At 44.7% G+C, this 144179-nt stretch overlaps 6 protein-coding genes across 10 annotated transcripts; 3 read left to right on the top strand and 3 right to left on the bottom strand.

Annotated features, from left to right (window-relative positions):
* The first annotated feature begins 2868 nt into the window (after nt 1-2868).
* On the top strand, nt 2869-4112 carry LOC120959563 (general odorant-binding protein 45-like). The gene has a single exon (XM_040383030.2). It carries the CDS (start codon nt 2999-3001, stop codon nt 3866-3868), a length of 870 nt encoding a protein of 289 aa, XP_040238964.2. The 5' UTR covers nt 2869-2998; the 3' UTR covers nt 3869-4112.
* A 36566-nt stretch (nt 4113-40678) lies between these two features.
* On the top strand, nt 40679-86575 carry LOC120958203 (uncharacterized). Of its 2 annotated transcripts, XM_040380830.2 has the most exons (4): nt 40679-42940; nt 78586-78714; nt 84855-85444; nt 85523-86575. In XM_040380830.2, exons 1-3 carry the CDS (start codon nt 40879-40881, stop codon nt 84971-84973), a joined length of 2310 nt encoding a protein of 769 aa, XP_040236764.2. In that variant the 5' UTR covers nt 40679-40878; the 3' UTR covers nt 84974-85444; nt 85523-86575. The 2 variants fall into 2 exon arrangements, with proteins under 2 accessions (XP_040236764.2, XP_040236765.2); XM_040380831.2 differs by lacking the exon at nt 78586-78714.
* A 452-nt stretch (nt 86576-87027) lies between these two features.
* Nucleotides 87028-104558, top strand: LOC120955185 (phosphatidylinositol 4,5-bisphosphate 5-phosphatase A-like). 4 transcript variants are annotated; one of them, XM_040375785.2, is made up of 9 exons: nt 87028-87131; nt 90965-91285; nt 99587-99709; nt 99790-100015; nt 100090-100265; nt 100340-100570; nt 100638-100791; nt 102479-102757; nt 102843-104558. In XM_040375785.2, exons 2-9 carry the CDS (start codon nt 91254-91256, stop codon nt 103122-103124), a joined length of 1503 nt encoding a protein of 500 aa, XP_040231719.1. In that variant the 5' UTR covers nt 87028-87131; nt 90965-91253; the 3' UTR covers nt 103125-104558. The 4 variants fall into 4 exon arrangements, with proteins under 4 accessions (XP_040231719.1, XP_049466742.1, XP_040231717.2 ...); XM_049610785.1 differs by lacking the exon at nt 87028-87131 and having other exon boundaries at nt 90839-91285; XM_040375783.2 differs by lacking the exons at nt 87028-87131; nt 90965-91285 and adding an exon at nt 98737-99033.
* LOC120955184 (probable G-protein coupled receptor Mth-like 14) lies at nt 104543-110797 on the bottom strand. The gene is made up of 5 exons (XM_040375782.2): nt 109254-110797; nt 108775-109100; nt 105746-106467; nt 105333-105677; nt 104543-105251 (listed from the first exon to the last, which is right to left on the bottom strand). Exons 1-5 carry the CDS (start codon nt 109354-109356, stop codon nt 104855-104857), a joined length of 1893 nt encoding a protein of 630 aa, XP_040231716.2. The 5' UTR covers nt 109357-110797; the 3' UTR covers nt 104543-104854.
* A 4402-nt stretch (nt 110798-115199) lies between these two features.
* Nucleotides 115200-121256, bottom strand: LOC120957545 (uncharacterized). The gene is made up of 5 exons (XM_040379799.2): nt 119704-121256; nt 116479-117094; nt 116200-116400; nt 115974-116130; nt 115200-115859 (listed from the first exon to the last, which is right to left on the bottom strand). The coding sequence occupies exons 1-5, from the start codon at nt 120127-120129 to the stop codon at nt 115556-115558; spliced, it is 1704 nt and encodes a 567-aa protein (XP_040235733.2). The 5' UTR covers nt 120130-121256; the 3' UTR covers nt 115200-115555.
* A 2509-nt stretch (nt 121257-123765) lies between these two features.
* LOC120957902 (uncharacterized) lies at nt 123766-130868 on the bottom strand. Its single transcript, XM_040380339.2, has 5 exons — nt 129994-130868; nt 126442-126671; nt 125997-126352; nt 124530-124890; nt 123766-124449 (listed from the first exon to the last, which is right to left on the bottom strand). Exons 1-5 carry the CDS (start codon nt 130309-130311, stop codon nt 124149-124151), a joined length of 1566 nt encoding a protein of 521 aa, XP_040236273.2. The 5' UTR covers nt 130312-130868; the 3' UTR covers nt 123766-124148.
* Nucleotides 130869-144179: the final 13311 nt, after the last annotated feature.

Genomic DNA, 144179 nt, shown 5'->3' with positions numbered 1-144179 from the left:
TTGGTGGTACCCCTCGGTCGTCGCTGATGCAACTCTTGATTCGCACGAGAAATATATGTATATAGAGAAAAAATAACAGCGAAGAATTAATCCGCACAGTTTCTTCCTCTTCTGCTGCTCCAGCTGTTTGCATTGCACGCGCTCCTTTTTCTGCCGGTTTGATGGCACCGGGGCGATATAGAGAACCGGGCTGCAACGCCAATCGCCTTTAGTAGCCGCCCGATCGGCCGATGATGTTTGATTATGAAATATGTTTGACGCGGAAAGGTACTCCGTGCGTTGCCCGATCGGTGCGTCAGCTTGTTATGTGTCTATGTGTGTGCGCATGTGTGTGTCTGTTTGGAAAGAAAATGCATCCCTTCAAGTGAGCAGGCCCCGTCCCGCCAGCAAACGGCCATAGCCGATGGGTTATGGCATAAAAGTGTAGCGCAAATCCTCGCTTCGTCATCGTAATCGTAGGCAAAAAAAAAAAACAACAAGACTTTCCGTCCATCTGTACCCGTCCCGGCGGTGGTACGGCAGGGATGTGTTGATTAGTGTGGCGTGTGGTGCATAATCATATGCCGCCCGATTGCGTGAAGGGTATGCTAATTCGGTACGCGGGGATTCGGTTCATACTTCGGCCTTACGCGCGCGCGGTTCAATTGATGCTCGGACCAAGCGAATCAAATCGTACGTGTGCCGATAAATTGTGTGCATGCGTGTGCCAACTCGTCATATGTGAAGGGGAGAGGAAGCAGGGGGGATTAGTTTACACAATCGACGTTTAAGACCACCCAAGAAGCTGGATCGAATTGGGGGAGGAAAAAACATCTGCAATGTAAAGGGGACGGTTATTAGCCGTTAAAGATCGATTTGAAAGTCTTTACGCGAAGGTAAAGGATGAGAGAAATGGAGCTTATTTAGCAATGCTTTTAGGATTATGACTCTTCAAGATTCTAGCAACGGTTCAAAGTAAACTCCTGGGTAGTTCAGTGTGTGTTAAACGGTTTAATCATTAATTCATATGTACGTTTGCATTTTAAAAGCACTTCAATCTTGCGAGCTCCCTTTCGTAAGTTATTCGGATTGTTTTCCCCCGGTCTTCATTTTGAGCATCATTTGGAGCTCCTTGTCGCTCAGGGACGTCAACCGTTGGGAACTGGACTTTGTTTCGATGCTCTGATTGTTGTCTAATAGTGCCAAGATGTTGTATAAGCCAGAACAGGCTACGGGGTGCCATTCTTTCATCGCGCACGGCTCTAAACGAAGTTGCTTTACTTTTTTGGCCATCATGGTTAAAGTTCAACTGATAGAGTCATGTCAAATTTTCTCTGGTGACTCATGGGATACTATTATTGAATGCGTGACTAACGTTTTGTTAGATAAATCCTTGCAAAATCGATCATTTTTATCAAATTTTATGGCAAATGTTAATACTAGAGATGGGTTCTGCGGATCGCACCCACGGTTCCGCTCCGGTTCCGGCAATTATGATTCCGATTCCGATTCCAGAGAGAAGGAATCGCTAGTTCCACCGGAATCGTCCGGAATCGTCTGGAATCGTCGGAATCGTCCGGAATCGTCGGAATCGTCCGGAATTGTCCGGAATCGTCTGAAATCGTCTGGTATAAGCTTTCATTATGCCGTCGATTCATACCATGCTCTCCACTCCTCGCATAGAAAACCCCTCTCTGGTCATCACATTGCACTCTTCATACATATTGGTTTGTTGGATCGCGTCTAGATATTTTTGAACATCAGTTCTAATTTGGACTCATCTGTCCAAATATCAGTTTTTCAACAATCTAACGATATATCTGCATGTTCTTGATCATATTGAAGCCAATTGGCTTTGTTAGATTGCTGTAGCTCGAGCGAGGAAGTTGAAGGACGCCACATCTAACGGGCAGTAAATTACGAAAATTGCAATGTGATAGCTAGGGGGTGTTTATCTTCAGGAGTAGCGTAAAAACTGGTGTGAATCGAAAGTACAACTATGGCTGATACCTTTTTTAACATTCTTCATCAATACTTTGGGATATTTCTTTTAAAAAAATGGGGTTTGAAAGCTAAAAACATGTTCCTACAGGCTAACATCTCAACACACACAATCAATACAAAAACATTTCTCTATTAGTATCGTATGAAACACCTTGCATGTCCTCCATGAAGTCTAAATCTTGGTTCCATCGAGAATTTGAGGCAGATTCTATGTGCTAAGGTGGATAAAACTGGTGTCACAAACAAATAAATTGAAATTTAAAGCTCTGGATAACGCTTGAGAAGAACCAGATGCAAAAACTAGATGCAGAACTAGATAAACCTTTAAAAATTAGAAAAAAATACGCCAAAGATCATCGAACATGTAAAGAATGCAAGAAGAACGCATATAAATTAAAAGTTTGATGTTATATTTGTTCAGAAAAATATTTTCTGTACAATGAATAAAGTGGGCACTTTATTTTGGCACAGTGATTTTGATCAATTTTGGAAAAAAATATTTTTTCTTGAAGCAAACTTCTCATTTTTGTCATGTTTTGGTACTGCACATTCTTAAGCATATCACGAACAATGTTTCAAAAAATAAAGCAGTACAATAACTTCATTTTTCACGGAAAAAATGGAAAAAATGTAAAATTGTAAGTAGTGGCCACTTTATATTGCCGGCCACTGTATGCATTGTTTATGCTGTCGAGGCGCTTGTTCAAACAAACAGCGCAACTTGTACGGCGCTTCTCTAGACAAAAGCTTGCGTGCGGTCGCAGCTGAAAACAGAAACACAAAATATTAAAAGCATTACAACAGAAATACCTGGATTTCTTTCTGTTTATTTGCTGCATACTGCAAATTCAAAACTGCACCAAATATTTCAGATAACAAGCTGGGTCGCACTTGTAAACGGAAGGCGTGTTTGTTACGCAAAAGGAACATAGTTGCATACGTGCCATTATTATCGTACTGCTTTGATTTTACGGAATTCTTGATGTGAGAATTTATACATAAATACCGCCGCCAGATGGTGGCACAATTAAGTCAACCTTTACCACTACGAGGACAACACACGATGGCAACGGTCAATCTCTACTACCTCGGGTTAGTATGCTTGCTAGCTGTCACTGCAACTGCGGCATCGCAATGCTACCGTGACGCCGGCCAGCTGAAGCGTGTTGTTCAGGCACAGGAGGAGTGCGTCCGATATCTGCGCATCCCTTGCGCCCGCCTAGCCGTCTACAACAAGTTCATCTACCCGAACGATGCCGAAACGCAGTGCATGGTGCGCTGCATGGGCCTCAACCTGGGCTGGTGGAACGATACGCACGGCGTGCAGGAGGCAGCAATGCGCAGCTTCTTCCATCCGGACCCGAACGACTGTGACTACGAGCGGCGTACTTACCGCTGCCTGCACTCCCAGCGCCTCGACCGACCAGCACCGCACGACGAGGCGTGCGAACGTGCGTATGAGTCCTTCCGGTGTTACTACGAGCATTATGGCAATCTCGTCGTAACGCCTCAGTTTGTTCGACTCAACGCGCTTCAACAGCTCGATGTGCTGCTGCAGTGTGCCGATATGGTGCAGTATCCCATGCCGGACCGTTCGTTCTCGTGCGCCAAAACGCATGTAGCAGGTGCGGAAGGTGATTTCGACTGTGTGTTGCGTTGCTATATGCTGAGAACGGGATTGTACAGCGAGCAGTATGGACCCAATCTGGACCGAATTTACGTACAGTGCAATAACTACGCGAACGAGACGCTGTTCCGCGAAACTACCGATGCCTGTTACCAAAGGCTGCGGTCAGACTGTCAGGACGAATGTACGCTGATCGCTCGCTATATACGCGAATGTTTTCCGGCTGGAGGTATTATATTTTTCGAATCTTTATGGTAAATTTGATAACCCACTTGATACTGTGAAAACTCAATATCCAAACCAAAGTTGTACATTTGAAGCTGGATTGACAGTGGGCAGCTACGCAACATTGTATTAGATGGTTTTATAAGATAAAAAAACAATCTGGTTTAAACCTTTATCGCTGGCCTTAGAACAAATAAATGAAATACATAATTAACTGCAATCAACCGCATTTTGAATACAAATGAATAGAAAAGAAGAGTGGCTGAATCACCTGCCTGCTGCTATTGAATTAAAAAATCTATCGATATAACAGTGCAAAATTTGCTCAAATATAAATACTTCAACGTTTTTTATCTTCCAATACAGACAATATGAGGTGAGTAGTCCTAGTCGCTACGTGTGATATGGTCTGGAGGTTGGGCTACGTATGGGGTACGGTCTATTCGGGGCTTGTACCCATTACCCATGAGTTGAGTTAGATTTACTAAAATATATTGTAATGATCATTCAGACCATATCGATCTACTGCTGACTAAGAAACTATATCATTGTTCTTCCATCCTGAAAACGATGTAAAATTCATTCTGGCCATCTTCCTCTGCAATACAAAATGTATGAAAGCATTGTTACATTTTGACACAGTCAATGATTTGATGTTGTATGTGAGCATCAACACAATGCATGCGCGAAAGCGGCTGTGACCGTTTTAATATACCTCCCTTGTATGTCGGTTTAAAGACGTATATTCGTAATTAGTAATAAATAGTATAATGAGTTAATTAGTATTTCGTTTGCTTGTCTTTAAGTAATTAGAACACATCTTAATGTTGTTATCGGGTGAAATCATAAAGTAATGTAAGTTCATCTAATTAAGAGTTGAATAAAGTCCAAAACACATCAAATCTCTTAAACATCTTTTTCGGGGATGGATAATTGATTGAACGAATTATTTCTAATTGATATCGTGCGTAGGGGTTTTTCAGAAGTTCTGGAAAATCTGTAAATTGTAGCCCCATAACATTACGAAAAAGGATTAGCTCTAAAATGTTCTAGCAATTTATCTTGATGTAATCATTTTAAATAATAGTAATACTATATGCTACACGCGTTATACACGGTTTACCAAACATGAGCGTGAGTGGTTTCCACTAAATCAACAAATATGGTTTCCATTACGCTACCATAACCCGCTAGTGGACACAAATAACTGTTATTGAGCCCATTGCTCAACCCTGTTTCACGGTTGCATTGTGCGTTCTTAAGCGTTCTTTGCATCCGACCTCCAGTCGCTCCCGTTCCCTAACCAGACAAAGGGGGCGTAATTGCACAAAAAAAACACTTCGCTACGCATCCTGCAAACTTCAGCAGCTCCATAGCGCTGCTCGGAAGCAAATGAGATCAATTTTTACGCCCATAAGAGCCAAGGGCGTGCTCGTGGCACGGATAGCAAGCAAGAGTGCAGCGGCAACAGCAGCGGTTGCGGTAGCAGTAGCTCAGTAGCGCCCTACCTGGCCTCGTGGCTAGACTGTGAACGCCCCAGAGAATGGATGGCGAGCGTGGCTGATAGACCGGGCTCGATTATGGAACAATTGCACGCTCTGCGGCAACCGCCGGCCGGAGCAATATGATCGAGCGAGGATCACCTGCCAAGCAGGGTGCGCAAGAACATGCGCCCGCTGGGCATTGCCGCCAGCCTGTTCTAGTTCTATGCTGTGTGGCTCGTTTTCGCTTGCAGCGCAGGTAGATAATTAAAACAACAGCTAGTTATTGGATCTAACGGATCTTTTGCACCGTGGTTGCCCTAAGGGTACCTTCGCCTCTGGATGCAGCTGTGGTGAGGGTGAGAGAAAGAAAGCGAAGCGCGATACTTTCCGCACATCGGGCTGGACTCCCAGCCGTTTCGTGATGGAGTTTTCTCGGTCCGACCGAGAAACCAACCAGCCGGTGGCGATCTATGCCGATCGATCGCGGCATCGTATTTGTAAGTATGATTTGATGCACGTTGTTCTTGGTGCACTTTGACTGGACGGGTGGGCTGACGTTTGGGACGGGATGCGGAGAAGGTTGTTGTATTTGAATAACATGCATCCCCAGAGGGGGCAAACAATTGTGGCAGCATGCTTCACACCACAACCGGGTCACATTGGTCGTTATTCTTGAATTGTATGTCTTGGAGGTGTATCCCAAAGTGTGGCAGAGTTTTGTGGTCTCGACCTGAATAGGACGGTTCAGACATGATGTTGTGGACGGCAAGGATGTCATTACGAAAATGTTGAAGCTGTCTTGAAACCTAATTATACATGTATATCCCTGCAGGAACAACATCAATAATTTATTTCTAGGTTATCTATATATTCATCTTCAAAAAAGATGCATAACTGCCATCCAAAAGGAATTTAAAACGTCTTTAAAAGTGTGAAATTATGCGTTATCTTTTATCTTTTTTTCTGAGAAATGAGCTAGAAGCAAATAAAAGCTTTGAGAAAATGTCATTAATAGTCACAAAGAAGTCATCATGGAATTCTATACAGATGTTGTAGGATTTGTGTTAGTATACTGAGGCATGTGTTGTTTCTAGCCTCACGAAGTAGTAGCTGAAAACTTTTTCTGAATGATCATTTCAAGTTGTGCCTGATCGTGAAAAATAAAGTCTGACCCAGTGAAGTACTCTCTGGAACGCTCTGGAATCGTCCGGAGTCATCCGGAATCGGAGTCAGAGTCGACCGGAGTTGATCGAAGTCGGTCAAAGTCGGAATCGACCGGAGTCGAAGACTCCGACTTTAGATGACTCCAACTCTGACTTCAAACGATTTTGACTCCAAACGGCTCCGGATAATGCTGTTCGGACCTACCTTCCGGAGTCGGTTTTGAATTGTTCGTAGTCGGGTTGGAGTGAACTCCGGATTTTTGACAACTTTGCCGTAATAAAATGATATCCAGAATTTCTAATATCATTTTGCACACGTCATAAAGATCCAAAGTGCATTTTTTCCCTGACATAAAAATCTCATTAACCAAAACACATTTTTAAAAACTATTTGTCAATGTTCAGTGATTATTCTATAGTATTTAAGCTAACAGAGAAGAGAATAAAGTTTTTGTTGAATATTGAGAAGATATTGTACGCTAATAATATCACACAAATTACATGACTTCAAAATATAGTCACGATATCATCAACCTAAATGCTCTGCAAAATTGTGCATCCGTAATGACTTTTCTCACCCTTTCTGCCTTTGCATAAACATAGGTCTGTCACTGTCAGCTGCTTTTAAATCTCCACCTTTTCTTCTAGAAAGTGTTTATTAAGCGATTTGCTCGTTTGGCGTGAACCAGCCCCGCCCCGCCGTTACTTTCAATTTCTCATCACACAATAATTGTTGTATCGTGTTACAAACCGAAATCCCCGCGGCCACCCCATTCCTTCCACAAACCACAAAATTGTGCAATCTGTACGCTCAAGTGCACCTGTAATCATGCACGATTACAACGAAGCGAAAAAAAAAAACGACCGAGATTAAATCATCGACAAAAAAACAAAACCCCAACCTAACAACATTGTCTTTCGTCGGTACCATCCCGGATATGCAACGAATGCGCCACATCGGTTCAGCTAGGTTGTCCACCGCACAACAACAACATCAACAGTGACTGCGGGTAACAATGCACCTCTGAAATGCAGCAACCACGAGAAGCAGGGCGAAACAAAACAGCTGACCGAACCCATTCCCTGCCGCCCGGGTCCGTACGTACCACGGCAACCGGTTTACCCCGTTCCGAGTGATGCAATGGTGCAAATTGCAACTGTACTGGTCGTTCGTGCAGCGGACACCTCATATCGCCAACTCAGTGCCAGTGGAAGGACATACCCTGGGCCCTGGTATGGGGGAGAAGTAGCCATCATCACCTGCAGATAATTATTATCATCATTAATTGCACTTATCGTGGCAGGGGCCATCTCATCTTTTAATTAAATCACTGCCTTTGTGGTATTTCTGCGCTCGGGGCTCGGGCTTCTCAGCACTAATCGGTTCCGGTGAAGATTCGTACCACAAGATCGCGTTCTTGTTCGCCCCATCGTAGCTGTACAGCTCTCTCGCACTCTACCCGCTAGACAGCTAATTGAGCGTAAATCAGTATCAACCTCACAGGAAATGTGGATTAACTGCACCGCCGCCACCGCGCAAGGAGCATGTTTGTTCGGATTTATTACCAACCGCTGGGTCTGATTAATCTACCAGGTTCACGCATTAAACTCTATTAGCCCACGAATGGTCTGCACTTTCATCGAGCATCAAACAATCAATTAAGCTGAATGAAAATGCTACCCCGTTTTGCTACCTAACCATGTTGGACAGGTTGAATGTTTGCATTCCGGATGCATCGGTTTTTTAAGACACCGCAGGCTCGTTTTTCTAACTGTAAACGTCCCAAAAAATCAAACCTTCTGGTCAAAGATCAAACAGATCAATCAAAGAAACACGACCACAAAATATGACATTCTCTAGAAAGCATTCCCCAACTTGGGGTTTTCGGGGTTGAACTGTTTGTGCAACGAGCTTCCAGCGAGCTGATGGGTGGAAAAGAATTCACCCATCCAACGGGTACGAGTTGTCAAACGGGCTGCGATACGAACGGAAAGATAAGTTTCCAACATCCCGGACCGTTTGATGAATCAGTTTAGCCAATTGCCGCCTCTGAATAGTGAAGAGGGTCTTCTCGTCTCCACACACAAGCACACCCGTTCGGAGAATGAATATTTTGACACACCAGCAAGCAGTAGTAAACTTCCATTGATTGACGATCGAATGATGGGGCGCATAATTAACCGGAAACTGGATTTTTGACTCGTGAAGTTTGCTCGGCTAAACTGGGACCCCGATTGGTGGGTCCACACCACCAACCATTAAAAAAAACCTCACACAAATCGATCGATCCGCATTCTGGAGCTACTGGAATTGGAGCTGCGGGCCTTGGCCTGGGAACACACAGTCCACACAGTTAAGTGGCAGGTTGTGTGGGGCTGTCAAAAGTGGTTTCTTTTTTATCCTCACCACAGCGTTGCCGCAGAAAGCGGAAAGAAAGAAGCATTGCCAAAAAGTTTGCAAATCAACTGTTTCTTCCCATTCCCTCCCCGGTGGTTGGTGGTACAGGGACGTTTCAGAACATTCCATCGCTTCTTCCTCCTTCTCGTGTATTAGAGCTCCTTGAGAGAGTGTTTTGCAAATGGCACACAAATGGCCATCATTAATCAAACACGCTCGGGTTCTGTTGCGGTGTGCTTCCCTCGGGACATTCGAACCCAACGCGATCGAGATACGGTGGTCCGCCCGGGACATGTGGCACCTGGAATTCCCATGTCCAAAAGAGCCACCGGGAGCAGCAGGACCACATGATAAAAACAACAATGCGAAGCTCTTTCATGCCCGAGTACGCACGTAATCGATTTTACTGTGAAATTTTTAATTTGCATCACGAACACAATTATCAATAATAAACCTTTGCCGTGGAAATTCTTTGAGAAGGTAAAACACAAAACGATGTGAAAATGATCCCGGAGGACATCCTCAAAAATGGTTTTGGTGTTTCGCCTTTTTTTTAGGTTGGGAAGCTTGTTTCGGAAGGCATTTGAGATATCATCTTGCATGTTATTTTGTTCCACTGGTAGCTTGACTGCTTATCGAAGTCACTCTCAACAGTACACAGCGGAGGAATTTCGAATAAGTGCATCAATTCATCAAAGCAAATGTCAGAAAATTCCAAAAGTGTTTTTTTTTTCATTTTTATTTATTTAATCGCTTAAAGAACTTCTATGAAGATGAGCTGAAAACAATTTCATCCACTAGCTGTGTGTCGCAATCTCAAAGTCTCACACTCATTAGCTCACCAAAACCCGGCTTATGTATCAATTTCTATACGGCCCCGCCCGTCCGTCTTGAAAGCTCATTCTCCGTTTTATTCTTGTTCATCTCGAGGCTTTCCAGGATGCTCGACCATTCTCCAGAACCTTCATGACAGTTGCAGCCGTTCGCATCGAGAGGGCACTGCGTCTCGGGGACTTGGAAATCCGATACACTGGATGCTGCCTTTTTGTCTCCTCAAGTGGAAGACATACCGTTGAGGTTTGGATCAGAACGATTGGCATCATCAGTCGGCACCCGCTCTCGCTGTTGTCTCCGTGGTTGGCACATGCACCAGAACTGCAACTCAACCTGAACGATGCCATGTTAAGCCTAATGATCGATTACTCGCACCGTACCGCGTACGATCGCGAACTCTTCCGATGCCGACCGTGTCGGCGGGTGTGTCGTTTTTATTTTTGACGTTGCCGCCGCCTTCAACGACAGACCTTCGGCTGCGCGAGTGATAGACGATCATTAGAGCCGCCGGTGTGAGGAGTGCTTATTTGTGACCTGCCACCCAACGGAGCGAACCAAAGATTCCCTTATGCCCACCCATTCATGTGCCACCGGGATGGAAAAGTTGAGCAGTTGGGCCGCTTCGGTACGGCTTCAACCCTTCAAAGGGATGATTTGTGGGATGCTTTCGGAATTAATTTCGTATCGAACTGTGCCGGTGGTGCAGTGCGGTTCCATCATGCAGCACGTCAACGGCGGTGTCGCTTTAGCGCGCTTTTACTCGATTGACCTTCATTCCTGCGATTCCATGCGCGGCTCGGCGGACGGAACCGACGTCGATTCCGAAATGTTTCCCTGGTTGCTGGTTGTTTTAGGAAGCTGATCGGTGAAAACACACTCCCAGCACAGCTGGTGCTGTGGATAACAGATATTTTTAGAAAACAAATTAATTTCACGCTTATCAGAGCTCGCTGGCTGCGGCAGTACCTTCGGGAAAAAGTTCCAAACAGCAAACGGCGCAAGCGGGACGGCCAATGAAGTCAACCAGCCAGAAAATGATCAGACCATACCGCGGACGGTTACCGCTGGTCGGGGAGAGAAAATCTTTCCGCGCACTGATTCATCCGAAGGCGGCGTAAGGTGCCGCCACACGCAAATCATGTAGTTGCAGCGTGTTGTTGACGGCATGTCGTCCTCCTGCACCGTGTCGGTTGCTTATGGCGGAGAAAGGAAGGGAAATTCCATTGCCGGCAAATGCAATGCGGTCGGATCAGATGTAAATATGATGCTGTTGTAACACGCTCATTAAATTGTGCGCTTGGATGAAGAATGAAGCGAAAACATCAACTGTAAGGTGAGGGTAATCTTAGTTATGTTACTTTCATTTTCTACGTAATTCCAGAAAATTCCAAAAGACGTGAGCATGCTTCTTTCCAGAATTAACCTTTTGAAATCAAATGTTTCACAATTCCAATATTTCGGTATACCATTGAAGCATCGTTCATACAGTTTCCCATATATTGAAAATTGTTAAGATGCTTCTTTTGATACAAAGTTTTGTCTCTATCTCTAATGACTTCCATATTTCTCTTGGAGGTTTCCTGCTCGTTGAAATCCGAAAAGGTTCAATCGTGGTTAGCATTAAACTGTACTTCAGGTTTCATTAAAAACACCAAATGATTAAACAAGGGCTCAAGTTCAACCTTTAAAAATTCTCATTTTTCTCCCTCTCTAACGTTGGTCACTCAACTCACTCTAAGCTAACGAACCGGCGATCCTTCGTGGGCAATCCCGCAGCGCTCAAATAGATGAGTCGCATTTTAAGCCCTTCCCGGTGGTAAGCTACAATGCTGGCGCAAAACAGTGTACAGATGGTTCTAATTAAAAACAGAAATGTATTTCCGCTAATTGAATACATTTACCAGTGCAAAACTTCAAGCTCGTACATTGCGGGCCTTTGGTTGAAAGCTCTACATCTCCTCTCTACAGCGACGGCACAGGGCCAGCCATTCCGTGGCGTGGCTTCGGATCTCATACTTCGGTCACCGTCAATTAGCCTTCCGTACATTAATCTTTTCCCGCTTGGTGTGACTCCGCCGGACCCGGTATCAATCTCGCACCAAAGGGCCAGGGACCATCGTTACCATGTTCTCATTCTAAATAGCGGGGCAGTGTTGTGTTTCTCCCTATTGCGCAACAGATCACGTTCCTGCCGGGTTTTGCCGGATGGATGGACGTAGTTTTCACAATTTATCACACAACCACGGGCATCACAATTTCGCACACCGACTTCAACTGCACTTAGAAGGTCTTCCCGTTTTTGAATAGTTTAGCGTTCTTCAGCCCGAGAACCTTTTGGCGACCGAAAAGCGGGTAGATTGTTGTGCACGGTTTTAGAGCGCGTGCAGTTTTCCTAAGCGCGTGCCATCGCCAGCTGGACACGTCCCACGACGAGGTTGGACGGTCAGTTTGTCTTGCGCGATAGTAAATCTTCCCGGGCACACGGTGTTTGATTTACGATCGGTACCAAGGTGACCACGTCCTGCGGTACGCGGCCGCTTTCCTGCGCAAACCGCCGAGCTCAAACGGCACGGAACTTTGAATTCCCCCGGTCGGAACTTCTATTTGCCGGTCGCAGAGATAAGTACAAACGTTCGTTATGGTTTCCGTTTTTGCAATCGATTAATGTACCGCCCGGTAAGAAGAGATTGCTGTTCTGCTGGTGGAGAATATGGAGCAGTTTTGAGGTTATCTGCAGAGTAGATGTGTCCAGGAAATGCGAAGATCAACGCAGTGTATAACTCAGATAAGAAAAGTATTACGAAAATCCATTGAGAACGACAAGCCACCCACCGACTTCTTCAGTATCTTTGGCCGCGTAGGGGAGGTTAAGAACCTCGAAGCTTCTCACATCCACCGGAAGAGGCAGAGTGCCTTGAGACAATAGCGGAGTTGGTCACGGTCACGGCAGAGTACAAGAACAAGTAAATAACAGTGCATCAAGCACCTACAAATGCAACGGAGACACAGCAAAACACGCTCGGTGGTAGAGGAGATTCGTAACGCACTCCACTTTACAACACTTCCCACACAGACGAACACCAGAGACCGCACGGTCACTCCAGCCGATTGTTTTCCCTCACGGGGTGTGTATTACTACAAATTTTCCGCATAATTAGAGAACCTTCGTACATTCAACCCATGCAAAGATCTGGCCCGGTTACTTCTTACCTCCCAAAAGGTGGGAAAGGTCAAGAATTATGTGGCGTGGCAAACGAACGGAGCGCAAATGGTCCGGGCCCAACAATACCTGAAGGTTACGTGTTACGTACTGGAACGTAAGGTAGAACCCTGGCAACCCCGGCGACATAATTAAGTGAAGTGAGGGCAACACGTGAAGTGACGTGACCTCTCTCTCGCTCGCTCAGACACAAGACGATCTTCAAGAAAACACATCCCGGTATGGAATAAATCGTACCGCGCTGCGGTTTTGTTTGTGTTGAGGCAAAATGGCAAAGAAAATGGGTGAAATAAATCAGCTGATGCAAAACACCAACCGGGGAGGATCTTTTCGAGCGAAACGACCGAGTGCAATTCGCTATGGGAAGGAAGATGCATTACGAAGGTCAGTACGCGTAGCAGTACACACTGACATTGGGAGAACGCTGGAACGATAGTAGAATGGTAAGATCTCAACTCGAAGACATTTAAAGACACCAAATTTCGCATTCATTAAATGCAAACTAAATGGCAATTTAACAATTCGTCCCTCTGATCAAAGCGAACAATTGCTACAATTCCGATGCCAGCCTTCCGATGCCCTGTTAGGTTGTACCAACCACAGTTTGGACCCTTCGGAGATTGATGGTCGACACTAGCACTAACGACACTCATGCCCCATGCGTAATAGCAAGGGTCGATGACGTTACGGATGGTCGTTCGGAAACGAAATCGAAAGACAAATGAAGCACGGTAGCGCAAAATCGATTCCGCAACTTCTAACCATCCCTGGGGACGAACACGGCATCGCACCCGTAGAGGCCAGCAGTCAATTCAACCGTCATTATGTTAATGAAGTTTGTTGACTTTTATGGGAGGCGGATCTTCCTCCGGGACGTTCGGGAGGAAGAAACATTCAGACACGGACTAAATCTTCGGTGCTACCGTGCGGCTCTGCGTGCTGGGCTGATGTTGCTTTCCTCTTCTCGATCGGTTTTCCACCCGTTTACAACCCAACTCAACTCGACGGCGCGGTGCCTCAGCGCAACATTGTAGCGGGTGAGTCCTACCGCGATGCCCGTGATGAACTCACTTTCAAGCTGTGTCCAAGAATCAATGTCCACCGTGGAGCAGCAGAAGAATAGAACCGAGCAGTGCGAACAAACGATCGTAGAACGGGAGGCAACAACCCAGTTTGTAAAACCAGCTGCCGGTGTTGCGGTTTCGAAGCGGTATTAAGTAATTTATGGTTAGGCTGCAACGATTTCGATCGATTCCGCAAACCGATTCCCCTTTCGGATCGGAAAGTGTGAAAAGACCAATAACAATCGTACCCGAGCTGGCGGTTTGGTGAGGAGTTTCGTTTCGTTCGCGCACCGCGTTTCCCCATGGTGTCACGTCTGGCAGACGCTTCGTGCGATGATTTGAATAGATGCTCAGTGTTGGGGTGCTGGTGAGGAAGAACATAAACTCCCCGCCTCGCTTGATAACTATTGACGAGCAGGGTGTGTGACGATGAGAGCGACTAGCAAAACTGACGTTTCCGTTCTCGGCACAGAACGGAGTGATCGCGTTCGCTTTCCGCACGGTCCACCCGGGATGGGTTCGTCGTCTGCTTGCTGCCGTAAAGGGCGCCCCATAGTTGGCAAAAGTGCTGTTATTTATGGCGTTGATTGGTGCTCATTTACTGACAGGTTGAACGACTATTTTTATTACCTAAGTCTGAGCCGGTCGTATTTTTTTTTTCGCTGTTTCGTTTTCGCTTGCAACCCCATGTCCTTGAAACACGCTCGCTTGCTCCAGCAATTTCCAATCGTTCCAACCGGTTATGGTTGTGCGAAAAATTATTCAAATCTAATCGCTTTCCACGGGTCGGTCGTTTTTCTCGCACACCACTTACCCGCTCGCTCGGATGCGCGCACACACACGCTGCACCTAATTAAATGTGCAAATATCAATGTCGCGGTGCATAGCCGCGAGAGTGCCCGCTTTTGACGCGTTCGCGCGACGGTCGGGAGAATGAACGTGCTTGGTGTGTGGGGAGCGGTCAAGTCATTGCGACTCATTTATTTCTTTCCTCGGGTGTGGTGTTCGCGTCGCCGGTGTAAAAAGGAATCGATTGTGTCATCCTGGGAGGAAGGGGGTGACTGACCCCGTACCAACGGGTCATTGACAAGTGGAGTTTCTTTAAGGATCGAGTTTCTTAACGGTCCGCACCGATAACTGTTGGGTTTGATGGGTTGCCTTTTTGTCTACAGCTAGACGATGGGTTGATAGGGGATAGGGAAGTGATAACGAATAATGTGCTCTCCGTAGGTTGTCACTTTGACGGGGTGATGAATACGGTCTTTGAGAAGGATGTAATAATGATTAGGGAACGTTTCGCTGATATCGACTTGATGCGACTCGATGGGTCCAGAATGTTAGTTATGATTACTTAAGTATAAAATTGCTTTCTGGACATTTAATAAAATTGTTATTTAAATCTGACAAGACATTCCTTTCGAATTATCAAGGGGTTTTACTTCCCTTAAGTAATAAGCTTTTTTTAGTTAGTCTCGTATAGAAATCCTGGTAATTGGATGTCTCAATATCTACCAATTTCTAAACCAAATGAAGAATGCAATTCTTATTCAGAACTTTACCGTTTAATTTGATTGAGGAACTGCTATGACACCTTTGATTATGGTTCTAAAAATAGTAAACATATCCAATGGTACAGTCGCTAACTTGCACAATTTTACAACACATTTAACACGTCGGGAGTTCAAATCCAGTTGGGACTGCCTCTGTCTTCCTGCAAATTATGTATTATTCTGATAAGAATAACCCAACAAGTCATTTGTCAGTCTGCTATTCAGGCTCATTAGGGGCATAAGCAAGCCTGCACTGCTTAAGGCAGTTGTTCCAAATTTAGTTAATTGAGCCAGTGCAAAAAAGCAACAAATGTGTTGGGTTTCTTGCTTTTCTTAGCCAAAACACAATAAATAGTCAATTGCTATTTCATACATCTATTGCCGTCTGTTTGTAAAATTTACTTTTTTCTTTACTTACGTGACATTTAGGAAAGAATAAAACACTGTAAAAAAACATTTTAAAATGTTAGAATAAAATGTTTTTAAGACTATCCCTTTTTTTAAGATATATTTTTCCTTTCAAGGAAACTGTAGACAACAAAAACAAAATGAGGCTTCAACAATTTTGACCGATCCAAACAATGGCTATTTAGTTTAACATTATTTAACCCAAACACAAAGGACATCAAATTTAATTAATTTATTATAATCTCATGGGAATTGGCTAAAGATATTTATTTACTAGTGGTCGCAACAAAAGATCACAAAGATGAGAAATTCAACTAACGTTTTCGGCAAGTCAGTTGGGCTGGATTATATATTGTCTGCAGAACATTACACTTAATTAGTTCAGTGTATATCAGTTGTATCTCGTATAGCTCTGAATTCAATTTCATTCAAGTAAATTATATTATTACTAATTAAATAAAACGATTTTCGAACTCGCTTTTTGAATGAGTACTCGTTTCATAAAATTATTCTATTTTTTACTCTAACTACTGCAACACCGTATTTGAATATTTGTTTTCATATCTCACGCTTTGTATGCATGAGTAAACTCGAAACGAAATAACTATGCAAATGAAATGCATCATCACATTTCTTCTAACGGCGGATGCATTTTATAAGCTATATTAGCACTAAAAAACCAGAACGCATCGACCACTGCAGCAGAACTCTTTTTCTCACATCACTGAAGACATAAAACCCCCCAGTGTCATTCCAAAGCTGCTTTGAAAGTTTGAATTAATTTTTGGGTCACCCATCAGCTTTGGGAGTGTTTCATAAAATAGCATATTTATAATAACGACTCCGTAACTTCCGTCAAAAGCAACCGATCGGGTGGAACGATATTTACGCTACGATCATGAGCAAAGCAGGTCTCATTAGGCGATAAAATGAGCCTCCCGTCCAGTCTCACCCTCCCCTTCGAAATGCCTTTATAACGAGCATAAACGCTCGCTCATCGAATTGAAACTGCACGGTCACAAAAATTAGATAATGACCGTACAAAATGTCCATAAAGCAAACGAGAGAAACTCTGTTCCCCGAAACAAAAACGGAAGGCTCTGTTCCCCTCGAGTAAGGGCGCCGCTTTCGGCTCAAACGAGATACATTATTTCCGATTTTATAATCAAGCTCGATGGAGCTCGTTTTTATCCATGGGGGAGCTCGGCGAGGGAGAAAAACGGGCCCTACATCCGTCCCGTACGCTCGATCGATTGATTGGAGTGGCTCCGGATCGAAGTTTAACCGGTCCGGTGGTTTATGCCGGTTTCGGTACCCGGAGCGCGGCATTCTTCTGTGGCGTTCTTAGGCCCAGATCGAACCCAGTCGCAATGACACGAAATGGGAAGGTAGCAAAAAAATCATCGACCACGGAATCAAAACTCTGTTCATTCCCTTCAATTACAATTCCTCATCGTTCTTCGCGCTCCCCCCACCCACTCCTTCAGCACTAACAGAAGCTGAAGACACATTCTATCAGGGCTCTCCCTCGGGAGCATCATGCGGTTGAGATTGTTTATCCCATCCATTTCCTCCCGCCGGTACACGATTCGGACCTTTGGGCCATTAGGTTGGTGCGGGCGCGTAAGACGTTTTTTTATTATTATTGAATCCCTCACAGGCTTCCCCGGCTCCCGGGGGCTTCCCATCATGAGCTGAGAGATTCGCTTCACCCCTCCCGGACTGTTCAGCTCGATTGGTGGGAAGGGATGTGCACGGGTAAAAGGTCTATCTCGCTAGAACAAATACTAAAACTGGACACCATCGACCACCGGACGCGCTCGTGATTTGTTCGTGATGGTTGCAAGCCCTCCAAAGCCGCACAATTGTGGTCGTTGTTGCCGTTTTCTGCCTCTCCCCTTCCTCTCCCGCCTCCGTCGGATGTAGCATTATTTGCTGCACCGCGCAATAGCACCCTTCCATCGTTCATGTACTTTAACGGTTTTAATGAAAATTTTCAATTGATTGGTTTTAGGAGCTCCCGGGCCGTGCGCTCCCATTCTTCTGACGCGCTCCCTTGCGCTGCAGAAGAAGTAACGGATCTGGCGGAGTTCCGAACACACAGGCACGTTCTTCAAATGGCTGGCCACACTATTATGCCGAGCTTCTGCTCCCCACAAACGTATTGGCTTTCCATCGATAGATCGAACGGGTTGGGGATCGAAATGATGCCGACGATTTTTGGGGAAAGATAAGGGCTCCACAATTTGCAGCAAAGATAGAACGCCCGCGTGCTGAAGATTGAATTTGAGTTCGAAAGTTCATTGGGCCATTTTTGGGAGTTAGGGGGGAGTTAGGGAGGGATGGCCATTGGTCAGCACATTTTCTGCGTTTCGTTCTGAGTTGAGCTCAAACAACGATACCAGGTTGGTGATGATTTGGTTAGAAACATCAAATGTTGCAGGGGTTTTCTGGATTGTTTGAAGTTTGTTGCAATTCTTCTATTATTAATATATGCATTACTCGAATCAATCAGAAACAACAAGAGTCTGTCAAACAAACAAGGTCAGAAATTGTAAGTTAAATCTTTCTTGCATTCTCAAAATAAGTTGTTTGGGGAAACCTTACGAAAAGCTTAAACCTTACCAAAAGCATTCTATATAGATTTTCCGATGTAGAATTCGATGTAGAAGTATTTGATAATCGCATAGAAGTTCTATAAAAAGGTGATAGGCAGCATCTATTTTATAAAAATAGATTTCTTGAATTTAAGAATCGAAATAACATCAGACAACAATTCTTGTATGAAATAGACTAATAACAACTTTCAAACTATAACTTGATGATAGGATGATAGGTTTACATAAACATATGAACTACTACACCAGGAAATTATAGCAGAAAACATCTAGACTCTTCTTCATCTAACTTCATTCAAGAATTTTCTTCGACTCACGTTAATCAATTTTTATTATTATCTCTCCGGAAATTAAATCAACAATTGCAACATTTCAGCTCTAATTCTACTCATACTTTTTGGAGTAAAACCCTGCAACACTTCCCCGAGATCATAGCATCGGATACCCAAAACTGTCCGAAATACAATAGAACCGAATCCAACAACGAGAGGGGAAAAAAACCAACAATCCTTAATCCCCAAATTCAAACTCCACTTTTATTGATGCACAATACACAAACAACCAGGTAGCAGGCGCGTCAGCACAAATCATTCCAACTGTGAACGCTGCGTCTTGATTTGCCCATTGACTTTTGATTGAAGGAAGCAAACAAGAACCCGAATTCCACCACACGGGCAGCCCTTATCACAATGCCACCCAGCGCAATTTCCGTTAGGAATCAAGAACGAAAACAAGATCAGTTTAAAGCACCGATCAAGAGATCAAGAGGGAAGGAGGCAGGATGGCAGGAAAACAGCAACAACCGAACGAACGGGCCGTGTAGCACGGCCCCAAGAATGACTAGCGCCGGGAGGGGAGCGAAACAACAGTTTGAAGCATAACACATAATCAATCGGGCCGGGGTCATGCTTCGCCTTTCGGAGGGGTTTCGGGCCTGTTATGTTTATCTAAGCTTTCTATTTGGACAACGTCCACCTAAAGCCCCACGGGAGCGCATCAATAGAACCGAACACTGTTTGGCTGGTTGGTTGTGAACATTTCGCCCTTCCAGGCGTTATTGATTTGTTGCCTGCACGGAACGAGATCGTGTCGGCCGCATGCCGAAAAGCCGATCGATTTATGCTACGTCACCTATCACCGGGAGTTTTCGCCCGTTTGACCGATGTTTGATGAACATCTCAACAGCTCGGAGCGGGTGTAACGTAGTTTTGGTTTATTGATTTTTGTATCTCCCTCTCCATGGTGGTGTTGCTCCGGTACCTTCGGGCTAGAGTGGCTCGTAAAATCAAAGCAACGATTGAAAATTATTTAAACCACTCATCCATAACCATTATATTTTTTTTTTTCGAGAACTATTTCAATAACACTTTGTACCGAATGGCCCATAATGCTTCCCGGGTTAAGTTTTATCGCTTTAATGCGTTACCGTAAAACTGTCGCCCTCGTACTAGGTCGTGCTAGTCGTGCATTGCCATCACGAGAGATCGGGAAAGTTCACGATCACGTTTCAAGGGCCGTTCCCAGCCCGTAGTGGACCTCACGTAGCATACAGTATCTCTCCCACAAGCCAATCGATTATCGCATTTCACTCTGTCACCTTGAACCATTCCTCTGTTGGCCCTCACCCAGAGAGTCAGAGAGAGAGAGACCTAGATAAGTTAAGGGTCCGGTGCGCTTGCTTGGATCTTGCGATCGGCTCGATTTTCCAACTCTGATCCCACGAGTCGCATCGGCCATCTGGAGGTAGGAGGGCGGAACAATACCTCACCTCGGACATTGGAGGCGGTTGCAATTCATAACGCGGTCAGCCCTTCTGTGGGACCTACTGGAGCTCCGTGCAAACTCCGGAAGCGTTTACAATATGGGTCGCCTATCGTCCGGTCCGGGTAGCGCACACGGGTAGAGGCTCGCTTTATCCTGCTTTGCATAACTGTACCCTCTCATCACACCTTTCCAATTACGTCAAGTCGATCCTCTCGGGCATTCCCGGGCGGCTTCCCCATGAGCCATGGTACCGGCGATGATCCCGGCACGCCGCTGGCTTCACCATATTTGGTCAGTGATCTATCGCCTAGAAGTGACCACAAATTGCTGGGCCCCACCAGGTTAGGAGAAATGCTAACGGAACGAGCCGGGAGAAGCATGGCGCAAATTGCAGTGCATAATTTATGACCCGTCCGCTGAGCTAAAGTCCTCGCTCGCTTTATGCGACGTTCGACAGTGCGTCGCGGGTTGAGGGCGGTTTAATGTTGCCAGCCGCATCGCTGGCGTAGGGCGATCGTTCCCGAACGGTTGGGTGAAAGGTTTACGCGTTTTTATGCAAAATCGTCAACGTTTTTCATAAACACAGAGATATACTGCGATCAGCAAGGGAAGAGGAAGAGAGTGAGGGATACATCTGTTGATGCCCTTTACGATGTCCGATCGTAAGGGAAAAATGCTGCCGAGGGGGAGGTCTATGTTGACCTCGGCGTCGACAGCTTGGTTTGAATTTCGGTCACCTTAACGCCACGGTGACCGTGACCGTCGACGGAGCCGAACGAGGACCCGGTGTGTACTGGGCGAGCCCGCAGGCCACCGAGACTCATGCGCGCCTCGGCACATCGGCTAGAGGAGGGCGTGAGGGACTGCCTTTTTGTTTGCCCGTCAGCACCCTTTGGCTTTGGCTCAAGCGTGGCCTGATTCCATCTGCCTCCTTCCCTCGTGCAGCACCTTTGGGGAGGGTTTTGGACTGTAGTTTGCAAATAGTGTCTTCTTTTCGGTGTGTTTTTGTTTTGCTGTTTGTTACTGCCCTGCAAAGAAGTTTGGAATTCTCGACCCACAAATTCGACACAGTGAGATCGTGAGCCCGGCAGCCCTAGCAGACTAGTGTGATCGCAGATGAAATCGTTTACATTCCGAAATTATCGGTCCCGATGCGTCGTGACTGTGGTGGACGACATAGACCTGACCTTCTCGGACCGTGACCGACGGCGATGACAGACTGGCGATTGGATTTGGCGTGTGTATATGTGTGTATGCATTTGTAGGTTCTAAGCAGCGTTTAAAGGCGGTGTTGCTGGTTGTGTGGGAAGAAATAAAAAATAACACATAAATGTTGTGGTGAATGTATGTCATTTAATTCATGATTTGGCAATCTCGCAATGGCAACGATTGACAGATGTGAAGATGGATCAATATTTAACACTATGTCGTATTCAAACTATAAGGTTTATGTCTAGCTACCCAAAAATGGGAAAAGAATACAGATTAAATTGTTTAATGATAATGGTTATAGGATCAAATATCTGATCGCTTCACTTTCTTTTGTTGCTATATTTTAAGGATGATTAATAAAAAACATCGTAAGTATAGCCACTGTGGGTCTATTATAGTGAAGGTAAGTATACGCTAGTAGTTCAATAACTGATTAGGGGTTTTTGTGCCTATGATTGATGAAAGGTATCCATAAATTCCAATAAATCCATCCAACACTCCAGATCCATAAATGAAGAACATATTCCGGCTAAGCCGGGAGCGGTCCCGTGGTATAGTCGTCCACTCCTATAGATCAATAACTTACCCGTCATGAGTTGATGCCTAGAATGGACCCGACCGTTGATAATCTGACGTATCATGGACGATACAACAACAAACAATGGGACATTTCACAATGAGATATGTTGGCAAAGATTGGATTAAATATAATTGGAAATCAATATTTTAATCCACCAAAATCGAAATATCTTGTTGTGTCATTGAGAATTATCATTTTTCTTAGTAATTCTTTCTTAATTTTCATCGTATTGATAACAGACCATTCTTTATCTGAATATTGGTTGCAATGCCACTGTAAGATATCAATATTGTACTTCATAAAGATGAAGATGGAATCGTGATTTTGAATGTGCAGGTTCATCAACAGGAGTTCATTTGTTAATTTTGAGACTCAAAAATCTTTTCGGAATTTTACATTTCAAAAGATCAATAAACCCAAGGAATCTGTTCTCAGGGGTGTATGTTTTTTTACTATTCACTAATTATTAAAACAGCTTTCTCAAAACGAATTATACAAATAGATTGATTTCGGGTCACAGTCTTACATTTTTTTACATTTTACAAAACACCGTTAAGGTTTCGATAGAAATGTTTAAAGCTGTATAAAACCTTCACCGTCATCAGACTTCAAATGCCTTCCAATAAGAAAAAAACCTTTTGAAGAATAATGTTATCTTTCTCGCATGGGCTGATAAATTGCTCACCCTGAACTATTAGGTCAAATTAAATAAACGAACACCGCTACACGGGTTGGCCAATTTGTGATGGTTGAACTACAAACACTCAACGCACCACCCATGTAGCAGGCAGTACGGTGCAAAAATGACTCCCACGAAATGCCCAAAACGCTCACCCTCTCCTATGACAGCGTGTATCTGTATTCATGGTTGGTTTGTTCATTCTCGGAGATAAATTACGGATCCAACGGCCCAAGCCCTAACGAACGCCACATTGTGCCGGCTGTAAAAGCGAGAAGCTGTAAATGCATTGCTGCAGTTTGCACACTCCTCCCTGCAGCATGCAGCACAGAACGCAGGCTGTTTTCCAGAAGCGACACGCCAGTGAGCCCACTACAATCGCCACCGGAGATGCAAATAGTGAGCTTTTCTTTCCTTTCCAGAAACCGCTTCTTCGCGCAGCCAACCGTTGTGCGGCAAGATCTACACACTATGGACCCGGCACAGAACGTAAGCACCAATGCGCCAGTAAGAATGATTTGTATTTGTTTTCTTCCCCACAGCCCACAGCCAACGCTCGACCACACCAACAGCACACAATCGACGATCTTTTCAATACGGGATGCGTTTTGCGCTGCGTTAGCGAGGGTGTTTGCAGGATGCTGTTTGCAATTACCGCATTAAACCACTGTAACGAAACGGTAGAATGCAGCACGTCTGGAAACACCGCCTCGCATCGCACACCGAGGGCACCAGACCACCAAAACCACCACGACCACCAATTAATCAATCGTGCTACAGATTGTAAGTAATGTGTACATTAAGCCATAAGAGTAGCTCATGCCGTCCTGCCGCATACAAAACCCCCTTCCTGGAGGACGCTAAGCCAGAGGGGCTGTAGACTGGCAGTACGTTTTGTGCTATATCAAATTAATCTAACCCGTGCTGACCGTGCTTTTCATGCCACGGGTGGAAAATTTCGCTTCCCCCGGTAACGACACCATTTTCGCCGTGCGCGCATTGTTCACACCTTGCCGCCCTTATTGTTCCCGTTCCGTGATGGGCGCGATTGGCGATCTGAGAGGGTACGGAGATCGCACCGGTCAGCAGAAACAACCGAAATTAGCTGCAAAGTGATGCTTAATTAAACAACCGTTAAAAAATAGGCGTCCAACCCGGGATGGGGAACGAGTGGCAGAAGTATTAATTCGTTGCGTGGGATCGTCTGTCGGCGATCGTCCGGGGCCGCGTGAGGTGTGAAGATTGACAATTTTGAAATGGTTTGTGGATCGTTGTCCGTTATGTTGCAGCGATCAGTAGATCTAGGGCGGTTGCTCTTTGGAGCATAAAACGGTGAGTTTGCTGTTATAAATGTCGTAGACAATTGCGATGGAGAGTTTAAAACGGTTTGTAGCTAATAATATATTTAATCGAAAGCCAATTTCTTCAACCAATCTGTGATTATTACTGTACCCTAAGCAGTTTTCTTAGCGCGTTTAAGGCTCTTACGAGACAATTTCACCATTCTTGACTCGATCTTAAAAAGCTTTTAAATTTTTATGAACAAATCATGCGTTAATGACAATTTATTCAAACTTTCCTTATTAAGTTGGCAAGTTTCTACTAGGGTTTACTTCCTTTTTTTATTTTACTTCATACTATTTTCTCTTCATTTCTGCTATTCAACTAATCAGTTGTTTCATGTGTTAAATAAGTCACTTTTTCTAACTCTGCTATTTTGTTAACTACATTCATGTTTTTTGTGTTATGTTCATATTTATGTATGAAATTCACATGTGTTAAGTTCCTATTTTACTTTATTTTCTTTTCCATTTCGATTTATTTTTATTTGATATTATATTATTGCAAATTTATTGCTGATATAGTGACCTTTCACTGGTTTTTTTTCTTATCCATTGTCTTTTTGTTGAATTTGCTGAACAAATGGATACTTGTGTTTTGCTAAAACTCTATTTTTTTATTATTATTTTAAAATACCGGCATCATTATCAAGTTTTACTGAAACGTTTATAAATTTATCTATTGTTATCATGGTTCAGGCTTTATTTGGGCAAGTTAGAACTAGTCAATCTCATCATAATTTAATATTATTCAATATATTAACTATTTTTCATATAAATTTTGGTCTAAAATTTTCAAATTTTTACACAAGGCAATGTTTTCCTATTTCAATTGTATGTTTTATTAGCTTTTGTAACATTTTATCAAAGATATTCTCATCTAACTGTTCGTACTCGCGCATCGATTTCATTCGAGAAGAACCTCTCCTGGCTAGCACAAAATATGCGAACCATTAAAAGACACTACTGAAAATTCTTTCGCCACCCATATTGCGTTTGCACCCAGCACACAGTCCACCCATGTGGGTCACACTTGTCCGTATGCTAATTCGGAAGTCTGCATCGTAACCGTTCGACATTTGTTCGACGACACACGGTAACTCGTGGCCGGCGATGCCCCCGTACTCAGCGGTGTTCGCCCAGATAAACCACATTTCCATACGCCCGATTTCCGCCAGCACACGACCGCGTGCATTTCATTAAGTCACTAAATTCGGATTAGATTCGCTGCGGCGGTGCAAATGGTGAAACTCCCCATCTCGGGATGCCATTCGGGAAATGGGGCCATCTCTCCCGCTTTTGTGACCGCCGAGAGGGGTTTTCCATGTCGATTGGGTGGAAAAACGACCGACTTATTTGGCGACCGAGAGACTCTTTCTGCGCGTGTGAGTAAATGTTAATTTTGCATTTTTTGTTGTTTGCTTCTGTGCACCTCTACCTTCTGGCTTTAAAACAAATACGGCAGCCACAAACACACCAATACTTACCAATCGAATGCTCATTAATATTCAAGTATCGGCATTTGACCGTTCGCAAGAATCTGACACATATCCCGCCCCCCGCGCCCGAGCGTAACTGTAAATTTTAATTCATTCCTCCCATTTAAGGACTCTTCAGGAGGAACGGTTCGAGCAGCAGGCACGGTGCAAGATCATCACTACCAGCCTCTCCACGCGCGTCCACCTATTGGGCCGCTCATAATCATCGTTCGGTGCAATGTTACGTGCGGCGGCGGCGCACACTCCTGCTTAAGGATCGTAATTGCAACTCATCCAACCACGCGAAGAGGCCCCATCCCGGAAAACACGGCTGCCTACTTAAGCCGTCGCGCTACCAGCCGTGCTAGCCAACCCGCGAGCTACATTTGAGGACGGTGCCCGGGAAAGCGATGCTTCCCGGTATGCCACCCTTTCGCTAAGTGACCTTCGCTTCGGCATCGAGGGGAAGCCAAAACCAACCGCCGCCCGTGATCAGAGGGCATTTAATCCGCACTGCCAAATCCATCGAGGGCATGTAATTACAAGCCACTACTACTCGCTCGTCCCGCGTCGAGGTCGGGGTCAGCTTTTCGGTCGGACTGCTTCCATATTTGTAGATCCCCTGCGAGAGAGCACGGGCTGGAAGCTAACAGTGGCCTCACGTGCAGGAAGATGTGCAATAGATGACTGCTTGGTTTTATTTTCCTTTTTGTTCTTTTCGGCTACTTGAAGCCTCAATTTCTCTCTCTCTTTCGTCGGATCAAACGCCTCATTTGGCTCAAGACCGGGAGTTGTGGATGCGAGCGCAAGTTTTCGGCTTACTGCAGCACGCCCAACGTGTTAATTATCGACCCCGCGGCCTGAAACAAGAGCACATAAGAAATTGGATCGATTTATGATTCAGTATGTATGTGTATGTGTGCTTGTGGCTCATTTGTGTTTTCCTGCATGCTCTTTTTTGTTACTATTTTCCTAATTCAAGTCGAGCTTTTGCTTCTCAGCCTCGCATTAAATAACGAGTTTCGCCCCAACCTAAACGAACCAAACGTAGCAGACGAGGTTAGCTAACTGGGGGAATTTTTGAGGACGAGTTGCATTTGGCTACGATGCTAATTTTCTTCCATTTCACTGGGATGGTATTGTATTTTGAATGAAAAGAGTAACGGTTTAGCTAAACCGTCGAAATGTTCTTAGTCTTTATTACCTTTACATAGCTTGCTTCTAGCATCGTGAGACATATCAAACTGAAGGTATCAATAACAACAAACAAACATCATTAATTGAAATTTGATGATTCAATACACAGACATAGTAGCAAATTTAAGATAAAAACATAGATAACAAAAGTAACATATAAGCTTATCTAATACCATTACTACTAAAACAGAAATCGAAAGTAATTCAGGAACCTCAAAAGAGACTATTGTTTGCTTGAATTTATGTTATTATTCTACTATTTTATGAGAAAGGGTGCATCCTCCGTTGCTCATTCAAGCTTATGTTTGAATCCCCATACTCAGCGGCTTTTTTTTATTATTTAAACTTTGCCTATCTAAATTCACAAGAAAATTTATTTGAAGTGGAAAATTAGATGGTAGCGAGCTTTTGAAATTTTATTCCGAGCATAATATATAACATTTAATTAGTACAGATAAGCTAAGAGATGCCCCTTTTTGTCAACCATACCAGGTGGTAACGAGCTATTAATTATTAATAACGATTGGATCATTATCGTCCTCGTCAAACGCACACATATTGAAACAACGTAAGCACTTTTGGTGTGTAGCCTTCAACTCGCAGATAACCTATATGTTCACTCAGGTTGAAATTTTACGTTAAGTGGTTACTTTCAAAAAATCACAACTGTAGACTATCGATAGAAGCTGTATCACGGATGACCCTGCGCTGAAATTGACTCCTGAATTGTATGTTTTCAGTAGCCAAGTATAATCTAATCCAGCAAATCTTATCTAATCGGTGGACGAATTTCTTGAGTGGAGTTTCTTGCCCACAAATTGTGTCTAAACTACCAACTGGACCAATACATTTTCTACAAAATGGATTTTTGGGGTCTTAACATACGGTTTGAAAGGGTAAAATTGATTTCCAAATAATAGCTGCGCTTACTGATCACGTTTATAACACTAAGCTTACGTCTTTGTGCTTATTCCACCTATAATTGTCACCTCCATCAACATACTACGTTTCTCAAGCTTTGCGCATCCAGCAACCATCTAACGCCGATCTAACGGGGCATTTTTGATGGCATAACTTTACGGTTACCCTCTTACGGACGAGAGCATATGTGCGTGTGTGTGTGAATATGTGTTACATACTATTGCACGGGTTTTTTTTGTTTTTGGCATTAGCGAACCGAGAAGAAAAAAAACCCTCCGCACTGAAGGTTGAAAGCTGGGAACAGAATAGGAAAAATGCCCACGAACGATAACTGCCACACAATGACCTCAGCGTATTGGCGATGCGCACCGGTCACGAAAATTGCTCCCCACCCTTGTGGCTGTGTGCCCACAAACGTTCAAATCGGTCATTCGCGTTCCAAAACCCGACCGACGGATGAGCCCAACCCTTCCAGCCAAAACAGACACATTCCCTTACGGCTAGCCGCGTGCCAATTTATGGCCCGTACGGCCATGCAGACAGCGGACGACCAAACGGCAAACGACTATTACTTCACCCGTCGCCCTCGCAGTTCGAAGGGGGGCCGTTTTTGCGTTGCATTTCTCCTGAGTCATGGCCCGAAACTCACGCCCGCAGAACGTCGGCCGGGAATGTTTCAGGCCGGAGTGGTGGCCAATTTGATGAGCTGGCACGAGCTTTCGCCCGTGCGACCTAAGACAAACCTATGTTATTAAGGCGCGCGCGCGCGCGTGTGTGTGTGTGTGCCTCGGATTCTTCGATCGATGGACCGGATGAGTGTGTGCTGGAGCCTCATCCCGTAGCTGTGTAGGATATTCGACAATTATGCGCAAAAAAATAATACATCTCGCCCATGTGAGTCGAGTGTGTATCGAAGGTTGCGCTGCTCCATCGCGCACAAGAACTCGCTTCTGCGTGTTCTCAAGAACCCTTCCGTTCCTGGTAGGCGAGTGCGCGTGTGCCACAGGTGTGCGGCTTAAGGCGTGCGGTCATTGATGGGAAGTGATTAGGAGCCCTGGACGAATGGAGCGGTTCCCTCCAACGGACGTGCCACGTGCAATGGGCGGTCCCGGTGCCGTACCGGCGTTTGCGCTGGAACAATGTGCCGACTGTTGCCACGTTCTACCAGGATCCGGCAGTGTTATTACACCGATTACGCTGCACGGTAACGCTCATTATTGGGTCGCTCTTATTATAGCTTAATTTTGTGCGCGATTACCGTTGCTGCCCTGTCTGGGGGGAATATATTGTGGTGTGGTTCTGGTGGGATTACTAGTATTGTGTAATAAGGATATATGGCAGACTGATAAGTTGATATGGATAGCACGACATAAGGTTCATTTGAGATCTCATGATCATTTCTATCACTTGTTTAAATGGATTTTCAAAAGAATCTAAATAGCTTTATTTTTATTGCATAAATTTGGCCCTTGAACTGTGGCTTCGTAGTCGCAAAAATGATTGACATTTTAAACGTTATTTTCATCGAATAACAGACTCTTTTCTTAGGCATCATGTTTTGAATAAGAAGGAATAGTACAGCAAAACAGAAATCTAAATCGAATTCGAAAGTAGGAAAGCTTTGAAAGACTTAAACTGAAAGTATGACAACACATTTCACAACGTGTTTGGTATGATATCTTCAGTATTGGTTGGGTTTATAAAAAAAAGTTCAATCGTGCACATCATTTCGGATCCAATTTGACTGAAACCGGGTGAAAGTACAACACTGAAAGCAATAACAAATCTTGTTTTCTATTTTTTTTATTAGGAATTCTAACACAAAAGTAGGAAAGACGTACACTCTGTCATAGGGAAAGATGGACATCAACATTTTTGATTCATTTTACTTCTTATGTCAATTAGTGATGAGCAGATGTCATCAAATTCCTTAATTAAGGGTAATCGAAAGACACAAACCATCTAGCAACTACAGAAAGCACTAATATCAGCGAGAAACGAAACATCGGCCATGACATCATTCAGTAATAGATAATGGATACTGTGGTATATCAAAGATCATAAAGTTGAATTTAGACTTGGTGTAAACAAAATAAAGCGCCTATGTCAACAACTCTACCAGACTTGCTGTGATCACAGACTTGAATTATTTCTGAAAATGAATACCTAAACTATGTTTCTGTCATCTTGAGTAACGTCGAATGTAAATGCTTAATTGTCCAGGCATTTCCTCGATTCTGCCTTCTACCAATGGGTATAATTAATAAATTGCCTGCTGAACGAACCGTCGTTTCCATTGGCCAATGTTTTTGATTATGCGCGTGCCACGAAGTTAAAATCAATAGGTAATGCTAAAATATACTAAACCACTTAAATTTCCAACGTTTTGTACAGTCCTACATGGTGTCAATCTTTTTTTCATATCAGGTGTCTGTTTTATCCGAACATTCTAAAACTACTCGAAAAAAATATATTTTAAATTGATGACAAAACATGGAATTAGCAAAAAACTTAAACTTCAAAAAAATCTAATGAAATATTAACTTAAAGTGAGAACTGCTCTCTTTCAAGGTCGCAGCATTTATATATTTCTAGATTTTTCTAAAAGTGCCCGTCTGTTTGCACAAAAAGCAAATAAAAAATAAAATAAAACATGAACGAAACTACGCGTGGCAAACAATAAGATCAAATAACGCAAATTCAGCAAGCAACAGTGATCCATTTATCCGGATTGCTCTGTTTGTAAAACATTAATAAAAACTCCACCAAAAAAGATTCATCATAATTAGCATTCCAGCATGGCACTCGATCCGTACATTCGGTTGAATAATCCTCCACCGAAACCATAGCACTTGGCCGCGGCAGGTCGACGTATATCGGCCCGGACTGGCCAAAAAACTTTCCAAAGAGCAAGCCAACTTATACACACACACACACACACACACACACACACACACACACACACACACACACACACACACACACACACACACACACACACACACACACACACACACACATACACACACACATACACACACACACACACACACACACACACACACACACACACACACACACACACACACACACACACACACACACACACACACACACACACACACACACACACACACACACACACACACACACACACACACACACACACACACACACATACACACAAACACACATTAAATCACACATTTCACTCGCTGCCGCGCCGACTGATCATCGATCGCAAACACGGCAGTAGTGGGCACGTAACCGCGGGCATCCGAAGTTCGTGGCGGAATGCAACGTGACGTTGGCTCACGCGATGCAACCCGGCACAACTCCCCGGCCGAGGTCGAGTTCAATCAAGTTCAAGTGCAATCGAATGCTCTCGGTGCAACAACAACAACAAAAAAAGCGGAAAAGGCAGATGGGGAAGGCAAAAAACGAATCCAAGCAAAAAGTGGCCAAACCTACCTACACGCCATGATTTGGGATGAATTTTGGAGTCGGTTTTTTTTTTCGCTATTTCGTTTTTTAAGAATGTTGAAACTGTTTTCGAATCCCTTTTTGGACGTTTGCTGTGCCATTTAATGTCACTTTATTTTAAAGGGCGTACGCAACAGTAAAGCGAACTGGAAGCAATTCTGTTTACTTACCCATCGTTTAAAGGTGTCTGGTGTGGTTAAACCGCTTCCGTGAAATCAGCATGTGCTCTCGAGAGTGCTCAAGTGCTAACAGGAACCACTCTCCGGGCATCAGTATCATCATCGTGGTGTGTGTGCTGTGTGTAAATGTAACCTTCCAAGAGAACGCATTTCATTCAGCACGAAACTGAAAAGGGAAAACTCAAACGAGCCATTGCACTTTCGTTCGCGTTCTGCGTTCTGCCCTTGTCACAATACGCCACCCTTCGCCTTCGCCCTCTATGTCCCGCATGCACCATTCCTCGTGCTTGGTTTGTCCGCGAGGAAGCAGCTAAAGGCGGAGGTCCTTAATCTCCGTGACCGGTCTCCATTTCCGAAGCGAAGAACGCCAACGTGGTAAGGGCGGTAGACTTTCGCGGCTCATCGCTCTTTTCACCGTCGCGCTGGCACCGGACCGCCAACAATGGAACGGAAGAACACAGGACTCGGGAAGGCTGGGAGAGGGGGGCCGGGAAGAAAGTATTATTTTTCCGAAAAATGAACTCTGTTGTCGCGCCAAGACGCGTGCAGATAAACATGCACGCGGATGAAAGGAAACGAAACCGTCGTTGCGGACAGTGGCGCTCAACGCAACAGTGAATCGTAATGCTTCGGTAATTCGGGAGAATTTCTGACAGACCCTGCAATATCAACAGTATTTCATAAGATGTTTCCATGGTTTCCATGGACTCTAAGCTACAGCTGTTTTCGTTTACAACGTACGCTTAAATACTAACTCTCATACTATCTGTTTGTTAGAGCTCGTTTGAACTCTGTGATATTACTGTCGATTAGCAGATGAGGAGTAGTTGGCTGTTAATTTATTATGTTTGTATGTTAAATCAATGCACAATAAATCAGTACGATGTTAAGTGTTGACTCTTTACTAATAAGTTAGCTTGTAGGAGTTTGCCCGTAGCTAATATATATTTTGAAAAGAAGTCTTACGGTTTTAATTGGGGTATTTTTCAATAATTAACGCTTATTGTTTTCCGTTTATCAGAAATGATTTATTCAAATAAACTATTGCTCTCTACAAAAGATGTTCGCCATGAGATTCGTATGAAATTCTAAGTTCGGCGTAAACCCTTAAACCACCTTGCTGACCACTGTCTCCTGTCCCACAACACCGCACGAATCTTCCTTAGATAACGATAATAAATGAGCTCGTTTTGATTCCGGAGCGCAAGATCGCTTGCAGCGCTCGAGACTTTCGTCGTTTCTGCCTTCGCATGTCCCAAGTCCAGTTCTGCACAGAACGCAGCACAAAACAGCGAAGATGCTACCGACGGTCAAGCATCCGACAAAAACGAAACTGGAGCTTGGCGACGTGACACACAACCTTTGCCTCGCTGTCTGTCGCCCTTTTGTATTCTAGCAACGGTGCCAGCAACGCTCGAAGGGCAAGGAATGTGCGCGCACTCGTCTTTTAATTACCTTCGCCATATCGCCTCCAACAACGCGAACGGGTGAGGGAAACAAAAGAAGACAGTGATCCTGATGGTAGGAAAGGCGAAGCGGGATCCTAATGAGCTGTGTAAGTGAATCTTTCCATCAGACCTCTTTCCGCCTGTTCTTCTGGCTTCCCTGAAGGGCCCTTCAACACCTTTGGAAGTCAGCGGAATTGGTACTGTTGATAATTTATCAACTTCTAACTAACCTGCGCTGTAATTTCAACACTGATGCTTCCGATCAAGGATCGAGCAAGATTTGGCCGGGCTCCTTTTTTTCGTAACCATGGCCGTGAAATTCAGCTGAAACGTGATCGTAAAAAGCGGAGATGCGTTTTATTTTTCCTGTGTTTTTGCGAACTGTTTTCTTTTTGGACTTGGGCCTGAAGGCTCGAAACTGCTGAGCGAAAACAAAAGCAACATAAAGCGAGACAGCAAAACGGTTTGCCAACAGCAAGGCGTACGCCCGATCCCAGGGCACCGCGGGTCCAGCAAAGATTGAATTCCAATTTTTAATAGCACTCGCTAATGGTTGCGAGAAATCATAAAATTTAGACATAAAATTTACACGACCCCAAAACATGCCACTTCCCACCCGTTTGGCAGTCGCTTGTCCTGGGCCCAGGCAAATGCATTCGTTTTACGAGATGCATTCCTGCTCATTTCCAGGAAAAATACACTCCGTTGTTTGTCAGTGTGAGTGTGTGTGTGTTGTGCTTTGCAAACTCTGCTCGATCGCTTGTGTTCTTCTCACCCCCTCCCCCCCCTATCCCAAGGGAGGGGTTTGTACGGGGTCAACCCGTTTGGTGGATTGGGCCCGTTTTCTGGCTTTGCGCTTTGAATTATGTTCATCACCCGGGTTCAGACATATTTACTCGCGTTGAATGAATCATGCGGCTTTGCGGGGACGGTAATGATGTTTCGTTTCGCTAGGCAGCCGTCCTCCTTCATTTCCGACCCGTGGATGCATTTATGACCTGCATCGCTCGAGGTTATTGGGGGAGGGGGAGAGATAGAGAGGGAAGTTCTTCGGATACAGCATCCTTTTGAAGAGCGCAACGTTCAGCAAAACGAAACGTACGTGTACGTGTCAGCTTTCGGGGCAGATTGGTTTTGGCGCGGCGCGTTAGGATGATGATTGCGGTGTGGACATATGCCAGCCGCTTTAGGGGACAAATGGGAATGGGAGCGTGTGTTGTGTGTGTGTGGAGAGGGTTTAGAAATTCATTTCTTTTAATGAGCTTTTGTTCCGAACAACGTGCAACAACTCTCGAGGCCAAAGAGTTCTGATGGTTTCGGTTAGTTGCAGTTCTTGACGCGGGAGCATTACATTTCAGTTCGCGTTCGCGGGAAGCATTGTACTGCCGGAAGATCAACGTGTTCTTCCAACCGCTGTTCACAGTACTTCGAATAAAGTTTTATTTCCTAATTAATTTGTTTTATTTCTTTATTTAAATTTTATTTGAATTTTATTTAAAATTTCCAATTGTACTTCAATGGTTGCTGTATTTTTGTTGACACCATACGGCAGAGTAAAGAGCTTGTTTTCTTTCAATAAGTTTTCAAAAAATAACCAAAAATTAAACATTTTTTTGTATTTTTTTCCTATTTTGATTGTTATTTTGTTTAAATTTCTTAATATTTTTTTAAATTTAAACTTGGTCGCATCCCTTGCTCATCATTATTCAATTTCATTCTTTACTTTCAGTCTATATGTTCTTACTATGATTTTATTTATTTGTATGCATTCTTGTTACATATTAAATTTATTTTCCTTTTGTATAGTATATTATTTTGTAGCATATAATTTGATTGTTTCACATCAAGAGTACTTTTTGTGATGCAAATAAACTAAGTTCTAACAATTGTTTGGAGCTTTATCTATTATTTTTGAACCTCTTGTCGATAGTCTTGTGTATTTTTTTTAATTTGTTTAACATATTGATTCCCCATCCTGCTAATGTTTGTTATAAAAGTGTTTTATATGAGGGGCTTTATATTTGTGTGTCTGGTTATGTAGCTTTGTTTGTTTGTTTGCATTTATTTGATATTCTGTGTACAAAAATAAAATTCATAATTTTTTTCATTTTATAAAGGTGTTTAATAATTTTTTTATTTGTTCTTTTACGATTATCCCTTTTGATTTTACATTTCTTCCTTAGTACAAGTGTGTTTGAATGTTTCTGTTAACATTGATTTAACTTGTGTGACTGTGTTCGTTCTCTTTCGTGTACTTCATAAATGTTTTCCCATTTGATGAGTCTTCTATGACCATTAACTGTAATTGACACGGCAACACATTCAACACAGTGCTTTATCACGCTATGCACGTTGTAAACAAAACGATCGTATGTGAGCAGTGTCAGTTTTGTGTGTTTCTTTTAGTCGTGAATTTTTTTTTTTGTAGCCACATCATTACCATTCCATTGTGACATTTTCGCTTCCTTCTTCTTTCCCCGTTTTCCAATTGTTCTCACATTGTGGATTTATTTTTCGTTGCTCGCGCTCTCTCTCTCTCTCTCTCTAACACTAAACCCGAAGCTCGACTAAAGGTCACCGAAGAAAGATAAACACAAAATAAAATTAAATTAAACCCTTTTCATTCGCGCCCCTCATGGTCCCCCGAAGAAAAGAAACTTTCCTCGAGCGAAAGATCAACACCTTCAGATTAAGAGTTTGCTTCCCGCATTGTTGTTGCGGTGGGTTTGATTTGTCGACATGCGAGAACTGGTCGGATGTACGCAAGATTTCAGAACAATTGATAACGCGTACGCAACGTGACAGCCACACCACACAACACACATGTGCTGGCCGAACGTTTCTTGCAGCAAGGCATTAACAAATGCCGAAACCATTACAAAACACTTAGAGTGGGAAGAGAGTGCCGGTTTCTTGATTCATAAATATGCATGCTGCTCAATGTGAAGGTGGCCGCGCAGGGCTGGTGGTGGTGGTGGTGGTAGCGGTGGACTCCGGTTTCGGTTTTGGCCATCGCATACATATCTTAATTTCCGAACCGCATCCTCCGCCGGTGCAATCACACGGCATCGGGTTTTACTGCGCCAAAACAGCAGACGCAAGAGTGTGTGGTGCGCCAAACGCAAGACGAACAAGAACAAACTCTCACGCGGGCCCGTACGTACGAACAATAAACAAACGTGCACGGCCAGCAACAAACACACAGCCAACGGAGGCGTAACGTCAAAAACCGCAGACGAAAGTGCACATTCTTGTGGGCAGCGGGCAGGCGTTGCATTTGTGGCGCGTTTCAAGCGATACCGGACGGATTTGGGGGTTGTGTGTTTGTGTTTCTTTTTTTTTTTTGCGTGGCGTTTCTTTGCAAAAGCTTTGTGCTTTCGTTGGTTTTCGGCACATTCGTTGGAAAGTATCTGTGTGCTGTTTGCTGTACTTCCAAATTCAATCTTCTCTCCATTCGCCCTGCCGTCGCTTTATCGGACCGTGCATGTTTGCGTTTTGCTGTGCAATGAAACTTTTATTGAATTACGACCTCGGGAGCAGTAAAAGCGTCGGCATGCATTTAAATCCGTCCGCTGCACAAATGCGCAACGGAGATGGATTGGAGGGCAGAAGATTGTGACCGAAAAGCTGCACAGCAAAAGGTAGGGTTTCATGTAATGCTATTCGAATCGTATAAGATTTCCTTGTTTGATTGTGAAGTAAAAAAAAAGTCATGTTCTCTGAAAAAAATAAGTTAAAGTGATTTTTAAACTTTCTGCATTTCTTAGATGTTGGTAAAAAACGTTACAGATAACATTATTATTATACTAAAAAAATATTTTAATTTAATAAAGCAATTAAAAGATGGGAAAAATATAACACATATAATAGTAACTTTAAAAAAACATTAAAGAGAAACACAAATATCAAACAAACAAATATAACAACTTTAATAATAACTTGATTGAATTGAAAAGAAAAATGAAAAAAAAACTCTTGAATAAAAACAAAACATTTAACCAAATACTTTCTTTTCAGAACCTCTGCACAAAGATCAAACATCAAGCTTGCAACGAAGAGCACTCCGCACACCATAAAGCAACATACACAGCCACACTCTGTGTTTACGACCCTGTGCCAGTGCCGGTAGGAAACAAAGAGCTGGAAAATTTGGTCCCCCATTTTTGGAGGTCCTCTCCGCCCCAATCCGATCGGGAAGCAAGGATCGAACGAGCAAAACGCGCGACCCGCAATGCCAATGACCTGACCCGGTCCACGGACGCCAAAAACCGCCGGCGCAACAACCTTCCCGGCTCGAATTATGCAGTTCTGGTTCGACTGGTGGCTGGCACCACGGGCCACGAAACAACCACTGACCCACCCTTTCGGAGGAAGCAGACACTTGTGCTTCCGAAAATAAAAAGCAAACAGCGCAAACAAAACAAACTCATGACGAAAAACGAAACGAATCCGTGACCGGGTTTGGGGACGAGCCGCAGATCGTGAGCACAATTCGACCCACCCCGGGTTTAGTACGATCGATGGTCGATGGTTTGTTTCGTATGGTGCATACGGGAAATTGAAAACCCAAACCAAACCGAACCCAGCCCAATCCACCGGCGGTACCGTGGGGCACAGTCACGGTCGGCGGCGGAGGCAATGTTCGCAAAACATTGTTGCACTGTTGACCCGCGGCTGTCGCATGCCGTAATCAATGACATCCGGGCGAGATTTGTGCGCTGCGAGGCATCAGACGACGCTGCTGAGGATGAAATTGGAAGAGTACACACAGCACGGCAAGAGCTCAAATTCCTCTGCTCTGCCTTCGGCGGGCAAGGAACTGCAACCTCGGCCCAGCGGGAACGAGCGATTTAAGCTGCACCTAACCTAATGCAGGGTTGTTTGTGTGTGTGTGTGTGTGGATTTGTGTGAAGCCCTAAGGTCTGACAGCTTCCCGGAGGACATGGTGCATCCAATGCCAAATGGGAAAGAAATGTTTGTATGTCAACCGATCGTAGATTATTCAATCATTGGTCGCGGTCGTGATCGCTGTGTTCTTGATAATGAATCTGCCGCCGCGTCGAGTCGTGTGCGAGTGTGTGTGTGTGTGTGTGTGTGGAACACCAGAACTTTTTCCTTTCCGGCGCTGACCAGCACGAAGAACCAAACAAAAACACCTCAGACGCGCGGCAGACATTATGAGCTTTCGTGCCGCTTCATTTCCCCAGGCCTTTGGGCATCGTGCATCGTGCGGGGGATGAAAGGCGGCTTGGGGAAGAGAAAGCGACGCGAACCTCACCGAAGGAAATCATGTCCGTCATGCATGCTAACAAGACACGCCAACGTAGACGGGACCCCGAAGCAATCAAGCGCCCAAGATCGACGAGCGATGACGACCACGACGACGACGACGATGATGATGATGATGCAGATCGGTTCTAAACCAAAAACGAACGGGAACTCGCCCCAAGGTTCGTCGCCTGATGCCGTTCGCTCGCCCAAACCGCCGCGCAGAAGTGAAAACGGGAATGGCTACTTTCGTTTCGAGCTCGTTTTGTAGCACGCCCCGGGACATTGCCTTCTGAAGAAGGACGCTGCACAGCCAGCAACGGCAACCAACGGGGTTTGTCTATGTCTTCACCAGACCGGGGCCCGCAGTGGTAGAATATCTGCCACCGGAAAGTGTTAGAACTAATGGCGTACGATAGCGCGCAATTGCGTCACTATCGCTGTGCGCTACGTCCCACAGGAACGTTCTGCAGCCGGGCGAGAAATTGCTGCTGAAGCTGCTGCTGCTGCTGATGATAGAGCCTAACCGGAAAGGAAACGGAAAGTGGTCACCGGCAACGCTATCGCCGTTTCGCACACGCAAAGTTGGTCCGGTTTCCCGTGCCGTCTCCGGGTGTTCTGGGCGGGGGCAGAAATTCTCTAGCAATGTGTAGATACGCACACCAACCCTCCTGGTACCGTTAGGTTGGAGTTTTGTGGAAGGGAAGCGTGTTGTGGACGCTCCCGGTTGTCCCCGCCGGGAACAGGTGTCGGCGAACCTGCAGTTGAGGCGTTGATGGAATTTTAGAAACTTGGTTCGTGTTGGGAAAGAACGGGTTCGTAATCAGCCCGGGCTTCGCAGCAGTTGAAAACAAAAAGGTGAATGAAATGGCACCGGTTAGTAGGCATCCGTTCTAGACATCCTGGGAGAAACCAACGCAGCCCTGTGCTTACAACAGTACTTCTGGTACACCACTGGTCGGTTACTCAACACACTGCGTGTACGCTGTAAGGTTGGAGCTGTCGGAGAGGGATGTTTTATATTGACCACAGACGTAACGCTATTACGTTTAAAGGGTTACCCATCAAGAACTGACCACAGACCACGCGCAAGGTGGAGAGTGAAAGCGTGTGGATGATGGTGGTGGTTGATGGTTTCGAAGCTAGCGATTTTGCATTCGAAACTGCACGCACAACGCGGTTTGTGCGAGCACGTTCTGCTCTGCGATTTAAAGCGACTCTCTTACTTCCCCGTTGATTGTTAGCGGTACTCTTTCTCACGCGAGAGGAACGAGATATTTAAACTCGAACGGTGAGATCCTAATGCACTTGAACTTGTTGCGATCTGCGCAAGTAATGAGCGGGTTTGAATTGCATCTTAACAGAGCATGATCTCGCTGTGCAGAATCTAATTATTTTATAAACAAAATTTGGTGAGAAATTATTGACGATCTGAGAACTTATTGGCATATTGCTTAAACTAAGCATTCAAAAATTTTCTCTTCCAATGTCATTAGGAAGATAGATATATAAAGATATTATTCAACGACTTTACTGTTCAAAGGAAAAAAATATCTATTACACTATCAAAATGGTATGCGAGTTCTATGTCCAGAGGAAGAAAGTATGGATTTTAATGTAATATTAAAAGCATATGTGCTCAATTAAAGACATTAGAAAAGGTGTATTAAATTCAAATCTCGTATTCACTCTGGCACTATTACATATGAGATTTCGTAGTAAAATATGAAACAAACACAAGTGATCACAACCATCATATTTTGTCACTGTTCTAAATAGTTTTGACTCATATGCATATTCCTATACATCACGACAAGCTGAGTCCACACTTCATTAGTGATATTTTTTATCACCTGAGGCGTTAAGCATTGCGTTCAATACAAGGTTTTCAATCTTTGATCATTTCTTTGAATATCTCGATCAAAGTCGTGGCTTAACTTTGCTTTAAAATTTCAGATTAGTGGCTGTACTATGCCCCAAAACCACTACACAGCACTGTCTGATAGATAAAATGAAGCTACGATTAGACGCGTATTTGGTCTCTGGTGACATCTCGAGGGGATATAATCATTTGATTGGATGTTTGGAATTAGATTTTTTAGCGCAGGGCATTAATAATGTCACATTAAAATTTCCCCCTAAGATATCCGCACGTATCTCTCAAAAGATCTTAGTTGTATTGTTGATCTAAATATTGGAATTGGAGAACCTTAGTTTCAGTGTGGTAGACACATTTTCATAGTAATGATTCAATCCAGAACATCATCTTCCTAAGCAATCTGTCCGGAAAATAAATCAAACATCCAACAATTTTATATCCTAAGCCCGAATCATAGTGCAACCAGCTCTCAAACACAGAGTAAGAGCTCCATTTGAGAGTGAGCTCCCCCAAAGAGCTACTCAAGAAGGCAAGAAGCCCACAAGCGCTCGATGATAAATTCTCCCCCAACATAAAAGACTCTCACCATGGAGCCTTCTTTACCTCTCTCTCTCTCTTTCTCTCTCACACACTCTCTACCTGTGAGCGAAACCCTTTCCTGAGTGAGCAGAAACCAGCAGCCCAGTACGCATCGAGCCCGCAGCCCCAAACAACGCACGTCGCTCGCGAACAGCTCACCATTTCGTTGCTGCCGCTCGGACGGAACAGTTGTGCGCGGGATCGGTTGTTTTTTCGTTTTTTTTTTCTCTGGTTGGCGCGTGTTGAGCCACGGTTGAGCAGCCCATGGACCGCTGAGCCAGCACTTCACAGTTCGGTATGGCTCGTCGACCGAAACGGTCGGCGCTCGTGTTAGCGATCGCGCTGGTGGCGTTCTGCCAGTTGGTGCACTATCGGTGTGTGGTGGCTACGGGTGGTGTGGCGGGTGCTGGTGTTGTCCCGCAGGCAGTGAGCAGTAGCAGTGGTGAAGAAGCGGATGCGGCCGCCGATCTCGATGCGGCGGAAAGCAACCACCGGGCGTTGCTGAATCTGCCCAAGTTCGGCGACCGGTTGGCACCGCGCAACCGCCCGCAGGTGGAAGACATCGGGCCGGTCGGTGCGTCGGAGCGGCCGAGTGTTAGTGGCAGGCAGGCCCGCGGGCCAACAGTGTACGCGGGTGGGCGGGTGCCGAGCGGGGGGTCGGGTTCGCCACCGGCCCACCATCCACCCGGTGTCCCGTCCGACAATGACATCAAGCGCAGTGACGTGATGATGATGGTGGTTAGCTCGCGCAGTGTGAAGGGTGCGGGTGTGCGGGCCGGCTCGCAGGACCTCACCGAGGAGGACGAAGAGGAGGAGGGCGAGGAGGATGAGGGCGAGGAAGAGATCGAGGCGGAGGAAGTGCCGAAGGGTGGTGACGATTCCGGTGGTGACTATTTCGCGATCGATGCCGCACACAAGCCGGAGTCGCTCGGTCGTTCCTCCGGCACGGATCAGCTCGCGCAGAATCGATTAGAACCGACCGGTGACGTGGCGGCGGTAGTGAGTGGGGGTGATGCGGTAGTGCAGCAGCACCCGGAGAGTGCGGGTAGAAGTGCGTCGGCCGGTATCAACATTGCCGGCATCAGCAATGCGTCCTCCGCCCAGGCGCATCGGCTCGAGATGTCGACCGAGTTCTTCGTAGTGCCATCGACAGCGTCGTCCGCGGCGTCCCGCTCCACGACGGTGCGGCCCGGCGGGGTCATACTGGCCGCCCGTCATCCGGCCGCTGCCACCAGCAGCAGCAGCAGCAGCAGCAGTACAACGCGCCAGAGCGTGACCCCGCCGACGGTCGTGTCGACGACCGGGTACGCGGGCGGGCTGCGCAAAGAGCCGTGGGTAGTGCCGGTGCTGGTGCTCGCCTCGCTGTCGATGCTGATGATGGCCGCGTTCGAGGTGTTCGTGCTGTGCAAGGCCTGGCGGACGTCGCCGAGCCGGAGGCACCTCTTCCTCGGCCAGATGCTGCTGCTCGGGCTGTTCGCCTGCTCCGGGCTGGCGGCCGTGCTGACCGTCAACCCGACCGTGCTGTCCTGCGCTACGATGCGCTTCGGGGCCGGCGTTGCGTTCGCGCTCGTCTTCGCGTCGCTGCTCGTGAAGTGTGTGTTTCTGATCAGCCTGAACGGGGGCGTGTACCTGCCGGCACCGTACCAGGGGCTGCTGCTGCTGTTCGCCGTGCTGATACAGGTGGCGGTCGGCGGCCAGTGGCTGCTCACGTCCCCGCCCGGTGTGGATAATGTGCCGGTGGGTGCGGGCGTGGGTGGTGCTAGCAGTACGGCCGTGTCCAGCCGCTACCATCTGCTGCTGACGGCGGGCGATCTGGCCGCCACGGCCACGCCGACCATACCGCTCTGCCACACGCCGTTCGCCGAGCTGCTGCTCTCGCTGATCTACATCGTGTTTCTGATCGTGTTCGTCGCCATACTGGCGATCAAGTCGCGCGGCATACGGGACAACTACCGGGAGGCGACGTACATTGGGCTGGCGATCGGGGGCATCATACCAATCTGGCTCGGGTGGACACTGTGCGGGTTGGCGGTGGCCGATCGGCACCGGGACGCTTGCCTCGCGTTCGGCCTGGTGGCGACCTCGTCCACCGTGTTTCTGGTGATGTTTATGCCCAAGGGGCGCCAGCTGGCCGCGATGGGGAAGGAGGGGCTGTACGTGGAAGATCGGGAGGAGCGGTTCAGCTCGCTGAGCCGGGCCGGGTCGGGCTATTCGCCCTCCTTCTTCCACTTCAAGCCGATCAAGTACGGGGTGATGGGACCGTCGCCGACGCTGCAGACGGCCAGCGGGAATCTGGTCGGTACCACGGCCGCCACCACCACTACCAAGCATCATCAGGCTGTTGCAACATTAGGCGGAGGTAAGTTCTGCTGAGATTTTGTCCCTCCAATAAGTCCCAAACCGTTCCCATGACAGCTTCCGTGATGTGTGCGTGCTTTTTTATAGTGTTCCTACGTGTGTGATTTTTTGTTTGCTTGTTTGAGTGTGTCCATTAGGAGTGAAGTTTTCCTTTCAATCTCACTGTTGTATAGCTCAAAGGAAAAAAAAATCAGTAGAAAAACTCAATTAATATACCTTCTTCCAGAGAAAGTGAATTTGGTCCTTCGAACCGGATTAAATGGCCACCAAACAATGTGTTTTGATGTTTTGTGTGGAATTTGCCTGCTTTACACATGTTAATTATTGAACAATTCTTATCAATTAAACTACACATAGTTTGCATAACTCTTGCCACACACACATACATACATACACAGACACACACACACACACACACACACACACACACACACACACACACACACACACACACACAGACATACAAAGACACTCACAGCTGTCACAGCTTGACATTTCACTCTCTACCCGCGGTTTATTGTGTGATCGTGATCTCAGCCCATTAGTTCGCACTTGATTGTTTTTCTTCTCTTGCTACTTGGAAACATGCTGCCATGTATGTATTTTTTATTTACGTATGCTGAACTTTCCTGTCTCACCTGCATTGCCTGCGATCGTACATAATTTCCTCTCCTCTGGGATTGGGGGAAATATGCAATCAACCTTATGAACAAATCAGCATCATTAGCGTGGGACGCTGGGTCTTACGTTCACGCCCAACCGCTCGCACCAGCCGGCAAAGGGAACCGGGCCGGGAAAGTAAGAGCCGTCGTCATTCAAGCGTCGCCTATCTGGCTCTGGATCGGATCGCGAGGGTAGAAAGTGCATCCGCATTACGGGAAGGCAGCTAATTTCTCCAACCGTGTGACTTAATTAAGACGGGTCAGACGGGGGACGATGAAAGCAAAGGTCATGCTGCAATGCTGTACTAAGAGCGTGTAGGAATGTTTTTTATTATTTTTGTTAAATTAATTTGCATTTATTTCTCTTTAAGAACACACTGAACGAACGCTTTAATTGAATCCCTAATGTACGGCCAGTAGCCTTGAAATATTCATCACCGAATAATTGGTCGCTGAATGCATCCCGCTGGCTTTGGCTCATTATTTACCGCCACCAAAAAAAAAAGAAGAACAAATCTTCAACAACCCAAACCACCGCTTCGGGAGGGAACACACCGAAATTGAGATGTGCCCCAGGTCCCAACAATTGCCGTTTGTCTTTTCATTATAAATCAAATTTAGTTTCATATTCCATCCACCATCGGGCTCATCGGGCTGAACCATTAACGGCTCTCTCTCTCTCTCTCTCGCAGCGAGGCAGGTAGGCGGGATGAAAAATCCTTGAAAGCTTCCAAACAATCTTCAAACCGCCTTTTAATCCTTCTCGTTTGCCCGACCGTTTTGAGAACCTCTTTTTCTCCTAACACAATGGGGCCAAAAACTAAAGCAAAAGGGAAGCTCCTGCGCCGCAGAAAGGATAAAGGCAGAAAATTGCAATTAAAAGGTTTTTCGGGTCCGGTCCTTTTGACTCTTTCGCGGCGGGAAAAGATTTTCGATCACTGCGAATGACGACTGCAAGGTCAGCAAGAAGATTCGTGCGATTTTAGCGCGGTTTGCTTCATTTTATTGGCAGGCTGTGCCTTGAAAATAAGGCGAACGAGGGTTCCTCAAGGAAAGAAACGCACTAAAAAAGGTTCTTCCCGGATTCTTTCTAAAGTTCTAACCTCCGCGAAGGAACCTAACTCTGCCAGACCGAGGGAACCAAAACGGGGGTATGGTTAAAACACTTTTACGAATGATAAAAGTGAACACCTCCTCCTCCGATACAGAAGGACTGCGCGAGGTATCATGCATGGAGGGAGTCGGGAACTGCCGAAGATATGAGATACGTCCGCGCGCGCGATCTTTCGCGATCGTGACCCTTTCCGCGCCACCATTTCAGCCACGCTCTCTGCTTCCAGCTCGGATTTTGTTATGTAGGGAAAAAAGGAAGACAACAGGCGCAAAACAACAAACCCCAAAGCATACCCTAAGCTCCACTAATGGAGCAAGGTAGCAAGTTGCGTTCGCGATGGGAGGGCCCGTACACTTTCCCATTCTCCGCCGCCGTCGCTCTGGCGAACCGGCGCGTTTCGCTGAATGAGTTAACAAATTTTTCAAATAACATAAAACTGGAAACACAATCCGGGATGCGTCCCAGACGGTGGTTGCAGGCGAAAATAAAAAAAAAATAAAAGGTAAAAAATAAACGCAAACCCCACGATAAGGATGCGAATGAGCTGGGGAGTTGGCGGAGTTGGTGAGCGAACCATTAAAGAATGAAGCACGGCGCAGGATCTTTCCGCGCGGGCCGCACCAAGATGATCCTCAGAGCGTGATCGCAGTAAAGTGGCAACGATGGGAGGATCCATCGAAGCTGATCATTACTTTTCGGACAGAGTTGGACAGGGTTCGGCTTCGCAGGGGCTGCGGGGCGAGAGATGGTCGTAATTTTAATGGTGGAAGATTATCAATTTTTCGTGCACGTAGAACGAGCAATGGTTTGAATTATGACGTTAGAATGTGGCGGGGCTTTTTTTGCTGCTGTTGCTGCTATCGTTTTGCAGCTTGTTTTTGTGAAGCTGATTTTACATTGTATTTGGAGTCGGTGAATCGGTTTGCAGAATTGTGAAGTTGCTTTTTTGTGGAACCTTCACAACAAGAAGTGAAATCAATTCAAACTCCCCTACCTCGCAATGGAATAATGTACCGAAAATCAGCGCTGTGCCATATTCAAACCCCTGCTTGTTTTGTAATCCACTCACAATTTGTGCGGCTTCATGCAGATTTGGGGACTGAACGCATCAATGCTTATTCATAAATGTTTCTCGAGGTCTAGCTCTGGTTTTAGTGTAGGGGGTTTCTTACTTCATGCCGCAATTTTCCGGCCTTCAAATGCCCTCAAAAAGCTGCCAACGCATGCGCCAAGTTGCTAGCAGGCTCCATCTATTTCTTCTGTCCCTAAATATTGAGGTTTTTCGTAGCGCGATCGAATTAAACGCTTTCTTTCGCCTTTCCGACGAATGCTGTTACGCGAACAGGGCCAAGAAGGAGGGGACGGCTTTTTTTCTTGCCCTTCCTCACTGCGCCGGGGGAAATGTGATCTCGTACGCTGAGGGTGAAACTGGGGGAAATTAGATCACAGTTAAATCAGCTGATCACCGGAACGCTTCGAAAGCACCGAACGGGGGGACCGATTGTGTCTCGCTTGCCATCAACACCTAAACTATGCTTGATGGTCGGTGGAAAGAAAGCAAATTCCACCTTCCAATCGCGCAGTGATCGTGATGGGTGCGGCGGAAGAGGGTTGGAAAAGGTTGGTAATCAAAATTAAATTAAGTAAAAATTTCTCTCGCTCTCGCGGCAGTCGCGTTTTCTCGTGCGTGCGTAGCGTTATTTGGCGAGATGCAGATGCGCCTTGATACGTTGCAGTGAATGGGGTCGAGAAGAAGAAAGGAACCCAAAAAAAATAACATAAAAACACATAAGTAAATGACAAGCAAGTTACGCGATCGGAGGTACTGCGTAACCTCGAAACTATTTCGCTGGCGGATGCTTCCCCCAAAACAAAAGCGCCGTTAATCGAATTATCGTCGAGTGTGCGAATTGTGTGTGCGTGCGTTTGCTGCAACATACACATGCCGTGGAAATTCATAATTCATAAACGCCTTTTTTTGTTGGTCAATCGGTAAAAACTTGGGCGGAACATTATGTATATTTTGAGGTCACACGGTTGCGAGAGGGTCAATGGACCTTTTTTTGCCAATTAGATGAGGAGTTCATAGTGCGATTGCGATTTGGTCAAGAGTTGCAAATTCAAGCTATAATCCTGGTCACGTCATCAACCTTTGTATTGATATGAGAAAGTTGTTGAAAAAGTTTAATCAATCAAATCAAAGTGAATTTACTTAACATAATTCCGAGACCCTTATGATAGAATTTTTCTAAATTAATTTTATAATCCTGGTCATGGCACCAACAGTTTATAATTTTTTAAGTTTAAATGCATGATTGAAATTCACTAGACATTTTTTATTCAGTCCTTTTACAAAAAAAAAACTCTCCAAATTTTATTTATGTTGTACATTTTTCTCACCCAAAAGACAAAATGAGACAAACATGGGACCAAAATTCGACTGTACCTTTTAACCGTTCCTAGATTATTTTTGTGTTCTTAATCGAAAAAATACCTTCAATCAACCAATTATAAATTCATCTCCCACCTTCCGCAGAACAGCCGGGGGGTAAAAAAGGGTTCCTCTGCCGGACAATTAGCTAGACAAACACCGTGAGCAGAATACCCACCGGTTAAGCTATTAGCCTAATCATAGGGTACAGGTGGGGGAAATAGGGATTTTTTGTCTACTCTCCCCCAACATCATGATTATTTTCCAGCAGAAGGTAGAAACCTTCGAACCCCTTCTCAATTTCTGCTCAGAGCTTTTTCCTTTTCAAAAAACAAAAAACAACACCCAAAACCACCCATTAACAGTCGTCCCGTCGATCGGGACACCGTGTGAAGTGGTAGCGCTTCTTGTGAGTGGGACAGCATAGCACAGCACAGCAAAAACCATGGTTACCACGTCTCCCAACCGAATCGAATGGAATTCTGCCAAGAACGGATCATCAGAAAAAAAAAGTATGCGCGCGTATCCGTATAATTAAATTTGGGAAAATATTGCCAACAAACGTGGCCAAATTGTTGGCCAGCGTCGCAGTTGCAAGTGCGATCGTACGCCAATCAAACCTGCTCCAACATAAGCCCCAAGGGAATGGTCACATTTGGTCGACTTAGCGTGGCAATCTGGTGGGACGTCACCGATTGGGAATCTCGAAATTGGAATGTTGCACTTTGCATCTTTGCAAATCGATCCGTGGCAAGGGATGCAATCGGCTCACACACAAAATAAAAGCAACCAAAGGCTGGCAATTGTATCATCGTAATTAATGGTGCCTAATGTGCACTCATTACAATAATTGATATCGGGGCAATTTTGGGTTGATTTTATTGTGCCCGTGGTACAGTGCGTGTTGAACAATTTCTCCAGTTTTAATGTTATTTTGCAATCTTTGCTCCGTTCACATTTATGATCTTCGAGCATAATTCTTCACACACAAAATCACCACCGAGCGTACTCAAAAGTGACCTCTTGTGGATCTTAAAATGCTTCGCAAAACCACCACATCGATGGTACGGTGTTCAAGTTCATTGCCCCCTCTCGGTGATGCGTGTGCGTAGATAGGTGTTAAACGGGTCGATGATGGGATTGGGCTGATAAATAGACGCAGGCAAACCCGCTGCCTTGGGTTCGTGACCGGACTAACCTAGTACCCGCTTCCGGCCATCGAAATCTTGTTTGCCTTTCCCTATCTTTATCCCCATGGTTTGACACACGATTGATTGCTGCGCGCGGCCAGTATTCCCACATTAAAACACCCGCCGCCCGTCTGATGCTGATTGATTGGGCGCAATAGCGCTTAGCCTTTTTAATCAAACGTTCCATCTAGCACTAGCAAAAAGTGCGGCAGACAATGGCCAATCCTGCCTCCATTCTTTCCTAACAAGACTGGAGCTGTTGCTATGGAAAAGGGTGTCCCGGCGAGTGAGAGTTCTGTTCTCGTACCTCGCGAGAGAATGTCGCCGCTGCGTTCTTAATCCTTCTATCCGGTTTTTATTGTATTTTTGCTTAATTTGACCAGATGGGCACGGCAGCAGGTTACACACGAACCTAACGGTACCAGCGCAATATCACCCTGGGTGGGCCTCCTTTCATTCAGAATTCGCTGCCCAAAGCGAAAAGAAGAAAAACAAAACCGTACCACACTAATTCTTGTCCCACGGGGTCCAACTTGGTGGTGGCTACTTTTGCGGTCGCCAACTAGTGATAGCGAAATTTAATTCGACGTTCAACGACGTCAATGAAAGCCGTGTTAAGTTGTCCACCGACAAAAAAGAAGTGTTCAACCCACGCACACTGCTGCCACAATCGTGGCCAAGGCATTTTCCTCCCAATAAAAGCAGTGCTGCGCTGCGCGATATTGCTTCGGAAAAACTGCGCTTCATCAAGCTGCTCGATGATCGTAACAGCAGCGGCTGATACGAAACGCTGCAACGTAGATGAGCCTTTGCGGACTTTGACAGCGGGCAGTACGGCGGTGATGGTGTGTGTGTGTGTAGCGCAACAAGCAACCCACTCACTCATCCCATCTCCACCCTCGCCAACAAACGCTGTGGGGCAATTAATCGTAACATAACTGGAAAACTGGAAGCGGAGAAAATTGCAGAAGAAAAGCGCGCGCGCGCGCGCGCTCACTCGCTCGCCACAAAACGGCGTTGACGGGCTGCACGTAACGTCGGTATTTGATGCAACGGTGGACGAGGCCTGAAGGGGTGGGGAATAATGGGGCGATAGTTTTTTGCACCATTGCACGCCAAACAATGAGATGAAATTTGTAACCAAGGGGCCTGTAGTGCCAGCAGTGCGAGTGAAACATGAAACAAGCAAAAACACAACAAAAAACTTTCAAACTGAGCTAAATAGCGCGGCGTGATAGTGATGCCCATTAGCTCGGCTTTTTGCTACCCCGTTCGAGACGCTTTCTTCGCTGGCGCGCGTCGATGGCAATATTCTTTACTCGAGCGGGTGGTGAAAATTTAATATTTGCAATCACCGGCACGGGGGGCGGCAGTTAGTAACAGCGTGAAGTGATATTTTTACTTATCGAGAGGTTAAAAAATGCAATTACATAAAGATTCATTAATTTGGTTTTGGTTTTAGATTGATAATTACATGTAAGATACCTTGTTACAATGAATCCGCTCTTCTACCAGCGTAGAACATCATCTAATCGCCATTAGCAACACCGAATGCAACCCCCCAAGAAGTCAATCTAGCTCGTGAAACATGCCATAAAAGATGGACAATATAAACACATTTCCTCATTTTATTACCATCCCAAGCGTCCCAGCCGCTTGTAGACGCATTGTTATTAAAAAGAACCCAACAAGCAGAAGGTTTAATTAGAACGATGGCCCCACTCGTTCTCGGTCTTTCGAGCTACCGAGATTCACAAACACACCCACAGCCACCGATTGTACATTTATTCTTGGTTTTTAAAGCGAAAGCCCCACGACCCTTCCAACGGCTCATTCGTCCGTTGTTCTAGCGTACCGTGGCGGCCCTCAACCCACACGCGCTTCGCTTCGGTTTCAATTTCATCCCATCCATCTCGGCAGGCAAACGAGAACCCTTGCTGTTGTTGTTATGCGCGGGAGCAATAAAACTGAAATCACTACCAGCGTTGGGCCACAAGCGAGGTTGGGAGTGTAATCTTCACCAGCGAAAAGAAAACTGCCCTTTGAAAAATCACTGTGCGAGGGAGTGAGAGAGCGATAAAGCCCAACAGGCCCTTGGCACGCATTAAAACGAACCTGCATGAGCCGGCGAAAGGGTTGGCTACCGAAAGGGTAACAAATAACAGCAAATAGAAATACTCCTGCCACTGACTAGACACTGCAGAAGGCTGATAATAAAACCGCGGCCAATTCTATCCACACCTAGCCACCAACAGGTGGCCGCCAAGAGGGTCCGGGAAGGGCGAAGTAAAAAGCAGATGAAAGGGAAACAAAGCGTGGACGAAGGGGAAGGGGAGAGAGAGTGGGAGCCGAGGAAAAAGGGTGAAGAGAAAACCAAGTTACCAGAACACGACCAACTGTTGTTAATTGTTCCAACCAGCGCACGCTGCTACCACGGAGCGAAGCGCTCTAAGCGTACGAAAGACTTCTACGCGCGAGCAGACAAGGAACGTCCGCGGAAACGGAGATACCGCGCCGTGAAGAAAGCAGCCAACTATTTGTTTTCAGCGTCCAGATAACAGCGATCGCACGGGAGAAAAGAGTGTTGTATGTTTGTTTGTGTGTGTGTGTGCGCCACCGGGGCCTGGTAGCGCACACAACGCCATGCCAGAGACCACCACCACGTGTGGGTGAAATTGGTACAAATCGCGCAAAATCCGCAGGAAAAATCCACTCCCAGTTGCTGTGTGCGCTACTATTATCGGTCAACCGAATGCCGGTGGAACCCTTTGATCCGCTGGTGCTACAATGTAGCAACTGGTGGTATTATTGGACGAGCAATTTATTGCACTGATTGCGCGCATTACATCACGGTCGATGTTTGAACGAGAGCAGCTGCTTTCGATGCGATAAATGGTCGTTCACCTGGCACGCTGGAGCTGCATGGAGCTGTCAAATTTGAAGCGTTTAAGGCTGGCGAAGGAAAAGGGAAACCGTTCATGCGTTGCTTATACTGACGGAGCTTCATTACCTTCCCACAATGAGCTTGCTCAGACACTTACTAGAGGTTATTTTTGTCACAACGGCTCAGCGAAGCGAAGAGACTTCTTCTTACAAATTCTTACCTTATTCCATCGTTCTTCTACAAACATGCGTACGCACAGAGACACCACCATTTCTTAACTCTCCTCACCTGCTTGACAGATTCCAGGTCAATTAATTCCGATATTCTGTCTAAGTAGGCGATTATCGCCCACAACAAGAGCACTGCGCAAGCCCTTCGGGCAGATAAGCGCAGGCCCTCCGCGCCCTGTATGTATCTTCCCACCACTGCACCACATCACCTCGGATCTTACTTTACCCGTTCGCCCTTAAAAGGTACCGAAATCTTCGCCGCGTGGAAAACACGCAAGCAAATGTCCTTTTTTCCCATCCACCCATGCCGCGTTCTGTGAGCAGAACATTCTTGTTCGATAGCAAAAGCTCCAAAGATGTACATATGCGCGCGTGTGTGTGTGTGCACACCATTGGGAATGTTGTCGAGAATGTGTGTTCGCGGACTGTGCTCGCGCCCCCGATAACGATGCAACGATGCGACAAGACATTCCGATTCGCATCCCCGCGTCGATCTTGGGGCCCGATGGCTTGGCTTGCCGTTCGCCGGACGACACATAAATATCAGATCCCGTGCGCGGGACAACACAGAAATAGGCAACGCAAGGGGACAACGCACGGGGGTAGAAGTCAAGGATCTCGCGCACGGGGCAGCGGGGTTTTGAGCAATGAGAGCGTGCCCTTGGATTTGGTACGGTTCGGCGCGTTAGTGCAGGGTTTTATCGGGGATGGATGTTTGATTTTTTTTTAAAGAATTTAGATAACTTATAGAATGTAATATTCAATATTTCACAGCTTATTTTCTATTTAAACATACTAATTTGACACTACATAACATGCAATGTTCCGTTGCAAAAACGGAAAATTTGAGCAAACACTTTTTTATTCAGGCTCGTGTTTTTTTGTGATCAAGTACATAAACATGTTTCTCCATTTTTACTTATCTTCAAAAATGGAAACCGAAACCCCTGCATTGTCATACCCTGCATGTTACGATCAGATAGCGCAGCTCCATAGCAGCCCCCACGATGAGTTTGGTCCGACACGACACGGGATGATCAGAAAACCGTCCGTACAACATTGGACCGCCTTTTTTTTATTTGCCTTAGGCTCGTTTTGATTCCGCTGAAGAAGATTCGCTCTCCGACTGCCTTCTGGCCGTTTTCAATATTTCGCACAAAGTCAACGGGGTCCACTGACAACTTCCAACCGCGATACCGTGAGCCCATATCGGAATGAAAGAATAATACGCGCCGATCGAATAAGCGCATGCGAAAATAAAACACAGTCGTGCATGTGCAATAAAAACCAACTACTACTACTACTACCACTGCCGGCGTATGATGATCGAGCTGGGTAGGGAGAAGCGAAGATCGAGCATCGAGAAGTGTCTCCCTATTGGGATGTCCCTGTGTCCGTTTTTTCCCTTGTCTCCTATTTTACGCCTCATTATCCCGAGCACTCCTCGTGTGCGATTTCCAATGAGCGAGAGAGGCGATCTGCAGGGGAGTAGAGGATAGAGGGAAACTATTCCATCGCTCGAGGCCTCCCGAGCAAAGTGACGCGGTGTGCGACACAATATTTAATTTATTTAATTTGCTTCACCAAAACGAGGCATGCATACGAAATTGTGGGGAGGAGAGAAGGAATGAAGAAACAAACCGAGGGAAAAGAGGTAATCCATAGAACTTGGCACGAACGAGCAGGGGAAAATGGAAATGGGAAAAACTTCCAACCCCCTCATCCGCCCTTTGGGCCATCCGCGCAAGAAAGGAAGTGCAGAGAGAGAGAGAGGTAAGAGAAGCGAGGAGGTAAATACAACTGATTTAGCGCTGATTGTGAGAAAACGAATAAATAATTGTGTATACACACAATTGATTTGCGCGAACTTTTGCGCATTCTCGGCAAATGAGCAGCCGTGCTGCGCACGAGATAGCGCAACCGGCACACCACCACCACCGCCTCACTGCCAGAGCCCAGGGAAATGATGCTCCTTTGGTCCTTTCCTCCTTTGCGCTTCTTTGGCTTTCGCTGGCATTCAGCGCATCAGCAAACGAAACTTCCCTGGCGGCGAACGGTCCGGTTCGTGGCGGTGTCATCCACCGGTTCCGTCTCTGCGCGCGACGCAATCGTAACATCGCGCAGGGACGGAGGTTGCGCCGGCCGGCCGGGGTTTTCCTCGCGCGGGCACGAAACATAATCAATTTCGATGCCGCGAGGGTGCGATTCAAAGGTGTTTTCGCGATTGAGTGTTCGGCTGCGGCGAGGGGGTTGAAGCATCGGGAGAAGAGACAGGGCAGGAAACCTGAAAAGGGTGGCCAAGACTTTGGGTTTCCTCCCGTGAACGCGAAAGTGACGCTGTTTCTTGAAAAGCGAAAATGGGAAATGAAAAAATAAAAACGACTGCTTTTTTATCGTCTTTCGGGTCGGGTTGGGTAGAATTATTGTTCTAGGAAAAGCATGCTTTGTAGAATTGGTTTTTGAAACAAACATGCGAACAGATGTTTTAATGCTATAAAAAGCTTTTGAAACGGAAAATATTCTCTTCAAATTTATATTTAAGGTGAAAGTTGGCCCCAACTAATGAATAAATAACTACACACCTTACAGAAAATGTATAAATACAGCATTCTATTTTAACATTTAATGGTATGATTTCAAACGCAATTTCAATTTGAAATAAGGAATTCTGAAATCTAAGGTGAGCTTTTTTCAATACCTTTCAGTCGATGAACTCTAATAAATCGACATAGAATAATATTTTTGAATCTTTTTTTCAAGAAGAAACCTGTTCTTCAATATTTCAGATAAATAAATAAATAAAACTCATAAAACTACAATGATTACCATGAGCTAAAGTTTAGTACCCAGAACCAATTATTGCTCCATTTTCTCACTCCTGTTGTCAAAGTGACACCTCTGTAGTAAAAGTTTATTTATGCAACTGTAGTAAAGGATGAATTAAATGAAACCATAAAAGAAGTTAATATGAATGGTCTGAATTGCAATACAACAAGACATATTTGAGTCTTTAGAGAATTATTGATTCTAATTAGAACTTCTGATTCTAATTAGAACGACTAGTTTCTTCCGAACCACTTTAAAATGTTTAATTTGGTAAAGTCTTGGATAAAATAGTAACAAGAAACTGTCTACTGTCACAAAATGCACAACAATCTGCCTTTTTTATTTCTTAAATATGCTTGTGTTAAGAAACTATTAAAAATTAAACATTTCACAAAATATTGCATTATATCTAGAAATTCTAGAAATTGTAGCGTATGATAGCAATTAGGTTTTCTTTTTTCATATATATATTCTGCTACACATTTCATGCAAATCGGCCGGGAAACGGCCGCTGCTAGTAATACTGACCGCACAGATAAATTATCATCAGCTTCCCTTTTTTGTATGCTTTTGCTAGCATAGAATGCCCTTTTGCTGCCCGGTAGCTAGCCTGATTGCCCTTTCTGCAATCTTGACCATGAATAGAATAAAATCTCCATCACACACACAACAGGCGGTGTACAGGTGTATTCATTAACGACAATGCCCGCTCCGGCTCCGGATGTACATGGGGTTGCATGTCGTACCGCTGACTAACGATGCTTGCGCTCCATTCAATCCCGAACGAACAGCGGAACGATGCCCCATAGCTGGTGGAACCATATTTAAGATCAATATTTTTTCGCTCCCACCCTTTGCTGCATCCTACGTATTGTTTCACTGTGTATGCACGCGCGCGTGTGTGTGTGCGCGCGCATTGAATCCCATTCTCATTCGCACCTTTCGCGCGTTCTGGAGAATGAAAATATCCAAACCCCCGGACAGACAGCGAACATGTGCACAGACCAGCGCGGCTCATTTATGCTACCGCGGCACGACATGTGGCATGTACATGCCGTGTACGCTGCAAATGAAAATGTTCGCGATCAACCAATTGCGATCATATTTTCTTTTCACCTAGCCGAGGGTTTGGGGGGAGGGAAGGGATGGGATTGGAATTGCTTTACAGAATGTGTGTGTGTGTTGTACAAGGGCCGCTGGAAATTGATCCGGTAAGTGGTGGCCTTCTGGTATTTTGTTCCGCTTTTTTTTGTCTTCTTCATCAATCGGTGCAATTAAACCCCGTACCAAGCGAAACCCTCGGCTCATGTGGGGAAAAAGGTAGACCAAACAATACGCCAGGAACAAACATCTCCATGCAGTACCTTCAACTGCAACACCGGTTGGCTCGGTGGTAGAGAGGTACGTGCATGGTGATTTTAATTAGCGATCAATTTCGATTATTGTTTCCCATGCTCCCCTGCCAGCCTGCAGAATGGCCCCAATCTGGCTCCACTGAACGAAACATTCTCGGTCGATGGTCGATTGGCAAACATGCCAGTCAGGCTGACCCAGAAAACCCCCAGAAGCATATGCCTGTTCGCACAAATGGCCACAATAATTCTAGCCAAATCAACCAGTGCGGTTCACTGCGATCCACTGACCATCCGCTCGATCCAGGCCGATCAAGATTGATCGGCCCCAGGGACTGGCGCGAGGTGAGGCTGTGTAATAATTTAAATAGGCGCGCTCTCCCGCACCAAGCAGCGCGGGCAGCGCCGGATGTACCGTTGGCCGGGTTCGGTTTGGCGCCCGTTTCGTTTGTAGGCCAAACCGAGGCAAACCCGGGCCACAGCCTGATTGTGCAGATTGCGCCATCGACACTGATGATTGATGAGGTTACGCAAACGCAACAGCAACCTTCGGAAGATCCGCTCGCATGCAAAGTGGGGGGAAATCATCTGGCCCTGTGTTTGAATGCTCCAGTAACAAGCTCCCAAAACCGCAAACAATGATTACGGACATTACGGTCGGAGCCTCTATCAGCGGCTGGGGAGCGGAAAAGCGATCAGCTGGAGCTGGACTTCCCCGGTTCGATCGCTCTTCCGATAGAGATCCCTAGGGGGCCCCTTGGCGCACAAAACGGCCCCCCCCCCCCCTCCATAAAAACAGTTACAAACGGAACAGTTAGAGACGGCGATGACCATGATGAAGAAATTATTGGTTGCAGTGCACGGGCGCACTCACTGGACGTTACAAACCGAGGCAACCCGTGGTCCGGCTAATGTCTGGGCTTTTCTCCCCCCCGGGACTCGGCGGAAGCTCACTGCTTCTAGCTTCCAAACGACTTCACTTAGACGGGAGATACCCAGGTAGAAGCCTACTGCCAGCCCACTTGGTTCACTATCAATTAATTTATTAGATGCGTTTCCTCCAATGCTTATGTCCAGCTCGGTAACTGCAAATACGTACCTGTTGTGTAGGGCTACCTGGGAGCTAACAGGTTTCAGGACTGCACGCTGCAGTACTGGCGGGATGCAAAACGCCATTCCGATATCTTCAATGACATTGTTTTTGCTATGCGTTACGCCGGCCCGTCCTAGACGGGCACACGTAACTGTTCATGTGGAGTTCCTCCCATGGGTAGCTTAGGTCCTGGGTGGGAAGTACATGTAAATTAATTAATAAATATTAAAATTATTAGCATCTCCTCCTTCTGCTGCCATCTTTATGCCCCAGTTTCAGGCAGTATTTTATACCGTAAAATGGATTTGCTTTTCCCTCTAGGAAAACGTTGAACTTCCACTGCACTCCACTGGAACTCCACTGCACTGCACCAGCACCAGCAGAGACAGACCGGTTTCGGGAGGCGTTCGGTTGATGAAGATCACGACCATCTCGTCATACCGCTCGGTGTCTTCCGACGGAATGCTCTCGTTTAGATGTTTTTCACTTTCCCAGCAAACAACACCGCCACACACAATCACACAAACAATTGTACACTTTTCCACTCATTCTACCAATTTCGCTGCTCTTGCAGCATTTGTTGAAGAAAAGTGATAAGCCCCTGGGGGAAAGCCTCCAGCGCTTAATCGTGAGCCAATCTTCAAAACGCACAAAACCATCCGCTCAGCCGACCGACCTCGACCCGGGTAAACGAACCCAAAACGGCCCTCCCTCCGCCTCCACCACACGAGACGAGAATAGAGAATGCGCACAGCACAACTAGATCCAATCGGTTTCGGAACACAGACCGCACCGACTCCGACGCGATCTCCATCTCTTTACCCTCTTTTCGCTTCGTTTCGCCCGTTTCGCTCCGTAGCAAAAGAACGCAAACATTTCACACCTGCTGTTCCACCATCCATCCCCACAGCGTGGACGAGTTTCCCGCACCCTCACCCTTCATATCGGACAGGTGTACCGGGAGGGTCAGAGGGAGGAAGTTCTGCCAAAGGTGAGAAAGCGCACGAGAAGCTTCACTGAACCATTGAGCCGCGCCGGAGATCCACTTTGAAGTGCGGCGATCGGAGGATTGAAGCAAAAATTGGTTTCGCTTCGATTTCACTTGGCGCAGTTGCCCTGCGCAAACCCCCCTGCCTCGCGCTCGGTCCAAAAAATAAAGGCGGCAAAATTCTTAATCTTATGCGCGTGAAGGTGTCAGAAGTGAATGGGTGAAGACTCGCCATTCTAGATCACGAATCGGTGGTGAAGTAGAGAGAGAGAGTCTGGATGGTTAGGCCCGGTGAATAACTCCCTGGTAGGCTCTTTTATATTCCTTGCATTGCCGAAGAAAAGCACCACAGGGAAGGGTAGTAGTGATTTTCGGACCATTGTGCGAACTGCCCGGCTAACGAGAGAACGAACGACGAACGCCTTGTTCGACCAATGCCCGGCACACACGGTAGCTTGTTGTTTTCGTCATTCAAACAACCAGAACCAGGGTAGAGCTGACCAAAATCGGCTTCTTTGTAGGATAGGGGCGCACAAAGGCACATCCGCCCGATGAGTTGAGTTCCCGCGTCTTCTTTGGTGGCAGGGTTTTATTGAATGGTTAGGAATTAAACTGCGGACAACGACTCGCGTCGCGTCTTCAAGCATTTTCGGACACACTTGGAAGAGGCTCCAATTCAAAAGCCCACCGGAGAGGCAGCCATGTGTATCATTCGATGTGGTTAATTAGAGGGTTTGGCTAAGTGAATTGACCACCGGCTACCGAATTTCTTGCTTCCAAGTGACCTTCAATGCTCCTACCGCTTGCGTTGGGTTCTTTTCGATGACTTGAACTTAGCAAAGAGCTTCCTTCAAAGTGGAGACCGGCTTAGATCTTCTATCTCCTACCGCCGGCTAGTGCCATATGTTTCGTTTCTTCTGCTCTCCAATTTCCCAACTCTCCACCAACGGCTGGACCAACCGAGGTAGCGAAATTAGTTCATGCATGTGTGCCGAAATTGTGTCGAAGTGAAACCACCCAACGGGGCACAAAGAATGTGGTGCAAGCCGGTTCCGAAATGCTGTCCACCCAATCCTTCTTCTCAGCTCGATTCGCACCCCGCTATCTCTGGGAGAGCTATTTTTTCCTCGAAATTCTTGACCACCTTTTGCCATTCGATTCTGCTGCGACGGTTTGACGGGGGGCTTTTGTTAGGCTCTAGGCTGCCCCAGCCCCCCCATCCAGGTGAGGGAGATTAATTGAAATTTATCGTTTTCGATCAATCAACCACAAACGGTCCATGGAGAGTGCCCAAGGGTTTGGTTTGGTTGTCCGAAAACCGGTTCGATTGCTTTGCACGTGTGCCTGTCCAGCCCGGGTCCTGTCCTGTCTAATGGCACAAAAATCTTTTTGAAGAATTTCTACACCACAAAACCGGATCAGATCCGGCGGTCTGCTCTATGAAATGGTTTTTCCGCTGCACAGCGGTGCCAGAATGTGCAATGCTCCAAGTGGACGGTTCTAAACGGCTGCCGAGATGTATTCCCTTTTCGACAACAATTTGTTAATAATAAATCAAAACTGCAAATCGCATAAAACTCGTAGCCTGCCTGCCTGGCTAGACCCTAGCATCTGTCGAGTTAGACACAGCGCGGGACACACGTTTAGCATTGAAATTTATTTCAATAAACAATTCAAAACGACCACGACCAGCGCCGCGACTGCAACTAGTCTGCGAGCGCGTTGGAACTTATTTTTCATTCTCCAGTGCACACGATCTCCCAGTTGCCCTCCTGCGCTCCGGGCGCAAAAGGCATAAATAAACAATTGTTCTACGATTGGCATAATTTACCATCCGATAGGAGGAAGTGAAAAAAAACATTCCCTCTGGCTGCGAAGGATGCTTCGAAGAGCATTTTTGCATTGAATTGTAAATCGCTCGTCGGGGCAGCGGTGGGCTAGGGAGGACTGGGAAAGACTGAAGGTCTATTTTTAGGAGATGTGCATCTTCTGATGTGGGGCGGATGAAGCGCGTGTTCAGTCGCGGCAGAACCGGAATGGAACGGTGCTGTGGCGATCGAGCCTGGTGCTAGTTTGCACCTACCAGCCGTATCCGTACCCGGTCCTCGGCAGCAATGACTGTCTAGATTGATCTAGCTGTTTGACAGCAGTTTGTCACTTTGGGACCATCCCTTAGAAACGTCACGCGATCCACTGCAGGAGTAGAATCGTGCAGTCAAATGAATCATAAAGTTTCGCCCTTCCACTTTAGGTCCACACCGCCAGAACACACCATCACCACCACCGGCAAACCAAGCAGTTCGCCCTAGACAAACCAATCGATCGATCAGCTAAACTCCAAGACTCACCCTTACGACGGGAAGCAATAAATATTTAATAGGATCAATTTATTGCACCGGGGTACGGTTCCCACCGCTCGTTAGGGGCGCTCGTTCTGTGTGTCTGGTAGTCTGGCCGCACAAGTTCTTGGCGGCAATATTTGCCGAACAATCGCAAGATTTATCAGCCATGCTCACAGAGCGAAAACGGCCGGGGCCACCGCCGGGAGAAATAAAACATGATCGCGTAGCCGAGTGTGCCGGGATCCGGTAGCTAACTGGTTCATTAAACAACCACATCTTGGGCTCTGAGCTCTGAACTCTCTTTCTGTTTTTGTTGTTGCTGCAAAAAAGCACTACATTCGTAGTAACCAGCGTAGCATCACGGTGCAATAATCACCAGTCAATTCTGCTGTTAATAATTACTCTTTTAATTAGTGTCTTCTATTCCACCGTGGGGAGAGTTGCCCTTCCCATCCGTACGACCGCAGATCTCCATTTCACCTGACCGAGGCCGACCACTCAAAGGGGAATGGGGTGCAAAACTGAGAGTTATTCATTAACAATTAATGTTAATGGTGGCCGCGGTGGCCCTTAGTGGTGGTAATTATTTAAATCAGACGACAACGGTCGCGTATGAGCGCAGCATAATCGCCATTTTGCCCACTGGAGTGCACTGGACCGCGCTGGTTGGAGAATTCGTTTGATGGCCGCCCCGGTACCGCCCAGCATGTAGTCGGTGCAGCCCACTGGTACGGACGCTTTTTTTTGCGCCCCGATGCGATGCTTTAGTTTGTCACTGGAATTCTAACGGCTTCTTGGTAGGAATTCTAAGTGACCGTAGGTAGAAAGGTATGACATTTACACGATTCCCAAGACACATTAGGAAGGGTACCGATGAAGACCAATGAACTTACTGATAAGTGGTCATAACGTTGGCAGTCTGATGACTTACTTCTGAATCTAGAATCTTGAAGAACTAAGAATTTCTATTAAATCTGTTGCAGCCTAGATAAGCTCCAGTGTTGAGCAACAGATGTAACAGTATTTTGATCATGAAGAACACTTTTTTTAGTTAAACTTTTGTGTTCTGAGATCGGAGGCTTTTAGTTTTCAAAAAGATTTTCAAGTCAAGAGGATCTAAAAAATCTGCAAAAAGCGTATTTCAGACATTTTGGTGTTTATTGTTTTAATCCCTCTCCGTCAGTAAGTGTAAAGATGCTGTTGACAAACTAGTCCAACAAATCCTCCGACACGAAATCTTCCGAACAAAAGATCACATCAGGGTTACTTGCACCGGATGATGCAATTATCACCCGATGCCCCCACATCCCAGACATTCCCTCACGACTACGATGACGACGACGTCATCGTTTTCGCACGATTCTTATCAATTAAAATCCAATCATTGCCAATTACAACGCCCCTTACTATGCAGCTTTCGCACATGCATGCATTCTTATACCACCCTGTCCACTGCTGCATCTCATTGCATCCATACCCCCGCTCTCAAACGCTCGCTTTCCAAGGCAATAGTGTCCGAACGGCCCGCTGGTAGTGATTGATCGCAAAATAATGACAACTGTTTGCGCTAAAAATAAAACACTCTCCCTTATCGGCGGATCGCGGCTTATCGCCGATCGGCCACACTCATCAATCATGCAGCCGTTGTCCGCAGGGTACACGAGCAAGGAGGTTGGGGCGGAGAGAGCGCATGTCCATACGAGCGGGTAGTCGGAAGATCCTCCGCCGGCGAAGATCCCATGAATAAATGCAGCGAACACTGTGGCGGTAGTTGCGGCTGCATTCTAAATACGCTGCACGATCGGCAACGTCAATCAAAATTCGAGCAAAAGCGAAACCCACGAGTGCGAAACGGAAACGCCCGGGGACCATGCCTTTGGGGGTTTGGTGCCGTCCCATCACCAAGTCCGCACCTTCGCGCAAGTCCCCGCGAGTAGTCACCAGGCACAAAGGGGTTCTAAGCGGTTCGCCAACTGATTGCGAAAGCCTCTAATCTTCGCCCTTCGTTTGATCTGACGTCTAGAAGAGGAGAATACCGACCGGGAATCAAATTGCATTCTTAAGGTGGCCGTTGAGTTTTTTTTTTCCTCTCGTCCCGCTCGTGAATTCTTACGAACACCGTGCGCCCAACGCATACACTCCGCGCTCGGTTCTCCCATGGGAGCAGCACTTGTTTGGTAGGAAGGAACCTCCGTTTTGCGCTCCAAATGGACGTGCTGCGGTCATGCGAAATCGAGACTGGACTGCACTGGACTTGCATCGCACAGAAGAGGCAAAAAAAAACGCCAACCCGTCCCAGACGTCATCGAAGTTCTTGAGCGAGGTGCTCTTCCCTTGTGTGTTTGAGAGCGTGCGCGCGCGCGCGATCCAATGAAGATTGATTTGACTGATATGAAGTCAACTTCGCCGGCGAGTACGTCGCGAACTAGCGAGCTGCTTGCTTGGCTGCTTCGCGCAACGAAAGGAATGCGCGCTCGCACACCGCGACGTCACCGGCTTTTGTCGGTTGGCTTCGATACCTTTTTCCGTCCTCCATGTCCCTTGTGCAGAAATTCATCCACTTGACGCGACGAGATGACCATGAGCGGATGACCACCGAGGTCCGTGCCGATCGGGCTCACGAATCAATAACGCTTCGCTTGGCTTGATCAGAAGGCTCCTCTACTCCACCGGCACAACGGTTATGAGTGGTACGTGCCCGGGTCGAGGGGGGTTTTAATCTTCCCTTGCTGCACACGTCCCAGTTGCCATCCCGGGATCAACACCGCATAATGATCGCGCTTTTGCTTTTGCGCTCAGGCAGGTCGTTTTTGCTTTTCAAGCAGGCGATCACTCACGTACGCCTCATTTGGTCACCGGACTAAAGGGAAAACGGAATGCACACCACACCTGCATCCCGTGCCCGAAGGTGTCAAGAGTAAGAGAGAGAGTTCAAGGATGATGATGAAACTAATTCCCCTGCCTGTAGAAACCGATCGTGTGATCTTCGCGCGAGGGTTCGATCGAGTGAGTTGATGGCGACCTTGAGGACCTTGTGGAAGACAATTTCATTACTTTTAATTGCCAATTTCAACGCCGTAAAATGTAAGCGATTACTGAAACGTGCACGTTACGCACGAACATCTTGATCTTGAGGCTCTGCTGAACTTGGAGTCGTAATAATTAGCATACTTCAGAAGAACGAGGCCGCTCGCGCAGAAGTGTCCTAAATTTGTGTAGCAAAACCACCGATTTCGCTAACCTCAATCTCGCTCCGGTCGGCGGGAATGTCGGTCACATAATCCGCGCACTCGCAGCCCGTGATGTAACCCGCCAAACCGCCAAACTCCGACCAGCAAAACAAGTTTGCCCGTGCGGTGCAGCTCGCATGCACTCGCGCATGTGTCGTGTTGTTGCGGTTGCGCTTGGACGCGCTTACAAACTTGCCTGCCGCCTGCTGGATTACAAACAAACTAAAACCGGACCCGGTTGTGTGTGTGTGTGTGTGTGAGTGGATGCTGTGGCCATCGCGGTTGGCAAAAATTACAGTTGCTTATCCTAAATTCCGACCCACTTCACCCGCGCGACTCGCGACCATACGGTGCCCGGGTTGACCGCGGGATTTTGCTTTCGGTGCGCCTGACGGCCTGTTTCGCCTGCAAGAAACCTCGCAACCACAGCCAACAAAGCCCCAACAATGCAGTGGGTAATAAATTTCCCTCCCGCACATACCCTCTACACACACAGCCAGCAGATCCTTCCATCCAGGTGTTGTCGTTTCGGTCATGTCATGCACCGGGCTATGTCTTGTGCCTCCACAAAAACGTCTGGACCAGAAAGCCCAATACCAGAATGTGTCAAATTTGGGCGGCTTGAAGCACACCGTAGGGAAGGATTTTCACACTCCGCCAAGGGTTTGTGTGAAATAAATAATGCATGCACGCAGGGTAGGCTGACGGGCGCGACCCGATTTTCTGCTTTTCGGAGATTCGTTAAAGCCGGGCTTGTAAGGCGCACGAAAACAGGGCGTTGCGTGTGCACGCTTTAAGTGACAATGAGTGTTAAATTTGTACTCAATAAACCACTCCGAACAGTGTATGGGCTGGGTGACAGCGGACCAGCTCTCGAACTTCTTCAACAATGTACTGGTTTCACGTGTGTGTTTGTGTGTGGGGAATTAACAATCCTACCACCTACAGCGTGGGATAAACAACATCAGCAGAAGAAACAAAATGCGCCAATCCAACATCCCAACACCGTTAAGCTATCAACAAGATCCCAGCGAAGATTGAAGATCGTTCCAAACATACGCCTTCGAGCGGGAATAGATCGTTACCGTTTGAGTAAAAGGTGTGTGTGTGTCTGTAGAACCGCCCGATACGATCTCGGAACGTCAAAACCCAGAACCGTTCTTACCACTGACCTACATCAGCGAGATAGATTGAAATCGAAGCAAAAGGCACACAAACATATCAACACGCCAGACAGCACCGTTTTGTTTTTTCCGTGAGTGGAGTCGAGCGAGAAGAACTAGAACACCGGAACCATCGCATCCCTCTGGGTGTATAATGGATGCCAATTTCTCCGCACCACAGCCGACAGTCGAGCGAGATGCGTTCAGGTGGAAACAAAAAATCCGAGAAGCTCCAAAGAACCGTTCGGAACATATTAATGACTCCCCGTCAACGGACGAATGGCCCCGTCAAATGGTTTGGTGAGAATTTTTGGAAAGTGAGAAATTCTTGGGGAAAATTACCGTCGTTGAAAATTCGCACCTTGCCACCTGAGAATGTCCCAATCAGTGTTTCAATTGTCGCTGGGCAGATCCCCATTTGCTACGCTCCGTGTGGTATTAGAGACACACGCGCGCGCGCCCTGTACATTCTACGCCTAACTGTTCTCTTCCCAACCAGGAATGGTGAGTGTGAGTGGCGAAAGCGTAATCAATGGAGCTTCTCGGATGAGGGAAAGAGGGGGGAGGAACAACGTTCGACCACCCGCCCGGTTACGGCCCGGTGGCCACACGCTCACGGTATTGCGTCCGATGCGCGAAACAGTTAATTGCCGGTCTTTTGAATTGAATTTACACAGTTTCCCCCGTCACATGGGGAGCCATCTTGGAGGGTACCTTGGAACAAACTCCCGACAACTTCCCCGAACGCAACACTCGATCGGGATCGAGTCTCTAACGCATGTAAATGGGCGCATTATGTTAAAAAGCGTTGCACTGCAGCACAAAACATACAATGACCTTGATTTTTAGTCCATCATTACGAATCTATTTCCACAGTGTTCAAATCTTCCCGGAGTTTTTGGGACGAGATTATGGTTCCTGTCGCATCGTCATCTAGGTTATCGATTATGACTTTGATAAAGTGATCAAAATTAGGGTGAAAGCCTCCCCCAATATGACCAAAACCCAATTTTCGGATCTCTCCAGTACTCGCCCGGAACTCATTTCCATTACCCGTAAACCTTCCACTTAATGTGCGAGACCCTTTTACCCTTTAAATCCACCGTGTGCGTGCGTGTGCTCCAAAATTTATGATAATGTCTAGCCAAGTCGGACACCAACACCATTAATCTTTTCCCTCCTTCTACGGGTGTTACGCATTAGTTTTTCCCACTTTCCGCGCGTTTAGAAATCCACCGCAAAGAGGGGAAACCGAATGGAAAATCACCTTTGCTCGCGTGATCCCATTTTTGCCCCAGTGTTCCCGCAGTTGTGCGTTCTTGCAGAGTCGTCCGCAACGCGTTGCGTCGTTGCGTCCACTAACTTCATTAGCGTGTGACGAACCGAAAACCCTCCAGACCAGGGAGCCAATTTTTGCGCCAAATCAACGAACAACAAAGTGCTCTCACACAGTGCCCAAAAACTGGACCGCACAGAATCGATTCGATGTGTGTGCCTTTGAGGCGTCCCATGCGTCCCTCCAAGTGGAGCGTACAGCAATTCGGTTGCGTAGTACGCACGAGCACGCGCATTCTTCGCACCGGTCTGCCGCGTGTCAACCTGGTGACCTAATCCACCAAACCAGGCGCAGGGAGAAAGCGTTTTATCAAACGCAACCACCGCACATTAATCGGTTCAGTGCGTCCGTGTGCCCGCTGCTGTCATGCACCGTCATGTCTTCTGTCGACGTCTAACGTAATGAAAGAGGGTGTGATTGGGGGGAGGGCGAATTCTCCGGTTAAAACAAATAATTAAAAACCAAACCTGCTGAATACCTTTCAGCGAGCGTGCCCGTTTGCTCCACATTTGTGGATCAGGCAGGACCCATCAAAGCTGTTACTTTCGGAATCGAATATCCTCTGTCTCCCCGCTTGCTTCCAGATTTTCCCTCCAGTTGCTTGGGCGTGGTGGCGATGGTGGTGATGGTGGTTGGAGATCATATTTTATTTAAATCAGGTTTACGAGCGCCAGAACGCACCAACGCTTGGGATATTAACGGAGCGTTTCAGAAGACCCACATCTTGGCGGAGTTGGAGCAACCGTCTGACCCGCTATTCCAAATTTCCACATCCCTCGAACCCTCGAAATCGACTCCAATTTGTCACAATCACTCACAACCCCAAGGCATCCAAAAGAACGGCTGTGATGGGGGGTGATGATTTGCTTCCTCTCCCATCCGACTCCCATTCCGCGCGCAATGTCACTGCTCGGCGGCCCCAAAATTCGTTCTACGCTCCAGAGCAGCATTGGCACGGTAACGAGCCATCGTAACGAAATGAGCGTAAACGAGGCGCTCCGAAACCGATTCCTTTCGGCTGCCGCAAAACAGCGTGTTTGGAATCTGTGCTTTTGGGCGATGCCGTTAAAGTACTGTTATCGGACCCTTGTAGCGGTGTGGAGTTGTAATGTTATTGGTTTGCCTTTTTTTGTTTCCGTTGCTGTGCCTCCTGTTCCTTTCCATTCTTGGGAATCTGATTCCATATTTCCGTAGGAAATGGTGGAAGCGAGTGTGAGCGTGTGTTACTGAACTGGTCCAGTAGAGTGGCGGTTTTTGCACGTCATAAAATACACACTGTGGCGGACGGTCTCTCCAATTATCTGCCACAAGCAGCAGGCGGGGTGACGTTTTATGATATCTGTTTTGCATGCAGCTAAATGGCGGTACAGCACTTTGACACCGAACTTAATCGGCATTAACTATCAACAACTACAGCACGGACTCTTGAGGCGTTGGGACATAAAACACCTCTTCTCGAGTGAAAGAGCTCTTTGGATTGGTTAAGACTCTACGTTTGACTATAACAACAATAACGACACTGATTGGAGGCATGGTTCTGATAGTTTCTCCATAAACAAAGTCACCCTGAGGGCTTAATCAATTCTTCGGGAACAAAAATGGCCCACTTCTTCATAGGCTTTATTCTCAACCTCTAGAATAAGTTCTTTGGAGATCCTGGGAAACAGATTGCCTATTGCTAGTTTGCCAAATTCTGCTGCACACTTCATCCCAATCAAATCCACCTCCTGCTGGCATGCCCTTGTCTTTGCACCACTCTCCTGCCTTTACGTAAGCTCAGGACGCAGGAATACTAGAGCCGTCATGCAAATGGTTTCGCGTAACCGCCGCTGGCGATCGGGCTGTCTCACCAAACAGCTACACGGCTGATACCCTAATGACAGACCAGCACTGTTCCCGATTTTCTTTCATTGCCGCGCTCCCAATTTGTTCCATATCCTACAACCGCCACCTACAACAAACTAGAAAATAGGCAAGCGGGATGCGAGATGCTTTCACAAAATTGCAGTCTTTCACTCGCGTTTTGAGCGAGGGTGCGCGAACGTCGGGAGCGGGACTTTCGGGCGGGATTCGGATCTAACCCAGAAATGCGCCGGTGCGCAAGTAAGAAAAGGGGCGCGGCCCTTCACCCAAATGCTCGCGAGCACGGTACCTGGTGCTGGGTCATCAACCCTGGGCCGGGACGACGTCGAACGACACACGAAAACAAATGCGCCCGCGAACGGGACGCGCGAGCCGTTCAAGCATAATAATTCACGTCGTCAACATTCACGCCCGTGACGGAGGTGTTGTGGGGCCCATAGAAGGGTTACAAACAGACACGCACACACACACCTCTTGATGATGATCATGATCGTACTCCATCACGCGATCAACGTGTCGGATCGGGGTTTGGAGCTCGCGAACCGCGTCAACACTTCGGTGGACAATACGGTTTAACGGGATGGGGATGGGCGATATCTTGAAGAGGAATTCCCCGGGGCAGAAGATGAGTTTGATGGTACGTAATGTACATCGTGTGGCGATCGTTGATCAGCATCTGGAGAATGGTCGAGATGTTAAATATTCCCAACGCGTGTAGAAGGCTGGATCGTGAGCAGCTCCAGTCCCTCCAATCCCTATGACGACCTTCGGTCCACCGGGTATCAATCATGGTCATGGGTGCTCTTCACGGGAGCTTCTGGAGTTGTCTGGCACTTCTTCTGGTGACTTCCCATACCAGGTGTTCAACCCGACGAAAACATTGCGTCACAACAATCGTGTCCACGCACACCGTAAAACTGGTGGCGATCGTTGAACACAGCTAAATGATACATAAATTATGCATACTTAACAACAGACGACGATCCCAACCGGATTCCCAATCTCTCTCGACAGAGAGTGCTTCCAAAACTTGGAGCAGTGTTCCTGCGGACGCTGGTTGATGAATGGTTTTTCCCGATTCTTTTGCACCCAGTCCAAACTGTGTGCGTGATTTTACTCTCGTCACAATGCGCACGTGACTATGACACTTTTCTGCCCGTCTGGCAACATTGAAATGCAACCGGCGTTGCTGCATTTGGAGTCGGAAGGGGTCGCCATTGCAAACGATAATTCTGAATGGCAACAGCCACTACTATCTGCGTGTGAATCAGCGTCGGTGGTCCGGCTCATCGTACGCACCGGAAGTTGGCTACCGTTTTCTCTCTGCAGACGCAAAACCCCGTCGACAAACGACGCCGAATCGATCGACTACCTCTTATAAGGTGGAATTACGAGAATACTTTACCTTTTTGTCCCGTTGCACAGTTAGGGAAAAGACGAGACAGACCACACACACACACACCGATCGCACGATTCCCGCTAAGTCGTTTGCCGCAAATCGACGAATGTCTGCGACAATCAGACTAAGCAAACCCGGGGAATGGTCATTAAATTAAATAACGGACGGGCTCCCCGTCCATTCCGATGTTCGATAAGTTCTTTTCATGGTCGATGAGCGTTTGACAACGTTAAGCTGTGCGTTAATGGGTTCGAGAAGTCATTTGCTCAGCCTAAAGACGTTCATTAATGGATTCGGGCGAAAAACTGAAGGAAGATGTGGGACAGTTTTTCGAACCACCTCGATGTGTTTTTCGAAAGGTATTAGGGCTTGGGGAGGCTTTATCAGTCTTTTCTGAAGATCAAGCTCCACAAGTGCATTGTTATCCGCAGAGCCGTGACCTTTTTAGACCTCCTCTCCGTTGGACCCTTTCCCTGTCGACAGGATATTGTGACCTGGCCGGTGATCGATAAGTGATCCCTTCGAAAAATAGCCTATTCAAATATTGACGCCCTACGCCGGATCCCGGACGTTTGAGTCACAACCTCCTAACCTAGAAAGAGGATTCACTCTTACCCATAACAATCACTAAAAGCCACCCTTTCTCCTCAACTGCTGATGCTCTCTCTCTCTCTGTCAGTGGCCGAATCGCTCTGGCGACCGAGCGGAAAATTATCATAGTAGTAATTTTCCATGCACTTTTCCCGCCTGTGCCACCCCGAAAACACGACGCTGGAAAGAATAGTGCGAGAGCGCTTCTCTATCTATTACGAAGGAGGGAGTGGAAGATAAGCGCTTCAGATGGTTGATACGGTTCATTTTCGTGTTACAGCCCAAATTGCCGGGTACAGGCTGGGGAGTTTGGAGCACCGGTGGGGACAGTGGAATGGTTTTCACGGACATTCGATACAGAACCGCGAACAGAGCGAACGGCAACAATGTTGCAGACGATCGTGAACAGGGTTAGGAATAGAAAAGCTCCAATCGGTGGAACGATGCACGTGCTGTTGTATAGCTGTGCATTTTCCCCCGGTAACGTTTTCCTAGGCGAGGGTCTCTACTACAAAAACCATGCAGCATGCAGACCTCTCGCAACGGGAACAAGAACAATTGAATGCGCGAAATCAATGCACCGGTTAGTGGAAAGAAAAGATTCTTAGACGCCGCATTAGTGCCTCAATTTGCCTTCCCCAAGCCATAAATCACGGCACGGTGCGCGACGCGGAACTGTGGAGGTTGCTCGATTGCATTCTTGCTTCCGCATCGCAAGTGCAACCAACTGCAGCCGAAAACAAAACAGACAAACGGCGTGAAATGAGCTTGGAGGCGGAAAGCAACGTCAAGCGGCACTGTTTTGCGGCGTAGAAATAGGCCAACCGGTAAACTTGCAGACACGGATCGGTGCCTAGAAGTGGCTGCTTAAAAGGGAGATAGAGAGAGAGGAGGAGGAGATTAGATAATCAGAATGGGTAAGTGTTGACGAAATGTGTGTGTGTGTGTTTTTATTGTGGTGGTTTTGATGCCAGGAACTTGACTAAAAATGCAACTCTGAGACACTTCAAGCATAAAGAATTTGTCTTTAAGGCTTAGGCCACTTTTTGCTCGAAAATAAATACAAAAGTCTTTAGAAATAAATAACAAAACAAATAAGCTCAAATTATAGCTGTCAGACGTTACTAATAAGTTACCTCTGAGTGAGCTCAGAGTGAGGACCTGAAATGTTTGATAGAGATTGGGAACTTGCCTCAGTCAAGCTTTAAAGTAGGCTTTTGGGTCTCCACTTTTCCATTTTTTGTAGTTTTTAATAGAACTTTAATAGTTTCTAAGTGTATTGTAGATGAAGAATGGATTTTTTTCGTCTCATTTATTGTCCTTTAGTCGTTTAAAACTGTCTAAAGACAAAATAAAACACTCGTAAATGTTTTAAATCTTGTTATAATTGACATTTGGCCGATTGGCTCGTAGCTAATTTCAATTCTATTAAAATTAAAAGATAAAAAGCTATTTCAGGTTGAAAGAGTTCTTCGACGCAAAAGAACGCGAATAAAGCATCAAATTATAGACACCTGCGAATGAATTGAATTCGGTAAATTGTCACGATGGAGTTAATGTTTTCGCTAGGCTTCATTAATTGTTATCTGAGTAGAGTTAACCATTACTAAACAGACTTATTAAGACATAGACCATATCAACTCAAATATCATCTACAACACCCAAAGCAAAACTGAAGGTAGAAAGCACTAAGAACTTTATGTTGAACATTTTACAATGTGTATTCTTGTAGTTGTGGCATGTCGTTTATGTACATTAGGACCAACCCACACAAATAGTTTTGTTTACGAAAGCTTCACAAGACAAGCAGTACATGCATCCCCTAATTACACCCTCTATGCGCCCGTAACGAAGCACTTGTTTGTACCGAGCGAGATGTAACAGATAAGAGTAGATGTTCATATTCAAAATGTGTCTCTTTCTTTTATCTTTTATGAATGCTGTCGTGCCTGTTGGATCTTTCCAGCCAGCCACTGGAAATTCTCTCATCTAGAAACTGGATGCGTTGCTCGCACGGATGCAAATGTTTATTAAGCGTAAAGCACAAACAAACCACTTCAACCGATAAGACACTCTGCAAAACCAAACCTTCTTACCGTGACTTGGTAAAGCCATCACCACGAAGTCTGCATGTCAATCTGTCAAGCAAAACAAAACAACAACAAAAAACGACAACAACATCCAACTGAACATCCCAATTTGAAGTGTCTTACCGCACTGTGCATGCGTCATAACTGCGTGCGATGCAATTAAGTGTGTTTCCTTCGCTAATTTGACATGTTACATCATCGCGCAAAAACTCATCCCTCCGTAGGTACAATTTTGCTGACGCACACACACGTGCGCCGTACAAGAGGCACACAAAATGTCAAATTTAATTCTGCACCAAATTATTGGGACCAGTTGTTTTTCCATCCCGCTTTGTATCATGGTACATACACAAAAAGCCGCGTGCGCACCGATTTGCGCGATGACGAGCCACGTTGTGCAATGATGGCGTTTTGGTTACGAATCAATCAACACACACACACACACACACACACACACACACGAGCGACAAGCGATTTGAATGTGCGTATGTTTGTTTGTTTGCATTTCCATTTCTGCTGTCGCATCAGCGCGTTCTTTGCGCTTTTCTCTTTCATTTCTCACCCCCAAGGCGGCTTGGCAATGCTTTCCTCTTGTCCTGTTCCGCCAGTTATATGGCTCTGGGTGATTCCGCGATTCAGCCCCTTTCATGCATACTTAATTTCACTCAGTGGATAAGGGGATGTATGGGGAGGCATGGGGTGAATTAAGCGGTAAAACAAGCAGCAACACGCAACCTGAACAGAATAAAACAAATCGCACGCTTCGCGATTCGCCAGCCACGATTGCGCCACACACGTTTGCCGTTTGAGCAGTCGGGGCTGCAATAGAGCCACCTGTAGCCGCTCGCTATCCTCCCCCCAGGTCAATACAATCCTAATGATAAGTCTTATCGAAAGTTTTTCCTCGCCGTGGCCATCCGCACGGAACGGACGGCGAGTGAAAATTGGCAAACCTTCCTCTGGCCAACAGCCTTTCTCTGCCGTGCTGCACGAGATCAATTTCAGCCGGGCGGGCGCAACCGAACAACACAAATGCCACCAAACAAGTGGCATCTAGACTATCGATCGCTGGATGGGTGATGATCGTTTTATAAATCGGTTGGCAGTGTTTTGCATGCATGCAGACAGGCGCATTTTATCGCGAACAGTCTCGCGATCGCCACCCGAGCCTGAGCTTCAATCCCCACTGGGTACTGCGCAGTATCCGCGGTGGCTCCAGTGTCTGGGCGTTGCATTTGCTGCCCACGGAACCGAACCAGCACCATAACCGAAAGCAACAGCAACAACAAAACACTAATCATAACTGCGCGTGGAGAAAGAGCACCAAGATGGGGACGCGCGCAGCGCAACTAGAGTGGAAAACAATTATCTTTCATTCGTCATTTTGTTGTGTGGGGTGATTGGGGAAGAAAGGGGCTTGAGGTTTGTGGGTGGACATGGTGAGCATTTCACCGAGCCACCGAGCCCAGTGCGGCGCTGATCACCCGGCGTCATCGTCAGCTTCGTTGTCTGAGCGTGCTGACACGAGCGTAATCGTTTCACGCAAAATGATCGCCGACCGGCTAGAGACCAAGGGAGAGAGAGAGAAAGCAAACAAAATACATGAAAGTAAGAAGCATGGCACCGAAACTCCAGCTCCAACATGCCAACAAAACATGCATTTTGTGTCAACACGGTGTCGCTTTGTGATCACTCGGGGGGGGGAAACATTTCACGCAGCTGGACGACGACGACGACGCCTGACCTGCGAAACACTAAATGGTGCATCGTCCACTCCCAACCCCCAGTCCACTGCAGACACCGGGACAGCGATCTTCATTAACCTCCTTCGCGAAATGCCGCGGGTGGAACATCTTCATTCTGACTTCAGGACTCTTCCGACGACGCTGGGGCCGCGGGCCTGAAACGATCGGCTGATGGACATAATTGGTGGAGATTTTCTCAACTTCAGAATGTTAATTACTGTCAATTAAGCTGCAAAATTTGCCACAGCAAAACGAAGGACAATAAATAGAGGGAAACGGGAGGGAGTAAATCGAAAATTTACTGCCGGAACTAATCGGAAGACCGCTGGCGAAGATGAAAACGCACCACAAACGGACCAAAGCAACTGAGCATCGTGCAGCGTGCATAGCAATCTTTGGTGTTGATTCTTGTGATTAACGCAAACACCGACCATCGGCAGGATCGAACGCACACGGTAGAATCCTGCTTTTTCGGCACCAATTCATTTGAGCCTTCTTTCCCTGATTTAGGCCTGATGGTGTGTTATTAATTTTATTATTATTGCATGTTGTGCAGCTTTCTTGTTAGTGGTTTATTTTTGGAATGGATCGTTCTGTCACTGAACTTGGCTCTGGGCGGTTATGTTGCATTCTAAACGATGTTATATCTTGTTAAGTGCACAACCTTTTGTTATAAAGTGTTTCGAAGATTCACTAAGTGCATGGTTTACGTTTGTAATATGTGTGTCATGTATAATGTCATTATTGAGAAACAAACTAGACTTTGTTGTTAGAGATTTTGCTAATCTTTTATTTGAATATGGATTTATCCATTGCAATAGATCTTTAAATTACGAGCATGTTATATTTGAAAAGATTAAAAACTAGTATTTCATTCAAATAGAACCAAAATAAATACTAAAAGATTAAAGTGGAATACACTCATCGTGCCAAAACAAAAGAAAGGAAGCACAGAATAAATAAACTTTACATCCACCGTGGAACCCATGTTTTTATTGATTAACATTTTAAAACGCATCACTAAGCTTTGTATAACAGTTGAAAACTGTTATACATGTTTATCTAAGTCAAGCTGCTTTTAAACCTTTTACTGAGAGTCTTGGTGGCATTTTTGATATCCTAACATAGGTTCCGTATTAAAGAATGTACTACCGAGCATATATATTTAAAAAAACCTCATGACTTGAATTTAATTCAAAATGATTGCCTTCAAACGCTTCACTGATCTCACATTTGACATTTGAAGCGTTTCATGTGTGTTTCTCTGTTCATTTGTTGAAGTACTTATCAGCAGTAGATACCATCGTTCTATCGTAAAGAAATTTGTCCGAGACTACACTCCTAATCAGTGTCCCTGGGGTCACGAATCAACGTGTCGGTAGAAGATCTGCTCAGTGTGTTAGAAGATGCGACCAGCACGAAATCTCTTGTCCAGGGTCTATCAGTCCTTTACGAGTGTTTTCACTTACATGCACACACACACTCATACACATCAACATCTGGTAGTGGATCGTGACCAAGGATAGCCTGTGACGCTGCTTCCCTACGTGCCCGCACAATCTTAGGCCCAAGTGTTATCTGTCGCCGTAGCCGTTCACCGACCCCGCCAGGCAGCATGTCAAGTCAACGCGCCCAACTCCGAGGTACACACTTCCCCTTTGCGACCCTACGGGCCACCCCTTTTCCATCGTAAGTCCTGCCTATGTGCCAATGTGTGTGCGTCTTGTCTTGTGCGCACAGGCTCGAAACAATAAATTATTCTCCCGGGGGCTCTACGCGAAACGCGAGTCTAAAATTATCGCAATTTTTCCACCCACCTGGTAACGTTGGCTAGGCGGCTAGGCAGCCGACCCTTTTTCACACACCCTTTGGAAGAGACTGCCACCGCCCATTCCCACCCCCTCAGCCCGCTTTCAGTAGCCAAAGATGACCTCTGCTGCCTGCCTGTGAGAAGTGAGAACAACACGGGCCTCGGATAAAGGGCTCACACTGGAAGGAAGAACACGCGCGATGAATAATGTTCTTGCCATCATCACCCGGCGTGCTTTCCGAGACGAAACTGTGTGTATGGTGGGGTGGCGAAGAGACGAAAAAAGCAACAAGACAACAAAACATACACACACACAATTTGCATCCGTTTCGATAGCACCGAAACTGGTATGCGCAGACAAGGTGAACACTCGCTGGGCGCTGGGCGAGGCGAGCAGACAAATTTTTGAAATAGTTTTCGTCGTTCCTCCCGCCCTAAGCTGATGGTGCCGCTGATACCAGCGCGCGAGATGATGAAGGTGGTTGGCAAACTTCTGGAATACCCTTTTCCACAGCCCTTTCTGTCTTCTGCTTTCCCTTGCTACAGGAAAGCTTTTACGCAAACAATTTCGCGCTAACGCTCGTCTGTTAGCGCTTCTTTCCACCAGCACCACCACCAGTGACAAGGGTGTTTGTGGAGTGTTTGGTTAATGCAGCGGAAGCAAGATACCATGTTGTGAACATTCCAGCTACATTACCCCGCCTGCCAGCAAGACCCAAACCGAGCCCCGCTGCCACACACAAAATTCGAACTCACAAGAACCGTTCCTCGCCTATGCGCCCGTTGAAGTCTTTCGATGGTGATTCTTGATTCTATGGCTGGGCCTCTCCCCAGGATTACAGCAGCAGCTTTATTGATTATCGGCGCATTATGCTAATGTCGCGCGGCTGTGAGTACCGGGTGCCGTATTGTCGTGGAGTACCAATGTTCACCCTGTCCACTGCTGCGCTGTCCTCGGGAGCGTAAGCAAACGCAGACGCAGTCGACCGCTTCCACGGAATCCCGCTGCAAACAGTCACGCTCATTATCTGCTCTCACGGCGGCACGGGATACGCGATCTAACGCATGCGTACCCTGCCTTGCCACTCCAAGAGCAAGGTCCTTGTTGTGATGTACGATTTCGCCGTGCCACCGAGGAGCCACCGAAGGAGAAAGGCACATTTTTGCAACCTTTTGCCACTGCAGCCACGGACACAGCGGACGTGCGCGTATTTGCATATTCGGTGTGCCGGTGTGCTGTTTTGTTTGTCTGTTTGTTTGCTGCTGCTCATCCCTATCCTCCATCCGCTTGGCCGCACACTAAAAGGGTTAGAATATTAATGCACGCTGTGTGCTGGTGGGATGGAGCCAGCTCGGCAAACAATACCGAGACTCGACCGCATCTTCAGCCGTCGTTTGGGTGAGGGCTCTGGTTCGTAAAGGGTCTCGAGTCTGTGTGTGGGAACATACAACAGTGCAATCACCAAACAGAATGCACAAGCTCGCTTCACCAGCTCCATCCATGCTCGCCTGACTGTCGCATTCGCATTCTCTTCCCTGTTGCGGTGACATGTTTGGCAGAAAGTAAAAAAGCTTTTCTACGAAAAGCCAGTATCCTTGCGGTACGGTTACAACCAATGGGCTGGGTGGTCACGGTTCCATCGCTCACGGGGTGATAATGCGAGTCGATGCGTTTGCTGCATCAACGAACAAAATGCACCGGGTAGTGTCATAAAAGCGATGGCCCGATGGACACAACGTACAAATGTGCCTCGTAATACGTTACACTTCGTGCATATTATTGCTTCCGTTGAGGGCTTTTGTAGCGTTACAACGCGATTAAATGCGAAACTGAATTGCATCATGAAGTTATTTGGAGGGATTAAGGCTTCAGCTGAATGTGTTTTTGTTCTACTGCATAGTGTTGATGAGTTTGGTTTGGATTTTTTTGTTATAATCACTTTTTAATAACTATTCTTTGACTTTTTTTTCGTATTTGGCGGAAACTTACACTTGTTTCAATTGCTAAATCTCATTGTTTTTATTAATACACGATTTTATTGAAGTCGTCGCATTTTGAGAACATTATTCTTAATAACTTTCACAAATGAGCCTTACGCTCTAGAATGCGCTCTCTCCTCTCCTAGAACGTATCTTCTTTCTCTATTGCTGTTCCTCTCTCTACAAGTAGTATTTTGCGCAATGTCCTTGCAATGATCCAGAAAAATGATGTTCAGCAAATCATAAACTTTGTATTGTAGGATGAATCTAATGAGCAAAATATCCAGCGTAGCTAGGTATAAAATGACGAAAAAATTAAAATAATTAAATGACGTTTTCAGTGCACGAAAACAAAAATAAAATTGCCTTAAAATGTGTTTGTTTTATTGTTAAGGTAATCATATGAATCAATGAAAAATGGTATTTATTAGATTAAATTTTATTTTTGTAACTTGTTGAAGTTTGAAGTAGTTTGCAATATCTCATAACTCAAAACCAAACCGTTTTAAACAAAGTCTGAGTGTTCATTGTTCTTTCAGTACGAGAACATACGACAACTTCGTAAATCTACTTAAAAGAGTTTGTTTTTCGCATATTTTGTATTGTTTGCTAAACATCTTCCGCTGCATTACCTATTCCGTTACAAATGTTGATTGTTGAATAATGTTTTGTGCTTTGGTGCCGTGACCAGGATTGTCATTGTGCATTTTTTCTTATTCACTGGATTTGTGTCTGCTAGGTTAGTGTTTAATATTGAATGCATTTCATTTACAGCTCATTACAGATGCTTATTTTTGTCGCAAATCATATTCAATCTTATCACTCATTCTGGTTCATTGCCTGTAAATATTCACTGTACAGAATCATGTGTTTCGATATTTTCTTTTCTTTTTCAGCCATTGGGACAGAGCAATTAAAATGTAAATTCACATGCACATTTTTTGGTGGGTTGTTTTTGTTAGTTTCGACCTGGTTTGGCTTGCACATAGGTGTTTCTAAGAGTTTTATGGTTTTGATGGAAGTTGTTTATATTATTCACTATTACACACAATCACCTATCATGTACGCACTTGTTTTAAGGCACCACTCATCCAACACACCAAATCACACCTGCGGGACATCACTTGGAAGCACGGTATACGTTCCGGAAGAAAGCAAAACAAAACAAAATCGAAAGTCCTTCCCAATCACACCTTCCCTGCTCCTTCTCCCCCTGCCTCCTGGAACCCGCATCCCAAGACTGCGCCAGATCCAGAAGAGAAAGAGAGAGAGAAAAAAAGAGATAACAAACCGTTGCCGTTTGTCTGTTCTGCTCCTTAATTTCTAGATCGCGTTGCACTGGTTACGGCACCACCGAGCTATACGCCACGCATGTATCATTACTTTCCAGCACACATGACACACCCCTTCTGTTACTACCCCTCACTGGCACCGCAGCAGGCCCGATACCCACCAGGTACGTACAACGAGCCCCCACCCAAAAAGCTAAAGGGCTTGCATCCTTTTTTTTCGTTTTTTTTTTGCTGCATCCACATCTAATCTACCATCCCGGACATGAACACCGCTCAGAGTACGCTCGCCGTTATGGCGCGAAGTGTTACGCGAGTGTGTGCGTTGTGTTGTGTTTCGCACTAACTCACCATTCTACCCGCAAGCCATTGGGGTTTAATAACTAACGTCTGATGGGCGCACGCGCGCTAACGCTTCCTAATTATGCATATTATAGCTGTCCGGCCTCCTAACAAATAAACCAAAAAAGCAAGCGCACTTGATGATATAACTCCACGATGCGCTGACCGATATACTGATTCATTCACTTAAACGAGGAGGGGTGTAGGAGAGGAGGGAAAAGCTCTAAAGCATGAAGAAGCGCTTTTATTCCATTCTTTTCACTTCGCTTGGAGGAAGAAAGTAATAAACAAACTCAGCCGTAACCACAACAACAACAAATCCTAAGTAAACAAATCCAAAGTGTAGCTCTCACTAGCTGTCATCCGGTGACAGATGGTAACAGATGTCAAAAAGAATCTCCAAAACAAATCAGTCAGCAACCACGAAACAGCAACAGCAACCCAGAGCCAGACGGCCGAAGGGAATCACTTCAGCTCCGCTTGCTTACATAAAAGTTTGTTTTGCTTTCATCTTCAAATGCTGCAGATGAAAAGAAATTCTTTCACGACTCGTCCGACAGCTTGGAATCCTCATCTGGAAAGGGCCGGGCATGAATGGCCAGGTCCCGCGCAAAGAATGGCGCGCACGAGGGAAAACGTAACGCTTCCCTCTGGTGCACATTATACAATCGTCATTCGGGTCGCGTTACTTCTCTCAGGTTTCACTTTCTTTTATTACAGCCATACAATGTGAACCAAAGCAACACGGAGAGCCCCAGCCTCCAGCCAAGCTGATCATTCTTTTTCGAGCTCCTGCAGAAAGAGAAAGGAAAGAAAAAGGTGTCAAGCACAGTTGTTTTTTTTTTTGCTGCTGCTTCGTCTCTCACGCGTCTTTTAATTCTCCTCCGTTAATGTCATACCGCCCACTAAAAGGCTTCACTGGGTGGGTGTTGCGAATATAGCAGTGCGCGCGCTCGCGCGCCCTCTAGTGGCAATCCGGATTAAGTGACATGGCTTCACTTACTAACGCTTGATCGACTTGACAGATACGCAGATGTGTAATCGCTACGTTTGCGTACGCCATCATTGCCAGCTCAGTAGAGTGCGCGGGTGTCCCCTTCTCATTCTATCACTATCAACATCAGCACTAAAGCCACTGTCGCTACTATGCTAAGAGGCCACGCTCCTAGCAGCGATCATCATCATCGCGTTTTATTGTTGTTACTGCTCCTGCTGCTGCGCTGTGTAAAGCGCCTTGTTATTAATTTCAACATATTCAAGCAACCGCGCAACAATAGGGAGGCTGTTTTTGCACACAGCTGCAGATTTCGCCGCACCGATTAGGCACCGATCCCGGCCTGTCAAGCCGACTCAATCAAGCGCCCAACCCGAACCTCTATTTCTTAACCGTTTCCCGTTCGCACTGCTCGAATCAGGGAGCGGTTAATTTACGACCGTTTTCACTTTCCACGCCACGCTCTGCCACGATCTCCCATTACCCCACCCGCTTTGCTGCCTTTTTCTTTCTTTTTTAATCTTTCCAAATTAAATTAAAACGTCCCCAGCCCGGCGTCCCAAGGATGGGAAAGTGATGTGATGTTTTGCTGAATGATTGGACAAAAACACGCCTTTCAAATTTGTCCCAAGTGTCCCATGCTGAAAGGGTGCGAAAATCGTATTCAATACGAGAAGATCCTGTTTTTATCGAAACAATTGGCATGAGGCGTGAGCCCATATAGCACAAGGGGAGTGTTTACGAGAGAGTTGCAAATTGAGGTTTATTAAGCCGAGGCACCGTTACCGATGCTGCCAGTGTCAGTGCAAAATATCATATTTTATTCAGTTTTGCTTCCTTTTTATTGCCCATTTTGGGAGCTAATTACGGAACAGGTTAGATATGAACGAAATCAAACTGATTCCTTTCACCGAATTTCGATAAAGAAATGCACTATTTTAGGTAGCAGGGTTAGCAGATTTTGTTTGAATGTGTTATTCTATAGTTTTGCTTTTTATTTAGATTTTTCACGTACCTTGCAACTCCCTTATTGTGTTGTAATCTAAAAATATTTTTAATTTTAATTTTTTCATGCAAATATGTTCACAATTTTGGAGATGTAATCAATCTTTTTTGTTTTTTTTTTTCACTTTACTATCCCTTTCAACATATAGTTGTACTTTAGTAGGCGCTTGAAAGTTCAACTTAAAACATCAAATTCAAAGATAAAGTAAATTTTTCAAAAATAAAAACAGCAGAAGATTATATGTACGATGGCTATGATATAAAAAGTAGTTTAAAAAGATAACGTGCAAAGTTAACTACTCAGATTGTCTGAATGTATGAATATCATAAAACAAAATTTAGATCAGCTCAAATAATGGGGCCCTTTCCGTTTTAAGTTCGTAGGCTGAAATTTCAGCCTATCAGCTGTTTGCATTGTATAACAGTTTTCGAGCAGCTATCTAAGTGAGTATAATATACAGGTGAGCTTATCCCAAGGTGTATGAATTTAGAAGACGAATTTAGAATATAGAAGAATTTAGATTTTTATCGCTTCTACTTCTTAATGAAGATTTTAAGAGTGTTTTATGTATTCGTCAAGCCTCAAGAAAGCTTGTTTGAACAAAAGTTTTCACCCATCCTGTCAAAAAGTGATATTCAAATTTGGTTTTAAAAAACATACTATGAGACCACCTGGACTACGTACACTTTGGCTCTAGATTCCACCACGTGATCTCTTTAATGCACCTTGTCATAAATGTAAACAACACCGTGTTTTCGATCAGGTACTCGAAACTAATTCTAGCTTTGAGGTTAGAATAATCTTGACTGAAAATTGCATTCTAGTGTTTTGTGTGGTTTTGTATGGAGTGTTTACATGATTTCAGCCTCCAACTGTCAAACTCCATACAAAAAACTAACTAGAATCGTGAAAGGCCCCAATATTAGATAAACCTTTACATAGCAGTTGTTACAATCGATCGATTAAAAGCACACTTGTCAAAGAAATCTCCGAAGAAAAGATTAAAGAAAATAAGGAGCAGAATTCGAAATGACAACAGAATAAAAAGGATACTATTGGAATAAAAAGAGGCCAACAATCATAATACACAGATCAAAACACCTTGGTAAAACTATCAAACTTTCAAAAGATTGTCTCTAACTTGTAGCACCAAAAAAACGTGGTTAAAGTTTCGAGAAAGCGTTTAACCGTTAATGCTCAGAAAACCCCTGTAAATCTCGCCACAACGCAAAAAATAAGGGACAATCTGTGGTCGCTGATAGGCTGGATTAATAATTTGAATTTTTAATAATTATAACAATAGCACTTCATTCGGTGCTCATGCATAACTACAAACTGTAAATCCCATTCTCGTTATTCAACTCTCTTATGGTGACATTTCCAAAACCATTTAAATATGAATTAAAAGCAGATTTAGAGACGCTTTTGTGGATGCTTTTCCCGAAGCACCATTTATGTTATCATCTCATTAGCTTTCTCTTCTAATGCCTTTTAGCCTTTCGCTTAATCTGCTTAGTGATCCTATCTTTTACGTCAGCTTTGTTTTTTTTATATTATAATTACATTCCAAATGAGTTCAATTTTTGAAGGCGTTTCAACTATACCTTTAAAGGAGCGCGTTCCATATTGCACACTGCTGCTTCAAAAACATCCCATCATTCATCATAGTGCCCCACCTGCAGTGGGTTCAAATTCAATCAAAATACCTTAAACTAGCTACACAGGGCAAGTGCTTTTACCTTCAGCTTACTGTTCGATTCCATTCCAAGCCGCAAGCAGAAACCGAACCACTAGCTGTTGGCCGATTTTCGCTATAACTCATTAATTTGCTTCCCTTTCGCTGGGGGAGCATGCTTCTCCGCCTGAGGGGTGTTTGGAATTTTTTACACCGCCTAAATGCTCAAATTTAATTATGCTTGAAGCATTAAACCTCCGCCACGCCAAACGGTAGCCCCACGGCAGCGCAAAACTAAACTTTTGAATCGATCCGCTTACTGGACCGATCCTTCTGTCTCTCTCTCTCTCTGTCTCGAGTTGCTAGTTGCTGGTGGTATTTTTAAAAACAAAAAAAAACACACACACGCGGTCAGAGCTACCAAATGAAAATACCGCCAAACTCGTGTCCAATTATCCGAAAGTGAAACCCGCTAACGTACTAACCCGCCCGAAAGGGCGAGTTTTGTATTTTGGTGGATGACCGGAATCTCGCCAAAGCGCGTTCGCGTTGTTTGCTTGTTTTTAGGAGATTTTCCATTCCTCCAATGCTACTCTACTGCGGTAGTGCGTTACCACCAGTTTATTGGTTGGTTTGGCAAAATTTTCCCTTTTTCCCTCCCTCCCCTCCCGTCCGTTAATTAACAAGCCGGCTCGCGAGGCTCATTTGGAAAACGGTAAAATTTCACTTGTCAAACTAATAGCGGCTACAAGCGGGCGACGCAGTGCGATCTGCGTGCGATCGACATTTGTTACATGAGTGATGAAGGGTTTGAACACGGGGGGGGAATGCGAAAAGAAATGCTTAAGTAGACCGGCGGTTTGTTCCATAGTTTGCGTGTTTAAAGGTGGAGCGCCTGCTACAAAGCGCTTTCATCCTCTCTACACTCTGGGCTATGCCGGCGGTTGTGCATCTTGTGCTGCACTTGCAAGACGCGTGTCAACCATACGTGTAATGAGAAAAGATGTTCAGATGTTGACGCTTCCTGTGTTGTAATAGTGTGGCACTGTGCGAAGCGCATTGACATGGCTTGTTTTTTTTTTTTTTTTGTTATTTCATAATGCATCAAACATTGCTTTTACGCTGATTGTAACCTTACACCTTACACGCTAGTTGGAAAATATAGACGTTTGTTTTGTTCGATTGTTTGTTGTCGTTATGCTTTTTCATAGATTAGTGATAGATTTATCAGACTGATTAGAATAGTTTATTTGTATTTTTTCCAATACGATAAAGTTGTGCAATTAATATAATATATTTAAAATTTATATTCTTGCTCTTTTTGCTACGTATGTTTTACACTTTTTTGCTCAATTTGCTCAATACAATTGAAGTTCATCAAATGAATATAATACTAAAATTATTTAATTCTGTTATCCCATTCGCTGTCTAATAATCACAATCTATTAAATTAATGTTCAATTTGTTTCCATTTGCTAAACAAAACCAAACAATGAACTCAAATTTTTTTTTTGAATATTTATCTTCATTTTTAAACTCGATTTCTTCTTTTCTTCTTTTTTTTGTTCCAATCTAAATTTAAATCGATCTTTTTCATCATTCATTGTTCATTATTCTTTTTCCATCGAATTATTGTGTTATGCTGTTTTATAAGATCTTACTAATAGTTGGTATTATTTTCTAAAACATTTTATACTTATTCAAACATTTAACGTATCTTTAAAAAATTGTTATCGATTTTGTATCCTTTTATAGCAGTTAGTTTACACTTTTTCAATATAATTAATATTTAAAACATGAAAAATAAAAACAAATGCAATTTTCATACCTTTTATTGTACTAAGCTTATAGTATTAGTATACATATTTATTAATAGTTTCATTATCTTCTTAAAACTGTTATTATTACCAAACTTTGCTCTACATTTTTATACTTATTATACGACAACACGACTTTTTCATCATCACGCCCACTTAGATATTCCTCTTTTTATCATTGTTTTTGTTATTTTTGTTAGACATTGTTTCCCATTTTTCAATGGCGGTTTTTTATGGTGACATTTTGAAACCATTTGAACATTTATTGAAAGTTAAACCTGTTTTTAGCGCTTTTCTGAGCCTATTTCTGCAGTTCCTTTTATTCTAGCTAATAGTTTTAATTTTAATCTATTTAATGTTTAACTGTTTAATGTCTCTTTATTATTTTTATCATTATTTTATTTTGTTCGTTAAGACATATTTTCTCATTGTTCTAATTTTCTCCCTTTTTTCTCTTCCCTCGCTCCCGACAGGTCTTTTTATGCGACCGGATGAGACGAACCTCTACACCACGCTCGAGCAAACGATGAGCAGCAATCCGAACGTGTACTTCCAACGTGGTGGTGGCGTCCATCCGGGAATGATGTACTGAGGTAGTAGAGCAGCTAAGGTAGCAGAAGTAAACGCTACTACTACACCAACAGCCTGTTGGCGTGTCTGCAGCCGAAGGGACTACAAATGGAAGGACACAATTAGAAACACTAAGAGACTTAGCCTAGTAAAGACAACGAACCCGGAGAGGAGAACGAGCCGTGTGTGCGTGTGTGTGCGTGCGTACCGGCCGTGTACTAAGAGGATGCTTCCCCTGTGCCTGCGCAGAAGGGTGGGAAGAGGTGATTTTAGATGCGTAAGAAACTCTGCCCCTTACAAAAATAGCAACCGAAACGCTCCACCGCTCACGCTTTCGACACCACACGACGGGGAACAAGGGTGAGGGGGGGGGGGGGAAACAGGTGAACTAAAATCCCACCACCCTTCATCCCAGGGAACCTGCACCTGCACTCCTGCTACTACTCCTTCTCCTCATGCCAATGGGACCGATAGTTTTCATTTAGTTAATTTAGTAAGTATTGCTCAATACCTTTTCTTTTTATTACATTTTTGAACATTTTCTAATTTTTTTTTGTTTACCATTTTACAGAGTAAACGAGAAAATGTGATCTCTCTACGGTAACTGCTGACAGGAAATTAAAAAGGGAAGACGCGCGACAAAGGCGACACCAGCGGGTACAAAACGTTCGCATGGACAGCAATGAAGTGCTAGGAAATCAGTAATTTAACAACAACAACAACAGCAACAAAATCATTTCAATTTCGGAAAAGGAAGCAGAAAACTAAGTACCGGGAAGCTTACTCAATTTTACTCATTTAAAAAAAAATGACTAGCAATATTTAGGAGTTTGTGCGAGCATTCGCATGCAGTGTTTGAGATTCACCCAGTAGTTGATTAGTGTTCGGGCACACCTTTCACGGAACCGGTGACAGGTGGGCCACCCCTGTAGTGCAGTACTAGTACCGAACACAGGAGCGCTTCTTAGATTGTAGTGAATAGGTTTCCCTCAACCCCTTTAGCGCGACCATGTCAGTGGCGTTGATGCTAAGCCATGAGACAGCGGAAGAGAGAACGAGATACTTCTATCCCTTAATTTTTAATTCCCTCCCACTGTGGCATGACGAACGGACTTTTTACGGTTTAGTGCTAGGTATGGTATTTTTTTAAGGTTAGGTAAAAAACACTCCCGAAAAAGCCTTTTTAACTTCCTTCCGTTTCATTTCTATCAGTTGCCACCCCACACATACACAAACGACACACCCTACGGTACGAAGTCTGAAAGCGCATTCGGTGGGCAGCTGTGTATATATTAGTATTTAGCAGGAAAAGGAGAAACAAATCGAACAAAAAAAAAACAAATTTAAGAGAATTAAAATTGGCAGCTAGTCGATGGTTTTGCTATTCTTTTGTGCAGTACCATCGACGTTGCTCCATTTCGCTGCCCTTCGCTTAACTTCCTTTTTATCCCGCGATAAAACCATTCCCCATCCCCCAACGAGAGATTGACGACTAGCAATTAGATTTTAAGTGATTGTGCGTAAGGAAGCGATCGATAGCGAACGCCGCGAGGAGCTGGAAGGCAAAAACGAAACTAATGTGTAAGAGATTCTATGAGAATAAATAGCGAAAATCAGAAAGAGATCGAACGTTTTGTGTGATTTTTTTGCCAAGAAAGAAATGATTTTAAATAAAACAGCCTAATTGGATTATTATGAAACCAATTGGAAAGGTCTGTATAAGAAGCAATGGCGATAAAGTGTGAAAAAACTCATATTTTCTGCGCACTCGTTCAACCGTCACAATTCAAACGCTCGTGTCATCATTGCACAGTAGCGTCATCTAGCTGTGAGAATTGTAAGCTACATGATGCAGCCGTTTTGGAAAAAGCCTTTTGTGTTCACAGTGGGCACTCGGTTAGCATTTCTTTTGCATTTTAAACACAAATACTATCGATTCATTACCATTTAAAATATTATTCTAAAACTTAATAATCAGTTGAACGCTTTTACTTCCAAAAATTGGACAATAAACCGATTTTATTGATTTCATTTCGTTCGACTGTCGTCACAGCATGTCCATGCAGGCGTCCCCAGTGTGTCTGGTTTGTTTATATTTTGCTCCGCTCCTCATTTTCGTGTTCTTTCTCGCCGAGAACGGAGGTCAAAATTCTGCGCGCTCCTGAAATTCCACCGTCAGTGTATGTATTTGTCTTTTTTTTGCCCTTTCGCAGTTCGTTGTGCCCTTTGCTGCAGCATACAATTAGTGGACGTGTGCTCACTGTGTCGCTGTGTAGAGTCGGCCGCAGCCTCAAACCCTTTTGGGGGTAGTTCTTTTTTTAATTGGTGAAGTGAAATGAAGTGCTCCTCTAATCACGGGCTTGTTGCTTTATCACGTGTTTTGATTTTTCAAGCCCTTTGGTTTTAATGAAAGAAGAAACGTACAAGGGTATATGGAAAAAGGGTGAAGTGCAAGTAAACATTGGTGAAGGGGAGGGTATGCTTTTGTACCTTAATCCAGTGACACGAAAGGAAAGAGTGTGTGCGGTTCTGTGGCTATGTTTACCAATGTGACCTAATTAACATAGGCCGCGAGCCCTTACACGTTGTTTAACAAGTGTGAAAAATGTGTTCCCTTGCCAAGGGGGTCCCCCAAGGGTCCAAAAAGGTGTAAATCTTTCAGCGAAAGGGAAGAAACGGGCATGCTGTTTTGCTGTTTGCTGGTCATGTCTGGCCGAATAGTGTGTGTGTCTCTGTGTGTGCTTGTTAAAATGTGAGATGTATTAAAAATAGATTCCACCACTCTTTGTATCACCCCCCGCGGACTGACCGCGACCGCGTCACACGAGAATTAATTGGCCGTAATGTGGTAGCATTCATAGGAGGGAAAGAAGAAGCGGCTTTGTGATCGAAATATTAACCTACAATAGCGCCAAACGGGAGTGAACGGGTTTCTCTCTGTGTCGCGTGATGGTCGTGTATTTGTATTGGACGTGTCTACTAGTGCGGTTCCACCCGATGAGCGGCAAGCGTTCAATATCGAAACGGGGCAAATTGAAGGGAAGAACCTTTTTGCAATCAACTGTGTGCTACTTTGTGCCACTCAAACAACACACAAATCAACATCGATGTGTTGTACTCTATTGGTTGAAAGTGCCCGCACACACAACCACTACAAAAACATAGATTATGAGGGTTAGCCGTAAACGAAGAAAGAGCGAAAAAACGGCAGCATCATGGCACGATAACCGACCAGTTCACCTGTGTCAAATGGAAGCAAACAAGCTCATAAAACCCCCCGCAAAAGCAACTTTTTACACTCCGGTTCTTCGTGTCCCCTTCGGCGTAGTAAACCTTGACGATAAACGGGTGTCCAGGCACACATGCACACTCTCGCAGAAACTACGTACGAAGCAGTAGTAGCAGCAGACAGCCGGGGGAGGGTATAGGTTGCTACGGATACGGTCACCACTTTAGGCAGCTAAAGGAACGACCGGAATTCAAACAAGCGAAAACCGATAACACGGCAACACTGTACCATCTAGTTAAATATGTTGTTAAACGATGTCTCCGTAAAAGACACACACACACACACACTATACTAATGTACACTACTTAGTCAAGGTCGTTAGAACATCCGATCGTTGGTAGTGGATAATTAGACGAAGCCGCGTCTAAGCCGAGTCGTAGTCGATAAACGTTTGCTTTAAAAAGAGCGAAATAACTTCTGTGCAAATAGTTTACAGTCATTGCTAATGTATTTGCGCCATTTCGTTGCTAGAATCTTCATCTGGAGGAGGCATTAACTGTGTCTAGCAAAAAAAAAGTTGTCGGATATGACGCAGAAATATATGAGCATATCTTTCCATGGGATTAAATGGTGCTTGTTGTAGTGTACAGGTAGTTCTTGAGATACGCTATTAGTGTGAACCGAGAAAAAACCGTGATCACAATTTTTTGGAATAATTTATTCAGAAATTTGATATTGTCTTGCTCTCAATTTGTCGTTGGTACTAAGTATCGGTTTAATTGATCCCCTTAACTCTGTACCGGCATTACATTCTAGCTTACATCTAATTAATTGTTGCTTGAAAATTACGATGTACTATAATCGGTTCCTTTAAACCATTGCCTGTAATTTATTCCGAGATAAATCTAGTTACAGCATTTTTTACATTTCTCAATCTAACAAAATTCAATGAAAGATCGTCATAATTATTATAAATTAGGTGTATAGGTAGTAGATAATTTTGAGAATTTTATGTTGCCTTCCTTCTGTACTGTATTCAAAAAGCAGTCCTAGTACCTGTCGAACAGATTTTTTTTTTACGGTTGTTGTATTTTTTGCAAAATTAAAGCTTCACAAATTTTGTTTAATTCTTGTTTGAGCGTACCTGAATTTTACAAATGATACCTAACACGAAAACTTAACGCACTGATCTCCGTTTCTAATCTGATCCTTTAAGAAAATGCATTTGTTTCACATGCGTTACCCGTTTTGATATCCTGGTTGCCTACATTTAGGCGCAGTCTTTGTAAAGCATGCAATCCGCTCGGCAGACTTCTTCTTCTTCTTCTTCTTTGGCTCAACAACCGATGTCGGTCAAGGCCTGCCTGTACCCACTTGAGGGGCTTGGCTTTCAGTGACTAATTGATTCCCTCCCATAGCAGGATAGTCAGCCCATGTTGTTAAGTCGTACGAGTTGACGACTGTACTACGAGACCGGCAGACTTATGCTTAAAAAACTCTGAAGCATTTTATTAAGACCGGGGGACATTGTCCGTACTCGCTAGTGTAATTTTCACTAGCGGCTCTGGCGGTGGCTGACCGAAGCATTTTTCCAAACAATTTGGAGCCGCTTCAGAAAATATGTTATTTTTCCGTATTTTTACTTCAATCAGACGAAAAAAGTTTTGTAAAAGGTATATACACATGTTCTGCACGCATTGCATCCATTTTCGCATCGAAAAACGATGAAAACTATAGTTTATTTTGAAAATCGGCACAACCATACCCTCAATGACCAAAAAAGCTTCTAGCAGTCGCCGCCAGATGCGATAGTGAAAATCGAAATTGCACTAGCGAGTACGGACAATGTCCCCCGGCCTTTAGGGAAGAAATGTATCATTAATCCCAATACAAACTGCAAAAGACAGTAGTAACATAAACACCTAGCATGTCATTTAATTTTATATGATTTTAGCTTAAAATTTTGTCAGTGTATACCTACAAGTAAACGATCTCCTGCAAAACATTACTAAATGTAGACCTAAACACAAAATACCAATACCATCATCGACAACGCATTTCAACCAAGCGCGTGTAAATGCCTTCCCAGCGGTATGCAGCTGAAATATCAATCAAGTTTACCTTGTCAGTCGGGCAGGACAACCGGACCAACGGATGGGCACTATCATCCGGCACAGCCGCACGAATCACCGTAAACTTGCAACTGACTCACCTTGACTGTGAGCGGTTATTGTTTTTTTGAAAGTCAACCGTCAACGGCAGTCACAGGCCCCACGATCGCCACCCGAATGTCAGCAACCAACCGGGAGGTCACGCTGCACCTTGACGCGGCAAAGGCCAAGCGTGCTGTAGAGCGCGCGCGCGCGAACGCTTCGTAACGCGTTTATGACCGTGCGTTGAAACGCGCTGGACACGGCGGTTAAGTACAGCGCGGTCAATTTTTGTGAATCTTTTACGAAGAATCCGTACAGTGGTGTGTGGTACAGTAAAAAGGCAAAAACCCCATCCACACCGCAGGTGATAATTATTTGATAACGAACGAATCGCGGTTCGCCGACTGGTCGCGGTTTGCGGCGATAAGATAATGCTGCTCGACTGAAGAGTTTGTACGAGATTTATCCTTCTCTCGTCTCTGGTCGGTAGACTTGCGGGTGTTTTACTTGCTCAGTGTGTTACTTCTTTCAGAACGATTCGTTTGCCGAGTTCGAATACCTCGCGGTGGCACAAAAAAACCCATCCACAAATTGTGTTAACCATTTAGCATTCATTTATTTATGGTTTCAGTGGTCAGTCCCGTCGCTGCAGTTGGTGGCGTGAGTGTGGTAGTGATTGCTAGTGTGCTTTAAATCGTCTGGATGACATACGAAAGCCGAGCAGTTGTGCTGTGAATGTTTGCGCTTGTTCGGTAGTGGAATGAAGTGGTGATAATACTGCGGGGAAACGGTTCCGCACAACGGTTGGGCATTACTCCAGCAGTGCGCAGAAAACGGCATCGACGGCAGCAAGCAGTGGTCCCTCCAGGGCGGCAACCAATCGACCAATCGAGCGGAAGGACTCATCGACCGGCTCCAACATGAGTCACTGTGATAACAACTGGAATGTAAAGTGAGTAGTATCGGGGTGGGTAGTAAATGGGGCGTTTCATACCTTTGCTAACATCATACCATTTCACTGTGCCGAAAAAAATCAACAAAAAGACAGCCCCCTGGGGCATGTGTATTTGACCGGTTGATCAATAATCGAATGGATTTATTTTTGGAACCTCGCGGTTCGACCCATGCCCGGCTTTCGCCCGGTTTGACCTCGCCGTTGGATACGTGGAGCTTTGCCCGCTTCCATGGCACGCACGGGGCGATTGCTCGTGATCATAAACTGTTCAATGCTTTTGCTGATTGGTTCGGTTTCGTTTTGAAATCTGTACAAAAACGCAGCAAGCTCATCAGCTGGAGGAGCTGCGATGGCATCATGTCGTGCCCTATCGATCGGATTTCAGGTTGCATCAGGTCGTCATCCTCGCGGGGATGAAAACCAGGAAAAACGATAACACCTGGACGGTGTGCGATAACCGTCTCGCCCCTCCCTCGAGTAGTAGTAGTGAGCTTTATCGAAAGAATTGATTTTTTGTTGTTGTTGTTGTTTCATTTCCTTAGTTTATGAGCATTGTGGGGCGATAAGTAGGTGACGCGCCACGAAAGAAGAAGCAAAAATCGTTATCGCGGTGTTGCGCTGTGTGCTGCGGCGCTGACTTATCGCTTCATCATTCCTTTCCGCGACTGGCGCATAAATGCCACCAACCAACCAACCAGCACCCACTACTACTGCTACTCCGACCTACCTACGAGCTGGTAAAATGGTCCGTTTAGCCTTTTGCCTTGTGCAAGTCATAAGCGGGCATTGGGTATATGCGGGGCCTGCTCACTCCTTTGATCGGATGACCTTGGACTGCTCCCGGTTGCGGGCAAGTAGGGGCATGTCTCCAGCTGGAGCTCTAGTGCCAGCGGATGGCAGATAAACGTGATTGGTGCTTGAATCAGGGACACATATCCTTTTGATGACTCTTGTTTTATTACATTTTCTCTAAGTTGATTCTTTATAATTCCTTTGAATTATGAATAATGTTATGAGTTTTCTGTACCCCAGTAGAACCATTCATTCCTTATTTTACTCACATGTGTCTTGTTTTTAAACTACAAAAGCTAAAAATTAACTTTTAAAAAAACCTTTGGGTTGACTTCGAATCTCAGGGTGTAGTTTTTTCAAAACAAATTACACGTTTCAGGGGCCATTTTTAAGTATTGTTAAACACTATCCCGCAAAGATGTGCTCTTGCATGTGACAATATAGGTTTAATATAATATCTACGCTACTTTTGGTAAGAAACTGATTGACTTTATTGATGAAAATACATTCAAAATGTGTATTGTATTCTTACCTTCTTAATTCCATCTATCAGATATTAAATCCAATAAATTAACCAATCCAAACAACGCACTAATAAATTAACATTAAAAGACGCATCCGTTCCTAAGCGAAATTAATCACCAAGCCAGCCAGTCTTTATGTATGCTGATATGGGAAGATGTTCTTTCTGAAACCTTTCTCGTCAAAACCAAAATGCGTCATATTTGTAGGTTAAATTTTAGTCTTTTTTCCGATACTGCTACTCGTAAGCTTCTTAAAACACATCAAAGGAGTAGCACAGTGCATACTTTAAGGCGCATAACGCTCCATTGCTTTCAAACGCCACTTAAAAAGCACCGATAAAGCGGTGGATGCTCTACTGAACCTTCTTGCTGCGGTTTGCTGCGGATCTTGTTATCGCCCTCTTCTTGGCGGGGATTACATAAGTATCAAAGCATCTGTCGGACTGTTGGGACTCTAGTGCAACCCGAGTTCTTCCCTCCCCGCATGACGTCAACGGGCTTATGCAAGCGCACGTTGAGGCCGTGTTGGATGCTGGCCCGCATGGAAGGCGGAACCGGCCCGTGAAGCGTGAGAAGTGATTGTTTTCTCTGTTGTACCGATGTTTCTGTTATGTTTTTTATATGTTTATTTTGCTCTAATGATGATGAGAATTTTGCTTCGCTCGTGATTGGGGGGAAAATGCAAACACGAATCTTATCACGAACCACCGGTCAAGATGTGTTTTGTGCAGGCGTAAGAACAAGCGAAAAAACACTAATTAGAATACATTTATTCGTGCGCTGCATAGCACGTTTTCTACGGTAATTAGTTGCTTTTAGTTGTGTCTAATCCATTTAATCTCATTCTAATGGCGTGCGCTTCATGTCGCCCCGTCATCCCGCTGTTTTGGTTGGAACGAAACCCGTTCACTGCCCGTTGCAGGATATCGATCTCTTGCCGGGTGTGTGCAGTGCGGTGCAAAAGCATAAAAAGAAAAACACCTCACTCGCAAAGCCGCGTCAACGTCAGGGAAAGCTTACACAAACATATACATTTACTTGCACCGAAAAAAAAGGACTGAGAGGCGTCGTGTCGGCTCGATTCCTGCACTGGAAGGCTAGAACCTACCATGGCACGGCACTGGTGCATTGGAAAGGCATCCTTGGGCGGCTTTTCAGTGTCGCCTTTGTGCACGTTTTCGAGTAGGCTTTCAAATGGCACCTCCTATCACACCGATGCCAAATAGTATCGATTTTCTATGCTGCATGTTGCGAGGCACGCTTGCCCCAGCCCGAGCATGCACACGCAGCTCCAATGTTATTGGAGCTTCAATTTATTCCAATGTTTGTTGCTGTGTACATGGTGTACTGTGGAAATGTTAAACTATAATTTACATGTGCACGTACATGCCGCGCACGCTTTGCATTAGAAAAGAGCTTTACCAAACCATCTCACCCACCTTTATAGCAACAGGTCAGAATAGTTGTGCGTTTCCGCTAAACTATTCACTGGCGCTCTGTTGTTCCCCTGGATAGCGTGTGCTATTTATAAATTCAACGACGCTGCAAGCGAGTCGAACCCATTAGGCAGACACCTGGAACTGCCCCTTTCTCCCTCCCAATGGGTGGCCCAAGGGGTGGTTTATGAGTTTTTATTTATATATGCTGCAACGTCGCTTCCTTCACTGCTTTCGAAGTTTCAGTTGCTCGCTATTTTTACTGGCGAATGCGTTTTACGTGTGCTGGCCGATTGTGGTCTCGCACCGTGCGCCCGGTTCGCTTGCCAATTACGATTCGTTATGGCGTGACATCATCATCATTGCATCGTTATCGGATGAAGTAATTGATGCTGCTGCTGTAGCAGTGCGCACACGGTGATGATTGCACTCGCTGCACATAGATAGCAATCTCATTCCGATTTCCGACCCCAGGAAGATCGGAAAGAAATCGGCTAAAGGCCAACAGCCATGCGGTTTTGTGTTTGGGTGGGTAAGATGTGCTTGGCTGATAGAAAGCGTTGGGGTGTGAAGTGATATCTTCATGATAATATCTTGTGAACATTCTTCACACTTTGTAATTATTAGAAGAGTATTTTTTATGTTCATGTGGTTGTATTTTTGTATGAATTTACATTACAGCTACCAGATGACCTTGGCATACCATACATTTGTACCATGATCTTTTGTATCTGGCGGTGCAAGACATGGCTAATTAGCAAACCGTTTTACGGTAATAAAAATTAAACACATTATTAAATGTCTTTAAATTGGGAACAGAATAAAAGAACATTACACCAACACCAACTATTCGGAGGGATAGGAATTGGGGATCGATAACATTTTTGCTTCAACGTTTGGTCACAATTTTATTTAAAAATTATAATATACTATCATATTTTCATCCATAGTATACTATCAAGAAAGCTTCTTGCTTAGGCTGATTTGAGCGTCTTTAAATGAGCTTTTTATTAGTTTAATAACGTTTAAGCGCGTTTTATTTTTAGAAGAGAGTGAACATCATTTTAATGATAGCTATTATTGGTTTGACAACACCTTTGAGTAGTTGTCATTTTTTTACACCATGGCAAATCCTACCTCCGGATAATTGACTTTCAACTGTAATGTTGAACCTGAAGTTATGCATTGCAAACTATGCATATAATTAATAGGCAATATTTATAACATTGGGGGGTTGCAAGGAGTTGAAAACTGAATAAACTAAATTAAATATGAAATTAAACATTGAAATGAATATAAAAATCATAAATTTCATGAAGTTGACTCATTTTTCGAAAATGTTCGCTCTAGTAATGAATGTGCTGCCATACTTAGGCTAAGGCCACGGTCTACGACCAGCCGAACAAGGCAAACAAGCTGTTACTACATTTAGTACATTTCTTAATGATCACACTTCAAACTATTCATTTTATTATGACCATTTAAAGATAATCTTCGCTAATGCAAGTTGGTAACATAAGTTAAATTAATCATAATAAGTATAGTACTATACTCCACACTAGATCTTCTGGCTCCAAAATGTTGAGATTGATCCTTGGTATCATAGGGCAATAATCTGTCTATGCAACAGAAAGTTTGCAACGGGGTCTCCATGAGAAGGCAAATGATATGCAACGAGATAACCAGACAACAGTTCGTACAACTTCTATCTTTTTGGAATTACTAAGGCTCGCAACTATTAATATGTTGCGGCTATTTTTTTATTAAATCTGTTTTTTTCTTTTTATGTGATTTTTTTTGCTTTATAGATGTCTTAAAATTAAACCACAATTAGTTTGTATCCAAACATATTCAATTTTTTTAATGATAGCTTACAGTTGGTTATAAACTGAGGAAATGATCCGCAATGGCATTTTAATGACACGAAACAGTCCTGAGGGTCAATGCGTTCAGCAAAAGGGGCGAATAAGTGCTAGAGAAACGATAACATTTAATCAAAAATCGTTATGAAACCCCGTTGACATGAAATCATTAAAACTAAACAGTACTGAGTGCTCTGACAAGAAAGATAAGCTTGATTTCGCAGAGTGATTGAGCAGTGATAATCATCACGAATGACCTTGATTCTCCTGTACATTTCCTAAGCATTCCTTTCAATTGAGATTGCAAAAGAAACCTGTATTGGTCGACAAACTTCCTGAATATCAGCAGCTAATTTTCCTATAACTTCCACATTTTATTGTTGTTTACTTTTCATAGCCGCAAATATTTGCTTAGAAGTTTTTAGCTAGGGTAAAAATATCATAAATACACAACCACATGTATTGTTAAGGTTAGGTTGCCCACGGCTCGCAATCTAGTGCAGCTGCAAACGCCCCCGTAGCTAGTCGTTAATATCAAGTGTTATTGTACATTTATTGTACTTGGTAAATAATCAACTCCAATCGTTGCCAAACCCCCTCCATCACTCTACCACTCCGGCTCTCGTCATTAATTTTCCGTTAATTGATTCTTGTGTAAGCGAGATACGTTTCGATGTCGAGCGATCATTAAATTTAAATCACTTACATGCGGACAGGATGTGCGCAAACTGTACCAGCGCCCCTGCTCCGTGCTGTGAAGGGTTTGCGCTCGCTACGTGAACGTTTCGCACACACACACTCACACGAAACAACAAATGCCCAATCCTCCGCATAGCGTCCGAAATTTATTTCCCTTGCACAAGGCAAAAGGTGCTGGAGGAATAATTGTTCGTGAAAATTGTGCACGAATGTGGGTTTGCTGTTTTCCTTCATTTCCTTCACGGGTCGATCATTCCAAGCCCGATGCTCGTGTTGCTGTGGGTGTTGCTCGTGCATGCGGGTGGGAGCAAACTCCATCCTCGGTTGGTGCATCATCGGAACGCGTGAGCTTCAAATTAATGCGGCCCTGCATTTACCAAATTCCTTTTCGCCATTCCTTGCACGCGAAGAAGACATATGGCAACACACACACACACACACACACACACACACACACACACACACACACACACATACTTCCTCATGCCTAGAGCCAAGAGTCAGTTGCAAAACATTGGATCTATAGGGATTTGTGTTATATGATTGGCTGGCGTTTCGTGTCAATTGGTTTATTGCAATATGTTTTTTATTGTTATTGGATGCCATTGATGCTTGTTAATTTTACTTTTTATTCTCCCTTCGGGAACTTACAAATTTAATGTTAATCGTGCAGACATTACATAACAAATGACCATTTTTATGACCAATCTTAGCCAAAAGTCCATGACGTGCAATCCACTTTCATTTCGAGAAAAACAAGAAATATGAAATCTTAAGCATATTGTTCTGTTGTTCTTTCTTTCTATATTGGTTATGTTATTTTGATTAGAGCAAACGCTAATATAAAATTATGTGTAATTTCAATAGAATTAATCGAATTGTAACATAGCAATGTAACGATATTATAAATTCAATTCAATTAAAATTCAAATTTCGTAAGGCTGTGGAGCGTAATTTAGGTTTATAAGATTTTCTGGTATTTTACATATTTATTTCAAGTTTTTTTCATTATTAATCTATGAACAAAACATATAAGATTGTAAAAGAATATAAAAAAAGCATTGCATTGCATACCTTCAGGCGTTTAGTAAGGACGGATGTGTGAGTTTTTTTTTAGTTTTTCTGAATTACATATTTTTTACATTGTTGTGTAACGATGAAGCACTTTAATGGTGCATTTGTTTTGGTTGTCTGAATGGTTATAAAAATGAACAATAAGTGAATTCTCATGAGTAAAATATAAGCTAAACCTAAAAATGATGCTATAACCTTCATTAGTAGACTAAAACAGGTGGAATAATCTGCAAGAAAATAAATAAGACAAATACAAAAACGAAAACAACCAACACATAAGACAAAGAATAACAAAGAACACATTAAAGAAAAAACTTAGTATATAAAAAATACAAATCTAATATAATAAACAAAAATACACTATAATCTAATATAATAGACGTTATCGCATTCAAACGGAAAGTGTATAAAGGTATAGAAAGCTCCAAAATGAGCAAACCAATTACAAAAGTTTCTATTGTACCCTGCGGAATGAATTGCTCCCTTACACATGGTACTTTTCAACCCACCCTTACCGATGCAATTGTTACGATTATATCAAACCAACTTGCATCTTTCGGTCAGCAAAGCGGCCCCACTGCAGACCACTAATGACACCGTTCGGAGGCTTCGGAGTTACTCCCTCCTTTCCGCCGCCATCACACACAAAAAGCGCGGAAAGCGCCTACCAGCAACGCGCCACCATTGCCGCGAGCCACTGTGCCCCCATTTTCTTTCTTCACCACCCCCTTTTCCAAGACTTGCATGCGGAAAAGGCACCACCCCCTCTCTCGCCCATGCATTGCGTACGGAATCGGTTTTATCGGTCAATTCCGTTTACCATGTGTGTGTGTTTCTCTGTCTCTATATGTGTTGGCCGGTGAAAAGCGACCAAAGCAAAAACGCACGAAACAAAAGCAACTTCTTTTCACTTTTTGTGGTGGTTCGACAGGCGTGATAATGGCACACACACACTTACCGAAAAGCCGACCCGATAGGTTGTTTTTTTCTGTTGCGGGTAATGAAAATCTACGCACGAAAGTGTACGATCAGTTGCAGATCGGTACTGGGCACGTGTGGACGTTGAGCACTAGTGAAGAGGTCCAACCCAAGAGAGGTGTGTGTTGTGTTTGTTGTGTCTGCAGGAAAAGCTACCAGAGGAAAACTGGTGTAGTAGGGAATTAAGCAAGCACACACCCCAAGACCTTGCCCTCAATTTCGTGCCGTTTCGTTCCGTTGATCGAGTGATCGAGCGATCGGTGGTGACACTTGAAAACAACAAACAACCAAGTGAGCAGCATGTTTGGGCGCAAGTCCTCCAAGCGACGCCGGAAGTCGTACCCAGTGAAGCAGGACCATCGGGCGTACAATGCCTGCAGGTAAACGTAGCATCGCTTAAAGTCAGCTGAAGCAATCACGGACGGATACGGACGTCTTGTAGGTCGTGGTGAACAAGAGTGTTAGTGGCTGAAAGTTGAAGACCAGCCAGTTCGATCATGTAACGCGATCATGACGCAGTTAGGAAGCACCGAACGATGGATATTGCGTTATGTGCAAACTATTGGAGAAATGGTGTAGGAAGTGTGTGGCCGCCAGCGGCCTATGTGCTTCTTTGTGTGGGCTCGGGGAGGCGCTAATGCGCTTTATGCAAGAGCCTCTGATTGCTCACTTTGAATGGAAATGCAACACAGTTTAATGGAAGCTTTCACGAAGAGGTTACGATGTACTTAATAAGTGATTCGGGGATTTTCGGAGGTCTTTGTGATTCGGGTCTTTTGGATAAGTTATTACGGGATTGAAGGTTTCTTGAATTGATGAATTCTGTAACTAACACAACAACCTTAGTATTAAGCAACTTCAGTGTATCTCAAACCGCAGTACCGATCACTGTTAACCTCACACTCTCGTCCGTTTTGTACCTCTCGCCCTCAGAATCTACATCGTGACCTGGAACGTCAGTACAAAGTTCCCGGAAAACATCTCCCTCAACAAGCTGCTTGGGCTGGAGAACCGGCCCGAACAGGACTCGCATCTGCCGGACTTTTTTGTGATCGGGTAAGTCCTCTGTTTAGATCTTGGAGGTACTCGAAAGAAGTTTGTTTAATCTCAACCATTTCTGTATATCATTCCTGCAGACTTCAGGAAGTGAATGCGCAGCCTCAGAACACCCTGTACAACCTGTTCAAGGATGATCTGTGGACGCAAAAGTTCAAGGAGGTGCTGAAGGAGCGCGACTACGTTGTGATCAAGACGGAGCAGATGCAGGGTTTGCTGCTGTCGGTGTTCGCCCGCCGGAAACATCTGCTCCATCTGCGACAGGTGGAGACGGAGTACACCCGGACGGGACTGGGTGGTATATGGGTAAGTATCGCGTTGCTCAAAACAAACAAAGTGTTGGTTGTGACAATATCTTTCGAAACTTTTCCGTCCACTAGGGTAACAAGGGCGCGGTAAGCATACGCATGAACGTGTACGGCAGCTCGATCTGTCTGGTGAACGCACACCTTGCCGCACACGATCACATGCTGGAGGAGCGCATCAACGACTACGAGCGGATCGTGCAGGAGCAGAAGTTCCACGTGAAGGCAAAGGAAACCATCTTCGATCATGAGTAGGTGACAGTGTCAGATCGTACTGTGTAGCAAGTTCTTCTAGTGATCTTGATCTTGATCTAACTCTTCACAGCTACGTGTTCTGGTTTGGCGATCTAAACTTCCGACTAACGGGCGAAGCGACCACGTCCGCCGACGAGATCCGTGCGATGGTGGCACGGGACGAGCTGAAGCAGCTGATCGAGAAGGACCAGCTGCTGCTAGTGCGACGGGAGGGGCGTGCGTTCGCCCAGCTCCAGGAACGGCTGCCACAGTTCCCGCCAACGTTCAAGTTCGAGCACGGTAGCAACGAGTACGATATGAAGTGAGTGTGCACTCTGCATTTCTTTCTTGCGAGTCTGTTGCAATACTTGGCACTCTTCATTCTATAGACGAAGACCTGCCTGGACCGATCGGATACTGTACGCGGTGAACGAGAACAACTATCGCAACGTGCGCCTCACCGCCGAACAAACGTCCTACAAGAGCCATCCCAGCTACAGTATTAGCGATCACAAACCGGTCACTAGTGAATTCACGCTCAAGGTACGTCTGCGGATACGGATTTGGCGACTCCCCTAAACCTTCCGGAAGTGTTTCACACTGTACAAAGAAGCTCATCTCCATCTGCGAGACCAATCATTCGCTCTTACGCGCGCGCGGTTGTACTATGAGTGTGTTTTTGTGTTCATTCCTCAACATTGTTTCACATCTCAATCGATCACCAGCTGTGGGTTGCAGAGGCATGGAAATTCAATTTCCCCGTGTCCCAGACTAACTAACAAGCCAAACGGCATACGGCGTTAACAGGAAAATCTAATCAAAATCCTTGTTTGTTTTTATCACTCCAATCCTTCCTCCCTCCCTTTTCTGTGCGTGTGTGTGTGTGTTTGTTTCTACTCATCCCGTGTGTGTGTGCTTTCGTTGTTGGTATCGTGCGGTCCATGCAATTTAAATCGATCCGTCCGGGGACGACACAGTGCTCGGTCGAGGGTAGTCGGGATGAGAACGGCAATACGCAGTACGCTACCACCGCTACTAGCCGGAAGCTTAAGACGGTACGGCGCAAGAAACGGCATCCCGTCGCGCTGCACACTGCCCGAACGGCGGATGCGAGGGTGAGTCCGGTGCCGGGTGGGGATGGTCTGCCATTACTATGCCAGCAAGGCCGAAACAAGGAATGTGTTTGTATGCTTTTGTATCCTTATCACAACTGTACCGCTTTGCTTTCTGTAACGTACTATTACTTTAGTCATATGTTAGTATGAAAAATGCAGTTTAAAGAAGAAATTAACACATTTAAGTTAAAGTTTTCTCATTTCGTAAAAATACTTACCTCAATTCCAATTAACAGAACAGATGATCTACAATTTTACCATTTGACATGAAGAAAGGAATTCTTATTTCGTTTGTTCTATCTCAAACAATTTTTTTAAAATATTCAAATTCCAACATAAGGTATATAAGGCTAAAAAGTAGAAACATCAATAGTATAATATTTTAACAAAACGAAGCCTTTTTGTTATGTTGGTCATCATTTGTCTCTTCAGGCGATGGAAAGTGTCAATTAACTGAATAGGTAAACGTTATAAATTAATTTCTAACCAAACTATTAGACAATCCTTTTGTATATTTCTTCAACATTAATATTTCTGTCATACGGTTATTAGGGTATGTTTCTTTATTTACTGTTGTTATCAACTGTCTGTCGCTTCTCTTTCTCTATTCACCATTTATCCTTTTTATATGTTTCTTTCCCATTTAACCATAACTCGCTTTAAGCTTTCCCATTTCCTTTCACCCTTCCATCGCTCTGTATGTTGATTTTGGTAAATGTTTCATTTTTCTTTCTTTCTTTTTTCGCTTGCCATCGTAATCTTTTAACCACAACACTACCGCCAACCATCGCCGTTTGTCTGTTTAACGCGCCCCCACTATGGTACTATGTCTGCACGCACCGCACGCACGCACGCTCGCACGCACTGCAATCTGTGCACGCGCACGAAAACTAACCTGCCGCCCGTATGTGTCTGTGTGTGTGTGTGCTGGTCGATCGTCGGTCGGCATGGGATGCCAAATTGCCACCTTCGTGCGCATGTCTTGCTGATTGCTTGCATCCATGGCGCCGGGCCTTTTGGGGGGTGGGGGTGAGTGGGTGTTACTAAACAAAAAATCAAAAATCAAAACAACCATGCTTTTCCTGCCACACACCCTGCTGCCAAAAACAAAAAAGGTGAATCGAAAGCCACAGTACAGTGGGGAACACTTCCGGAAGCAGCATAACAACCGGCTCAGCTACAAGCTGGCCATGGCTAACAATACGGACGTGCATTCGTTCGACGATCTCGTAACGGATCTGATTGATTACGGGCAGGTGTACGAGGACACGACCGAGCGCACCGTCAGCTTCAAGCCGATCGAGCTGTGGCTGGTTGGCGAACCGAACACGATCGAGTACGTCATCCCGAACGGGTTCGAGGAGGGCAACGCCGACTGGATCGGAATATATCGGGTAAGGTTTTTTTTTTTTTGGTGTCGGGGACTTTTTTAGGGCCGAAATCTAATTACAAATTTGTCGCATTTTTTTGTTATTGCAGGAGAACTTTACTAGTCTGAGCGAGTACCTGGCGTACGAGTACACGGAAACGTACAAGGACAAGCAGCACCAGCTGAACGAGCAGCAGCTGCAGCACATGCAGAACACGCGCACGGTGCAGCTGACGTTCTCGGAGAACGTGAGCCTGCCGCTCGGGACGCGCTACCAGCTGCTCTACTTCCAGAGCACCGGTACGCGCGGTGTGACCGGGCTGGTCGGCATCAGTCCCGCGTTCGCCGTCGAGAAGCGGTGCCCATCGCCCTCGTTTGATGAGATCGATTGATCGCGACCGAAGCGGTACTAGGCTGGGCGGCGGCTGGTACTGCCAGCCAGCCCTTAGCCCGGTTTCGTCGGCGCACAGCGCACTTATACCGCCAGAACAAGCAAACCCCGGCACCCCGGTTTGATTAGCGTTTCCCCGCACATACAAGGGATGCCGATAACCGTCGCGGGTGGTTTTAGAAAGTACTGTTAGATTACACTGTGACACTTGGCAAACTTGAATGCCAAAACAAAAACAAAAAACCCTTTTTCTTCCAATCCAATCAAACAGCCACTGAAAACGACGAAATGTGCGTGCGTGTGATAATTGCTAAGTCACAGTCAAGCTAGAGCGGTAGGCAGGCAGGCAGGCAGGCAAAAAATTCACTTCCATGGAGTTGGTGCAGCAGTACGCGTGTTGAAGTGTTTGTACCGCACCGCATCGCACCGGTTTTTTGGAGGGTCGAGAAGCGTAGAAGATAACGGGCGCAAATACTGCATATTGAGGTGAGGCCTTATTGCATTAGCTTAGCTAGAGAGTAACAAAAAAAAACAAAATCTATCGATACGAAAACGCAAGCAGAGCACAGGTTACTACACTTCACCCTGCAATCTTGTTTAGTTTTTCTTCCCTTTTGTCCCGAACGGATACGTACCGTACCGAAGGGCTTTGAGATAACGTTCCAAATCTATAAAGCAACCCCGGTGCCGGTGAGTTAAGATACCGGACAGTACTTTATTCGTAACGACCACCATCCGCTATTCCGGTCAGCAACTAAAACCCCGGTTCACACCCGCCTCACGTGGTCCATCCGTTTTGCTTGCGCGGTCAAGTGTTTTTAGTGGTCTAGTGGTGGAAATCCCTGGGCAGTTCTTACCTATCACTTACAGCCACCGTCAGATGGAGATTGTTATGTTTGTATGTGTTTTACTTTTTTTATTTTATTTTTGGATTGTTTTATTGTAATTTTAAGCTCGTTTTAAAACCTCCAAACACCACTCTCTGTTGTGCACCATTGGAGACACAAAACAGACGACACGGAGATAAAGAGATAGAGAGAGAGAGAGAAACACACAAACGTTAGTACACATATTCAAAACAAAAGCCAATCATGGACTAGAGCTAGTGCCGCGTTGCTTTCAGAAAATAGTTATAAATACTTAGCGAACAAAACAGTAGTCGTCTCCCGGTTCCTTTCGTTTTTCGGGAGGACGAACATTTGGGCAATATTTAGCATTAGCACGAGCAATTAGAGCCATCGAATGCCGCCAATTGGTGCGGTCTATACTGGACGTAGTAGCACCGGCAGCAGCAGCGATCCCTCAACTCCCTATACCCGTTGGTAGTTTTGTTGTTGAAGACGATTTAAATCGCCGGAACTTGACATCCCCCAGACCCGTTAGTCTTCGTCTTAATTACAAATAAAAGTAAACCGAGAATTACTTCACTGCTGAATTACTTTATAGCATGATTTTCCCTTAATAGACCCTACTTCTAAGAATGACTCTTTTATGCTATCTTATTACGCCTCACTGACGTCACTACGTTGCCTTACACTGTTCGATTATTTAAACTAGTTTAGGAATTTTACGCCTATTGGTCATGTTATTCGACATTTGAAAAAAACACACACAACGTAGACAACGTTGAATGTCCAGTATCCGAATAAGTAACTACCGCCTATCTAATACTGCGTCTAATATTTACAACCCCCGCCGTAAATGGGGTACCCCAATCGCCCGAAACTGTTCCTACAATTCCTCCAGATATTTAAACGGATTTTTGTTGAGCTTCAAGCGCTCCGGTCCGGCCATGTACGCGCTGTACTGGGCGGCGTCCGGGCCGCAAGCGCGTGGTGCCGCCCGTGCCATCATCGGTGCGATCATCTGGCGCTTCATCGGTGCCTCCTCACCGTCGTCGACCTGATCGACCCGACACATCCAGGCGCAGTACCGCCGCTCGTTGAGCCACTGGCGGATCGTTTCGTACGGGCGCGGCATGCAGACGAAGATGACGAACATCAGGATGCCCTGAAAGCCGAACAGTATGTCGTAGAAGATTGGCAGATCGTACGTCGCGTAGTACGTCACCGCCATCACCGTCCAGATGGTGCCCATCACGACGAACAGTGGGACCGTGTATTTGTTCCTACAACAACCCCCCCGTACGCATCAAATTCGCATTAGAACCGAAAGCATGGATTGGCTGGACTAGCAGGTAAATACTTACATGTATATCACCTTGTTCACTTTACGGCCACATACGGGCACGTACTTGCACAGCTCCTCATACTGGCCGCTCTGCACCAAGCGCTGTCGGATTTGGTGGCAGGTGTAGTAGCAATTTTTCAGCCGCGTCAGCCCCAAAAGCGTTACCAGCAGGCAGAGGCTACCGAGCCCCAGCGTCACACCGATCGGGATGAACAGATAGTGCTTGATGGCGGGCGTGCCGGCCGGCGTCATCGAGTAGGACAGTATGATCCACAGCGGGATGAGCTGCGCGAACGCGGCGTACAGCGCAAACCGTTGGTTGTCCTCGAGCGTGTTGGCCTTCTTCCCTCGCGGGACGTAATACCTGCAAGCAGTTCAAGATGCAATTAGCCTGCGCCTTCCGAGAGAAATGGTTAGCCCGGCGTCGCTTACCACGCATGAAAGCAGTTGTTGCCACAGTTCACCAGCAGCCAGAAGAACGTGGCCAGTATGAAGTATTCGGCGTAGTTCTCCAGCACCATATCGTCCATCAGCATGCGCTTGCCACGGTTCCGGTACTGGAAGAAGCACTCCAGCAGCAGGGCGATCGCAAAGTTGACGCAGTTCATCGCCAGCGCCCGGCCGTGCAGATCGTGCAGCTTCGGTACGATGATGTATAGCAGCGCGGTAACGAGCAGTGCCGGGATGGCCACGATCAGGCAGATCGTGAGCAGAAACAGCTGACCCTTGACCACATCGACCATCACGCGCACCTCGGACGGGCAGACGTACGCGAGCAGCGCGCCGTCGGTGCGGTCGTAATCGAGACAGTACGTACCGTACACGTCGTAATCCTTGCCACCGTAAATTACCAGCAGCGAACCGTTCTGGATCACGTACAGTGTGTCGTTCGTGTGCGCCCCGAAGCTCACCATGCCACCTTCGCTCGGGCAGGGATTGCCGTACCGCACGTCCAGCCGCAGCTCTTCCTCCAGATCTTCGATGCAGTCCCGGTAGAACTGGGCGACGATCGGTTGCGGCAGGTACGAGCTCGGCGCATCTTTCTGGCAGGACACGTGCTTGGAGTGCTCGCTCACTAAACTTTCGCCCGGCGGACAACACTTGCGCATGATGCTCGCGTCGCGGCTCACGTACTCTGGCTGGGTCGGTAGTTTCTGATGGGGAAGGGAAATGGAAAACGGCCGACAAAATGTATATCAATATGGGATATTTAGATTATAGCTCATTGATCAACTTATCAGGATCTTGGGGATCCTAGATGAATGTACTAAAAAACTGCCATAGATGAATGTATTTCAGGCGTTGATAGTGCAATTTTACATAAGTTACATCCTGAGTTATATAGATGCCTAAATGGGGCGTTGAAATCTACACTAGCTAGTAGTGCGAGAGTGTCAATGTGGTTTTTAAGTAGTCAATATGGTTTTGAATAGTCCTAGAAGGCATTTAGCTATCACACGGCGCTTACCGTAAGCAGCTCATACTAACCAACAAATCCATCTCAAGCGCTGATTCCCTCTTGATACTTTATTATGGTAGTTTAATCATATCCACGACCGAGCCCAGTGAGAAGACCAAACACGGCGGTTCGATGCATAGTACCGTAGCGTTATCACGGCACCATGTACTAAACAAGCCTGAGTGTTGGCCACCAGAGCTCAGGTCCCGTTTACAGAAGTTAATGAGCTCTGTGAGGTATGGTAATGTAGATCGTTTAGATGCAAAATGAGCGAGAGCACTTTCGAAGGATGGCACCATCCAGAAATTTATTAATAAACAAAAAATATTGTGTATTTTAAAATATAAAAGAAAAAACATGTAACAAAAGACGAAACACAAACAAAAATTCTCGTCTAAATTCGCTTTGTAAGAGGGATTTAACTTAGTTCACACTAACACTAAAATCGACAGAGGTTCGTTGGAGCCTAACTCGGTCAATCTAAAAACAAAATAATGGTCTTGGCCTAAGGATTCTACTTGGTGCTCCAACGAGTTTACATGCTCAAGAATGGAGGGACGTCAATACATTCTCAAAGTATATTATGTAAAACTACACACCGTGGCATGACATGACAATACAAAGATGTTAGGGTGAAAGGGTTTTTAAAATCTTGAAATGCAGAGTTGGCAAAGGTCTTAAAACGATAACCTGTTGTCTGATTGCACACCTCAATCACGCATTTGGACAGTTTTGCCAGCAGTAAACCAGACCAAACCAGTGAACTTGTGTCTGGTAACACTATCTTTTTTATTTTATTTGTTTTGGAGGCTTTGTAATTGACGTTAGGCTTTTCGGGTTTTAAATGATAATTCTAGTTCTGTGGAATTTAGATATCGGAAGCTAACGATTCAATCTGCAATAAAAATGCTACCGACATAGAGTCCTCAACCCCGGACTGTATCTGCTTCTCTGTAAATTTATTATCTCTTTCGTACTTATTTGGTTGCCATTCGGCCTGGGGTGCCAAACACATGGCCACTAATCTGGAAACCATCGGGCACGTGTGATTCTGTAGAAAGCTCATTCGTTATCATATCTCCAAACTGTACTCGGTTTTTGGATTTCCAAACAACCTTGATCCGGTAATCTAATGGCACACTCGCCGATATCAACCAGAGCCGCGAGGTGCATGGATAAATTTCCACGCCTCACACTTGCAGGGTTTTCCGAGTCACTTCTCAGTGTCAAAGTTGAGTTTGTCGACAAATGAGTTTTCAACTCGAACGACTCAATAACATGCCCGTCATGGGTTCAAACTTAGAATGGGCCGTCCCCCCGAGCAGCAAGAATTGATTTGCAATAGATTTCGTACCGAGAAGCTCTTCCAGGCCGTTTTCGCCAGATTGTTGTGGTTGTCCACAAGCCTGGGAAACTTCTACGATGTTTATAGCTGCATAGCTTTGCCGGATTACGATAACATTTCTGATATCATGCTTTATTCCTTTTGATTATTTTCCGGCCGCCGCTCAAAGTGCCATCAAAACATTTTAAGTATATTAATTTTGGATCGATTTACTAGTAAATTTATAATTACAATCTGTGTCATGCTGTGTTTGGTCCTAGTAGATAAGTCAATAGTTTTAGCGCCAATCAACTGATTTTCTTTAGTACACTAAATGCTGACCTGCTGTTAGTTAGCTATTTCAATGCTCAAGTTTTAGCATACAAGGGATCTCTAATCAATCTTGATCGATATTTTACCATGGTTATTGTGGTCATAATTCTCATTTTTCTGTAAAATACTCAGCTAGACGAATATTTTTAGGCCTCACTGTATGCCAAAAAACCCACTTTGAAGAGCTTCACTCGCTCACTCTACATCGTCTCTTTCTCGCACTGTTTATCTTTGGTCGCTTGTCTTGTCTTATTGGTTGAATTTCCATACATGAATAATGAGTCCCTAGCGATTACGATCGCGCGAATGACGTAATTTACGCGTGCGCGTATATTTGGCACTTACCTCATGACCTCGGCAGCTATCGTCCTCTACGGTCGTCGGTGGCGGTGCGGTACTGCCACTAGCACCCAGCCCATCGAGGAGTGGTGTACCGAGCCCAGCGTCCTCCTTTTCCGGCAGCGCCAAGGTGGAAGTCGTTCCAGCTTCCACCGCACTAATCGTACCGTTCCCAATAGCCACCGGGTGCCGCTGTACGGCATCTTCGAGGGTGGTCATCGAGGGTGTGACCACCGTGCTGGAGCTAATAGATGATGGTACTACACTATCAACAACCCCATCACTACCACCGACGCCGATGTCATCGTCCAGCGGATCTTCATATTCGTAGCCTGAGTAAGAAATGTCATCGTCAGTGATCGGATCGAGCACATCCTCGTCGTAGAGGGTCGCCAGCTCCTCCACGCTACTATCCAGATCGTCCAGCAGCTCGTATCCGCCCAGGTACGGGCTCTCATCGTCGTACTCCTCGTACGTGGACTCACCTTGTCCACTGGCCTCAAGCGCACTGGCCAATGGGACACTGTTGGCACTGCACACGATCACCACCAACCAGCACCGCACTATCACCCCTCCAATACGTCCCATATTGTGTCCGGCTGGAATTCGAACTCGCTCGTGGTCACACGCACTACACGCCGATGCCGCAGCCGTCCGGTGAATGGCAATACCGCGCCCGAGCTAGTGCTGCACTCACCCTATCACTGCCGAAGCTTCGGAAAACGGTGCTGGATAAACATAAGCCGCGGTCGGCCCTCCCTGGAAGTTGCTATCAGCCAAGCACGGCTGATAAGGGCCTTCACACACCTGTAGCGCGGGATCCACTCACCACAGCCTTTCGGGGTAATGATAGGGAGCGGTCACACAAGTTATGAAATTTGGCACCGCACCGTCATAACTGGGTGCAAAGTTTTGCACGCAAATGGGCAATTCCGCCGAAATCCGGGGTTGACCGGAATGTCTGAATCACGGTCCCTGTCCCACCCGTCACAGAATTAGCACACCCTCGCGAGGTCTCCTTATCTCAAGTCAGCAAAAGAGAGGGAGAGAGAGCACCCGAACACAATGTGCGAGGGCCCGCGTGCGCCCGTCCAAAACCGATCACCGTCACGTGCGAACTGATCGGGAACCTCGCGGGTTTGTGCCGCGCTGCTGCTGCTGCTGCTGCTACTACAACTACAACAGCCACTCGGATAGCCTCGGAATGCAACGAAAACGGCGGTCGTTCCCCAAAACGGACCACTTCGTTCGGCACCGTCACCACTACTCACGGAACGATTGGCGTTATCAGCAACCGTGTCCTATACCTGTTCGATAGATAACGGACACTTGGCGGACGTTCTGCGATGGAACCCACAGCCGGAAAAAGGAACTATAAGCACACTAGAGTAGCTGCAACTATCTTCTTTCCCTCTCTCTCTCATTTGTTGCCCCGGAAGTTGGCGTTGTGTTGTGTGGCAATGGTGCGGGGCCAAATTCCAATTCGGCAGTTTCGTATGTCGACGCGCGTCCGTCTGCGCTCCTCACCGTTTGCAAGCAAATTGTGACCGTGTGCGGATTTTATTTCTAGCCCAGGGTATGCGGTCAACGGCGATCTGGTTTTGCTCAAGTGCATGTACACACACACACACGCACACACACAAACGCCCGTCGTCGCGCATGATCTCAGATAAGCAATTAGCCGTGGTATGGCGGGATGTTTGAGCAGGGCGTTGGTGACGATGAGCAGCATTACGAGCGGATCCGGCGGCAGAGCACATCAATATATCGGCAAAACGTGCCGAAGGGAGCCAGCAGACGGCCAAACGACGAACGACGGCATGGAGCGAATGGAGAAAGGTAAGTGCTGGACGTTGGGGACAAAGGGTTCGGAATTTTAATGTGAAGAAATTCTAATGCTGCGGGGAAGGGTGAATTGGTGTGCAGTCGTACCCGGTGACCTCTTTGTGGAGATGCAGTGTGGTCTGTTTGTTTTGCTACGGGAACCGTTGAATCTTTGAACGGGATAGCTTTACAAACGATTTGTTCTTTTATACCTATATTCTGGGCGATCTCTCATCATCTTCAATGACTAATAAAATGTTGGTGATGTTAATATAATTTTTAGAATTGGAAACATATGACTTAATGACTTCCTCACAAAACATATCACCTTTCTGTGAAGAACATCAGACGTGTTTTAGTGCAAATATAGCAAGCGATGATGGATGAAAAATCATCAAAATTAAAATTAAAGACCTGCTGAACAAAGGGCAATTGGCATAAAAGTGCTAATAAATACAGAAGAATAATAAGTTGTTAAAGAATGAGGCTCCAAACTAGAACTGTTTTGGATCTTCAGTGTGATAGCCCTTGCTACGTTCGATACATGTGATAGCGGGACTATTTAAAATACATCGTCATCTCTTTTACCAATGATTTCATCAGTATGACTGATCTTCTGTCTAAGTGAAAAACTTCCAAACCTGTAGACCAGCTGTGTCAAACTCATTTCATCAGAGGGCCGCAAGTACAAATTTTCAGTGATTCGCGGGCCGCAAAGTGGAGAATGGAAAAAATACCCCAATATTTATCTAAAGTACTATTTACATTTTTATTTTTAATCTAATTGAGTTTTTGTACTACTCGCCTCTTATCTGGAATCGTTTGTTATGTACAAATTCACGATGTTATTTTCATATGTGCTCTTTTTTATATTAGAAAAAATGTTTATTGTACTTTCAATGTTATTATTCAAATAGGATATTTTTCATTACTCGCGTTCTCTTACGGAAGTTGTGCTAGCAAAAATCTGTCAAACACACTTTTTCACTGAAGTAGCGGATGTCTAGCAGCCTGTGGTGAATCTTTTTCATGCAATCCGAACTATCCATCGCTGGATGAATAACAAAACTATTTGCTTGTGTAAACAGCTTTATTTTTCATAATTGTTGCTTTTATCGTACACGAGGGCTTTCTATCGTTTTTTGTGAGTCGTAGGAAGTTCCGTTCTGTTCGCTGTCATTCCTATTTTTTTGCAGTTCTTGTAGATTACATGATTTCACCCGAGGTAAGTATAAGTAGCCTAATTTTAAACTGTTTACACTTGTATTTTTTTGACAGATCAAGGAAAAAAATGTAAAAACTCGTGTTTATACATTATTTTTCGCTAATTTCCAAGTTCCAAGTGTTCTGGTGGCATATTCATTTCTTATAACAATATATATTCGTATTTTACGAATAACTTTTTTTAAATAACGATAATTTTATCTGAAGAAGATTCGTGGAGTGTGATTCCATACAGATCGGCAAATCTGTTTTTGACACTTGAAGGGAGATGATTCACGAATTGAGGAATTGAGGACTGTTTGAGCTCTATTAATCTCTATTAATTAATTAGCTTTGTATTGCAAGGCTTCGGCATTTGGATTGTTTTTATCCTTGATCTAAATCCCTTATGCTTAAGCGTAATCATATTATTTTTGTTTTAATTTTTGGAGAGGTTGGAAAGTACATTAATTCGTCTTGCAGAATGGGGGGTACAAATAATTGCAACTTGGCTACAACCACTTTTATTAACATTTATGGTGGCATGTTTATGACAAAAAACAGAAGTGGCTCCAATCGAATATCAATGATGTAACATTCTAAGGTCGGAAAAAAATCGGAGCCGAATGAATCCTTTACTCGGCAGTCGGGGGCATGGAGATTGTCAAATTCGGTGGGACAACCGATGACTCCAACGGTTCCGAATGGCTCCTAACGGCTCTATAGGCTTCGGACGGCACCGAACGGTAACTGTTGGTTTGATTTGGCCGGATTCGAAGTTGCTATAGCTAAGATCGAAAATGGTTTTGAGCCGTGGATGCGATTCTGACAATCCATCATTAGTTGTTGCGAAGTTTCCTAGTGTATGTATCAAGTTATTTTCATTCCTTTTTCGTTTGTAGCCAGTTGACGCAGATCTATTTTTCCATACAGAATGTGCAATCGAGTGTGCACAAAATTATGCTAATATTCAGAATTTAATCGAAACATAATACGACTGAGCTTGCATTCGATTCAATGATTCTTAAGGGTCTCGATTGATATGTACCTTTGTGTAGAATAAGTTTATGAGATGTTATGGGTACATTCATGTTAGTTTCCATATACCAACAAAAGGATTGTTCTTCTCTGGAAAATTTAATACACTTTGACAAATAGTAATAACAGATTTATGGTTTGCAGTGCTTTTAGCAATTCTCAAAATATTCTCGCGGGCCGCATTCAGAATCGACGCGGGCCGCATGCGGCCCGCGGGCCGCCAGTTTGACATACCTGCTGTAGACGATCCACTAGCTGTCACCGCTTGATATTATTTTAACATAGCAGTAGCAGTAACTCATCCTTCCTACTACATTTTCTATTGGCCAAGCTAACATGCGATCAAGCGTTTAAGACCCAGAGCTTCTTGTTGACTTTAGTGTACGCCATAGTCGAACAATTTGAAGAACTACTTACACGACTCCACATGAAAACAAGTAATTATTCGTGAAAAGATCTATTTTGTGTTATCGTATTTTTATCAGTTCATTATTTGTTTCTTTATCAAGGATTGCATCACTCCAACGGATCTTACAATAGCTGAGAAACCCTGTATACAAGATTTTCTGGCTGTTACCAGTAGTGATGTGCATTCCTAGCGTAAAATTTCAAAATTACGTAGACTACGTCTCCACGAAGCGTATTTTAAACTCATTTACGATGTAGCTGTTTGTGGTGATTTGAGCGGACGGGAACAAATCATAATTTATCAAAGGAAAAGGAGCTAAGCAAGATATGGCACACCCGAATGAATGGAAGATATCAATACGGAAGTGTTTTATTTTTATAGTTTTACCCAGTTTACCCACCATAAAGGTCCAAAATTAGAGCTGACGGAAAAGAAACTCATTTATTCATTCGTATCATTTATCAGTAAGCAAATATGCATCACCCTAAAAGCGTTACCTCACCCAGGCGGCAACACGCCGATCGCCGAGCAGCGTCTAGAAAACCAGATAAAAATTGCATATCACAACAGCTGGCATTTTTATCTTAGCTTCCCTCGTACGCTGTGAGATTAGGTGGAATTACAGTATCAATTCAAAATTACTTAGAAGAACATATTTGATACACTATGGTGCATTACAGGGTTTCTCAAGCTGGCCACAAGTTTACTGGTAGGGTACACGCCAAGTTTACATGAGTGTTTCAAAGATGTGTTTCATGCAGTGGCACTACTTTCCTGGGATGTTGATTCGGCTGTTAGAAGCCACCATGAACAGGGTGCAGTTCAAGGAGAGAGTGGCCAGGTTGATGTCGGAATCGTTCGAATCTCACAGTGGTCTGTGGCAAGGTGAAGGACTCCAATGTCTGCTCTTCAACATCGCCCTGGAGGGTGTCATTCGAAGCGTGGGGCTACACCACGACATCCGTGGCACGATCCTCTACCGGTCTCTCCAATTTCTTGGCTTCGCGGATGACATCGACATCATCGGCAAAATGACAGCGAAGATGTGTGAGGCAGCCACCCAACTCAAGCGCGAAGCAGCAAGAATTGAATTGCGAAAAACGAATTGAGAAGACGAAGAACCTACTTGCCGAAGACTCAATGTATTAGTTTATGGTGACAATCTTGAGGTAGTAAAGAAGCTCTTCTATCTTACGACGGTCGTTACGTCAGAAAACGACATCAGCAGCGAAATCCGGTGCAAACGCTCTGGGCGTGTTTGAGCGACGCATCCACCGGACCATCTTTGGAGGAGTGTTGACATGATACGATGGCTGGTGTAGATATGAGGATTCCCCACCAAGAAGGTGTTCGACAGCGATCCCCAGTTCAGCATGAGGCGCAAACAGGGAGATCGATGGCTGGATCAGGTGAAGGCTGGATCTTTCGGTGATGTGATCTCTACATAAATAAGAGGTTGTAGCCAGGAACCGAGCAGCCTGGAGAATAATTGTTGACCGGTTCATTTCACGAAAGTCTACTTAAGTCTGCACGATATTTGTTGCGGCTTCTAGTAAACAAAGACATTTGGAATGTTTACAACCTTTACAACGACTTGCTACTTGACGCGTGTACAATTGAAAGTCAAGTTCGTTCAGGCTTTCCTTACAACAACCATAACAACTACTATCAATAATAAGCGACAGTGGTGTTCAATAAAATGTGCTGGCTAAAATGGATTGGCTTTTAAGTAAGCATGCCAAAGTTTCTGATACGGTGTTTACGTCACGACGTCATCACGACTTTTATAGGAGATAGAAGATAATTCAATGCGCTTATACCCATCATTTGTTCATTGTGATACGTACAATATAACCTAAATGATTGCAATACATTTAATTGGTGTTGTTTAATCATATTATGATAACTACCATAATGATCATTGAAGCAGATAAATAATATCATATTCTAATGAAACTCATCTGTAAATCTCTCTTTTATTACATACTTCTATTAATATTATCTTACAGTCTAATGTTCGTATCTCGTTAATGCTTCGTTCTTCCAAACACACTCGCACTATCAATCCAACTTCATGTTTGTGATTGGGTGGTTTGGCTTTGGCACAGCATTACAGCTCTCCAACACTTTCGCCAATCGTTTTGGTAACTACTAAATATTCGAATTCGACATCTATCGATCGATTCGTGTCACCGTCCCGTGTCAGTAATACATGTAATCGGTACGGGACAAAAACGGGATCACAGATACAGTATATGGCCTTTGTTTTGCGGTACTGGCGGACAGTGCACCCGAACACCCGAGCACCGGCTTTTACGTGGGCGCTGCATCTTCGCTTTCCTCCACCATCACCTTCGGCTTGACGAACGTTTTCATCTCGACCCCGTTCTCGACCGCCCGCAGGTCGACCGAGCCCGAGTTGCTCCAGCACTCGCGCAGTATGATCCAGCGCTGCTGACCAGCGACAAACAGCACACCGATAAACAGTCCCTGCAGCGCGATACAGCACACGGCCACGATGCGCGCATTGCCGGACATGCTTTTCGACAGTATCAGGCCCGCCAAAATGACCCACAGCAACAGAGCAAAGCCGGTCTCGATCAGGCAGAGGTGTCTCCTGGGCAAATGGAAGGGTGTGGCAAAAAAAGGAGGTACATTTAGTGGAGCTGTGCAATAAAGGGAAGTGCACACCCTTCTTTGCTTAAGATGTGGTGCAGCGCTATCAACTTACTGTCCATTGATTTCGTTCAGCCGCGTTTGGTTTATCTTCGTTTGGCCACTGATTTGCAGGTAGATGCCGGAGGTGAGGCGTCGCGCGTAGTGCCACGAGAGGAAGTGTGCGAGCACAATCGCTCCAAAGTACAGAAACACGATGCATATGAGTCCTCCTGCAAAAAAGGAATGATGTTAAAAGACCCTTCTTTTGTTTGAACCTCTCTGAGTAATACCACTCTTACCTCTGGGAAATAGGAACAAGGGCACTAGTGTGATGCAGTACAGTACGGCTAGGAACGCATACATGTCTCGCTTGTTCTTGTTCTCGTACTCGAGCCCGTTCGGGATGTAGTACGCCACGTACATGGTGTTATAAACGTTCATCAGGAAGAAGACAAACACCGAGGTTCCAAGTAGTGCGTTTGAGAACATTTCGGTGACCTCTGTAAATGTACAATAAAGCGATACATTGAAGACGACAAACTGTTCGTGGGGCACCCCGAATGACATTGAACACCTACCAACATTGGCCGGATCGATACAGCGTCCCGCACATCGCGCAAGCCCGAAAAAGATCGTCCCGATAGCGAACGTGCCGGCATGGACCGCGATAAGATAGCCAAAGCTATCTTTCAGCTTTGGCACAAACGAATAGCTGAGTGCGGTGATGAGCAGCGCGAGCACGGCAAGCAACGAGCTGAACAGCATGAAGAACTCGATCACCCCTATACGATCGATCCGGACCTGTTCGCACACCTTTGCCAACAGCTGCGAGTCTCCGGTCATCTCCACACAGTAGCTATCGAACACGGAAACGAGAGACCCCAGCTCCAGCACCAACAGCGATCCGTTCTGCAGCACAAACAGTTCGTCGCCCTGGTCGGCACTGTACATCAGGGCCTGCGGATCGCCTTCGCACAGATCGTTCCACACTACCGGCAGCTCTGGTACGATTTCACTCACCTCAATGCACTCGTTGTTGCCGTAGAACTGGGCATCGATCGTATCGATCTGGAGTTCTCGGCTGCCGGGCACGCACTCGTACTGGAAGTTGCTGCGCGGTTCGATCATGCGTCCCGGTGGGCAGCACTTGCGAATACGTGCCCGCTCGCTGTACATCAGCTGTATGGGAGAGGCCTGTAGGAGTGATGGATCGAATGAGAGGATTGTGAATAATCAATTAGATTTACACCAAATTCGAAATACGATCAAGTAGTAATTAATGCAATGAATTTCTGTGCACAGAATTCCTAAATTACGCATTAGTTTTTACTTTTCCCGATAATTTTGATTATCTAATTTTGTCATCTTGATCTGGTGCATGTACAGTTGAACAATGGGGCCCTTCACGATTCTAGTCAGTTTTTTGTATGGAGTTTGACAGTTGGAGGCTGAAATCATGTAAACACTCCATATAAAACCACACAAAAAAACTAACCTGTAATTTTCAGTCTAGATTATTCTAGCCTCAAAGCTAGAATTAGGTTCGAGTACCTGCTCGAAAACACGGTGTTGTTTACATTTATCCCAAGGTGCATTAAAGAGATCTGGTGGTGAAATCTGGAATCAAAGTGCATGTAGTCCAGGTGGTCTCATAGTATGTTTTTTAAACCAAATTGAATATCAATTTTGACAGGATGGGTGAAAACTTTTGTTCAAGCAAGCTTTCTGGAGGCTTGACGAATACTCAAAACACTCTTACAATCTTCATTCAGAAGCAGAAGCGATAAAAATCAGCCTTCTAAATTCATACACCTTGGGATAAGCCCACCTGTATATTATACTCACTTAGATAGCTGCTCGAAAACTGCTATACAATGCAAACAGCTGACAGGCTGAAATTTCAGCCTACGAACTTACAACGGAAAGGGCCCCAATAATAGATGGGGTTTCTTATTTTTGTTGCTTGGGAAACGTAATGGATCATCAATTATCCCATGTTCAATTATTTATCGAGTTTCTACCAGACATTCTATGTCCGTCACACAAAATTCATCATCAGATCTCGGACGATATTGGTGGCTTTGGTGCATTGGGTAACTTTGATTTTTAACCAACTTTTAAGATGCCTTACACATGACATGACATGACAAAGGATTTGAAAATTGTCTATTGTGTCAAATCACTTTCATTGTTGGATATCCAAGCTAGTTCTTCAGTTTACGATTATCAGCCAAAATACAGTTCATGTATGGGCATTTGGGCATTGCTTGAGATTTAGTATTTTTATACACTCACCTGATTCGTGCAGAAAATTAGGAAATGTTTAGCTTCAATCAACTAATTTTCCATTTGATAATTGTACTGCTTTGGCAAATGAACTGTTAAATTTAGGAAACCGCGTTTCTCCGAATACGCAAAACTGGTTAAGAGACTGTACTTAAAACTACCATCGTTTAGCTTTAAATATTTCGGCATCTAGGCCCAGCGATCTAAGCCAGAGTTCAGCAAACTCTTCACTTAAAGGAACGGATGAAATAAATTTTTAATTTATGAGGACCATTTTTGAATAATTTGTTTCAAATATGCTGAGCGGATAATACTATGAACAAATGAAATCGACGAGCCAAACAGTCGAATCGGGAGACAAATTCAAAACCATCGCGTAGCAAATAATCAATGGGAAGAGATAGTAAGATCTGCAAGAGCCAGTTTTTCAACAACAAAAAACCCTTTGAAGATGTTTTTTATATATTTCTAGCCCATTATTTCATAAGGCATTTCGGTATAACTTTATACTCCATACATCGGGTCAACAGGTCAAGCTCAACCCACCGTGCCGTGCATAACAAAAATGTGAACGAGCACCACATTAAACTAAAGCCAAACCCATTCGTTCTAGCCCATTCCACATCCAACTGTTGCTAACAGCTGAACATCAACAGTAAAGCTTATTGTTTACCGTTCAGCATGACACATTTGGAAGGTAAATCAACATGCTCGATTTACCGAACGGGCCACAACAACGAAAACCCCAACACCACGACACGCCACCGCGGCACCGGCCCCGGACCGATCGCGAACGATCACATTCAATCACCGTTCATTGCGATCACCCACAGGTTTATTAATGACCTCGATCAACTGTGTCACGGACGCGATACGATACGGTTACTTTGCGACGGAACGGCATCACATCACGACAGACCGACAAATGGATCTTTATAACATTCGTGAAGAAGAGTGCAAACCGTACACGCAGGCTGTGCACACAAAATCCGTCTAGACATGTAAATAGCTTCTGCCATCCGCTTCCGGTTAGCTGTGTTCGGGAGGGGCGAATAATTCTAGCTCCATTTTGGTCCACCATTTCTGCACCGAACGCTCAGCAAAGTGAGCTGAACTGTTGAAGAACGTACCCAAAACCCCTACATGCTTTGCATATCGAATTATCACGGAACACTTTTCCACCCAGGGTAACCACCTTCGCGCGGTTGTACATCGGTTCAGATGGCAAAAAGGAATCGTGTGTAGTTCGTTAAATGGCAATTAGAGCGGGTTTGCGACGGCTCACCCAGCACCCTCTAGAAGCCATCATCTGCCGCAAACGACCACAGGTAGGGCAGGCCGGATTTCGTGAAGGTTTATTACGCTGCGCTCTGCTATCCGTGCGCGCTTCATTATCAACCGAATGTGGTACAGTTCGGTGGTGGCCCACCGCTTATCGATGCATTTTATTGGCATCGTCATCGTGAAGGAATGTAACCGCCTATTGTGACGCATACCGGCCGGCTGCAGGTACTTACACTAAATTCCGAACAGTTGGCAGGAAGCTCGCCATCGCCGGCCGATGAGGTGGCGGCCTGTAGCTGATGAATCGGCTCAATCTGCGTCGAAGGTACGGTAGACACCGGCACAGTGGCGGTTGTTGTCGTCACGCTCTGGGTGGCCTCATTACCGGTAGCGACCGATGACGATGATGACGTCGCCACTGTGGTGGCGGGGCTCGTTTCTGTTGCAATCGTTGCTGTCGACAGTTCGGTAGCTGCCGGCACGGCCACACTGGATTGGTCAAACACTACTGCAGGCACTTCACTCGGCAGCGAGTTGTCGCGAACCGCACCCGTAGCGTTATCTATCGTCGCCACGCTGCCATCGAGCAGCACCACCAGACACAAAAGCACAAAACAGCACAACCGCACAAACGTCCGCATGGCGCAACGAACCATCATTACCTACGGCACGGAAGAACTACGTAGGGGCCGCCAAACGCTGCAAGACGATCGAACGCTAACACAACCAAACACACGTGTCACCCCGAACAGCTGTTGTACGATTGTAGAACACACAAACACTAATAGGGAATTTACGGACACACGCGTTTGTTCAAACGTCTGACGTCTGACGACCGACTTGGCTGTGCTGGTAGAAGAGCACAACTCATCAAGGACGGCGCTTTGCTAGGAACAGTGACTCAAACGCACATCCAAACCAGGTGACGAACGCGTTTAACCTCGAGCAGGAATCTTTGGCCGTGTGTATAGCCTTACATAATGTAGCACACTTTCGTTTTTTTATCACCTTTTCCTCTTCCTTTTCAAGAGCACTTCACCATACACGCGTGGTCACGTGCGTACCTTTTAATCACCTTGCTTAAATGCGATGTCGTTACATGCTCTACCTAGATCGGAGGTGTTCACCGTTCACTACATCGAACTGTCAACAGTTGATTGCTCCTGCTTCTCAGATAAAAACGACTGGTGGGTGTTTTCATATTGTCATCCCCATCGACCGGCACAAGCACACTGAAACCGTGCGAAGCTAACTCACTTAGCTACTAAAGAAGAATCTCTCCGCTCACGCTCTCGCTGGTGCGCACTCTCATCTCACGCCAACCACGTCGAGGCTCGGTTTAATCTCGTTGCTTCGTCGCTTAAGCTACGCGTTCGCTGCTCTCACTGCTCTCGCGGCCATACTCTCTGCATTCTCTGTATTCACCCTCGCCAGCAAACCCCGGGGCACTGTTGATACAACCACCGACGACACAAAAATGCCACCATATCACAATGTAACCGCGCGAGAATTCGTTATTCCGGTCGCCTCCCCCAGAAACTGGTTCACCCCGCGAGTTCGCGAAAGAAACGGTCGTCACACGGACACTAGCAAACCCGACGAGCTCTACCTGTACGCAGGGGTGCTCACACAAGCAGGTTCAATTAAGCTCCCTCACGTCTCAACGCGCAACACTGTCGATGATGATAAGATTTATCTAATCAGATTCGCCCCGTTTTGCCACTCGAAAAAACGTCGCTCGCTTTCGAGATGTGCTGTGCGTTACTCCGTTCTTCATGACTTCCGAACGTACACTGGCCACCGAACCGAATGCTCTTCTGTCGGTTTGGGGTAGGGGGTTGTTTCTTTCCCTTGTTTTACTGCAAACGTTTAACAATAATACACAACCCATCTATGGGAGCGGGAGCCACTTCCTACCACGACCTGGTGCGGTTCTATCTTGCGCTTCCGGTCGGGGTGTTTTGCTGCGTGGTTTTTTTGGTAGTTTAAATTTTACGCGTGTAAAAGCTGACGCGCATTCCGGTGGCAGCTGGATACGCTGGCGCGCCCGTGCGCTTTAGGTTAGGAAACATGCTACGCATAAATAAGCACCCTTTGCTTCCTTTTTTTTCTTTTCTTTTGATCTCGTCCGGGATGAACCCAGTTGGCCCTGGGGAAGGGGAACCCACTCTTGTGCGCATAAAGTTATCCATAAACAATGAGATTGGATAGCATCATGAGGGCAGGGATGAGCAACCATGGTTTCTCCAATAAATTGTAATGAGCATAATTGTAAAAAATGACTGACTCATCAACAATGTTTCGTTTTGATATTTATTCCAACATATTGCAATCGAAAAATTTTAATTATGCGTTTATTGCTATGTACGGACAACCAATAACGCCCAAAACGATATTGTTTAATATCAATTTACAGTCGTTGCCGTTAAAATGTTAAAATGCGATCAATGTGTTTATGTAATGCATTAATTTCTGCCTCCTTGGCATCAGCTTGTTTGTCTCTAAGAAACCTATTTGACTGCATATGAATATTTTTTTTAACATATTACTTCGTTTCTAAAACGCCTCGAAAATTGCTGAAATCAGCAATTTAATGAGTATTTATTCAAACGATTCCAATGGTTAACAAATATTATGAGAATTTTTAAAATGTCAGTGGCGTCTTCTTTGTTGGCGTCCTTACCGGAATCAACAATTCTCTGAAAACGTATTCAATTTCATAAGTTTTGTTTTTTTCTTTTGCAACTATGAAATTATAGAATTGTGTTGATACTTTTAATACACTTTATACTCTAACACAACAAAAATGCTAAAAATCTACTCGAGATTCGAAAAGATTCATCATAATTTCTACTTTTACTCCAACACTTTTTAGAATAGAGTAGTAGAGAGAATAGAGTGTGGAGAGTAGAGTAAAATAAAGTAGAGAGAATCATTAATGCAAGCTATGAAAAAATGGAACATAAGAGTAAAAATTTTAATGGATACGACTGTACTGTATGTCAAATAAAATGATTCAAGCTGAAAGCAACAATAATTAGATGTATTCTTGATAATGGTAAAGATAATTATTAAACTGAATTGATTGAATTTCTACAGATATTTTTGAATTTTCATAACCTTTTTGTGGATAACAATACATTCATCCGTTCCAATATTGCGTGGAGCAAACAAAAGAAGCATTCATTTCACAGTTTGCTCACCCCTGGCGTTGAGTTAATTGTTCCAATGAATTGGAAACGAAGTTTTGTAACGGAATTGGATATTTTCCTAGCAATAATGTTTACGATCATATTACAAAGGGGAAGAATTAGCATTAATGTGAACATTTAAATGTCATGATTTGGAAGTGTGTCTGCTTCATTTGGAGAAAGTTATAGCTATTTTATTAGTTGTTTTGTCAAAAAATGTCTGTACCCAATACAACATACAGCTCTGCTTGGATAAACCACTCCATTCGATTAAATCCCCACAAAGCGAAAACGGTACAAGATCGTCTAACCTTTCCACCACACGCGCCCGGTACGATCGGAAAGTACGACCGTGAATGAATCATAAGAAAATTACCGTACAAGGTGAGGGCCCTTTTAATTCGCCCGCCTCGGCCCACAGGTGGAATGGAGACTGGGGGTTAATTTGCTGTGGTTCGCTCTCTGCCGTTCAGTTGGAAAATCCAACCGGGCATGGACATCCCCTGAGCCGGTTTTGTGATGTCGTTTCTTATGGAAACGTTGTCCTTTGTCGTGTGTTTTAGTATTCGAGGTTACGGTTATTTTTTCTTTACTCTTCCACGTTAATAAATGCTATGTTTTTATTGCGCGTTTTATTGAGACGTACTGCAGAAAAAGTATTTTTGGACATTCATCCCATAAATCTCGCATTTTTGCACCATTCACTTTGCCGTGTACACGAATGCAATTACAAGGGGGCCTTCAGTATTTCTAGGACATTAAAACTACAATCTACACGAGAACGATTCATACCCCTTACCTTATTAAACACAGCAGTATAATGTCTGCAGTATGCCAGCCGGCTCCAATGACGAACGATCACCCAACCGAGAAAGAGCAAAACCCCCGGGCCACACCCGAAACCGGGTGGAACGATTTCATTTCCAATGCTCGATTTGGTTCATTTCGTTCCAAAGTCATTCGAAGAAGCACAATAGTCATCTGCTGGTCAGCTTCAGAGGCTGAGAATCTCCAAAAAATACGTCAAGGCCACCGTACCGTGAAAGAGTTCAAACCGGTTTGAACGCGCAAAACGACCGACGAGGAACGAAGAAAAAGAAATGCGATGTGAATCCGAACCAACGGGTTTTGGGGTGTTGTTTGTTTTATTTATTTCGCGTATTTTTCTTACATCCAAAAACATATTCCTCCGTTCCAAACCTTCGATGGTTTTTTTTTTCAGTGCGACGGTGCCTCGACGATCCGGAACGCCCGGTGACTAATGAGTTCGTGTGTGAGCGGGCAAGCCGGGGATGGGTCCAGAGGAAACAGTATCATCAGGTGAGCTAACGTTGCGCACTTGCGCAGGAGTCTTAAACTATGACGCGGAACAGCACAGATTCTGCTAGTACACGAAACGTGTTTATCGCCTCGTTCTTATGTACAGTCTAAATTACGACTTTAGTGCGTCGTAGTAGTAGCAGTGACAGTGGTAAGCACTAAGATTGCTACACCACGCGCAGCTCATTTTCTACCTCAATCTCGTCGTCCGGCGGCAGGACGGTTTGCGTATCGTGCGGCATCTGATGGTCGGCGTACGGTGAGCTGATCGACACCTGTCCCGGGCGCTGCAGCTTCACCCGCTGGCCAACGTTGCACAGCCCGATCGAACGTCGCCGGAGGCCCACGAACACGACGAAGATGATGATCGCGTTCCAGGCCAGCACGGACAGGAGCGTGTACTTGCCCATCGAGTACGGGATCCAGACGATGATCTGGGTGGCACAAGCGAACGTCGATACGACCGTGCTGCGTGAAATTGAAGTGCATGACGGTGAGTTAGTTAGTGCGCTGCTAGCGTAATCGCACCGTAGCTCGGTCATACTTACAGTTCCTTCCGCTGATCCATGCGCTTGGCCGTGCTGCCCTCGTTGATAATCTCGAACGGGTTCTCGCTACTGTTAAACCCGAGATGATTGCGCCCGAAGGAGGTGTACACGTTGGCGGCGCAGATGATTAACGCCACGAGCAGGCTGGACAGCACTGCCATCAGGAGGACCCGCTCGGAGTAGAACGTCAGTGCGACAGCAACGAGCGAGCAGGAGGAAATGAAGAATACGGCTACTAGTAGCAGGCGATAGTTGATGCTGGTAGTACCGGTGGCCGAGGAGAAGAACAGCATTGCACTGAAGATCACGAAGATGGCGTACGAGATCTCTACCAGCATGTCAACCGCGGGCCGGTAATGTTCTATGGGAATATGGAATTGTAAGTTTTAGTAAATTTCTGATGGAATTGGAATATTTTTCATAGCATTAAGGCATACAATTAGATGGTCTAATTAGTGTTTGTATTTGTAGTCGTAATGTGTCGTTATTGTCGTCTAGACAAACTATGCTCAAGAGGTACTTGTATCAAGTACCATACAAGGTTTCTCTAACCAGTTCAACTCGTAAAAACTAATTTCAACTATTTCAATGGCTCAATTGCTTTGATTCAACAATCAATTGGCAGAGTTGAAATGAGCTTTAACGAATTGAAGTTAAAGTTTTAGAGATAAATAGAGAAACCTTGTATGTATAGAGATTCACTGCTAGAAATCATGTCAATTTGCTTTCCAAATTAAAATATTCCTAGCTACTTAGTCCAGAATGTTACAGTAAAACACAATAATCTCATCAAAAGAGTTCCTCATAGAAGGATTATAGCTTCTGAAGACTATCTTGAGGCTATCTTGAGGCTGTCAAAGGAATATAGCTATCCCCAACTGCTTTGATAGCATCTCCTAATTTCGCGAGAATATGCTGCAATCACATACTACAAAAAGTGATCCTTAGATTGGATCTCTAGGACAATTCATAAGAATATCTGACAACATACTTGTTTAAAAAATGTCACAATACACCACATGAATATAATGTTTAGACAGCGTTTAATCGTTTTTGTTTGCTACGTTTTTATCCCTTATACTTGATAATATAAAATTATTTTTAAGATGTATGATGCTTTCTTAGTTCTTTATCACAAAAGCAACAATTTTGAATGAATTTTAATGTTAAAAAGACGTCCACTAGTTCAATAAGAATACTAAAAAGTTATTATGCTTCAGCTTCTTCTGTTTAGCGCAACGACCTACGCGATCATGTCGGCTTGTACATGCTTCCGAAAAATGTTACTACCACGCAACCAGTTGTTGTCAGTCCTTGCTTCGTCGGAATTAGTACATTAACCTCAATTATAACAAACAACATTTAAACATCTGGAAAAGACCCGTCCGCAACATTCTATTATACGTTTCTGGCTCATCAATCTATCAAGGATCCAACTTCTCAAGGATGCTAGCAATAACCGCTTACCTTGATGCAGTGCCGTTAGAAGCAATTCGAGCAGTATGGCACCCGCCAACAGCCCTGCATGACTCGCAATCAGTGGCCCGTACCGGTGGGGCAAGGTGCGATCGAACGCGTACGCCAGCACGGTAATGGCCGAGGCGACCAGCGCCAGCACTATCATCACCGTGCCCAACCACCCGGAGAACAGATCGTCCCCGTGGCTGCCACCCGGCGCGTCACAGATGTGGGCCGCCAGCACCATATTGCCCGTCTCCTCCACGCAGAAGTCATCGTAAAACTCGACCCGATCGCCGCGCGTCACCAGCAGTGAGCCGTTCTGGATCAGCAGCATCTGCGTGCCACGATCGTTAAAGATCAACCTGCCATGAGGATGAGGAAATTTGAAATTAGACACTCCATTCGACACCTTTGGCGGTTTTGTGCCCCCTCCGCCTCTTGTTACACCTACCGCTGTCCGACGCACGTCTTATCGATCGACGTGTTGTAGCGCAGGTACTTGCCGTACTCGTGACACCCGGGACCGTAGTAGTTTAGCTGGCGGGCCAGCAGCGTGAAGCGGGTTATGTGATCGTGCACATCCATCGGGTGGCAGGTGGTTATGCTTAGACGGTGGAACGATTGGCCCTTCGGGCAGCACTTGCGCACGGTCAGCCTGTCCAGCGCGTCGATGTGCAATGGCTGAAAGGGGAATGGGAGAGAAGCCCGAGGTTGACAAGACAAATTAGCTATTATCAATATCAGTGTTTTGCAGGTGACAAGTTTTGTGTAACCAAGCTCGCTCGGTAAGGCGTAGAGTAATGGGCGTTCGGCACGCATCTAAAATGGAAAATTGTTTTGTTTGGCTGTTAAGTTTTTTGTGTGCCAAGTGTTGATGGTGGTGATAAATGTCCGATAAAGTTAAGGTGAAGGTTAGTGGCTTGGGTTATGCTCAACAATGACAAGATTTCATCAGCAGCTTTTGTAAGAGCCGGCTCGCATTAGACATTGTATCCTTGTATCTGAGACGCATTTTAGCTTATTTCTAGTGCAATATCAACTTGGCTTGAGTTCTAACCTAATCAAAAACATTGTTAACGTCACAAAAGTTAAATTGATGATCAACCATTCACTACACGTAATTACACAATCAGTTATTGTTGAGATTTTAATGTTATAAAGCCAGGTCGTCTCAGATAAAACACATGGATTAATGGTAAAAGGAACCAAATGCTTTCTTTTCTAAGAATGTCTCACCGTCACACGTTCTATATGTTGTATCTTCAATCAATTGATTGCTACAGTCTCCTTCCCTGCGTTATTACAGTTTCTAGCAACCACGCACTTGACTACTCAACTTATAATTTCTTGCAGGTTGTATGAAATTGTTTGAAAAATTATATAAAAACGTTAAACTAATCGTGTATAGTTACGTAGAGACAGTTATAATCTATGATCCAGGCATGGTGAATTGATCAGTACGGTCACATATTACACTCTCGGTTCGTAACGATCTAACAAAACATGCACGTCATAGGCTCAAAACTCGTACGGTCCAAGTCCCCGCATACGCAAGAATAACTTCCTTGCTGTTAGTAATCTAATTATGTCATAAATTGTCTAGACTTGGATCTAAACCAGTTTTTGTACCAAGTAAGCAGAATTAGAGCAAGAGGAAGAACGAATTAATGTTGAATTAATATTCACATAATCCTAAACAGTATTCCCTTAAACAGTCGTTAGTTTAATTCTAAACCATATCTCAACCATTCACTGTTCCTGGTGATATTTGGAACTTCCATCATTATCCCTCAACACCATTAGCTATGCAAATTGATCGCCGACTATCAAAATTGGACGCAACATTTACATAACCGTTCTTTATCCTACTTTTCATAGGGACAATTTCAAGATTACGCGTACGAGAGTGCGTCCATTTTTGGCATCCTCTCCCAATCCAAGCCAAATGTATCATTCCCATCGCGAAAAACCTGCCCAATCTTGATCACATGATCAAAACGCCAAATGCGAATTATAAATGATGCGAAAAGATGCCACCAAAAGACCATCACAGTGCCTTCCATCGACGAAATAATCTTTAATTCGTTCATTGTCGTACCTCTTCAACCACATTCCTCTTTCAAAGAACCTGTCAAGAATGCTACTTTCGCAAAAACCACTTCCAACCGATTCCGAAATCCTGTTTCATAAAACCTGCCAGCTTAAAGCCTCGGAGATGTCTCTAGAATCGTTGTGAAATAAAAAAAAAGGCAGGCAAGCCAGCAATAAATACATTCACCCAGAACGGAGGATGCGGTCGCTCGCGGAAAGAAAAATGATACCACATTACTTCATGATTAAAACAGCACCACTACAACCACCACTGCAACCGTAGCACATTTCCGGTTGCACGTTGGAGCGATGCAGTTGGCACACGCGAAACTGCATGCTGTGGCTTGCAGTTGCACCCGAAAAGGTCACCCGAAAAGCAAAGTAGAAAGTAAAGTCCTTCGACACAGCCACACACACACTGCGGACACACGGACGATGGCAGCTAACTTCCCCAGACAGACATGTTAAGAAATTTTGCAATCAAAAACCTCCACCCCATGGTGCAGCAGCTTTTTGGAGGCTTCTTGTTTTGTGTTCCGTTTGTTCGCGCAATCAAAAGACGGTTCTTGCACATTTTATTAACCTTGCTTTAAGTTGATGTTGCCAGTTATGTTATGTGTGTAAGATTTAATGCACACAAAGCCTTCCCCTTAGCCAGCCTTTGCATCGTGTGCATACACACTTCGTGCGCAAATGTATGCACTGAAGGTAGATCAGATTTATTTATCGTGATAAAAACGCGTACAATATTGATGAGAAGTTTTTTTCGCGCGTATAGAGCTAACTTCCTCATTCTCTTAGGAACAAAGGCAATAAAACTGCAAGGTCTTTGATCTCCGCGTCTCTATCTCGCTGTCTCTAGCCAGATGAATAATTCAGCAGAATTTTAGAGCAACTGCATCCACAGCCATTCGCGGCTGTGCACACCTTTCCAGCTTCTCCCGGTTTACCTCGAGCGCTTTCTAATGCCGCTGTTGGGAAACGAGATAAAGGCGTCATAAACAGCAACCGAATTAGCATCCAGCCTTAAGCGCTGTTTGTTTCAGCAGAGTTTTTGCCCGAGAGTGTCAATAAAGTTGTTCTTCCAAATGGAGGGTGAAAACGATTAATAAAATCGCTCCGATTCCATTCCAGCTAGCAATAGGAAATCGGGAAGGTGCACAATAAAACTGGCTGGTGATTTTCTAAGCAGCTAAGAACCCGTCATGGCTTCCGGGGCACCTACTTCTACCCCATCCCCTTGCCCGAGTTGTCTTGACTAACAACCTTTTAGCAACCAGCAGCAGCAGCAGCCGTACGTATACAGTTGTATTATTAAAGCAATTATACAACCAACATGTCATCGTGTTCAGCCGTGTGGACAGCGGAGAACCGTTTTATTCCATTAATCGTCCGCTCATAGTCCTGTTGCTCATTAACGGGCCGCACCAAAAGGTAACTTGGGAGCTGCTGAGGTCGAAGGTGGAGGAAATAAAACAAACAGCAAAAAACCCACTCTATCGACGGGGATGGGGGAGACATCGAGAACCGGTCGTTGCAATTAACAGTCCACCGATGAGAGTGCTAACCGCATCTCACACTTATAGTGAGGCGTTAGTGCGCAATCGGTCAGCTGCTCCCAAAAATGGACGGGAGCTCGCCGTCCAAGGTCTACCATTGTCTCTGGTGCCACACAAACAAGACTCAACAAACGAGAAGACTGGTGAGAGTAAGCTGGCTCAAAGATCACCCCATGCTTTACGCAACGTGATCTTCATTTCTGATGCGTCCTCAGAGTTGCTCCAAAATCGCGAATGCTACACCGGTTCCTTTCACTAACCCCAAAACAGAGCCTCTTGGGCTACGGTCTGCGGTTGCAATATCTTTCGCGCCCCTGGTTCAAGGACGGCTCATTTGCATCTGCCCATCTCACCTGTCGGCTGCCGATGCAGGCAACGCTCTGCTCGGCCGAGCTGGATCCCAGCTCCTCGGACGAGGTCTCGTTCGACCGGGGCACCGTCTGGTTGAGCGCATCCGCAATCAACCGATCGAGCGCATCGTTGTAGTCCTGCGGGCGGACCTTCTTGCGCCCGTGCTTCGTGTCCAGCACATAGTCTTCCGGCACAGTTTCGCCCGAATCGTCCACGTAGGTGATAAAGTTGGCAGCGGTCCGATCACACCCGCCCAGCAGCAGGATCAGCACACTGACACTCCACAGCGAAATCACGCACAGGGTACTGGTTGGTGTCATGTTTTCGAGCTTTTTGTTTAACTTATAATTACAAAATATATAATTCTCACAATCACGTTTATGTCACTCACAAAAACTAGACACACAAATCACAGATAGAACCTTATGAAAGCGCACACTCGCGAGACGAGATCTGGAACGCATCACCGAATAGAGGTTTGTTCTTACGCGCCAACTCGCACACAACAGCTAGACAGTGCCATTCTCGGCTTGAGTTCGCGCACGGAACTGAACGCGAATCCTTTTGCGCGAAAGCAAAAACCTTCCCCCCAAGCAGAAACAAACTCCGCTTGTGCGCTGTGCTGCGCTTGTGCGTGTAGCGACGACTCCACCAGAACTGAACTGTCGATTCGGACCGACCGATCATCCACTACCGGACGGCGGCGGTCTCGAGGTCTCGCACCATGTTGATAGTGAGCGCGCGGCCGCTAACATGCAGATCATGGTTGCTCGTTCGGTGCCGCATGTTTGACCCATACACACAGCCAGACCGAACCGGGCCCTTGAGTCGGTGTGCGTAGCGCAGCCTTTTTGTGTATGTTGGTCGGCGGCATCACACCCTCCCCCCCTTCCGTTTGCCGTTCCACCTGCCGTCCGGCACTCATCCTCGTGACAGGTGTCGGGTGAAATCAGGTTTTGTTTTTTTTCGGATGACTGAACTGATGCAACACCGAAAAACCCCAGCCACTGTAGGGCTTTCAGGGGTTGGTAAGTCCACACGCACACACACACACGCGCGCGCCGATACAAACAAAGCGGATCGGAAAAACGAGTTCGATACGCAAAAGGGAGGGGGAGGAGATGATGCGATCGGTATGGCTGGTTGCCGTGAAGTTTGCAAGGTCATCCGAGGAGGGGATGCGTACGCTCGCGTATCGTGCAAAACTTGTCCTCCCCCTTCGAACGAGTGCGGGCTGTGGAAGAGACAATTATCGGTGGAAATTCATAGGCCCTTACTTCTGGTTCCCCGTTTTCGATATCATGATTCGTGGGATTCCCCATAATGGTAGAAAATCCATACGCAAGTGAAAAAGACAAACTTTGAGCAAACTCACGGTCACTTATCAAGCAAGCGCAAACGGCGAATGCGTGCCTAATGATTGCATACTTTCGGGCGGATTTGTGTGGTAAGCCCGCGCGTGCTTGAAAGCTGCGTTTCATCGTTTGGTCGTAAAAATTTATCGACCATCACCAACGCGCGTGCAAATTCAGCATTATGAAACAATGCCAAACGGCTTTGAATTGGGTAGAACGGATGTAGTAATTGGTTCTGGTTCAATGGTTTAATTGTTTTTTTTTTAACTTTTTTTTGTAGGATCAAATATCTTCCGAAGTATGTATATTCAATGTTGCTTCTCCGATCATAGCGATAGAATCAGTAAAGTATCATCAGGTAGTTTAGAATCTGGACCTAAACCATATATTCACCTGATTCAAGTACAGTAATCAGAAGAAGAGATAAATACATAAATTCCAAATAAAGTTAAGAAATTATTCCAACTTACTGTTGCGCGTTGGTTCTATTTTGGTTATTTGAGTGATGTACTAGGGCCGGCTTATTCAGGCATTCAGGAAATATTAGTACCATGCAGGTGGATAATCAGTCCTTGCTACGTGGAAACAGTCATTAAGAGGTTGGAACCCACGACGGGCGTGTTGTTAACATAATGCCCTGAGATGATATTGAGGTTGAGGAGGGATTTCATAAGGTTTCCAGAATAAGATAAATAATGTCAATATAAAAAGGGTAGCAGGCTTGAACAACTTAACTATTATACAATCTACAATGCAATCGACTGACCGAAGTGAAGCTGAACAGTGCACATTTCCCAACAAAGCTAGAACTTCTTGAATTTCAGATAAATAATCTGACTTCGCTGGACATATCGTTCATACCGTCAGGATCTTTTATTGTTCATGCGCAGGATAATTTAATTTCAAACTTTTACTGTCGTGCTGCGTACCAAGCTTACCAGGCCCCGGAAGGCTGGCCATGTCATATACATTATACCAGACGATTCAGCTCGAAAAGTCCTTTTAGACCATCTACAAGAACATACCGAGTGTGATAGGGCCATGTTGAGGTGGCTAGTTGGCGTGGATGCGTCCGCCAATAAGACCTCAAAGCGGTTGTAGCGCTGGAAACGTCAGGCGACGTTCTGTCAGTTATCCAACCAGACAAACAAACAAAACAGCTACAGGTGTCTCTTTGCTTTATAGAATGGGCAAGAGGCAATTAAAAACACATTTTCATTACGGAATTAAATAAATTGTCTTGTTTATATGATATACAGCGAGAAGTTTCAATGAATAATTTAAAATTGTTGCATTTAACTAGTGATCGAAAACATTCGAAATTACAAGCAAAAACTGTAAGCAAACGTCCAAGGCAGAACATACACGCTGCATATTTTAGTATCTGGTTATTTGGTACAGTTTACACACAATGAAATGAAGAAAAACAGAAACTAGAAAAACAAAAATGGAATTCACCGTGTGCACAATATTGAATTCTACTTAGAGTGGAGCTATTAAGGCGTTTGAGGAATAAAGGATTTCATGAACAACGTATATGCGTGAAAGTAAGTGTTTTCTGTTGTAGGGTTGTAATGTTTACATTCTAGATTGTTCCCAGAAAAAAAAAATTCCAGCAATTACCAGTTAAGTCTTTATGGATGTTAAAGCAAGATTAAATACCAATAAATACCGATTAATACAGAAAAAGAGGCATATAATCAAAATATAAATTCGTTATAAATGAACGATTGAGATGACTGTTTAAACAATTGCACACAAAATCAATCATCCATCATAACTCGAAATAAATCTGACTTTAATGATTATTACGCAGTAGTTCAGTTATTCCTGAATAAATTGAATTGCACCAGAACCACGACACGTAAAGCAATCGGTCGTAGTGTGTTGTGTCAGTAATAGTTTGCAGTTTGTTTCAATCAGTGTGCCCCAATGGTCCAGTGGATTGTGTGGTGTGTATTCAAGCTCCATTTTTAACGCAATAATTCTCACTACACACGTCCATATTCTTCATACAACAGGCTGTTGGTCTTTTCAAACGCTGCAAACAGTAGCCGAAAGAAACTCAACATGTTCTGTACTTTTGAGTGCTACATTGTAAACTTCAAGGCTGAAAGCGATATGTTTGCGTTTCGACAGATACCGAACATCTCCAACACAATCAATATGCATAATGTGTTGATGAGGCGCATGAATCAGGCTATCCTGGAAAGGCTGCCCAGTTTTATACATAAAATAGTAATATTCAACTCAAACAAACTGCAATGGGTTGCTATTCCGTCTACATTTAGGATGGTGAAAATAATAGAAACTAGCCTGAGAAGCATCGATTTTGCTGCCGACAGTTCGTTAAAGTTCCTAGAGATTATTTTCTGTGATCTAGAGACAGTTCCTCTTGCGGTTGAAAAAGCACCAAAGCTAGAAATGTTAGAAATTCGTGATTGTAAATTAAGTGAGATCGATTTGGCAACATTTTGTGATTACTCGTCTTTAATTACACTCAATTTGCAGCGCAATATGATACGCTACGTTGTGAACACGTCGACAAGGAAGTGCCGCGTCTACAATACGCTCTATAAGTTACAGCTGCAGAGTAATATGATCACCGCACTCAACATAGAACTATTTAATATTTTTATCAATCTGAAGGTACTGAATTTGCACAACAATAGCATAGCTTCACTATCTGGCCGAATGACTCAAAACACTTTAGAAACGCTTAGCCTAAGTAAAAACAAGCTCGAACATGTCGATCTTTGTGGCTGGTATGTACCATCAATGGATAGAGTTTCTTTTGCTTCAAACCAGCTTACGAAGGTACCGGAATGCATAAACATTTTAACGAAAGTTTCAATGCTTTTCTTGAACGACAATAAGATAACCAATTTCAACATCGGGAGTATAGCGGGCCTAAACAATTTAACATGGCTAGATCTACAATGCAACCAGCTGACTGAAGTCATGTTGAACAGTGCACATTTCCCACCGAATCTAGAGCTACTTGACATTCAGAGAAATAATCTGACGTCGCTGGACATGTCCTTCATACCGGTACGATCATTAGTAGTCAATGTAGACTATAATTTAATTTCGAGCGTTAATGTGAGCAGATCATCTCCAAATATCTCAAAGTTATTGATGTGGGGAAATCCGATTGACTGTTCATGGAGCACACGTTTGGAACAATTGTACGGTGAATGTTATAGGAATGATTCATTTTTTCTTTTGCACGATGTTAATGTGAGGATGTGCATAGATTACCAATCCTATTTAATATGGAATTGAACTGAAATTTGATGATTATTACAATAAAAAAAACAATAAAAGAAAGTTACTCATAAGCTTTCGTAATGGTTTACTGTATTTCATGCGTGAACTTGTTTAGGTTGTGTAATATTTGATGAAGAGAAAATATTGTAGTACAAAATTTCACCAATCTCGGGTGAAAGGTCAGCAACGACAACGAAGTTGATTTGCACACAACTTCGGATGTTGGCTGTTAAGCCTGAAAAAGCAGTTCAATTCAAACACGACACGACGGCAGCAGCTGGAACAATTTTGCACATTTATAGGAGCGCTACTCAAATACGTGTCTGAGACACGGACACTATCCAAAGCTGATCACTGTCCCAGGACGAGTGCGAGAGAAAGATGCTTAGAAAGATCCTTGGCCCCGTATTTGTGGAAGACCAATTGAGGATCAAATACAACGATGAGATATACGATTTGTATGGCTATGTTACTGTCGTGCAGCGTAACTAGCTCGCACACTTCGATGAGCTGGCCATTTTATACACATGGAACCAGGCAATCCAATCCGTAAAGTCATTTTAGGTTTTCCACAAGGACAGAGGGGATGTGATAGGCCCAAGATGAAGTGGCAGGAGAGCGTCCGCCATTGAGGCCGGCAAAGCGAACGCTTTCGGACATATAGTACCTCACGTTCGATGAAACGAATAGCTTTGGTTATACCTTATCTAGATTTGGAACTGCTGGCAGATATATGTAGTTTACACATACTTTAAGGCTCCTTTCGAGCACCTCATCTAGGCGACAAAACTCGATGCCATCGCGAGTAAGATCAACTATGGAGTATGCAATTTTCATGCTACCAGCGGGATGCATCAAATTCAAATCCAATCCGGGTTTACCGATCTGTAGCTAGGAACAGTCCTTTTATCTCATCTTGAATCGTTAAACAATAGACGGCTGCAGATTCGTGAAGAATCTATTACTTGATGGTAATATAGTGTGTGCAATAAGCTTAATATAGTGTATCAGTAAAACCGCTTTTGGATCGAATCCTTTACTCAGTTGCCGTCGAACTTGGAACCGAGCCATAAACAATTCTTATTTCGCCTGTTTCACCTGCTCATTTTTCCGGCATTGTTTTTTTCTTCTCGTCTGTTTTCGTTATTTTGTACACTGAAGATTTTATTTTGTTAGAAACTGATGTTCAACATTTGTATGTTCATGTCATATTATCCTAGGCACCTATCCTGAACCTTTGAAAGGTAAACAAAATGGATAAATTATTAAGCATGACTTCACTAGTGATGATGATTACAACCTAGCACGATATATTACGATAGGCAAAGAGATGGACTCTACTGTCTACTGTTCAAAATCGCCTTGGAAGGTTACAAAGGTATATAAAGATACATTGATAGGGGTAAATCTCATATTTAACACAAATAATTCTCAGCAAACGAAGTTTTGACAAAAGTTCTTAATCACGAAAACGGGTGCAATTACAGATGTGGTACAGATGTGTTTTGGTGCATTTAAGGTGTCCAAAACATGCATATAAGTATATTTTAGCAGAAGATAATTAAAATATGTTTAATTTTCTCAAGCACAACCATTTAAATTGTTAAATTAAAGACATTTATGACAAATTGTGATTGTTGCGTTGTTCCTATAATGATAGTAAGGTTCCTACAAACGACGCGAGTGGTTAGCCAAATAAACCAAAATAGTGTAAAGTCTATTTTTTACTCTATATGGCTATAAAGGAATGCATTTTAGTAATTAATTACAATCTCTAGTTTTTACCATACTTTTAACAAGATTACATCATTTTTCAAACTAATATAAAAAGCTTACTTACCTCTAAAATAGAAAATATGTCGCAAAGAACATATTTCAGTGCCATACAACCATACACAATACACCAAATGATACATTCCATGCCTTATTTGGTGCCCAATTGAAGTTATATTGGGCTGAGTTTCTGCCTATTTTACCTTCCAATTTGACCTCAAATTACTGGACGCATAATGCAAAAAAACGCGAGGACAAATACTCCCAAATGGACATCCAAACCAACGACCCGCCATTAAATATGGCTGCTTAAAGAGCGAGATACCGCAGCGTCATTCCCAATTTCCTTCCTCGACATCTCTGCTTCAGGTCCTTCAGCTCTTATTGCAATGGTAATTGTACGAAAACATTTCACACGGACACTCTCACACTAAGAGCGCCGTGCTGGGGAATGGGGATGGGGGGAAAAGGATCCATGTTCAACACGAGTTCTACATGGGAATGTATCGTCCTGTTCTGTATCGCCTCCGGGTGGGACTGGGGTCCTCCACATCCCCTGCACGTATCGGCTTGGTAATGTGAAACTCTACGAAAATCTTATGTTCTTTCTTACTCACACACACACACACATACATACACAGAGACGCAGAAACTTATTTGATACCGTTTTAATGAGAGAGCTCTGCTACAGAGTGTGTATTTTCTCTACCTCACCTGTTTCGGGAAGCTTTGCGCGCTTAGCCCAAGGCCAACCAAAATCCTTTCAGGCACAGTGCGAAACGATTCTGTTTTTTTTTTTGTTTTGTTTTTTCTTTCTTATTTTTGCCCAAGCCCTCCCAGCAATGGGGCCCAGGAAGGAAACGGAAATGAAAGCACGGATTCGGAATCGAAGAAAACAAAGCGCGCGTGTCGCTTTTGCGTGCCGTGCTAACGAATACATTCATTCCGCCCGGGATGTGCTTCGGTAATATATGAAGCAATCAACTCAAGCAGCAAAGTGTGTACGTGGGGATTAGTGCTTTTAGTGCAACGGTGGGTAGAAGATTGTGGGTGTTATTGTGGGCCGCCGCACAGGCCGAACAGAACGAGCGCTATCATCCATGTGATTGAAGTGCTATAAAATGTGCCCGCGTGAACATGCTGACGAACGGGCAGTGTGAAATGGAATTGGGCCTGTGGCCAAGAAGGTGAGATTTTTATTTAGAGCAGAACGGATACAGACCTATCAATCGTTATTCCTACCTAATGTTTGAATAATTATTCGTATAGTGTTCAGTTGTGCGAACATATAGGTTTTATATGGAGTTGCATCAATGTCAAGTCCTACGCAAATGAGGCTCGGTTACGTCCTAAGCACATCTTTCGATTCCTTGATTCCATGAAAGGCGGACTATACATTAGACGGATTGGAAGGAACTATAGAACATCATGCAGCTGAATTATGACCTGAGAAGTTGTTCCGTCTGTTAGAGGCCACTATGCGGTGGTTTCTAGTATAGGTGAGAGTTTCGAGATGGACTCTGCTGTCTACTCTTCAAAATCGCCTTGGAAGGTTACAAAGGTATATGAAGATAGATTGATAGGGGACAATCTCATATTTAACACAAATAATTCTCAGCAAACGAAGTTTCGACAAAAGTTCTTAAAAGATCAAAGAAGTTTGATTGGATAAGTTAAGGTACTTCAAAATTTCATGTATTATATTCGACTTCTTAGTAGTACAGACTACGTACAAATCACAGGTAAATCGTAGCTGTAGGCTAAAAATTCTTCCTAAAACAAGCATCTCAAATTAAAAAAAAAAAGATTTTTAATAAGTTGGAAGTACTGCCGTGTTTGACCCTCACCCTAGTTTGCCCTTTATTCACACTTGAAATAGAAGGTCTTTTGCTTATATTACCCGTGGACCAATTAAGAGAAGAAACAAACGGACACCATTTGCAAACCAATGAAAATAATTTCCACGAAGTACTCTAACGCTAACGCTTTCGGGAAATTCATCAACGCAGCGCCAAATAGCAACAACACAAGCTCCATTCGCTTCATTTCCCTCCCTTCGTGCTCATTTCCGGACCAAAAAGGAGGGAATTATAATTTGTGAACTTTTTCCTCCCTTTCTCTGTTGTCTGGGTGAAGCTACACTTTCTCACACACTCGGGGACACACACACACATAAACACGTATATACGTGAACCTTTGCAAGAGAATGGCCGTTCTGGCCGTTCAATTACCTTCATTTCCGAACAGAAAAAAATGTTAGAATGGTTGGTACATTTATTTCTTCTCATTCAAAACGGTCACGAAGATGACTCAGGAGAAAAGCGCATTAAAGGTTTGAAGAATGGAGAGCTCGTTGTGCTTTTTCTTTTCATTTCTAGATTCTTATTTTCCTCTATTTCACTCAAAGAAATCACGATTCCGATAAGGAAACGATACCTGAGAGTAAGAATACTCGACGAGTGGAAGAAGCAAGCTCTTATCGATCTTCCTTTAGTGGATTCACTTTATTTTCCAGCGCTCAAGAAAAACTTTGCAACACATGGAGGAGGAAACGCTACGCTGATGATAAGGCAGGAAGCAGATTAAAACATTTCTCGGTCGGTATTTCGGAAAAGTGAGAAAAATTGTTTCGTAAGATTGTCAGGGAAGGGAAAAACTTGTTCTTGCTCGGCAAACCGTTCAAGGATTTCGGAAAAGCAATTGAAACAGTATTATTCTTTATTATAATTTTCGATGAAATCATGCAAAATGTAGCCTTCCCTGTGGCTCCTAGCTTCACTTGGCACGTCAAAGGCAAAATTAAACGGCAAAAGGATTGAAAAATTAATCATATTTCAGAGCCTCACACACACACACACACACACGAGTATTGCGCAAACGCGCCAACATTTGGTGCGGAAAGCCACCTTTGACACGCTTCAACCTTCGGTGTCCAACCAATACTCCAAAACCTCCCGAGTTTTCTCCTAACAAATTGCCTTCAACACGTTTTGATGTAAAGCAGCATCTCCGGGGAAGACAAAAGCTTGCGCATCGGGTCCCACCAGGCCCATCGGTTTCTACTCGAGCATTAATTTTCCTTTCTTTTGTGCGCTTTTTCCACTCCCGGAAACGAACAAGCCTCATCGATTCTACCAGGAATCTGCCCTCCATACGCCCAATCTGTTTGCCACCGGCACACTGGCGTGACGCTAATGAGCGGCCATTAATTCAATATAATTTCCCAATCCCTCCGCGCCGCCACGGGAGCGTTCGTTTGCTGCACCTGGTGGGAAGGAAAGGAAGGGAGACAGCAGGCAACGAGTTATCTCTCCCCCTGTTGCCTTCCCTTCCCATTGCGTCCCGCTCCCGACAGATTGGTCAATTTTTCTACCCGGGAGGTTCTTGGTGCGAAATGATTCTAATTACGGTAACGGTTGATGGGATAAATTTATCCGAAAGCTATCCCAGTGGCCCGGCCTGCCCTATAGGTGTTGTGCGTCTATCGAGAGGATGAGAATGGTGGGGATTAAAGGAAGGTGGGACAAACGAGTTGCCATGGAAGGCTAAGGCTGTTAAGTTTGGGGCGCAGAGAGAGGTTGAGAGAGAGAGAGGGTGAAAGGTAAAGAGGACAGTTAGTATGATTATTTGTGCTCATGGATGGAAATATAATTTATATTATAAAACTAATTATGATTTGTAGTGCATACTTAATTGCTTATATATTATTCTAATTTTATACACATTCCATCACTCATTATTCTTACGTTACTCATGTGCTTTGTATGTACAGTCAACACTATACACTATACTATGTATACACTATACACTCTGTTTCAGAATTAGGAGTCAAATCAGTACAATTTGCTTCAAGAATTGTCCAATGCGGTATAAATTGTCATTTGCTTATAAAAGTAATCCACTTTAAAGGCAGATATGTCAGGATTTCCTGCACAAATTGTATTAATTAAATGATAAAGTGTAAGAAAGTATTAGATTTAATCAAAACTATGTATTTTATTAGAAAAAAGTGAAAGTCGACTTACTACTTTATGGATTGATCTCCTTAAATATTATACTGTCTCGTTTTTATTTATTAATCGGAAAAAAAATTAAAATAGAATCAAATATTCTTTATTTCAAACAGGGTTTTGTGTTTTTTTTTTCAATTTCCAGTCAAATGATGTAAAAATCTGAGAAACTTACCCAAAAACGTGTAACACGATGCTTTTTTAATAAATTTTTGCATTGTAAATTGAAGCAACATTTCGTATTTTTTATAAAAAGTATGACACCACCTTGAGATAAGGTTGATAGACAATTCCAACAGCTGAATATTGTCCCAATGATATGAAACACTATTTAAGACTATTCATTTGACTGTTAAGCTGTAAATGTGATGTCTTAAACTTCCAAAAATTATATTAATATTTTGCAATGAAATTATTTAAATTAAAAGATAAATTAATTCATTACTGGTGAATTTTACGTTTTTAGCCATTGTTTACAATGAACTCATGAACTAGAAAGCTAGAAAAAAGGAACAATTCAAAGCGATACAATTTACAATTTGCTAGAAGTTTCGTAACTCTTCTTTCAATTTGAAATGAAAAAGAAAACGGGTTTGAGATGTCATGATTTGAGATGACACGGGTTTGAGATGACACTTTTCCCAACCCAACATGGCGAACCGTCAATGTTAATTAGACATGGAAAATATAACCAGGTTGTTAAGTGTTTCCAATGACACAGGCTGAAATTTTACCTTTCTAACTTTAACCATGGCTGGGGCCACCATTGCTTGTACTGAGTGATCTCGTGAGGCAGTAATATATCTATACGAGCTATCTTTTAACTGAAAACTTTTTATTGTAGATATAAATCATTAAAGGTTAAGGTGAAAAACATGTTTTCATTCTTAAAACATCAATAATTTTGCCCAACTGGACATATTGCATGTTATTCTTGTATGATTAAACCCGAAAGGAGGTCCAACGAAAGAGTTTTTGATGTCAGCCAATTCTTCTTACTAGAACAGCTGGTGTGGGAAAAAAGCATGCTGCTGGCAGTAAATGTATATCAAAAACACAAAAAATGGTATTTTATTTCATAGATTCGCGAAGATATTATTGCAACATCAGCGTGATGAAATAAATGTATTACTAATAAAAACTGATGCGTCTAAAATGCATTGCTGTTGGTCAGAAATGTCTTCTATGTCACCTATCCTACATTTGAGTTTTTATAATAAACTTCGCAATTGATGGGGAAATAAAACGATTATAGCCCCATATAATTCTAACATAAAAAAACATTATACCATCACTCGTACAGGTACTGTCTCTCCGTTTCCGTAAAACCAATTACTTAGTCATTGTGATTTGTTCAACCGGTCCTACCAGCCTGCCCGCTGTGAATTACTTGCCAAGGTAACATTTGACCTTTTTTCCAGCACACGTTACCAGGGACGTTCCAGGGACGACACTAAAAAAGGGCAACTAAATTAGCATTCGTTTGCAAATTTAGCTGCACGTACGTAGAGCGCACAGAAGAAAAAAAAACCTTATCTTGCCATCAGCATCGGCGGTGCCTTGGTTGGCCAAATGGCAATTCTCTTCAACAATCGATCAATCAAAAGCTGCGTTACAACGCTGCTCAGCTCAACAAATGCTCTGCGACCACTCAAAAATCTCCCCTCGTTTTGGAATCCGCGCTGTGTGTGGGGGATGCTCTCGAAAACTTCGCGTCTAATAAATGGCACATGAAGTTGTCTCTCCAATAGCTCCAAACCCACCAAACCGGCAAAGATGGGCAAGATGGCGCTCCAATGGTGACACTCAACAGACGATCGATTCGTTGTCATCTTTGCCCGTTCGTCCGTCGGCAGGCGAAGTGCCTTTCCGCACAAGTTTCTTCTTGCAAATTTAATTAACTAACGCCAGACAACGCTCAGCAACGCTGGGGCAGGTGTTGGAAATGATGGAGTATGGAACGATGGGAGGAGGTGGGGAATACTGCAGCCCCTGGGAAGGGAGATTAGTTTCACACGCTCGAAACAAAACGCAGCGACAGAGCAGGGCACACCACCTATCAGCACCGCTGATTGACCTATGTGACGTACGGAATCGTATCGCATCGGCGAAGGTCCCCACCGGTAGAGCTAATCACACGCAAACAGGAAGCGACCGTGACGTGCTATATTGCTCGCTAATGCCGCACTCTGTCATCGCTCTCGACACGAGCCGTATGTCAGATCTTTACCTTTACGTGTTTCCTTCGCAAAAAGGGAAAGGGCTCGCAGAAGGAAGAGAAGGGCACCGGCCTGTATGCGCATGCAGCTGCAAACCCACCACTACTGCACTGAGACTAGGGACTGTCTTTTCGATTGCGGTCGTGGCGTAAAATGTGGATCAATGCCAACTATCAGCGCACATACGGCTCGCCTAAACACATGGGAACACACCTTGATGTTCGCATTCGGAGCATGATAGTTTTGATGGTTTTCAAAACAGGGTGACTCAATGTTGCGCACGTTGCGCCAACAGGAGATAGAACAGGCTATGAAGATTAGTAATATAATAAATTCACTATTCAGGTCAATAAATCAACAGAACCATAGCCAAATAATGAACTCTAATATGCTTACTCGCTAGAAACACTCTTATACTACATGATACATTTTAAATGCATTTTATTCCTCTATTTTTCCCAGCAACCGCTAATTTCCACATTTTTTATCAAGCAAAAAAAAACAACAATTAAATCATTCAATCCGTAAACACAGAAAACTGTTCTCCATCGCATATTATGATCTCATTTTCTTTTTGGTTTTCAAATTCAATTACTTATTAACACATTTTCTGTCCCATCACTTCACGTGTGTGTGCGTGTGTGTGTTTTGCCCTCTCTCACTCTTTTTGATTTCTCATTTGTGCTCCTTTTGGTCACCGAAGTGGACCATTTGATTTTAATCGATTATCGACTGATTTGCTTACACACCATTTTTGCACACGGAACAAGAACATTCTGTAGCCATGTGAGGCATATATGTATAATTACATCACAGTCGCTCCCCTTCCCTTTTTGCAGGTCTCCACAACCCACTGAGTCACACTGGGTCCTTGGCATGGTTTTCACATTCCTCAAACCGTTTATTTTGTTTTATTAGCGTACGCTGTGATAGCACGAAATTGAAAACTTCATTTAGGGGAAAGGGCTAGCGAATGAATGCAGCATGGAGACAGGACAGAGTAACACACGAAAAGTGTCACTTTTAATATTGGATACGAATTTGTCCGGTTTAATGCGATTTCATTTAGCGAAGCTACGCGATAATCCAATTACGACGCTCTTGATGTGGTGCAAAAACGGAACCATTTAATGTGGTAAAAATGTGTTTAAAATGTCATTTGTTGCTATTTTTAGATTGTGAGCAATTCAGGTTTGAAAGTAACAGCTAGCAATAGTAATAGTGATTTGTGGCTAGTGGTTTCTCTATGGTTATATGAACCACCACTGTTCGCTTCACTGGTATGATTTTACACTTCCTCTAACAATTGATGTGTCGCGAATTGTTTGGGCTTAACATGTATTTGAGTAGTTCTCAGTAACAGATTAAAATTATTTAGAAATGCAGGTACTTTGTAATGTCTTTATATTTATAACCTCTGTTCCAATTAGTCTTTTTGGATGAAATATGCATCCTATTTTTTTTAAATACTACTAAATCAGGACGGCCTGATGGTTTTTTTCTAGAAGAAACATCGGCTCGTATAAAAGCGAACAAAATTGATTCCTATGCTCGATCCCGA

This window comes from Anopheles coluzzii, chromosome 3 (genome assembly GCF_943734685.1).
Source record: "Anopheles coluzzii chromosome 3, AcolN3, whole genome shotgun sequence".
NCBI classification, from domain to species: Eukaryota; Metazoa; Arthropoda; class Insecta; order Diptera; family Culicidae; genus Anopheles; species Anopheles coluzzii.
This window is presented reverse-complemented; position numbering and strand designations above follow the sequence as displayed.

Bases quoted from the DNA above. Each gene is read 5' to 3' on its own strand.
- LOC120959563 (XM_040383030.2), top strand. From the start codon at position 2,999: ATGGTGGCACAATTAAGTCAACCTTTACCACTACGAGGACAACACACG.
- LOC120958203 (XM_040380830.2), top strand. From the start codon at position 40,879: ATGGCTCGTCGACCGAAACGGTCGGCGCTCGTGTTAGCGATCGCGCTG. The intron at 42,941-78,585 runs GTAAGTTCTGCT...CTTAATTTCTAG, and splicing joins TGTTGCAACATTAGGCGGAG to ATCGCGTTGCACTGGTTACG. The intron at 78,715-84,854 runs GTACGTACAACG...CGCTCCCGACAG, and splicing joins GCAGGCCCGATACCCACCAG to GTCTTTTTATGCGACCGGAT.
- LOC120955185 (XM_040375783.2), top strand. From the start codon at position 98,954: ATGTTTGGGCGCAAGTCCTCCAAGCGACGCCGGAAGTCGTACCCAGTG. The intron at 100,016-100,089 runs GTAAGTATCGCG...TCCGTCCACTAG, and splicing joins CGGGACTGGGTGGTATATGG to GGTAACAAGGGCGCGGTAAG. The intron at 100,792-102,478 runs GTACGTCTGCGG...AAAACAAAAAAG, and splicing joins CTAGTGAATTCACGCTCAAG to GTGAATCGAAAGCCACAGTA.
- LOC120955184 (XM_040375782.2), bottom strand. From the start codon at position 109,356: ATGGGACGTATTGGAGGGGTGATAGTGCGGTGCTGGTTGGTGGTGATC. The intron at 105,678-105,745 runs GTAAGCGACGCC...AACTGCTTGCAG, and splicing joins AACAACTGCTTTCATGCGTG to GTATTACGTCCCGCGAGGGA. The intron at 105,252-105,332 runs GTAAGTATTTAC...GGGTTGTTGTAG, and splicing joins GTGAACAAGGTGATATACAT to GAACAAATACACGGTCCCAC.
- LOC120957545 (XM_040379799.2), bottom strand. From the start codon at position 120,129: ATGATGGTTCGTTGCGCCATGCGGACGTTTGTGCGGTTGTGCTGTTTT. The intron at 117,095-119,703 runs GTAAGTACCTGC...TCACTCCTACAG, and splicing joins CCAACTGTTCGGAATTTAGT to GCCTCTCCCATACAGCTGAT. The intron at 116,131-116,199 runs GTAAGAGTGGTA...CCTTTTTTGCAG, and splicing joins CTTGTTCCTATTTCCCAGAG to GAGGACTCATATGCATCGTG.
- LOC120957902 (XM_040380339.2), bottom strand. From the start codon at position 130,311: ATGACACCAACCAGTACCCTGTGCGTGATTTCGCTGTGGAGTGTCAGT. The intron at 126,672-129,993 runs GTGAGATGGGCA...TTCCCCTTTCAG, and splicing joins CCTGCATCGGCAGCCGACAG to CCATTGCACATCGACGCGCT. The intron at 126,353-126,441 runs GTAGGTGTAACA...TCCTCATGGCAG, and splicing joins AAGACGTGCGTCGGACAGCG to GTTGATCTTTAACGATCGTG.